A 108,783-nucleotide genomic window follows, 5' to 3' on the forward strand; every position below is an offset into this window, starting at 1 on the left:
GGCTGATATTGCCCAGGCCCAAGCGACCGACCCGCCTCCGCCCGACTGTCCGCCCAACCGGACTTTCGTGCCACACAGCCTCCGAGAAAGAGTCATTCGTTGGGTTCACGATGCCACAAACTCAGGGCACCCCGGGATCGCTACCACTATACGCCTGCTGCAGAACCGCTTCTGGTGGGGAACCCTACAAGAAGACACCACCGACTTCGTGCATGGGTGCTCCGCCTGCAACGCGGCAAAAACCTGAAGCAACCACCCGCAGGGCTTCTTTAACCACTCCCCATACCTCACCATCCCTGGTCCCACATCGATGTGGATTTTATCACCGACCTGCCGGTCTCCCGAGGCCACACCACTATATTGACCGTCATCGACCGCTTCTCTAAAGCATGCCGCTTAATCCCAATCTCCAAGCTCCCCGCAGCTCTCGAAACCGCGGAACTCCTCCTCCACTTGGTGTCCCGCTATTACGGCCTACCCGAGGACAACGTTTCGGACCGTGGACCCCAGTTTACCTCCAGGGTATGGCGAGCCTTCTTCCGACTGCTTAACATCAATGTCAGCCTCACCTCGGGGTACCACCCCCAGTCTAATGGTCAGACGGAACGCCTGAACCAGGAGATCACCAGGTTTCTCCGCACCTACTGCCATCACAACCAAGCCAATTGGAGCCGCTTCCTCCCGAGGGCCGAATACGCCCAGAACTCCCTCTTGAAACCCTCAACAAACCTAACCCCGTTCCAGTGTATCCTGGGGTACCAACCTCCTCTGTTCCCCTGGTCCGGAGAGCCCTCAGAGGTTCCGGAGGTCAACGACTGGCTCCAGCGCAGCGAAGCAGTGTGGGACCAAGCTCACGTCCATCTCCAACGGGCCGTGAACCGAACCAAGGAACAGGCGGATCGTCGCCGCCGTCCAGGCCCTGTCTATTTCCCGGGTCAGTGGGTTTGGCTCTCCACCAGGGATCTACGTCTTCGCCTCCCCTGCCGAAAGCTCAATCCCAGGTATGTGGGTCCCTTCAAGATCATCAAACAGATCAATGCTGTATCTTTCCATCTCCAACTGCCCGCTAACTACCGCATCTCTCCCACCTTCCATGTCTCCCTACTCAAACCCACCGGTGGTCCGAGATCGGAGGAGATGAGCTCTGCCCCCCCCCACCATCGTGGGCGGCGAGGAGGCATTCCTGGTGCGAACACTGCTAGACTCCAGACGTCTACGGGGTCGAGTCCAATACCTAGTGGACTGGGCGGGGTACGGTCCGGAGGAGAGGTCCTGGGTCGGAGCCGATGACATCCTCGACCCCAACCTCATCACTCAATTCCACAGAACCCATCCAGAGAGACCGGCCCTCCGCCCTCGAGGCCGACCCCGCCGTCGACCAGGTCCTCGCTTCAGGAGCCGCTCACAGGAGGGGGGCTCTGTCACAAACGCCTACGAGAGCACCTCCGCAATCGGCCACCGGAGATCTGACTCACCCGAATTTTAATCACCCGTGCACCCACATACCGGGCTTGATTAATTCACAGCTGATTCCCATTCCAGCTCCCTCTATTTAAGCTACACGCAGTGACACACTCACTGTGAAGTCTTGTTTGTTCCGGCTACACTACTGAGCGTTCTAGTTACCAAACCTCTCTGATTATCTACTTACCGACCTTGCTTTCCCTGTTGACTACGATTGATTGCTGCCTGCCTACCTGAACCTTGCCTGCCTCTTCGTATTGCCCATTGCTGCCTGCCCTGACGTTCTGCCTGCCTCACTACGCTCTGAGCCTGCCTACTATTGCCCCGTTCCCCATTGCTTGACAATTGCCCGCTTATACCTGTGAGTTCAATAAACAACTGCTTATGGATCCCAACTTAACTGAGTCTTTGTTACACTTATAGTTCTCATTGTGTAGTTTGACTAAATATGATTGTAAATTGTGTATATAGAAATAATTAAATAATTATTGTATTTAGAAGTGATCAAGCCGAAGGCGACTGTGGCAAGGAACACAAAATTCTATAAGATGTTGGTTAATGGAGAGAAATAACCTTGGGAGAAACCAGACTCACTGTGGGTGCCAGTTCCTCTCTGGCTAACCAGCATGAATATAATGCCAATATTAGTCATTTTTGTTCAGTGCAAGTCATGGTTTAAAATAAGTAAATCTAAAAAGGGTTAAGAGCCAGTGTTTAAACAAAGATTTAGTAAGAACTGTAAGACTATTGACAAATGTCTTTGAAGTTCACCCTGGAAGATGGCTTTTGTTGGCAGTTAATTGATAATCTATGTATTTCATTTTAAGAGCATAGTCCATCATTAGACAAAGGTGATGCAGGCAGAGATCAGTGAGGTGCACTGCAGGTCATTTTGGTGAGGTCTACCTTAAGTCTAAGGTTCATGCAGTGGCATATGAATTATCCGATATCTTATGGTTTCTGATGGCATCAGTTCATCCTTTGAAGTCCATCATAATAGGTGATGTCTGTCTGGCACCGGCTGCATTTAGTCTTCATTACTCAGAGACACAAAGCAGTGGAGTCTGCCACTAAGCAGGAACAGAGCTGGATCTGGCAGGCTCTGGTATGAATCCTGAGGTTGAGAAAGGGAAACAAATACAATAACGGAGTTCTTAGCACCACGTAATCGATGACTCAGAAACACAAAATACAATAACATTTAAAAATATACTAACTGAATTCTCAGCATCACGAGATCGGCACAGTCCTCAGCCAGCAGTTATCACAGAGCTGATGCATGAAGGCAAACGGGTGGCAGCGCACATTCATTTTCATTGAATGGAAGTGTTGCGCTCCACCACGCCCCCACCTCCACAATGATGTTTACTTAATAAAATTTTTTCTAAATCATTTATTGAGAGTTTGGTAATTCGGGGAATAAACAGTCTCTATATGATATCTAGGTGACACAGTCTCTATTTGTTGTAGTTGATGTGACCTGTGTGATGTCTCAAGGCAGCTAGAAGACGTTTGGATTAGCCAGTTTGTCTGCTTCCTGACTTGGGCCCCAGTTAGTCAAATACTAACACTATTAAGATTATGAGCCAAATAACTAGAGAGGAGAGCAGCACCTTCCCTGGAGGGATGGAGTCCATCTCTCTTTAGCAGGTCTGGTCTACCCTAAAAACTCTTCCAATTGTCTGTAAATCATATGCTATTCTCCGGACACCAGTCAGATATCCAGCCATTCAGTGACACTAATCTATTTTAAACCTTGTCACCACGATGAGCAGAGAGGGGACCAGAGCATATTACAGTGTCTGACATAATTTTTGCAAGTTCACACACCTCTTTAACATTATCTCTAGTGATCTCCAACTGGCAAAGCCGGACATTGTGAATAAAGTTTTTTGAAAATCTACGTTTAGCATTTGCCAGCACTTTTAAATTTGACTTGATATCAGATGCCTGAGCTCCCGAAATGCATTTAACGATATGAATGAATGAACGTTACATTTATTTAGCACTTTTCTGACACTACATTTAAACCGCTTTACACAATGAACAGGGGAATTTCCTCAACCACCACCAGAGTGCAACATCCACCTGGATGATGTGATGCAGCCATAGTGTGCCAGTATGCTCACAACACACCGGCTAATGGTGGAGAGGTGAGTGTAGAGTTATAGTTATAGTCTCTACTTCCATGTTCCTTACAATAGAATCTCCAATAACAAGAGTGCTTTCCACTTAATTCTCAGTGGCTGCATCACTGAGTGGAGAGAATCAATTGGAAATCCTAACAGGAACAGGAGAGTGGTACGGGGGGGCTCTACAAACAGAACCAAAGTTTGAGTGTTGCACGCTGTACTACCCTTATCTGAAAGAGTATCTACCGGCTTCTCTTTTTCACTGACCTCCACTAGCATCCGGATGTGTGTCTCTAACTCATGCATCTTATCCGTCAGCCTGACTAATTCCTTACATTTATCACATGTAAATCCCTCACTGCTGATGGAAGAAGCTATAGTAAACATGTGGCATGTAATGCAGGAAGCAATAACATGAGCGGATGCCATGACTTACCGCAATTGTTTGTTGTTGTTGTTGTTGTGGTTGTTCTTGAGTGTTTGAAATCGATGTGAATACCTCATGCAATTGTTTGTTGTTATGTTGTTCTTGAGAAGCATTGCTTTGAGATTGATGCAGTAATCCCTGTAACAGAGGAGAAAACAGGTGCGCACGATAAAATGCACACATTTTAAACATGATAATAATTTCAAGCGAATGCACACGGAAAAATGCACGCAATTCAATCGCGATTCCAGAATAATGCGTGAAAAAAATCGCATGCTGAAAAATATAGATTAAAGATTAAATGCTGAAAACAAAAAGATTAGTAATGAAAAGCTAGCTGAAAAGCTAGCAGGCTACAAACACAAACTCGAGCTAGGTGCCAGCAGCAACAGGAACAGGAAGTGACAAGAGAGAACTGTTTCGCTAGGTAAACCTTGCAATCATGCTGCTTTCCAAAGGTTGGAAACAGGAAACCTTCAAATATTCTGTGCCAACAAAAAAACTCACATTTCACAACATTAAAATGCTTGCCTCGTTAGGTCAAACCTAAATGAAAGCCATAACATGCTGCAGCTTTATAGAGTAAATTGCTGTCCTTCTTGAAGTATAGGTCTCTGAAGTACAGTATATGTCTCTGGAATAATAACACTGTATAACAAAATAGTTTTTTTATTGGTTCCTGGGTAATAAGTGTTATTTCCTAATTGCTTATGCCTCATAGGCAATTAGGAAATGCCCCATTTGCTCCAAGAGCAAAATAAAAAATCCACTATTGCATTTCAATGAGTTTCCAGAAGAGGAAAAAAAAATAGAGAGCGGTGGATTAAGACCGTCAGATGGGAGATGATGCCAAATCACAATCACAATCACTCTCTAAGCAGCTGTAATAGAAACCCCCTTGCAGCTAATTCAGCTAATTCATTTTTTTTTTAACTAATTCCAGGGTAATATAACACAAAGCATAATGTTATACATTTACATATTTACTGTCACCATTCACTGTTGTCTGCCCTGTGTTTTGCCTCTGTCATCTGTTCCCCATGGACTACACTTCTCATAATTCCCTGCCCTCATCACTGCCAGCTGTCTTCTATTATCCTCACCTGTGTTTCATTTACTCATTAGTCTTTTGGTATATAATGCCCTGTTGGTTGCTTGTTCTTTGTCAGTTGTTGAACGTACCTGAATGTGTTTTGACCTACCGCGGGTTTCCCGTGCCCTTCGTGGATGTTTTCTCCTGTTTATGTTTTTGTTCCTTTGTTTACCCGTTATTTTGTACTTGTTTATTTCTGTTCATTAAACTCTTTTGCCGCACCTAGATCCAGCTCCTGAACTTCCTTCCTATTTGTTACATTTACAAATTTACTCAATATTTAAGAAACGTATAATATAAATACATTTGCAAGACTTACTCTGATAAATAAGGCAGAAATGCATCATCACAGTCTGTGAAAAAGATCTATTGCGAATAAATTAATTTAACTTCATGAACATTTTACGTCTTTTTTTTATTAAAATAATGTAAAATTGCAACAGTCTTAAAGGTGCACTCATTAACTTTTGCCTTCGTGTCATCTTGTACTTATACTGACACCTTGTGGCTTGGATGCAGCATAATTTAAAAACTAATAGTTTTCAGTTTCAGATGCCATTGAAGACATTTAGAATTCAGTCAGCCATAACTACTTTAATAAATGAGGAAAAGTGTCAAATAACAGGATGGTTCCAGAATTCGGCTAGTCATGTGATTCTAACATGGCAGCCCCCATGTGTGGACCCTCTCCATGTAGAATAAAACAGCTTTTACAACCCCAATTCCTAAAAAGTTGGGACAATATGAAAAATGCTAATAAAAACAAAATTATATTCACCCTTTGCTGTAATGAAAGCACTACAACTACACATTATATGATGTTTTTCCTTGTGAATTTCATTGTTTTTTGAAAATGTACAGTAATTTAAAATCAGATGATTGCAACACGCTCCTAAATATTTAAGACTAATAAAAATCTGATGAGTTAAAGAACAAGGTGATGTGGTAGTGGAGATGTTAAACAAGTCATAGACTATAAGGAGCCTCCAAAAACAGCCTAGTCCTTCAAGAGCAAGGATCATTCGAGACATGCCAATTTGCCAACAGATTCTTCAGCAAATAATCCAGCACTTTGAGTACAATGTTCCCCAAAGACAAATTGGAAGGATTTTGGGCATTTCACCCAATCTGGTCAAATCTTGTGTGTAAAGGGCAAAAGAAAACCACTTCTGAATGTGAGTGATCTCTGATCCCTCAGATGTCACTGACTTAAACAGCATCATTCATCTGTAATGATATTATGAACATGGGCTTGGGATAACTTAAGTAAACATTTGTTAGTCAACACCACTCCAGTTATCATCCACATTCGCAAGTTAAGAATTTACTGTGCAAAGCAGAAGCCCTACATCAACACTGTCCAGAAGCTCTGTCAACTTCTCTGGGCTCGGTCTCATCTTAGATTGAAAGTAGAACATTTGAAATCAGGTCCAAAAGCCAGTGTCTGTATGGGTCAGGGGTGTGTCAGTGCCCGTCTTCCGTCAGCATGCAGCACCGTCTTTTTCAGAAGGACAACTTCAAACCACATACTGCCCTGATTTCAAGTGCATGGCTGTGTAAGCAGAGAGTGTGGGTTCTGGATTGGCCTGCCTGCAGTCCTGACCATCTCCAATTGAGAACGTGTGGCACATTATGAAGCACACCATCCAGCAACAAAGCCCCTGTACAATTGTGCAGCTAAAGACTTAAATAATGGATGAATGGGGAAAATTCCACTTTCTAAACTTAACAAACTTGTGTCTTCAGTGCCCAAATGCTTATTAGAAGAAATGGTGATGTTTCACAGTGGTAAACACTTGACTGTCCCAACTTTTTTGGAGTTTGTTGCAATCATCTGATTTGAAATTACTGTACATTTTCAAAAAACAATGAAATTCCCAAGGAAAAATATCATATAATGTGTAGTTGTTGTGCTTTCAATATAGCAATATTACAAATCATCCCTTTTTGTTTTTATTAGCATTTTGCATACTGTCCCATCTTTTTCTGAATTGGGGTTGTATAACGTTACTGATATGACTGGAGTCTTCACTTTAATGTGAGTGGTAATTATTTCTTACATATATCACAAAAATACAATTCATATCTTCAGGAGATAAACTGTTTCCCTGAGGAAAAATTATTGAGTGCACCGTTAATATATAAGCTTCATTTTCTTTATGCAAAATCAAATTTCTTATTTCTTTCTTTTGTTTTTGAGGTGAAAAATGACCCAGAAATTCTTGACAGTTCCAGCTGTTTCATGGTTTTAATTTCTGAGTTATTATTATGTTCATGGTTATATGAATATCATGAAGATTATTGACTGAGTTCTTTACGTGCTATATTAGTTCTATTAACTGGAAATCATTAGCTTTGTATTAGGCTAACCATGTGCAACAGTTTAAAAGTGTAAGAAATGTGAGATTCTGAATTGAATAGACACATACCCACACACATGGATTATATGTCTCAAAATGTAATGTCAGATATCTCTTTCTCTCTCTCTCTCTGTGTGTGTGTGTGTGTGTGTGTGTGAGAGAGAGAGTGTCAGATTGCTGGTCATTAATATAACTGATTAATTTCAAGATGGCTGTAAGTAACATCTAAAAAATTACATAATTAGACTTGATAATGTGCTGGATTTACAAATAATTGTCTCTCACTCTCTTTTATGCATGTAAAAAAAAAACATTGATCTTTAAATTCACCATTTAAAAATCAATCTGCAGCACAGGGCAGCCATAGATCAATGGAAACAGTGGTTGAGATGTGGGTCTGTGAGTGGAGCTTTAAACTGTTTTCAGATTACGGTGCTAGGTCATCTATCAGAACGAGGTAAGAATGAGAGAGAGAGAGAGAGAGAGAGAGAGAGAGAGAGAGAGAGAGAGAGAGAGAGAGAGAGAGAGAGAGAGAGAGAGAGAGAGAGAGAGAGAGAGAGAGAGAGAGAGAGAGAGAGAGAGAGAGAGAGAGAGACTTGTTCACATTACACAGTAAAGGTATGACATCTGTAACCTGAGAAAGTTCCTCATTATCATCCAATCAAGGTGGTAGTTCTAATAGTAGCAATATGAAATGGTATCTTTGGTATGTAGTAGTAAATGAATGCAAATGAAACATGCATGTAGCAATATTCTGTGAAAATATATACATTTAATCAAAATACACTGCTACTTCTGTATGTCTGTCAATGGTGTATAAACATATTGACCCAAGTATGTTGTAGTTAAGCCATCCACCAGTAGGTTAGGTAACTAGACTATGGTAACTAGCCATACATTTACCTTTACGAATTCAGTTTAGTTTCTGCTATACTTGTAATGCTTTGAAACCTGTATTGATCATACATATATTAGGACCCAAGATGATCCGGAGGCCTTCTTGGAGCACTTTGAGTGGATGGCGGGGGCTTGCGGTTGGCCAAGCACCCAGTGGGCGGTCTGCTTATTACCACTGCTGTCTGGGGAGGCCCAACCTGTGGCACAGCAGTTACCAGCTGAGAACCTCCTGGTGTACGCAGATTTATAGAAAGCTATCCTTTAACAGGTCAGCCAGACACTGGAGCAACAGCGATAATGCTTCCAGGCAAGCACAACCGCCCATTTGCCTACGTCCAGCAGCTCCGGGACGCTTGCCAGAGTTGGTTGCTGGCTGAGCAACACAACGTCGGCACTGTGATCGATATGGTGGAACTGGAGCAGTTTATTGCTCGAGGGATGGCAGAGTGGGTCCACTGCCACCACCCGGTGTCGCTCCAAATGGCCATCCAGCTGGCAGAGGACCACATGGTGGCGTATTCGAGAGCCGGCGAGCCCCGAGATCCCTCTCTCTCTCTCTCTCTCTCTCTCTAAGTTCAAGTGTGTGCATGGTGATATCCTCGAGTATCTTGCAGTGACTGTTATGATTCAATTCCGAGGACAAAAGCATAGTGTCAAGGCTGCAGTTTGTCCCCGCCTCACCCATCCATTAATTTTGGGAATGAATTGGCCAGTGATTACCCCTCTATTGAGGGAAATTTGTGTGGATAGGTCCTGTAACAAAGCATCTCAGTGAGGGGTTTGTGATGTGCTGGCTGGGGAGGTGGAGCCAGGGTTGTCTAGGTCAGTTCTGTGTTGGGATGACGTAAGGGAGGGGGAAGTCTCAGCTTCCCCAGCCCTTATAGGATTCCCCACCAGGGATTTCCCTCTGGAGCAGACACGAGACTATACCCTAAAACACACCTTCGACCAAGTGAAAGCTATTCATGGTCAACGTCTTCAGCCAGACATTGTGCTCTCATATCTGTATTTTTATATTATAAATTATCAATTGTATTGAGTGATGCAGGATGGTCAGACAAATGAGGATACAACCCAGTTGTTGATACCGAAGAGCCATCAGGAAATGCTATTCCAGACGGCTCATCATAATCCAATGGCGGGTCACTCAGGGTAAGAAAAAAATTTCAGTTGGCCGGGCATTCACGGGAATGTTCGCAGGTGGTGTGCGGCATGCTGTGAATGTCAGCTGGTGAATCTTCCAGCCACCCCAAGAGTGCCTTTATGCCTGCTTCCTTTGATCGAGGTCCCCTTCGAAAAAAGTTGCATGGACCTCGTTGGGCCATTAGAGCAGACTGCATGCGGGGATCACTTTGATTTGGTTCTGGTGGACTATGCAACACAATATCCGGAAACAGTGCCTTTGCGCAACATCTCAGCACGTAGTGTTGTGGAAGCACTTTTCAGAATCATTTCCTGAGTGAGGATTCCCAAAGAAATTCTCACTGATCAAGGCACTACTTTTGTGTCACCTACATTACGCAAGCTGAACGAATGATTGAGAATTAAATTGATTTGGACACAAACGGACAGCTTGGTTGAACAGTTTAATGAAACCCTGAAAAACATGATTCGTAGGTTTGTGCACGAAGATTCATGGGATTGGGAGTTGGGGTAAGTGGCTTGAACCCCTGTTATTTGCAGTTCGAGAAGTGCCACGAGCCTCCACGGGGTTCTCCGTTTGAATTATTGTATGTGCAACAGTTCTTGACCTGAGAGCAAAGCACCACACATTGGGCCAGCTTTCACAGGAGAATTTTCTACAGGGAGATAAAGTTCTTGTATTGCTAAGCACATCAAGCTCTAAATTACTCGCAAAGTGGCAAGGGCACTTTGAGGTCACACAGAGTCAGGGAAGTCGATTATGAGGTTCGACGAACAGATAGCGGGGGGGGCGTCAAATTTACCACCTCAACCTCTTAAAGCCATGGAGGGAGGTGGTCCTCGTGGCTTTGGCAATGGTGAATCCATAGAGGGAGGAGCTCGGACCGAAGGTGAACTTAAAAGCCAATCGATGCACCCCGGTCACTTGTGGAGTCCACATCTCACATTCACAATTCAGCCCGGTTGATGTGTTCTTGCCTCTTTCAGTCATACAAACATAGAACTCCATATCATAGAACTCCATATCAAAACAAAACCAGGGGTAGTGGTACGTTGTCATCCAATTATCCGACCACAAAAAAAGTGGTCTGTGAATAAGAGCAATGGCTCGGTTTGGTTCTGTGTGGATTATAAAAAATGTTATGCGTATCCAATACCTCTTGATGTCTTGAGATCTCTGCCCACTCTTGACCCGCCTCTCCTGATTCCTCGTTGTTTCAAGCTCCTCTGTGGTCTCCTGTTTCTTGCCTGCCCACACTACCTCAAGTTCTTGTGTTTGGACATCAGGTGCCGCCATTAAAGGGGGGACTTTCCCTTAGTGACCAGCAGAGGTTGCTAGGAGGCTGGACTCTTATTTTGAAATATAATTTCTTCTTTTGTCTCTGTTCCTGCTTCCTAGTGTTCTCGAGTGGAACAGCAATTTATGCAAAGACCCCACCATTATGATAATCACTTCAAAGAAACTATTAACAGTAAGTTCAAGGAATCTTTTCAGTGATCACAGTAATTTTAAGTGTCCCACTTTAGCAGTTGTCCCAATTTACCTGAATTCACCTTATCTTAGTGTATGTACAGAGTAGTCTTCATTCATTTGAAATTCCTTCTGTTCCTCTCTCCACCCAAAATCTTCATTACTAAACACACAACAAAAATCTTAATAGTACAAAAAAATAAGCTTCATTTTATTTATGCAGAATATAATTTCTTCATAGCTGGGATAGGCTCCAGCCCCCCGCGACCCTGTACACAGGATAAGCGGTTGACGATGGATGGATGGATGGATGGATAATTTCTTCATTTTCTTTTGATTTCGGGTTGGAATATGACCTAGACATATTCTAGACAGGCTTTATGAGATTAATACATTAGCAGTCGATAGTACTGAAGTGCCAACATGGACTAACGGGATACTTTATGCTGAACAGCTCTGAGCTGCTATGGCCCCTGAGAAATCATTTGTCTATTTATATCTCCAGTAGATGATGTCATAAAGAAGTCTATCTGTAAAAACTAGGGAGGGAGATATCCAGAACACAATTGTCTATTGTGCAGGAAATAATATAGTGGTAAAGCAGTACAAAGGCTATATGAAAATTAACTTCAGAGACTTAAAGCTGTATAAAACACCCACTTTAACAGACCATAGGCATATACACTGACTCTCTCTCTCTCTCTCTCACACACACACACACACACACACACACACACACACAAAAGAGGCATACTTTGTGGTGACAGGGAGATGCCAAAGGCATTGCATAGCCGTCAGTAGGAACTGTGATGAGGCACCATATCACACCAGAAGAAAATGGCCAACCAATATATAGGCTACTGTCAGGGTAACATGACCACAACTGTACACAATAAGAAAGAGCATTCACACACACACACAAAGACTGCAAGGCATAAACTAGAGACATTTATTTATTATTGTTATTAGTTGATCTCCGTCATGCAAAAACCCATACCCCTTCCAATACATAAATAACATGCTGTAGCCTATAAAGACCAGAGACTGCATTAATATTTTCTTTCTATCTCAAACTGCATCTTCTTTTCTTATATAGATAAAGCTGATATGTAAATCAAATTTCATGCTGCTTTGTGCAGAGGCAATTTTATCATTGCTTAAATGCATGCATTTGCTGCGCTCAACACTCAATATGTTCAGTAGCCACCTCCATACACCTCTCTCAGCTCTGTAAGTCTGCATCATTTAAGCTTAAACTTTGCTGCTTTCTTTGGGGGTGTCTCAATCAGCTCCCTAGTTCAGTAGTCAGGGCACTGATCAGGGAGTCAGTCATTTAAAGGGCTGTCTCAATCGCAAAATCGTTCCAGTGCACTGAAAAGTTTGCTCCTTCAAAGCACTGTAAAAATCAGGGAGCATTGTTGCTCAGAGCAGGCTTGTTGGAGAAGAGCAAAATCTGTGCAGCACCGATCACCGGTGATCACCGCAAGGTGCACGCCAGTTAGAAATGTGTCTGAGTGTAATCCGACTTGCTCTGACGTCATGCTGACGTTTGTAAAAAATCTCTCGCAACAGTGAGGCGGCCATGCAAGGGCATAGGCTGTGTCTCATTCGGAACGCTGCATCCTCCAGGGGTAGCATTTGTCAGCCACATACGTCATCGAGGCTGTCTCGTTTCATAAAAGCGAGTAGGACACTTCAATGCAGCCTTTGAATGTGAATTCGGAGGATGCATGAGCTGTATCCTTCGTGGGCACTCACAACCCACAATTCTTTGCTTCAATGGAAATGTCTAAACAATTTACGCCAATTTGCCCGTAAATATGATGTTGAAACGCAAGAAATTTTATTACCACGTTGAAGTACCTCAGTAGACGGGTGCAGAGTATATAATATGTATAATTATATTAATATAAAATGAAAAAAGTATTAGACTAAAAGTACACCTGTAAAATCTATTTTCTATTCTCTTTACATTTGTATAACCTTCCTAAAATTTACCTCATACATTCCCTTCTTAAGGGACTTTTTTACCTTCTCACTCGAAGCGCTCGTGCTTAAAGGGGACCTATTATGCAAAATTCACTTTTACATGGTGTGTTTGAACATAAATGTGTGTTGGCAATGTGTGTAAATAACCACCCTATAATGATAAGAATCCACCAAGTCCTTTTTTTTAATCCCCATTAATCATAAGCACTGTCTCAAGTGACATCACTTTGTACAGGCCTTGCCCACGACTGTTGACGGACACTGCCGTTAATAAGTGATTATTACGCAACATATTCAACATGTTTGTTTATGTCTGTTGTTTAGGGGCCAGTGGTGGCTCAGCGGTTAAGGCTCTGGGTTACTGATTGAAAGGTTGGGGGTTCAAGCCCCAGCACTGCCAAGATACCACTGTTGGGCCCTTGAGCAAGGCCCTTGAACCTATCTGCTCCAGGGGCACTGTTTCATGGCTGACCCTGTGCTCTGACCCCAGCTTAGTTGGGATATGTGAAAACAACTACATTTCATTGGCTCTGTACCTGTACTCTGCACAATGACAATAAAGTTGACTCTTCATTATAGTGCGTAGCGAACGTTGTAACTGTATTTGTGTGTGTGTTGCTCATCCATCATTGCAAAAATGCTGAAAAAACTCTACAACAAATAAATACATTTATCAAATAACCATTCAGAATCTTCCTGGTTCATTCTCAAAGTTGTTACTTCTGGCAGAGTCTCTGCCTCATCAGTGTCTGACTCCGGTTCAAACATATAGGGCTGAACACCACTATTTTCCTCTAGTTATGTGAAACAGAGATGTCAAAACTCTGCCCTAATCTGGATACAGGGCGGGGAGGACCAGCTCATTTGTATTTAAAGACACACACAAACAGCTTGTTTTTATTCCCACCCCAAAATTTGCATTTTCAACATGGTATAATAAATTATCTGTAAGGTATTTTGAGCTGAAACTTCACAGACACATTCTGGGGACACCAAAGATTTAAATTACATTTTAAGAAAAGGGGCATAATAGGTGCCTTTAAAGAGTGGAGTGCTGTCATAGCAACCGTGATACCTTCCGTTTCCGTTGGTCCTACAAAGGCCGCCTCGTTTAAACGAGATTTGTTTAAAGGAGGACGCTCAGTATACTGCAGCCTTCAAAGGACGTGTCCTACTTAGCATGCAGCCTTCGAAACGAGACAGATATATTTGCTCTCCCTTGACTGCACTGAGTCAAGGCATGGTTGGAAATGACTTGATGACAACACAGCTTATTGCTCACTGGCTAAAACAACCGTGATGTTTTGTTCTTTTTTTAAATGTTTTTATTTATTTATTTTTATACCTGTTTTATGTATAAATGATATGTGAATATTCCCAACACTCTGGCAGTGCAATCTATGTATGGGAAATTGTTATCATATTTCTGAAATAGTGTCTTATTAAACTAAAAATGGATGAAAAGACACGTCTTAAGGGGGAAATGAAATTACATGTACATTGAGTGTCTTTTTTGTCATATTTATTTCCATTTGAAAGAAACAGAATTTTAATTATTCTCACTTTACCAGAAGCAGCAGTTGGCAGTAATGCACTAAAATTGCGATCTGCCAAAGAATAAGCAACAACGTATGAACGTGAATCCCGTGATATCTTCCTTATATCTCGAAGGTGTCTGATCCACTACCACGAGAAGTGAGAACTGTCCGACTTGACAGCTCTTATTTCACTCCTCCCCTGACTGCAGTTGCCTACTCCCGTCTCGTCTACTTTCAAGGCTAGGCGTTTGGCATCTCGAACAAGCCTTATGTTCCCATACTGGAAACGTCGTTATGTCTTCTGAAGTCTCTCAATTCGTTAGCAGATGAGCACAAGTGTAAGTATATGATATCAAAGCCTTATTTTCTCTTTAAAAGAAACATTTTTTGTAATGTCTTCAAGTCAATTCAAGTGGTTTTTATTGTCGTTCAACCATATACAGTTAGTACAGTACACAGCGAAACGAGACAACGTTCCTCCAGGACCATGGTGCTACATAAAACAACATAGGACAAACACAGAACCACATGAGACTAAACAGACTAAATAACATTTCTACATAAAGTGCACGTGCAAACGTGTGCAAAAAGTAAGGGACAGTACAATTGTTATGTATACCTTGTCTTGTTTCACTGTTGCCCTTTTGTTTGCCATTTTTGTCACTTTTGCACTCCTTAGTTTTCACTTTTGTCCCTTGTTTAACTCCATAGTCTCCTTGTTAGCGTTCGTGTTCTCTGTCATTGTTTTCACCTGCCCTTGTTAATTTGCCTTTGGTTTCTGTTAATCACCTTGTCATCTAGTTTGTGTTCTGTTTGTTCATTGGCCCCTTTGTCCCATGTTTTTGTATTTAAACCCTGTCTGTTTGTTCAGTCTCTGTCAGTCGTTGAATGTTTGTGAATGCTGAACAACCCTGGTCTGTGTTCCCTGCCCTAGTTCTCTATTTATGTTTATTTCCCCACTGAGGGTTTTCCTTTGTGTTTTTGTTAACAATAAAGTAAGCTGCATTTGGATCCTCAACCTTCGTCTGCCTTCATTGCCTTACATTCGTGACAGAACGACTGACCACCATGGATCCAGCGGTTTTATGTGCCAGATACCACCTGCTCTGCCTGAGGCAAGAGGACCGTCCGATTGAGGCCCACGTCCGCGACTTCCTTGGTCTTGCGGCTGTTGCGGACTTCCCGGACACCTCCCTTGTGGTCTTCTTCAGGGAAAACCTGAGTGGCTGGCTGAAGGAGCGGCTGCCGCCGGCATCATGCGGCTGGACTCTCCGCGACTTCCTGGAGTTGACCTTATTGTTGTGCGGCTCCCTGTTCACTGTGGGCCATGCTGGGAAGGACCCTACCTCCCCACCTACTGTGGAGACTCTTCAGGCTCTCCCTGTTACGCCTGCCCCGGTCTGCGAGCCAGAGCCCACGCCTGCCCCAGTCTGCGAGCCAGAGCCCACGCATGTCACCGTCAGCGAGCCGGAGCCCTTGCCAGCCACGTCCAGCGAACCTGAAGCCACGCTGACCAGGAACAGTGTCCCAGCTTCGCCAGTCGCATCAGCCCAGAAGAAGAGAAGAAGGGGAAAGGTCTCTGCTCTCCAGCCTCCGCCTGCCACAGCCCCATGCCCTAAACCCCTCTTGGCTCTGCCCTCAGCGCCCAGCGAACCCAAGCCGGCGCATACCACGGTAACCCAGCCAGAGCCTGTCGCCTCAGAGGTCAGTGAGCCAGTGCCTGTCGCCTCAGAGGTCAGTGAGCCAGCGCCTGTCGCCGTCTGAGCCAGCCTGTCGCCTGACCGTCCCTGAGCCAGCGCCTGTCAGCCTGAGCCGCGCTCGACCGTCCCTGAGCCAGCGCCTGTCGCCTCGACCGTCCCTGAGCCAGCGCCTGTCGCCTCGACCGTCCCTGAGCCAGCGCCTGTCGCCTCGACCGTCCCTGAGCCAGCGCCAGTAGCCATGACTGTCCAAAGGCCAGCGCCAGTGGTCGCGCCCGTCCGAGAGTCAGTTCCTTCCGAGCTTCCCAGTGCTCCGCCTTCCGAGCTTCCCAGTGCTCCGCCTTCCGAGCTTCCCAGTGCTCCGCCTTCCGAGCTTCCCAGTGCCCCGCCTTCCGAGCTTCCCAGTGCCCCGCCTTCCGAGCTTCCCAGTGCCCCACCTTCCGAGCTTTCCAGAGCTCCGCCTTCCGAGCTTCCTAGTACTCTGCCTTTCGAGCCTTCCGAGCTTTCCAGAGCTCCGCCTTCGAGCTTCCTAGTACTCTGCCTTCCGAGCTTCATGAGTTTTCCAGAGCTCCGCCTCCCGAGCCTCCTAGGGCTCCGCCTCAAGTCTCTCGAGTCTTCCAGGGCTCCTCCTCCCAGGGCTCCGTCTCTCGAGTCTTCCAGGGCTCCTCCTCCCGAGCCTCCTAGGGCTCCGCCTCTCAAGTCTCTCGAGTCTTCCAGGGCTCCTCCTCCCAGGGCTCCGCCTCCCGAGCCTCCTGCGGCTCCGCCACCCGAGCCTCCTACGGCTCCGCCTCCCACGGCCCCGCCGCAAGAGCCACTCCCGGCTCCGCCTCCGAAGCCTCCCTCAGCCTCGCCTCTGACGCCTCCTAGTTCCTTCCCGGCTCCGCCTCTCCCGGCTCGGCCTCCTGGGCCTCTCCCGGCTCGGCCTCCTGGGCCTCTCCCGGCTCGGCCTCCTGGGCCTCCCTCGGCTCTGCCCCCTGGGCCTCCCTCGGCTCCACCTCCTAAGCCCCCCACGGTCCTGCCTACGCCTCCTTCAGCACCACCTCCCAAGTCTTCTATGGCTCCGCCTCCGAAGTCCTCCTTGGCTCCGCCACCCAGGACCCCCAAGCCTACCCACATCCCGTGGTCAACTCCCAGGCCTCCTGAACCTGTCCCTGCCCTGTGGCCAGCTCCCAGGCCACCTGAGCCCGTCCTTGCCCTGAGGTCAGCTCCCAGACCTCCTGCACCTGTCCTTGCCCTGCGGTCAGGCCCCAAGCCTCCTGAACCTGTCCTTGCCCTGAGGCCAGCTCCCAGACCTCCTGAACCGGTCCTTGGCTCACAGCCATCTCCCAGGCCACCAAAACAGGCCTCTTTCCTGTGGCCTCCTCCTAGGCCCCCTGAGCCGGCCCTTGCCTTATGGCCAGCCCCGGGCCATCTAAACCTGTCCCTGCCCGGTCGATACCTCCCTGGCCCCCTAAACCTGTCCCTTTGTGCCCCCATAGACTGCTTGCCTGTCTGCCAATCTTGGCCCCACTGGACTGCCTGTCTGCCACTCGTTGCCCCCTTGGACTTCCTGCCTACCCTCTGTGCCCCTTGGACTGCCCTCTTGCTCTTGTGCCCCCCTGGTCTGCCTGTCTGCCCCTGGTGCCCTCATTTTGTTTTTTGTGAGTTTTTGTCCTTGGTTTTTTTCTTTAGGATCGTCTGGAATCCGATCCTTTGAGGGGGGGGCTCTGTTATGTATACCTTGTCTTGTTTCACTGTTGCCCTTTTGTTTGCCATTTTTGTCACTTTTGCACTCCTTAGTTTTCACTTTTGTCCCTTGTTTAACTCCATAGTCTCCTTGTTAGCGTTCGTGTTCTCTGTCATTGTTTTCACCTGCCCTTGTTAATTTGCCTTTGGTTTCTGTTAATCACCTTGTCATCTAGTTTGTGTTCTGTTTGTTCATTGGCCCCTTTGTCCCATGTTTTTGTATTTAAACCCTGTCTGTATGTTCAGTCTCTGTCAGTCGTTGAATGTTTGTGAATGTTGTTACCCTGGTCTGTGGCAGGCCCGTTGCCAAGAGGGGGCATTGGGGGGCAGTGCCCCCCCCAAATGATTTCTTATGCCCCCCCCCAAATGACTTTGTGTGTTCCCCTAATTGTTTGATATTAAAAGTCTACGATTGTGATCATTTTCACTCTCTCATCAAGTTGTTTCAGCAGAACTTATCTCACAGGAAGAGTAATATCTACAACGGTAGATATGCATAACACATACACATTATCTTCAGAAATGATTCAGAAAATTCATTACTCAACGCATTATTACACAGAACGTAACTTGAAATATAATTATATTCATAAATGACTGTTAAAACATCCCAAAACAGCACCCAAACATTGCAAAGACCTACTCCATTAATTATTCAAATACAACAGCCAGTGGCAAGTCTCCAGCAGCAGACCTTTCAATATGTTATTTTTGTGTTAGTAGTTTTATTTATTCAAATTACAATATGCAGTTTGTGTGTAAGTGTATATATATATCATATAAATCATGCAATTCATTTAGTTAAGCATAGAGAATTGTTTATACGTAATTCCTTTGCGCAGCTCAGCTGCGCATTGCATGCGATCTCAGAATCAAATTTTGGCGGTTTTGTAGACCTAAGTTCCGCACCTTCAAAACGGCAGCGCACAGTAAATAAGAATTTACACCAGTATTTCGTTGAAGAAACAACAGGACAAAAGGACAATGACAAACCAGAGCTACGAAGGCTTTATTACAGTGCACTTGACACACTTCTTGGAGAAATCAACCATCGCTTCGGTGAGCGCAACACACAGCTTGCGCAATCGCTGATTGCTTGAACCCAGAGAGCGATCAATTTTTGAATCCGAAGTTACTTCAGCACATCATGTCATTAACAAAATCAACCATCGTTGAGACAGAATGTATTGTTGCTAAACAGTTTATTTCTACACAAATAAACAAAGAAGGAAACGCGAAACTGACAACACAAAATCTCCTTTCAAAGTACCACAAAACATTAGAAGCAATGCCAAGTGTACTGACAGCTTTGAAGACCGGATTGACGCTTGGTGCTTCAACTGCAATGTGTGAAAATTCATTTTCAGTTTTGAGGAATGGATTCACCGACCACAGACGTTCTATGCGGCACACACGCAAGGCCCAGCTCATTCAGCTGGCATTTGAGAAGGATCTCACACGCAAGTGTCAACATGAATGGAAAGATAATGTTCTTCGGAGATTTCACTCGGAGACCCGCCGCCTTCAACTATTTTAATCAATTGTGAATACAATGCTTGCCTGCTTCATTGCTAAATTTTTATTGCAGTATGTATAGTATATTTTTCAATATTCTAGTATGTTTCTTATATATCAAAATACTTATATGAGTTTCCTGGCCTTTGTGTGACCCAGGAGAGAGCATATGAGGTTACTAAAAGTGTTGATGCTGCAGAGGCCACAAAGAGCACCCAGCTGTAACAAAATAATGAGACTAAGGACCTTGAAGATAGACTAAAGCCAAGTTTCTACCAGTAAAAAGATAATCAAAAGGCTCTGTGAGATAATGGTGGCAAATAGTATCCATTGGTTACAAAAATAACAAAGGGGCACAGAAATGAGGTAATGCCAGATAACAAACTGTATAGAAGAGGAGGTTTTGGACTAAGACAGTCAGAACGGACAGCTGGCCGGTCTCATGTTTGTTGGTGTTCAATAAACTACAACTTTGGCATCTGGAACTCAAGACTCTGAGAGTTTTCTTACAACTTAGAGAGATTCATCGCGATATTCCACGACATATCTTTGGCGTCCAACTCGTGGGGCTGGCATTGAGGTCAAGGGGCAGAGGTCGCTGGTGGGACGGCTTGCACGAATCGCACAGAAACACCGGCGCCAGAAACTGAGGTAAGCATCTTTGCTTAAGGTGTTTTTGTGTGATCTGTGGTAGCGAGTCCCGGTAAGTGGCTTCCCTAAGACTTTTGCCAGTCCGGACATAGAATAATTTGAACTAATTGGCTAAAATACAGGCGAAGTTCCAGATTTCAAAAATAGGGGGTGGGATTGTTTAAAGTGAGTTTAAGAAAGTTTATTTGAAGAAGGTAGAAAAAGCCTGGGGGTGAGTCGAGAAGCGACGCGAGTGAAAATTCCCGGTTAGGTGCATTTATTCAAGGTTTTGCCAGAAGAGTGGCTGAAAATCCTGTACAGGTGAAAATCCTAACACGGGTGGAGAAGTGAAAATTCGCGCAAAATTCCTCCAGGTGTTAGAATAAGTTATTTATTGCAGTGTTTGACGGAACCCGGACTGCAGAAAACTGGGAATTGTTGAACTATGTGTGCATGTTTGAGATTATGAATAATGTGCATGACTAACTATGTTGTTGGTGCATGTGTGCTTGCGGTACTAAATGCGCTGTTGTTGTGTTTATTCAAATGCATGATTGCAATGTTGATGATGTATTGTGTGCAGAGGCAGAACAATCCAGAGAATCAGGTGCAATGAGGAGATGCTAAATGAGAGTAAAAGTGGAAAACTAATTGAAACAGTGAATTGAATAAAACAATTGTTGAAAAAGTATAAAGACATAAAATGGCACCTGCTTCTCTGATATCTCCCTGCCTTGCTCTCACTCACTGGTCAGCTGAACGGACAGCTCTGTGAGTGAGGGAAGGGAGATTCAGAAGAGAAAAAAAATAGAATAATTGGGAAAAAGATAAAGAAAAGGCAAAAAGTTTTCCATTACAGTGAACAAGACTAGAGAAAAATGCAGAGACAAGCAAGTTTTGTAAAGTTGGAGATCAATGCAGATCTGAAGAGTGGGAGAGAGAATTGGAGAATAAACTGATAGTGTCAAAGGGAAGCGATCATTTTTGGAAAGAATCAGAGTACATAGATTACGCAGGGCAGAAGAGAAAATTAACTGTAAAAAAGGAGTTAATGAGAACTTTAACTGAAGTGGTGAATTTAGGAGAAATAGAACAAGAATGGCCGTTTGTTGACTGGAAAGAAATTGCAGCAGGTAACATTTCTCTCTCATACAGTACGCTAGAGACTGAGTGCTGTGAAGATCTGTAGGGGAGGGGCTGCTAGAGCGAGAATAGGGAGCTGTAAAGGGAGGGCTGTGAGCATGCACAGAAACAGAGACTTTTTTTTCCTTGTCTCAGTTTTCCTCATGAAACAGAAATCATAATGTGGAAATGAGATGTTACTGAATTTGAGAGGAGACTAACTGAGAGGAGAAAAGAAATCGAATTAAAAAGATTAATAATAGAAACACAGGGAATTAGTGATCATTTCTGGAGTTATGAACAAATTAAATACAGTCAAAAATGTTAAGGTGATTTTTAATAGGGAGAGTAAAGGAGAATTAGCACCAATGTAGAAATTGTCTTGAACAGAGACCCAAAATGGATGTGACCTCTGTGAGTACATGAGTTTTAATAAAAAAATAAACAGATATAGCAATCAACCACTGTAAATAATTAGTGTTTTTTATGGAAATAAAGGAGAGGGATAAAAGAGGAGAGCAAAAGGAGGGGCAGAAGTAATAGGTTTGTTTTAGTATAATATGTGTTGAGAGCTCTGTGTTTATAAAGGCCTTGTGTTTGTAAAAAGTGTGAAAGTTTCTGTGTTTGTGAGAGTATCTGTGTTTGAAAGTATGGGAAGTATGACTGAAGTGTGATTAGCGTATGGAAGTGTATGTTATATGAGCCCAATAAATATCAATCAAGATAGAGAGGTTGATCCTTTGCTGCATAACTAATGAGGAGTATGTATGAAATTTACATAAAAGAAAATCTATTTAGACTATTTTCATCAATGTAAGAGGCAGAAGAGATCTGATGATTAAAAACAAAGAGGGCACTTAATAAATATTATGATTGTAGAATGAAAACCAATGATAAAAAATATATGTGTATGTCTGTGTAAGTGTGTGTGTGTGTATGTATAAGGATAAATATAATACAGTATAAACAAATAGCTGTAAAACAAAAATGTGCATGAAATCAAAAGTTAACTCTTAGTGGACTGGACAATGTTTATTCTTGGGCTGTTCTTTTCATGTCATGAATGAAGCCTGATGTAAGATTAACTAAACTGAGATGGAGCAGCTGTTGAATGGACATGTGTCAGATCATAACTCCTTTTATATCAAAGTGATGAGTAAGAATATTTAGATAATAAAAAAGTGATCACTTTAAAGTGATTGAATTGCATTTGGGAAATCACATTATCTGGACAAACAATAAAGCTTTGAGTCGAGTGTATTGCGTTAAACTAAAGTCAAATAAGTTATTGGATTTTAAACCAAAGTTGTATATGAGATAAGTGTTGTTATATTCAAGCAAATGGCAAAAGAGGGCCAATGATATGATGATAAAATAAATAATAAGAAAATTATATTTTGTATCTTATTAAGTTAAACCTTAAATGTGAAAACTTCACATTCATGTGTCCATTTTATGTTCTGTCTGGTCCAGTTTATGAGAGAATACTATTTTAACATTATTAAATTAAACACAAGAAAGTTGTTTTTGAATTTTCTATGATTTTAAAAATGTCTGGAGAACAATTTAAGTGTGAGTGCAGCGTTATCGGTGTATACTTGATCAACCAACAAAAGATAGGCAGAGATTTTTTATTTTTGTTAGGGACTGTCTGATGAGGGCATTGAGGATGACTTTGAGGGGAAACAGGCCTCTCTTGATGTCTTCAGACAGAAAGGGGCCCCGACTTTAGAAAAAGATAGATAGCAGATAGATAGATATTTTGTTTTTATTTTATTTATTTTTTGTTTGGTATACACAGAATAGGTCTTGGTTGATCATGGGTACACTGAGAAGCTGCATTTGAGACTAAAATTAAAGGAACATAAATTTAAGAATGATTTGGATCATTTAAAAATTAGTCTTTGGGGCGGGTGAAGCCCATGGAGAAAGGTTAAGATTAAATTGAACATCATAACTTCCTCATATATGAATGTTAATAACTTCATATTCATGTGTCTATTCTGTGTTTCATTTGTTATTATTATGTGTGTTGTTTCACTAACTCATTCTGGAACTAGTTTCTCCCCATTGCAGACGGCTGAGAAAGATGATTTTATTACGTTTTATTTTAAGTTACTAATGCTGCAGGAGGAAATCAGGAGACAAAGAAGACTGAAAATGATGTGACTGATCTGATATATCCTCCTGCGCTCATTACTGCTGGTAATCATTATTGATTTGCCATTTATAATGTGGATTAAAATTTCTCTGGAAAAGTTTATTTCAGTCTTATAAGATCATTTTATGATTTTCCAGAATGCCATCAATGGGGTTTAATGCCCGTGTCTAAATTGTTCTGAGGGTCTAAATTTAAATCCAGCAGCTAACCACTGATTTATTGATTTGAAGAGTAAATATTACAAACATGTGGCAAAGTTATAGAGTTACCTATTGGATTGGTTACTCCCCCAAATTTTCCAGAGAGTACCCTCATAATAAAGAAAAAAATAAAAAGGAGGTTATTGTGTGCTACAAAGTGCTGATTGAGTGTCTATTTCTATTACTACTATTTTAGTTTGCCATAGTTAATACATGAAAGTGTAATTTTAGAGGTATAATAGTGATAACTGTTAAAAGATGATGAAACATTTGGATAAAAAATTAAATAAATAAATAAATAAATAAATAATGTAAGAGTCATGAGAAATTAAAAGTACGTAGTGTATCTTACTGAGCAATTATTTCAAAACACAAGTAAAGAGATATGTTTTTAGATATGTTTGTCTTTAAGACTTTATTATGTTTAATCTTTTACTTTTCTGTTAGTTTAAAAACTTGATTTATATTATTTTATTAGGTAGAATGGAAGTTCCTTCACCTGAGAAAGTGTAAGAAATGGAGAAAGTATTAATAACAAATTATTACTTAACAATAAAAGAGGGATTATAATATATTAATAATAAGATAGGTGTTGTAAATGTAAAGATCTGCATGAACAGAAGGCTAAACATAAGTTGAATTGATTATATAGAGAATGTCGAAAAAGACATTGTGTTCTGTTTTATTAAAGATTTGAAGGATTTGTTGTTTGAATGGGCAGAAGAAAGTTAGTTGACAGTAGTTTTTTGTTTTTAAATGGTGTGAGATGAGAAAGTTTGAAAGCAGTTAATATAATCAGTTATTATAAATATCACTATTTTTACTGTTGAAGAATAAATTAAATGTATTATTGTGAAACAGTGTAATGCCCCACTCCTCACTCTCAGTCTAAAATTGATAAGTGTCTGCTTGAAACAGAAACACAAGAGCAGAATTTGAAGAAATATTAATAAGTGTTTTATTTCATTTTATTTTGGTTTAATTTTATTTTTATATGTAAAATGATGTGCCTTGACAATAATGTTAGATAGGGTGATATGAAGGAGTTCAAACAGCTCTCCTCATCAATGATTCAAGATTTTATATATTCAGAGGGCAATCTAAAGTTAAGGGTTTATACTAAAGAAAAGAGATTAAGTTGAAAATTCATCTGAAAGAATAAATGTAGGTTCAAAAACTATCTAGAGACCATTATTGAATTAAGGTTATGTTTTTAAATTAAGCTTCCTAGAAGCTTGACAGGGCTTTGATCTGATGTTAGTTCCCACCATGATACATAGTGTAACATTTGCTGAAGTAGCAGAAATAAAACCTGAATGGAAATTAATGATCTATAAATGAGTTCAATTTTAGCATATTTTACTTTTACTTTGGACAATTTTAATAGATTGATGAATTTTTAATAATGCTTTTTTGAATTTAACCATGTTTTGAATTGTCTCCATATTTAAGCATTTGTAGATGTTCCATTGGCTGTGTCGGTTCTCTGGTGATACTCCCTGAAAAAGAAAATATCTGTTTACTGATACCAAATTATTAAGGATTGAGGACTGAGCAGCATCAAGACCAGTGGCAAGAGGTGACGACCCAATGACGGGTAAGACTTGACAATGGCATAAAAGGTTAAGCAACCAAAGCAGGAGCGTCACCGCCCTGGAGACCTGACTAAGAAGGTTTGAAAGGGGTTTAAGGAAGTGGATGAATGCTCTTAGATCAGAAGCATCAAAAGGGAGGTCTAGAAGAGACCTGCTCAAAAATTTAAAAGTTCCACTGAACCCGACAGCATTTTAATAACCACTTTACTAAAATAACTTATCACAGTGTTAAATACTAAGCATTCTGTCACTGTGTTGTAAGGGATCATACCCTGTGTAGAGGATTATTTATAGATTGGTTTTGGGGGTAAAGTTTTGAGAACCGTTGCAGACAAAGGAGTGCTTGACTTTTTATATAAGTATTAAACAAACATGGGGAATGTTTGTATGATCATGAATTTAGACTGGAAGATGATTTATTACTTTTACTTATGCTTTAATTGAACTCATATACATTGTAAAAGTAATGAGGAATGGAAAAGATACATGGTGGTGACTAAAGATTAAGATTGTTTGTCTTGTTTGTTTGTAACAATATAAATGGAATTAATTAAGAAATAGGGTGCAGGGTTGGCTACAATTGGTATAATAATTGAAACAACAATTCTTGAGAGGGAATAATATTAAATTGTGTGTTACCACTGATTAAATAATTATGTAAAAACCAGATGAATTACTGATCAATGTAAATGGCCCAATGCAACAGAAAGACCAAACTGGGAGGAAATTGATTCCTCCAATGACATGTTATATATTTGATAATTCTTTTATTGATTTAATACTCTGAATTACTCTGATATAGTCTGAAACTATGAAAAACAGCTTAGCTTGCAGGGAAAATTAATTAATGTGATACAGACATTGAGAGTCCTTGGGAAACAGGAGGAAATGAAATGTATGTGATAAGTGAATGAGTAGGGAGTTTTAAGATAAGGAACGCCTGTGGTAGTTTACCTCCTCTGTGGAGAATTATAGCCTTTTTGTGAATGGCCCTTTCTGTGAATGACCATGAAAAATGTTGTGTATAGATATGGGATGATCTAATGTTTTTAATTGGAACAAAGTCAGGCTATGCCTGGCTCCTGCCTGGAGGAGGCAGAGGACCCATGTGTTATTTAGTGCTAGAAATGAGATGCAACAAATGTGTGTGTAGCAAATGACTCTAATAAGGGAAATCATTTAATATATTAATCAAATGAATACAGAAAGTAATGATTGTTAGTTAATATAAAACATGTAACCATATGAGGTGATTACAGTGTTCTTTATATATATAAAATGAAATAGTCATGCTGTTGCCATCATTGAAGCAAGTTAGGACAGCATGACCAGCTGAAGGAGAGAAGGTGGAAAACAATTGCGGCCTACAATACCAATGAATAAGAAAGACATATTAATATGGATGTTATTACTGACATACTTGGGACAAGTGTTGCCCCCAATGATGGGGCCTACCAGAGAAACGTCCCAAGAAGGACCAGGATCACCAGATGAACAATTCTAAGAAAGCATACTGCAGAGTGGGTTCCCTACAATCAGCCTTGGGGATCTTGGATGGCCTTTCCAATGAAGCTAACCTGAAACTAAATAATCCAGAATGTGAATTCAGAAAGTACAGAGCACTTGACGGACTGTATTGAAGAAACTATGAATATGGACTTCCCAACGATGAATACTGAGGCAAGATTCAGACAAAGAAGAGCAGCAAGCACAAAACTAAGAACCCGAGGAAGAAGAAGATCAGCAGGAACCGGCTACAGAATCTGAGGAAAGAGAAGAGGAAGTAGAAGGACAAGCTGAAAGTAGGGGAAGAGCACGCTGCGGCAGAAAAAGGAATTGAAGTGCCGCAGTAGAGCAGGAACGCATAGAAAGTGAGACGGAAGTACATGTCACAGAAGAACAGGACCAAGAAGGTGAAGGAGAAAGACAAGAAGAAAGTTATCGTCCTGCTGAAACAGATTCAGAAGCAACTGAAGGAAATGAAACAGGCCAACAAGTGCAGTCATTCAATGAAGCGTTGTGGGACATGGAGAAAAGAATGGAAGCTCAAGGAGGTACTAGTGTGGATAATGATCTTACTAACATATTTGGGACAGGTATTGCCTCCCATACAGGGCCTACCGGAGAGGAAATCCAGGAAGGCCCAGACTCCCCAGGCGAGGGACCATCACAACGACCATGGTATGATGAATTTCCTACAATTGACATCTCAGACCTTCAATATTATTCCCCCGAATGAGCAGAGACTAGACAACATAGCACGAGAAATCAGAAAGTAGCGAACGCCTGGATCACTAAACAAAGGTGAACCCGAAAAGCAAAGAATCTGGATAAGCAATTTGGCTAAGCAGAACAAACCGAAGGTGTCTTTTGAGGCGATTCTGTCAAAATAATCACCCAAAGACTGAAAAAGCCAATAAATTTAGAAAATGATATGGAACCCATAGAGTCAGCAGGAACAGAGGAACTATTACAATATGCAAATCAAAATGACTGGTATAAATGGGCCAGATATACAGCTAAGCAAGCAAAAATGACAAACTGTGTAATGTGCTCACCCACTCCATTGAAAAAATTTGTAGTAGTCCCAAATCAGTATGATTATAAGCATTGCGCTGAGTATTATGCCAAAAAATTGTGGTAAAACAGGGAGAACAGTGAACAGCAGAATGTTTGGCATTCTTGGGTCATCCGGAATATGATAAATAGTATAAGATGATAGGGTGGGGAGATGAATGCAAAAAATTCGACGTATGTGTGGATAATGAGAAAAAAGAAAGCCCATTATCATATAAAATAAATTGTCAACTGGAGTATGAATGATTTAACAAAACTAAAGGAAAAACGAATGTAGGACAATTTAAGGGCAATTGTGCAGTAATATGGCATTTAGATGATGAAATGTTTTTTTTAATAATAATGTGATTAGGTTTAGATTTAGATTGCTGTATATACATATATACCAAATAATACATCCCCAGAAGGAACTTTTACCCAGGCGATGAGGAAACTGCATGACCTGAGAAAGGAAGTTAAATCTAATGTAGGGAGAGATCAGCGGTTTGGGCAATGGTTTGATGATCTTTTTGGTTCATGGAAGTTGGGGCTAATGAAAATAGGTATAATAATAGTTATGGGACTGACCCTATTTGCATTATTGTTATGTTGTATTATACCCATTCTGAGATCAATTATGACTAGAACAGGGGCTAAGCAAATGGTAGCCGTATCAAATGATGACAACGCAAACAAGCGTAGCTACCAGACAATATACCATTGGGCCAGGATTGGATAAACTTGATGAGATTTACTGAGAAGCAATCAAGAAAATAACAATGTAAGGGGAATTTTATTTTTGAACACTTTTCTCATGTTTTTGATAGTAAGGGAGACAGCAAGACTATTGTACTTTCATTTTACATTACAAAATAGGTAGCATCTCAAGAAAGGAGTTAGAGGGTGTTTTGTTTGTTATTTTTGACATATTCCCTATTATCAATGTAACCAATTTCTTATTACTTATTGGTGAAGTATATCTTTAGTACACTGTATCTAACCAAATAGAAGTAGCATTTTTGATGATTATGGTTCCATATAATGTATATGTGAAGTTATTGCCAAGAGAAGACATATAAGAGCTATATTTGAAGACAGGAGCGACGAGCACCTCAGTGCTTGGCTGCAAGAGCAAATAGACTCAACTGGTGGTTTAAAAACCCGCTGTCTGCTCCAATACACCACCAGATAGCGCTCCAGGCTACCGGAATTGTCTGCGAGTTCCTCTGGCAACGAAGGATAAATATTACTATGTTACTTTTAATAGTGTTTTGTTAAAGCATATATATATCTTCTACTCAATGGATAATCAATTGTACTCTACATCACGCAAGGCTTCACATTTGCATGCACATGCTTATTACAAATGAGTTGATTTCTGTCACCCACCCCCAGGAACAGTGATAGCTAGAGGACTGGGATCTTTTACTCCTTCCTAGTTAAGTGTGGATGGAGAGGTTTGGTCCCAAGTTCTGCAGAGTGCAGCCCCATAAAAATGGCATTGGATAGCGGACTGAGTGGCCTACTTTGGCTACATGATGAAATGGGACAGGCTAGCTTGTGTGACTGCACTCTGGTTTGAGGGAAATAGAGTGTGAGACTTTAAGTCTCAGAGGTGGGAATATATAGTATATTTTTCAATATTCTAGTATGTTTCTTATATATCAAAATACTTATATGAGTTTCCTGGCCTTTGTGTGACCCAGGAGAGAGCATATGAGGTTACTAAAAGTGTTGATGCTGCAGAGGCCACAAAGAGCACCCAGCTGTAACAAAATAATGAGACTAAGGACCTTGAAGATAGACTAAAGCCAAGTTTCTACCAGTAAAAAGATAATCAAAAGGCTCTGTGAGATAATGGTGGCAAATAGTATCCATTGGTTACAAAAATAACAAAGGGGCACAGAAATGAGGTAATGCCAGATAACAAACTGTATAGAAGAGGAGGTTTTGGACTAAGACAGTCAGAACGGACAGCTGGCCGGTCTCATGTTTGTTGGTGTTCAATAAACTACAACTTTGGCATCTGGAACTCAAGACTCTGAGAGTTTTCTTACAACTTAGAGAGATTCATCGCGATATTCCACGACATATGTTATGCATTGCTTTTATTATTGTTGTGTTGTTCTTGGATCCAGCTGGTTAGCCATGCTCTTTTGCTTTCATTCAAAAGAAAAAATATCCAGAGAGATACAAAGAGAAAGAAAGAGAGAGAGAGAGAGAGAGAGAGAGAGAGAGAGAGAGAGAGAGAGAGAGAGAGAGAGAGAGAGAGAGAAAGAAAGATATAGTGAGAGAGGATAAAACGTATTGCTCAACAAGAGCTGAAGTCTCTGTGTATAACAAAAAAAAAAAAGAATTTTATTGCAGTATGTTATGCATTGCTTTTATTATTGTTGTGCTGTTGGTGGAAACCAGGAGCTTTTGTGACTCGTGTTTATGAAGTGTTGTAGAGTCATAAATCAAATTGGTTTTGGTGTAGTTTTAGGTTGGACTTGTAATGATATGCATTACGTTGATTGTGCTTGTTACTCAAGAAAGCCACTAGATGGCACTGTGTTGTGTATGTGACGAACAATGCAGATTAACAAAAAATATAGGCTACTAGAAATGTTAAGAGAAAATAAACAGAAACGTTGAGATCATACGGTGAAGTATTTTATTTGAATAATTGAACAAAACAAGACTATTGTGGTCTATTTTAAGTTATAGCCTAATATGGGTTGTTGTTTTGGTCTGTCTCAGATCATTAAAAAAAGTGTGCCCCCCTATGAAAATTAAATGCCCCCCCATTTGGTTTGTTCTGGCGACGGCCCTGACCAAACCCCATTCCTAAACCTAACAATTATCAACCATATAAAACACGACTCTCAAGTTTAGTAACAATAACTTGATATGCATTACACTATTTTACAGATATTTTTAAGCACCCAACTGCACATTTATGACTAAACCTAACCAGTTCTCAATAATAGAAAAGACGTAACAAGCAGATAAATTTCAGTCACGATCATTTATTTAAAAAAATGCACAATACTCCAAACCATACGATGGCTTTGTGTGATTATCAGAGTGAAAGTGAAGGTTTTAATAGTTGAAAATATTCCCCAAGAAACTGTCATCCTGATTGTACCGAAAAATGAATAGGCTACAACCAAACCTGAGGTCGTCACCACCAGTCCAAAGACACGAGAGAGCCAGTGGTAAAATCACTGAGTTGCTGACATCAAACTTGTGACATAACGCTTGTGGCGGCCATTTTTTTCTGTGTTACAATGAAACTTGTGTAGGATGGGTTACGGTGGACACTTGGTGACCATGATTGTTGACTAAAAATTAAGATTTGGGTTTGTTCTTCACATAAAGTGATTGTAAGACTCAGAATACACCCGGAATTAAACGGGTCACTTCAGCAGTGCAGGATGTGTAAAAAACAGATTAATGGACCGTGAATATATGTTGCTGGTTTGAAATGAAAATCATTCCCTCAACATATGTCACGATGACAAAATTGTACCCCAGCGTATAATTAAATGATGCTAAAATTGTGATGCCATTCGCGTCAGTCATTTGACGTCAAAGGTTTCTCGTTAAATAGAACACAATTGCTGGTTGCGTTGGAAACTTATGCCTGAGGGCGTCTGTAGATTGATGCGCTGGGCTTTTGCACAAGCTTCAGTTTTTGATGCCTTGGGAGTGAGAAAATGATGTGTCAGGTAAGAATTTACAAATAGTCAAAATGGAAATAACCGCATGTCATAACCAGGCCATTTGCAATTTTTTTCCATATACAAAAGTGCTGCCAAGCTATGCAGAGTGGGATTTTGGACCAAGGATGATACTACACAGTGCGATAAAACAAATAGAAAACAAGAAACCGACAAAACGACTTGTCATGGCTATTTAGGGTGAAAATTCCACTTAAAGGTGCTCCCACTGTGCCTGGAATTACATCACTGGTGGTTTTAAGTCGACTTCAGTATCCAAATGTATAATGAAGCAGATCACATGACCTTCACAGTCGGCAATCTCATTCCCTGATAGCACGCGCACATCACCCAGACACCAATTTAATGCGTGTTTACATTTGGAAGACGTATTTGTTTTAGGTTGTGTGCTTATCTGAAATAGGGCTGAAATGATTTGTTGATGTTATCAACAAAATTGCGACAACAATTGTAGTTGTCGAATAGTCGTTTGATCTAATTTAATGTAACATGAGGATCACTTTAAACTCTGATGACGCACCTGACTGAGGAGAGGAAGAATTACTAATCTAATAATCATTACATTAGTCGATTATTAAAATAATTGTTAGTTGCAGCCATAATCTGCAATCTGTCTATGAGACATTTCCTCTGGGATGTCAAAAGGACAATCAGCAGATGTCTTTGAGATGTTTATGATTTAGAATGTTTATAAATCTGATCTTTTTAAGGTATTTATCTGATGTTAATTAGAATGAGATACTTTCCAGATTAAACACTCTAAAACAGACATCTCTGAGATGTACATGTGCTTTCTGGGTTGGTATAAAGTTAAACTTGGTTCAACTTTGTCACATCACCAACAGTCACAGTTATGTTGGCCAACACATAGAAATCGCTAACCCTCTTTGTAAATGAATGATGTCCGGTTGCTTTTCCGCTGCATATCGCTGTCTGTGTGAATGCACCTTAACTTGGAAGAGCTCTATATAGATCAGTGGTTTTAGCATGTTTTGCTTTATAATGTTGCATCTGGTTAACATATAAAATTAGGGTACCTCAAAACATAAAGTATAAGGCACTGCAACCCACTTTATTTGCACTTAACTATAAAGCAAGTCTTGTCTTAGAATAATCTATCACATTTCTGTTGTTAAAAATCCCCCCAAAAGAAAATAGACAACAGTAGAAACACAAGAATCTCAGGATGGAAGAAGAATGAAAATACAGATGATTAAAAAATAATAATAATTAAGAATTATTATAAATGACAGCTCCCAAAGCAGAATTTCCAAATTCTTTGGCTTTTCAGCAGGCACAATGAGAAATAATAAAAAAATCCAGCAGAGCTTTCCAAATGTACAGACTTTAAAAAGGCCATAACATCAATGTTTCATTACATTGTGCACTGTAAAGAACAAATGAAACGGCTGAATTCTCTTGCAAATACATAACTTTCCAATATATAACCTGCAAATTAATATATACATCTGAAAAACTTACAGATATGTGCGTACATAAACATATCACTCATAAAGCACTGTAGGTGCAGGTATGGAGCTGCAATATGTACATATAAATTCAGGCGCATAAAATAATTTTCTTGAAAATGTTTTCCGTACAAAACATTGTCACGTGTTAATGGACCAAGAAGTTCCAGTAAAAATCCTTCTCCCAAGCTGTTGCTTCAATATTCTTGCTATAAAACTTCCACAACAAACCACAACAAAATGGAAGATTAAAAATGGTTATTGCTGACCTAGGACTACATCAGTGGGAAATTCAAAGTTTCCTCTGAATCCCATCCAAGAATAGCAGAAGAAAATCTGCCAAGTGCTAAATTGGCTCCCATGAATAGCCCTTTACAACTTCATGGGCTCCACAGATCATCCACTGAGTAGCCACATCTGGGCAAGCAAGTAAATCAGGTCTCCATTGGGGTGCTACATTCTGGTGTAGAAGATGGATTGGGATTGCCTTCAAACCCAAGTTGTGTCATTTCTGGGGTGTTGTCCTGCTGATGAGGTGGTTGGTAGTGGTTGTACTGTGCGTTGGGGTGTCTGTAGAGACCTTGCCTGCTTTGGTGGTGGTTGTAGTTCAATTGAGATCCATCTCCAACAAACTGGTCAGAACCCAAATTTGGATTGTACCAAGTGTACCTTGCTCTACCCTGCTTGTGCTGCCCTTGGATCACCCAAACGTCTTTACACTCAACATTCCCAGCCTGCTCATTGGTCAAATAACCATCAAATGGGTTCCGTCCTCTGTTTCGTGACCGCTGCCTGTTGCCTCGGTTACCACAGCCTTTGTTGCCATGATTACGGCGTTGTTGGTGATAATTGTTGGGCCATTGGTCCTTGTTTGGAGGAGGCAAAGATTGGAAAGTGTGAACAGAATCGGTATTGGAGGATGTCTGAATAGCTGCATCCTTTTCACTTTCGCCACCTCCTTGGTTTGTGGATGGTCCCCAGATGAAGCCCCTATGTTGAGGATTATTCTTAAAGGGGAACTGCATCTTTCTCTCTTGAGGGGGCAAGAACCGTCCAGTGCCTGGCAGGAAAGACCCATTGGGGTTGCGAGGGGGTTGAGGATTGAAAGATGGATTTGGGAAGTAACCCGGCCTGGCGCTAAATGGGTTGTTCTGAGAGTGTCCTGATGGAGGGGTGTGAAGGGGATTGTTTGGCTGATTGCCGGTTCCTTTGCGACGTTTAGGGTCGTGGTACTTCTCGGGGTACTGCCAGCGATGGCGACCACGTCGATACTCTGAATCCTCATCGCATCTGTTGCCTCGTGCAACCAGGTCATCACCTCTGGCCCCACCCAACCCAATGTCATCATCTTCTCCCTGAAATAAAAATGAGATATCATATGAGGAACTCCAATTTGGCTTAAAGGTGTGCTAAGTCATTTTTTGTCTCGCTTGCCAACACTATAGTGGTCTTAGACTCTATACTGACATCTAATGGCATAGATGCCTCATTTCACAAACGTTTCTGTTACTAATGCCACTAACCTATTTATAGCTATATTTGTCACCCATGATTAAATTATTTAGCTTAATTAACTTAATTAACTTAATTAAGTTTCTGCAACCAAGTTTTCAGCTACTCCCAGTGCTAGACGTTTGACTATCAGCAGTTGTCTTTTCCAGTTTGCAACTTCATCTAGCCAAGAACTGCCCACTTATGAAAGGTCTGTCTGACCAACATGTAAACATTTAGGGCAGGGGTAGGCAACCCTGCTCCTGCTGGGCTACCTTCCTGCAGAGTTTAGCTCCAAGCCTATCAAACAAACCTGAATCAGCTAATAAAGATGTTCAAGATTACTTGAACATTACAGGCAGTTCTGTTGGAGCAGGATTTGGAACTAAACTCAGCAGGAAGGTAATAATTACCTGAGTTTACCATGATTTTAATTCCAAGCGAATCAGTCAGATCAGTCATATTTCCAGACTTTATATGGATTGTGTGTTTCCATGCCAGTAAAGATTACAGTGTCCTTTACATTCTATAAAACACCCGGTAAAACTAATCCATTGCAAAATTATTTAAGGGTAAATATTATGGATGGATGCTTTTTTTTTAACCTTGTACTTTAAGTTCATCAAATGGTGGTAGTATTGTATCGAGACTCACAGCTCAAAGATGCAATATGAAAACATCAAGAAATGCATCTCCAAATAAATAAATTACCCTTAATTCTAATATTTAATAGACTAATTGTTGCAAAAGTATGCACAGGGCTGTGTCCGTCCAAATAGGTCTTTTGTTTCCAGATGGACTGGTGCATCCTGGTTAAGGCAGCCAATCAGATTGGTACTGACAATTTTGAAATTTACTGAAAAACACATCAGATGATCAGTGAATGGACTATGGAGAAGTGTGCATTCTGTGTTAAACTGTAGGTAAATTATGTGGGTGTTGTAAGATGAATGTGCAATTATTACCTGCACTACTACAGGAAATATTTTCTCCATCTTCACCATGCGATCCCTTAGTGATTGGATTTCCTCATCCTTCATGTTATTCTGCAGCTTTACCTCCTGCAGTATATCAGTCAGCTTATCAATATGAGCCTTCAGTTCACCCATATCGGTCTTTCCTTTCTCACTACCTGCACCTCCTCCTCCTCCTGCTGAGGCTGTCGTTCTCTCCTCCCTCTCCCCCTCCTCCTCTCCGATACCCACTGTCTCACACACATCTTTTGCCACACTTTTCCAGCTCTCTCTCTCCTGTGGGTCTTTTTGGCCGTATGTGCGGCAAAGCTCCTTCATCCTGACAATGGCCAAAGCCTCGATCTCTTGGCGTGTGTGCCGGAAATCTCCAAGCGCCACCTTAGGCAAACAAAAGATATACATGTTAATGCTTGTATACATGTCCTCAAGCCAACCATTTTTCTGTTAAAGTCTTTAGGGGCCACACGAACAAATGCCTCAGAAATTGAAAATAATTAGCTTCACAGATTCATTCATTTGGAACAGAGCCTACTCCTTAAAAACAATGTTTCTAGCACTTACATTATTTAAACACTATTCCTTATCATGGTGGAACAATTTATGAGCCACACATTCAGTTAGCATTTCAAATAAAGGCTACCAAGTTCTGCTAACTAACAAGTGTTGCATAGACAGATTTTTGACTGTCAGCATCAATTCTCATCCATAAAAATTGATAAAAACCTGTGGACCAGACATAACATAAAGCCAACAAATTCGTTGGAGCTTGTTGGTTTGAGAAAACACATGCCATGTGCAATACGCATCACATGGTCAGTGCACAGTCTGTGGTTTAAAGTCATTTAATTTCCTGTTTCTGAATTCATGTACACATAACAGATACATAACATACCTCATAGCAGATCTCTTTAACAGCCTGGTTGCGAAGCTCTTCTAAGCTCAGTCTGTGTTTGGACTCGAGGTTGGTGGGCACACGGCGCCGCTGAGGTATCTGATACACGCGCAGCGGCTCTTTCCTCTTCCCACTGCTGGGCAAACCACACTTTTTCACTATAGATTGCATCTGTGAACAAACAAAGTATAGAACTATTCCCTTTTGTCCAAGTGTAGTCTTAGTGTTTCTGAAAAACCTGTACTATGATAATTACAATAAACTGTAAAAAATGAAATATAATTTAACATGGATATTGTTGTTTTTTTGTCCAAAGTAATTTTCCATTCCAACTAGTTCTTGTTCTTCACAACTGATTGAAGCTTACAGTATGATGCTAGTTCATTTAGCATTTTCAGTTGCATCTAGTTTAACGTGGCAATTTTTGGAGTGTTGGAGAATGTTATCTTAAAAAGTAATGTCACATCAGTAGGCCTGTCGCGGTTATTATATAATCGTCTGATCGCGGCTATTTGATCCAACCACGGTTACTTGAGAAAACTGTGATCATTGTTCACATCAAATTCCAATGACATTTGTCCAAATAAGGGAATTTTAAAGGGGTAATTTATTGAAACCAAGCTGCAAAAATGCCTTGTTCTCTACTTTCACAACTACCCTATGTCACTAGTGGTACATTAATTCATGACCACCTCTACAGCGAAAAAAACATCAATGCCTACTTTTACATCAACACATCCTTGGCCCCGCCCACTGGTGCGTTAGTTCATAAACTGAGAAGGACAAACAAGGCCTACTGTAGCCTCACTTTTCCTGAACACCAAAGGGGACCCATCTGGACTATTTTCAATTACTTTTGTATTTAAACATGCACAGACAGATGTCATTGACTGCTTGATACATACCTCAGGATGTTTTTGAAAGATGCTTTGTCAAGTTACAAGTCTGAAGAGAACCTATTCTCTATCATTCAGCTTCTGCCTTTTGCTGTTTTGAGCACATCATGGATCCACTCGCCCACTGCACTATTTTTAATTGTTGGTGTATGAAATCATGCACTGGATGGACGTCTTTGACCATTTAGATGTGTTTCAGGTGATGAGCATTTCAGTGCATGATGATACTGGAAACTGGATGTGTGTGCGTCTAGTTTACACTGTGCTTTGAACTATGTATGTGAGTCATATGGATACATCATGTGGATGTTTTTTCAGCGATCAGCGTGGATTGCTTGTGAACCAGTCATAAAACGGAACAATAATTGAAGGATGGGGTAGTTAAAAACACTTGGACCCGATGCAAAACAGTAAGTAAATAGTTCCATGCATAAATATTTCACGTCATGACTGTTTGAAAGTTTATGGTGCTGACACCCTTACACCGGGCTTGTCCATTGACGCGACGCAACAGTTTGAGGCTGTCTACACCGTGTGTTGACATTAACTTTCTAAACCATTTATTTGTGTTGTTGGCAGTAGCAGCAGCGCATGGAGCGCAAAATGGAACAAGACATCCGTTTACTGTCAGTGCAATGTGATGTGCTGCAACGGGCACTTTCATGGTAGACAGCATCATTGATTATAATGGGTTGTATTGCTTTAGATGTGATACTAGTTAGCTAGTTAGATGTTAGTGTTATCAGTTGTACTTGAGATGATCAGTTTAATATATTCAGATGCAATGTGTTGGATGCGTGTTGTGTAACCCCTGAAATTTCGTTTTATAATGTGGAGCTTTTTCATTCTCATCAGATTGAGTTTCAAATATAGCTGAATTTGTAGGGCTGCACAATTTTAGTCAATCAGAACAGTGGAAGTTGAAGTTTAAAGGAGGCACTTAAGCCAAAACTGAGCATTTCAGACTGAGGGTCAGAGACAGTGTGGAAAATGATCATATATTACAAAATTCTGACTGTTTTAATGCAAAAAACATTACTAACATTATCAGTAGGACATCACAGAAGATAATAAGACTATAAAAAGAGCATTTCATGACCCCTTTAAGTAAATATATAAATGTCATGTTTGTGTGTCTCATTTAATTGAACTCTGAGCATCTTACTGTCCCGCACCACTGACCACACTAACAAGAGATGAACCCGTCTGTGGAGTGTTGAGCCAAAGTCCTGTGAACATTTTGCCTAGGATTTTGATAGTGAACGCAAAGAGCTCCTGTTTTACTTCAATTTAACATCTGTATAATGTCAAATGTCAACTGGTGACAGAGGAGATGATGCCCGTTTACTCTATTTCTGTGGAGATGGGTTTATTTGGAGAGCTTTAAAATAACATGTGAAAGTAAAGAATTTAGTACAGAAATATTTTACTGTTGAATACTTAAATCTAATAAAATTTAATATAACACAATAGCTATTCAGGTTGGCTGGATTCCTAAACAGTGTAAATAAAAAATGGAAAAAGACTTAAGTTGACCAAAAAGAGTTTTTTTGGAAAAATTGTGATATTTAAAATAGTATTGTTCTTGTATTCATAAGTTTTAGAGCCTAAAAAGGAAACTTTATTATATGATTAGGGTTATTTGTTAAATATTAATAAATGACTTCTTAGGGTGTATGGAACACACATACACCTTAAGAAGCATGATGAGTTGTATAACAATTAGCCTAATTGTACAGTAAAAGCCCTAAAACAGACAATTCATCATCATAATTGCAATTATTTGTTTGACAATTAATCATCAGCCAAATTTATAATCGTGATGGCCCAGGACATCATTGTGTAAGCCCATAATAGAAACATAAGTCTCCAAACTAACATTTGAGAGTGGTGGCACTGGTGCTACAAAGTTTTACAGTTGATGGCACCAGCACCTGATTTGGTAGCACTGTTGGTGGGCTGAGGGTGGGTCTATAAAAATAAAACTTTCAGTGCAATTATACATTATTATTATTATTATTATAATACCGTACATGTTGTAATTATAATAATCGACGATGCCTTACAAATCAACCGATGCCGATTTCAACAATCATTGACAGACAATGATCGACAATATCGGTAAATGGCAAAACCATTAAAATCATACAATAATACAAGATCACGTTAATCTTGAACCTAAAATGAGTTATATTCTCTTTTCTTTAGGCAGCATTAACTGTATTAACGAAACCCAATACAAACACAGATTCAATAAGAACACACATTTGGCAGATTTATTTTGTGAACACAAGGGAATTTATTAGGCTTATACCTAATATGAAACTGTAAAATGTTGAACTTTCTTAAGGTAATGGTTTATTTTTTTAAATATTATTATAATTATTATTATTATCTTTACATTTATAAATGTATTTAGTTTATAATTTTTAGGCTATTAGTAATAACCCACCTGTTGTCAAAGTTGAATACTTGCGTGATGGCAAAATGGGCTGTTGGAAAAAGTAAATGTTTGGATTTGGGAAGGTGGATATATAAGATTTTTTGAGCATTTTGTTATTTTAATTGCTTTTTTCATTTAGTTTATAATGCAGTTTAAATTTAGAAATATCTTTTGTTTTTCATGTTTCAATAATGAATGTAATTTTTTAAGCAAAATCAATAAAGCAAAAATATTCAACAACCCTCGGCAGGGGGGTTGACGAGATAATCGGATATCGCAATATTTTGAAACGATTATCGATAAAATATGTTTTTCATATTGCCCAGCCCTACATCAAATAAACAAGAATCAGGTCAGAAGTAATCCAAAAATAATTCAAAGCTATCAGATTAGATTACCTTTAAAATGTAATCCTATAGACTGTAATACTGAATGCAATTTGTAATCAGTAGCAGATTACAATTCAGAAGTAATCTACCCAACACTGGTTATGACACTAAATTATTATATTTCCTCACTCCCCTGTAATATTTAGAATTTAAAATAGTTTATAATTATATTAATACATTAGCTAAACAATCAGTGACGCTGAATACCACCCCAGGAATCACGAGTTCGAATCCAGGGTGTGCTGATTGACTCCAGCCATGCTTCCAAAGCAATCAATTGGCCCGGTTGCTAGGAAGGGTAGAGTCATGTGGGTTACCTTCCTCGGGGTGCTATAAGGTGGTTCTTGCTCTCATTGGGGCACGTGGTGAGTTGTGCGTGGATGACGTGGTGAATAGTGTTAGTCTACACACACTAACCACAGCTCCGAGGTAACGTGCCCGGCAAACCACGTGACAAGATGCGCAGGCTGACTGATAAAGAAGTGGAGGCAACTGAGATTTGTTCTCCGCCACCTGGATCAAGGCGAACTTACTGCGTCACCACGAGGAATTACAGCACATTGGGAATTGGGGAGAAAAGGGGTATAACAGTTAGTTTTGCTATAGAAAATTCACGCCACATTTATGTAAGGGTGGTGACGTGCGGATTCGAAAGCCTTCTAATTTTTGTCTGTTCATGGTGCAATGTATTCTGTGGGTTTCCTTGTCATTACTGTTTAGAATGGTGGGGGTGTTTAATATGGTTGGCAACAGAGAAAGTCTTGGCCAACTTTGTAGACCTCTAACAAAATTTAGTCACACCAGCAGGAAAAAAAGGTCGCTAAAGATCCCTGAAATATTAGCGGCTCAGATGTGGCTTCGCATAAGAGCCACTGAAAACTTTGCTGTTGTCATGACACTCAGCATGGGTCTTGTTTTCTGTCTGCTGTAAATGAGAATCATCACACAAGGCAATATTATGTCAAACTTATAGTGTTACAGTGGCGTGTGTGTGTGTGTGTGTGTGTGTGTGTGTGTCTGACCTTGTTGGCTGGTAATTTCTCTCTGAGAGAAGAGATGAGCCTCCAGCTCTCCTCACAGGAGCGTTTATCTGAGTCATCACCACTGTCTGAGTCTGCATACTATATACAGAGAAACAGAAAAAGAGGTTTTGTATATTGTGTGCATATACAGTATTGTACTGTATATTGTGCAGTCTGTACATTGTGTGTATTTGCTCTGTCAAAAATTGCTACTGCATTACTGTGGAGCATTCATCCAACATTTTCACTGTCTATGAAGCTTGCATAAATGACGTGGCAAATTAAATGATTTGACTTGATTTGATGTACTGGTATGTGTAGATGTGTGTGAGTGTGTGCTTTAAGTTGTGTGTTTCCTAACCAGTCTCTGTTGTTCTAGTAGCTGGTCAGCCTCCTCTTTCTCTTTGCGATACTGATACTCCAGATCCTGAAGTCTAAGAGAGTAAGTGAAAAGAGAAACCATTGGTAAGAGAATATTTGCTGGAAAACCCACATAAAACCAGCTTCTGATTCTGACTTTGGCTGGATTGACATGGTTTCTAGCTGGTCATTTATTATGATTAGCTGGTCCTAGCAAGTCTAGATGGTCGATTAGACTAATATAGACTTGATCAGAGACAGAGAGCGACAAATCAGCTACTACGTTCCAAAAGTAGGTTAAGTTGGTATGACCCAGTTTTTGTAGCAGACATGCAGGCATAAGCAGTTGCTCACCTCTTCTCCATCTCCTGCTTTATGTCAATGCCTTGTTTCTCCAGCAGTTCTCTCTGTGCGTAGCTCCAGTCCACTGGCTCCCCCTGCTGTTCCTGAGTGGCACTGCGCTCTCTCTCTAACCGTGCCTGCTCGGGGTGATTAAACCTGAACACGTGGTTCTTCCCCATCACTATACGGTTACCTAAGAACCCACAGCACAAAGGTGCATTGTAAGAAGTTTGATACAACATACTATGGAAAGGATTTAAAGGGCTAAGTTCCAATGGCATACAACCATACTGCTAAAACTGGTACAGAAAAAAATATTACCTTGTTTGAGTATGACACCATCAGTAATTTGTTTGCCATTGACATATGTTTCTGCCCCAACTAATGGCTCCAGAATCACAACCACTGCAGATAGACAGACAGACACATACAGGTGAAACTCGAAAAATTAGAATATCGTGCAAAAGTTCATTAATTTCAGTAATTCAACTTAAAAGGTGAAACTAATATATTATATAGACTCATTACAAGCAAAGTAAGATATTTCAAGCCTTTATTTGATATAATTTTGATGATTATGGCTTACAGCTTATAAAAACCCCAAATTCAGAATCTCAGAAAATTAGAATATTACATGAAATCAATAAAAAAAAAAAGGATTTTAAATACAGAAATGTCGGCCCTCTGAAAAGTATAATCATGCATATGTACTCAGTACTTGGTTTGGGCCCCTTTTGCATTAATTACTGCCTCAATGCGGCGTGGCATGGATGCTATCAGCCTGTGGCACTGCTGAGGTGTTATGGAAGACCAAGATGCTTCAATAGCGGCCTTCAGCTCTTCTGCATTGTTTGGTCTCATGTCTCTCATCTTTCTCTTGGCAATGCCCCATAGATTCTCTATGGGGTTCAGGTCAGGCGAGTTTGCTGGCCAATCAAGCACAGTAATACCATGGTCACTGAACCAGGTTTTGGTACTTTTGGCAGTGTGGGCAGGTGCCAAGTCCTGCTGGAAAATGAAGTCAGCATCTCCATAAAGCTTGTCTGCTGAAGGAAGCATGAAGTGCTCTAAAATGTCCCGGTAGACGGCTGCGTTGACTCTGGACTTAATAAAGCACAGTGGACCAACACCAGCCGATGACATGGCTCCCCAAACCAACACAGACTGTGGAAACTTCACACTGGACTTCAAGAATCTTGGATTGTGTGCCTCTCCATTCTTCCTCCAGACTCTGGGACCTTGGTTTCCAAATGAGATGCAAAATTTGCTCTCATCAGAAAAGAGGACTTTGGACCACTGAGCAACAGACCAGTTCTTTTTTCTTTAGCCCAGGTAAGACGTTTGACATTTGAAGCCCATGTCCAGGACCCGTCTGTGTGTGGTGGCTCTTGATGCAGTAACTCCAGCCTCAGTCCACTCCTTGTGAAGCTCCCCACACATTTGAATGGCCTTTTCCTGACAATCCTCTCCAGGCTACGGTCATCCCTGCTGCCTGTGCACCTTTTTCTTCCACACTTTTCCCTTCCACTTAACTTTCTATTAATGTGCTTTGATACAGCACTTTAAGAACATCCAACTTCTTTTGCAATTACCTTTTGAGGCTTTCCCTCCTTGTGGAGGGTGTCAATGATGGTTTTCTGCACAACTGTCAGGTCAGCAGTCTTCCTCATGATTGTGAATTCAACTGAACCAGACTGAGAGACCATTTAAAGGCTCAGGAACCCTTTGCAGGTGTTTAGCTGATTAGAGTGTGACACTTTGAGCCTACAATACTGAACCTTTTCACAATATTCAAATTTTCTGAGATTTTGAATTTGGGGTTTTCATAAGCTGTAAGCCATAATCATCAAAATTATATCAAATAAAGGCTTGAAATATCTTACTTTGCTTGTAATGAGTCTATATAATATATTAGTTTCACCTTTTAAGTTGAATTACTGAAATTAATCAACTTTTGCACGATATTCTAATTTTTCGAGTTTCACCTGTATTGATTGAGGAGGTAGTTCTCGAAACCCCATTTAATATTTTACTAAATTTAAAGGTGAAGTGTGTAAGTTCTATGGCACAAACATAGGATGCTCATGGACTATCTACCATGGATCATAAAAAACTGATTCCAATACCATATCAAACTCACACCATTAGTTGAGCCAATGTTGTCATGTCAGGTTGGTTGGGATACTTGTACAAACAGAGCAATGCTTTTATAGCACCACATAGCCACAGTGTTTACAGTGAATGGCTACTTATAACTGTCTCTGCATATTACACTGGGATATGAGAAAATATTTTAGCATTACACACATGACCTTTAAATCCATTCAGGAAAAATGATTCTGTATGGACATTCCTATAAGTAGGGTTGGAAACCAAGAACCAGTTCTTAATCAAACAAATTACTCTTATTATTTTGAATCTATGGTGCAAAACACTCGTGCTACAAGTTTAGTTCAGAGTGAATGTATGCTTTGAGCTGTATATATATGTCATGTGTGCATGTGTACCCTCATTATACTCATTGACTTCACTGCAGAAGACACAATGCAGCTCCTTTATAAACTGACCGCTCAGACGAATATCTACATCCTCCTGACCAACCCTGCAACACACATACAGAGTCATGAGATACACAATACAGTATGTACATAGAAACATATAGCTACATCCCTGCAAACTCTATGCAGTCACCTGGTCACTCCATCTTTAATGTAATAGATCAGACACTCTGACATCAGGGGATCCTCATTCAGATTCACTAGGTGCGGCGTCTGAAAACAAAACCACACATTCAAACAGCAGGAAACATCATAGACCTGCTAGAGAACACTTAGTGTGCAAGTACATTGAATATGTGTAGAAATGATGGTATGTATGTATGTTAAACAGACTCACCCTTTTGGGTGAGAAGACACCCACAGGTCCTCCATCTTCTTTTACGGACACACCAATCTCAGCCAGTAGTGACTCCCTAATGCGTCACACACAGAGAGAGAGACAAGAGTATGTACGCGTTTCATACTTGTGTAACACTGCATCTTAAGCATATGTGATACTTTAACGCAACAAGTGGTTAAACCTCTCTTCCATAGTTTTTGTCCCAACCAGCTGCAGTCGCAACACGTGACATAACATTTTGTCAGTTGCATGGTTCCTATAGATTAAGTTACTGTTTACAAACAAATGCTCAGTGGCAACACTTCTGGGTTCTTTCGTCACCCCAGAAAAGAACTGCTTTCAAATGAGCGCTTTGATCAAATTGAGCTGAAAATGTATTGAAATGTATACAGATGTATTGATTTTATCGATTAATCGGTGCCGATAGTTGCTTTTTGAAACTATCTGTTATCGGCAAAAATCTATGCTGATAGTTGCTGATAGCTTTTTTCTTTTCTTTTTTTTTTACTTCCTTTCAACCCTGTGTTCCATTGTAAGCTTAATTTGTTATTTTGATGAGATAATTAAGTGTTCTAAATTGAAGCGAGGGATGCAGAGAAAAATGGGACTATATGAAAAACGTACCCAGTAAGCACATACATAATGTCATACATAATAATTCTTTGAATAATTATAAACCTTATTCCTCATTCAACCTCATCTGGTGAAATACAGTTGAAGTCAGAAGTTTACATATAACTTAGCCAATTACATTTAAACTCTTTTATATATATATATATATATATATATATATATATATATATATATATATATATATATATATATATATATATATATATATATATATACACACAGTATCTCACAAAAGTAGGGCTGTTGAGTTAACACGTTAATAACGCACGATTAATTATACAAAAAATAACGTGTTAAAAATATTAACGCATTTAATCGCAGTACCACCTTTTTACTCCAGAGGACAGTAAGTGAAATTTCAGCTGTGTGAGCAACACACAGTTTATACAGTGAAGAAAACACAGATATGCATTACTAAGGATTTTGCGGGACAGTCCCGAAATTGGAAGCTTTGTCCCACAAGTCATAAGCAGTGTCCCGCATTTCAATTTTGTCTGTATAATTTTTTATAACACTTGCCACGAGTTCTACAGTCATAATGAATAAGAAGGCCCTACTCGAAGCAGCCAGATCAGACAAAAAAATGTAATTCAAGATGCACTAAATCTGGTAAGAACCAGATCTTTCTAGTCTTAAATAATGGAATTGATGTGCTTATTTGGAAATGTGCTTTTTAACGATTAGATTATTATTTTAACTTCATTATATTTACATTGAGAAGGTCTGAGCTGTTAAAATTAGTTTAAATCGTTGACCTTAAACCAAACTGGGTGACGTTCACAGTGCCGTCATTAACATTTAACATCACTGCAAAAATACATCTAATATAAAATCAATATTTATTCACCTAGTACAATAATAGTAAGTTATCTCTCCCTCGTGTCCCTGCCCCTCACCTTTTTTGGAATGTGTCCACGCAGAAGTATTTTGGAGATTTTTTTTTAAAATATATTTTTTAAATACTCTTTGTACCTCCAACAACTCCAAAGCATTGAAAAACATTACACTATGTAATGAATATAATGTAAAATGCATTATTGTAAAATATATCTGTAGTATTGTGTACTATGTGGCTTGTTTCTAAAAAAATTAAAAATATATCTGATGCAGGTGTACATTGACGGTCCTTAAAACAAGCCCTCATAATAAATCTCCAGCTGATTGAAAAATTCACTTGCAAAATGGATTGCTGTGAACTGTATGCCAATGATTGTCTTATGATCAATAATATGGTAGTAAACAATACATTGTATTCTAAATCTGATAAATATTCTAAATATCAAATCTGCAATATATTATGACTATTTACACTTGGTTGTGCAGTGCATTTTTGCAAATTTGATTTTTATGTGAAATAAAAGAAAATACAATACAATTTAAAAAATGATGCAACGAAAGATGTTATGTTTGGTGACTCGAGACTCGACTCGGACTTGTGATTAAAGACTCGAGACTAGACTTGAAAGACTTGTTAACATCTCTACACTACACTAGTACAGTGTAAACATTTTTGGTCATGGGAACACTCTACAGTGTGTGTGTGCTCTCACCGCTCCTGTCGTATCGACTCTGTTTTCCTGAGTTTCTCCTCCCATGTTTCATTCAGCTCAGCAATGATCTTCTCCGTTTCCTTTTAGAGACAGAGCAACAAAGCCAGACAGACACATTTTCTTCATTAGATTTTAAATATTCTGTGTTACCATCAATTGACCATACAGCTAAAGGTAGTTAAAATAAGTAAAGACAATTTTGTGACAGAGCTGCTTGCCCAGGTCTTAGTCATCTAGACCAGGGGCTTACAAACAGGGGTGCAGGGAACCCCCAGGGGGCCGCGAGAAGGTGCTGGAGGATCCGTAGAAAATGTAATGTGTTCATAAATCTAAAAACTATATATACCAAATTTGACAATTTCCATTTCAATTTAATGCAAATGATCACTCAACCCGCATCGGGAGGTGGACAGCTATGGCACAATTCGAGTTGTAGTGTGCATGGCAAATGCGTCCTCATGCCTCTCCTACGATGTCCTTTTGGTACTTTTAGCAAGGCTGGAGTGGGAGTTCTTTAAAAATGAATACAAACAGCAAGTCTTCCGGGGTGGTTTGCTCAACAACAACAGTGATGTAGTTTTTCTGCATGACAGACAATGGCATCGAGGGGGGAGGGTTTCTTGATCTGGACACATCTGGCCGCTGAAGACGCAGTGCAGACACATTGTAATGCCAGGTGCGAACGGCAATCTGCCACAGCTGTCTAGTGTCCCAAGACGGATGTTATTACCAGGTCTGAACAGGTCTATGAGTAGCTCAGCAAGTTACAGTTTCAAAGTAGCTTCTCTAACACCACTGACCTGATACATGATTTGTGTACTTTACTGTTAAATCACTCTAGTAAGTGTCTTGTAAGAACATGACTGTGATGTAATGTGTACCTTGAGTCTCTCCACTGCCTCTTCTTCACTGATGAGCTCAGTGGGGCTGGTGGGCGTCATACCTTCCATTTGTCCATCAGAGCTAATCTGTACATATGACAGCGATGGCTGATTAAGCGCACCTGATGCTACGACTAAAGCTGGGCGGCCTGTTTCAGATCCTAAGAGAGAGAAAAGAGTGTATAAAGTATTGACTTAATGACACTGATTGTAATTTGGCCTTCCTCAGTTCATCACAACAGTTAAAGACCCGATGAAACAAAATTGGCATTATGTGACTTGTAGCTTTGAGGCCATCTATATGCTAGTGTACTCATAAAAGTTGAACAAATGACCTTTTAGCAGCTACACGCAATAACAATTTACAGTCTTAAAGGTGCTGTAAGCGATTTTCCCATGGAAATGTATGCAAAAAAAATGTATACTAAAGATATGAATGAAATAAGTGTACTCGGATATCTCCCCGGCCTCTAGTGACATTTCTAGACTTTGTAAACAGCAAAAAAAAAATACGCTTTCTGCATGTCAATCATTTTACACATTCTCAGTGTCTTGTACTTGCAGCAAATTATTGAGACTTACTGCCATTTTAATGCCATGTTGCTCGTAACAGTTGTCAGTTGAGGGCGCTATTTTGCTGCTGTTGTTTTTGACAACCATTTCTACTTGTGTCGGTCTCAATAAAGCTCATTTGGTATCTTTAGAGTGTGGGGAAAAAAGGGGACATGGCTAATCCAACGGATCATCTTGGGGAAATTCTAGAACGGTTAAAAATCGCTTACTGCACCTTAAGTTTTAAGTTGTATTTGCTTTATTTCCATTAACTCTCCAGTTATTTGTGTTATTTATTTACCCATTTAAGAGTTAAAAACACACACACACACACACACACACACACACACAAAATCTTAATCTTGTATTAAGTCAAAATATGCCTTGGGATTCTCCAAAACCATGAATAAATTAATACGTAAAAAAATTGCAAATACATCTCGTTTATATTTAAGCAATGTAATTTGGGTGGTTTCTAGGGCAGTGTTTCCCAACCTTTTTTCGGGTCACTTTTTAACAACGAAAAAATTCACACACCACTATCCCACATAGGCTAACCATCGTCAGTATTTTTCCTTTTCAAGAACTTGTCCATGTTTTCTGTCTGTCTTAGTAGCGTGTTTACTCGTAATGCTTGAAATTCGGCTATAAAAAAAAAAAAATAAAAAAACTTTGACAGACAGGGTCATAAAATTTCCATCATAATATATTATTACCCATCAATTTAATTTTCATATTTTAATGATAATAAGACATTTAATAGCTTTTATTTTCATTTTTAATCATGAACTTACAGAACGAGTATATAGCAGATTATACATTTATTTATTTATGAAGAGAACAGATGAACAACAGAGACATGAAACAGATCTGCACCTGCAGTGACAGCGGAGGCCACTAAAATATGTACAACACAATATTACAAACAACAAATCCGATGCACTCAAACCTTCCTCCTGGAGTGGTGGTGGTGTAGTGGGCTAAAGCACATATCTGTTAATCAGAAGGTCACTGGTTCAAGCCCCACGGCCACCACCATTGTGACCTTGAGCAAGTCACTTAACTCCAGGTTACTCCGGTGCGATTGTCCCTGTAATAAGTGCACTGCAACCTGATCCTGGAGAACTTGCTAATTATAGACCGATTTCAAATCTCCCGTTTATGTCAAAAATACTAGAAAAGGTAGTATCCTCCCAAATATGTTCATTTCTACAGAGAAATAGTATATATGAAGAATTTCAATAAGGATTTAGGCCTCATCACAGTACACAGACTGCACTTATCAGGAGTTACAAATGACTTGCTCTTATCATCGGATCGGGGCTTCATTTCTCTTCTAGTGCTTTTAGATCTTAGTGCTGCATTCAACACGATAGATAACGACAGTCTCTTGAATAGGCTGGAGAATTATGTTGGCATTTGTGGCGTTGCATTAGCATGGTTTAGGTCATATTTAGCAGACCACTACCATTTTGTTTATGTAAATGAGGAATTGTCAAACCAAACAAAAGTAAAATATGGAGTGCCACAGGGATCCGTTTTAGGGCCTCTGCTTTTCTCTTTGTATATGCTTCCCCGGGGAGATATTATCAGGAATCATGGAATAAGTTTCCACTGCTATGCTGACGATACACAACTTTATATTTCTTCAAAACCTGATGAGATTTCACAATTCTCTAAATTAGCAGAGTGTATCAATGAAATAAAAGATTGGATGGCCAGAAATGTCCTTCTACTCAATTCGGACAAAACAGAGGTACTAATTATTGGACCAAAAAACTCAAAAAAATAAGCCGCTCAAATATAATTTGACTCTTGATGGATGTACTGTTACATCATCTTCAACAGCGAAGAACTTAGGTGTTATATTTGATACCAATCTGTCCTTTGAAAATCAAATTACAAATGTTTGTAGAACAGCATTCTTCCACCTAAGAAATATTGCTAAATTAAGGCACATGCTCTCTGTTGCTGAAAAACTAATTCATGCATTCATGACCTCAAGACTAGATTATTGTAATGCATTACTGGGAGGATGTCCAGCAAGATCAATAAATAAACTTCAATTGGTTAAAAATGCAGCAGCCAGAGTGCTAACAAGAGCCAAGAAATATGATCACATTAGCCCCATTTTATCATCGTTACATTGGCTGTAGTCTGTTAAATTCCGTATTAATTTAAAAATTCTGTTAACTACGTACAAAGCTTTGAATGGTCTAGCTCCGCAGTACTTAAGTGATCTTCTACCGTGCTATATTCCAACACGTTCATTAAGATCGCAAAATTCTGGCCTGTTAATAGTTCCTAGAATATCAAAATCCACAAAAGGAGGTAGATTCTTTTCATATTTGGCTCCTAAACTATGGAATAGTCTCCCTAACACTGTTCGAGATGCAGACACACTCTCTCAATTTAAGTCTAGACTAAAGACTCATCTATTTAGCCAGGCATACATCTAATTTATCCTCCAACCCACAATTAGGCTGCTTTAGTTGGGTCTGCCAGAACCAGAAACCAGAAACATTGAGCATGATCTCTAACTCTGCAATAAATGTAATGGCATCTATGCTAATATTGTTTTATTTGTTTCCATGTCTCAACCTCGGGACTCCTATCCTGAGGTCACCAGAACCGGCTGGATCCAGCTCCAATCCTGCTTCGTGTTAGACTCCACTGCTACGTGTCGCTGAATGATGATGACTAAATGCAGCCGGTGCCAGCCAAACATCACTTCAGTCTATTATGATGGGCTTCAGAGGATGAACTGGTGCCAACTAGAACCTGAATCACCTCGGTCTATTGATGAACTACGATCTTGAAATGGAATGCATAGACTAACTATTGCCAACAAAAGCCATCATCAGCCAATTAACAAGGACAATTGCATCTATGTGAACTTCTGCAATTAATCAAGATGGACTCCAAAGACTGTGGTCATTAATATTAATCATATTAAATGATTCATAATTTTTTTTGCATCATCATTTTAATATTTTAATTAAACTGTAGTTTACTTATTCCCTTAAACATTTCGACTAAGCTACAATGACTGTTTGGTGAGCATGATTTTCCTTTGAATGAAAAAAATAAATATATAAAATATCAGGATATATACTGATTATTGTTAAAAGGCTGAAATTTGTTTTAAGCTACATAGTCCAGCTGACCTCTTGTGATCACAGAGACAGATGTTAATACCAGGTGTAAATGAGTTCTGTGTGTGTTTACCTGAGGCAGTGATGAGGTTGCTGAGTCCTTGAGACAGCAGCAGATCTTTGAGTCTGTTCACCTCCTCTTTCAGCTCTCTGACGAGACGTGCATTTGGATCCTCATTCACCACAGCATTACACTTGATCTGCTTTGCTCTGTCTGCATACCTGCATTGGGTTGCCCACAGGGTTAAAGGTTGTATAGTTTATCTACTTCACTTCTATCAGACAGAAGATTGTCTCAAGTGGTCTTTTTACCTGAGCGTACTGAGCGTTTCCTCATAATTGATATCTGCTGGACTCAGGGCAGCAATCATTGCTGTGCGAGAGTTTCCACCTTCAAACACAAACACTCAATTAAACTCTGCTTGGGAGTGGAGCACTAACTATACATTGTTTAAAGGATTGTTCAAACCAAGAATGAAACGACCGGTGCATTCACACAAATAGTAAAATGAAAAAAGCACTAAGGTCATTCACAAGCTTTAATGATAAATAAGATATTACATATTTATGATACAAATTCCAGGAATTTTCAAAGTTGGAAACTTTCCATGGGAATTAACGGTAATATATAAGAATTAATGGCAATAAACTGGAAATTTGCAAAATTGCAAGTTAGCCTATACACTCACCTAAAGGATAATTAGGAACACCATACTAATATTGTGTTTGACCCCCTTTCGCCTTCAGAACTGCCTTAATTCTACGTGGCATTGATTCAACAAGGTGCTGAAAGCATTCTTTAGAAATGTTGGCCCATATTGATAGGATAGCATCTTGCAGTTGATGGAGATTTGTGGGATGCACATCCAGGGCATGAAGCTCCCGTTCCACCACATCCCAAAGATGCTCTATTGGGTTGAGTTCTGGTGACTGTGGGGGCCATTTTAGTACAGTGAACTCATTGTCATGTTCAAGAAACCAATTTGAAATGATTCGAGCTTTGTGACATGGTGCATTATCCTGCTGGAAGTAGCCATCAGAGGATGGGTACATGGTGGCCATAAAGGGATGGACATGGTCAGAAACAATGCTCAGGTAGGCCGTGGCATTTAAACGATGCCCAATTGGCACTAAGGGGCCTAAATGTGCCAAGAAAACATCCCCCACACCATTACGCCACCACCACCAGCCTGCACAGTGGTAACAAGGCATGATGGATCCATGTTCTCATTCTGTTTACGCCAAATTCTGACTCTACCATCTGAATGTCTCAACAGAAATCGAGACTCATCAGACCAGGCAACATTTTTCCAATCTTCAACTGTCCAATTTTGGTGAGCTCTTGCAAATTGTAGCCTCTTTTTCCTATTTGTAGTGGAGATGAGTGGTACCCGGTGGGGTCTTCTGCTGTTGTAGCCCATCCGCCTCAAGGTTGTGTTGTGGCTTCACAAATGCTTTGCTGCATACCTCGGTTGTAACGAGTGGTTATTTCAGGCAAAGTTGCTCTTCTATCAGCTTGAATCAGTCGGCCCATTCTCCTCTGACCTCTAGCATCAACAAGGCATTTGTTGGCAGCCCACAGGACTGCCGCATACTGGATGTTTTTCCCTTTTCACACCATTCTTTGTAAACCCTAGAAATGGTTGTGCATGAAAATCCCAGTAACTGAGCAGATTGTGAAATACTCAGACCGGCCCGTCTGGCACCAACAACCATGCCACGCTCAAAATTGCTTAAATCACCTTTCTTTACCATTCTGACATTCAGTTTGGAGTTCAGGAGATTGTCTTGACCAGGACCACACCCCTAAATACATTGAAGCAACTGCCATGTGATTGGTTGATTAGATAATTACATTAATGAGAAATTGAACAGGTGTTCCTAATAATCCTTTAGGTGAGTGTATATGCAGTTGAAAAAAAACATCTTGCAACATAATCTTGGTTAAAACAACCAGATTTAATGCAAATTCAGTTTAATTTCTACCCTGCACATTCCTTAATCACATGAACGCAGCACACTACTTACTGCAGGCTAATTACTACAGCAGGACTATTGAAGCCACACTACTGCATTTGAGCACAAGGTCTACATCCAGTCAAGTAAGTTTTAATGATATTACTAGAGTAAATACATTTGATCTATGGTATTAAAGTTTAACTAGCAAATTCTAAATCAAAGTGTGTTTATACAGTAGCTAGTTAGCCAGTAAATCAGATATGCTAAATTTAAACTGGCTAACACCATTTCATTTACAATTTAAGAGGCTAGCTATCATGGTGCTAGCTAGCTCAACTTTGATGCTGTTTCTTCTGCCTTCTAGCCAGTTTTCTGTTATCATACAAGAATGTTGGTTATAGTTCGATTGAGTGTTCATCTAGCCTATTTCTATTCATTTGTCCAGGATCAATTGGGAAATATTTTTACAATTCCAGAATATTCCAATTGTTTAGCTTACTATTTATATATATCTGTGCATGGCATTGCATTGGTGTATTTTTACAAGTTTAATCTTATTCTACAGAACAATGCCACGTGCACCATCTGATGTGGGAATACATTTCACCTCAGCCAATGTAGAAGGAATGGCTGTATATAGCCAGGCTGTATGCAGCATATAGCCAAGTGCCCAAAGTTTTTTCCAATATTTCCAAAATTCCCCAGCTTACCTTCCCATGGAAAGTTTCTGGAAAGATTCTGGAAATTTACCGGAAATGTTCCACCCGTTTGTAACCCTATACACCATTGCTGTTAGATAGCTTTATATTTCTTCATTGGCTCAAACATCCTACATTTTTCAGGCTAGCACCTTCAAGAGTACTTAAGTCAGTTCCCCCTATGTTTCCCCTTTTTCAAAGTCTGTTCCCCATATGTTTCCCCTTTTTCAAAGTTTGTTCCCCCCTTTATCAAATTCTGTTCCCCCTATGTTTCGCCTTTATCAAAATCTGTTCCCCTATGTTCCCTTATGTTGAAGTCTGTTCCCCCTATGTTTCCCCTTTGTCAAAGTCTGTTCCCCTATGTCGAAGTCTGTTCCCCCTATGTTTCCCCTTTGTCGAAGTCTGTTCCCCTATGTTGAAGTCTGTTCCCCTATGTTTCCCCTTTGTCAAAGTCTGTTCCCCCTATGTCGAAGTCTGTTCCCCCTATGTTTCCCCTTTGTCGAAGTCTCTTCCCCTATGTCAAAGTCTGCTCCCCCTATGTTTACCCTTTGTTGAAGTCTGTTCCCCCTATGTTTCCCCTTTGTCGAAGTCTGTTCCCCCTATGTTGATGTCTGTTCCCCCTATGTTTCCCCTATGTCGAAGTCTGTTTCCCCTATGTTTCCCCTTTGTCAAAGTCTGTTCCCCCATGTCGAAGTCTGTTCCCCCTTTTTCCCCTTTGTCGAAGTCTCTTCCCCTATGTCAAAGTCTGCTCCCCCTATGTTTACCCTTTGTTGAAGTCTGTTCCCCCTATGTTTCCCCTTTGTCGAAGTCTGTTCCCCCTATGTTGATGTCTGTTCCCCCTATGTTTCCCCTATGTCGAAGTCTGTTTCCCCTATGTCGAAGTCTGTTCCCCCTATGTTTCCCTTTGTCAAAGTCTGTTCCCCCTGTTTCCCCTTTGTCGAAGTCTGTTCCCCCTATGTTTCCCATATGTCGAAGTCTGTTCCCCTATGTTTCCCCTTTGTTGAAGTCTGTTTCCCCATGTCGAAGTCTGTTCCCCCTATGTTGATGTCTGTTCCCCCTATGTTCCCCCTATGTAGAAGTCTGTTCCCCCTATGTTGAAGTCTGTTTCCCCTATGTCGAAGTCTGTTCCCCCTATGTTTCCCTTTGTCAAAGTCTGTTCCCCCTGTTTCCCCTTTGTCGAAGTCTGTTCCCCCTATGTTTCCCATATGTCGAAGTCCTGTTCCCCTATGTTTCCCATATGTCGAAGTCCGTTCCCCCTATGTTTCCCCTTTGTCGAAGTCTGTTCCCCCTATGTTTCCCCTATGTCGAAGTCTGTTCCCCCTATGTTTCCCCTATGTCGAAGTCTGTTCCCCTATGTTTCCCTTTGTCAAAGTCTGTTCCCCCTGTTTCCCCTATGTCGAAGTCTGTTTCCCCTATGTTTCCCTTTGTCAAAGTCTGTTCCCCCTGTTTCCCCTTTGTCGAAGTCTGTTCCCCCTATGTTTCCCATATGTCAAGTCCGTTCCCCCTATGTTTAAGTCTGTTCCCCCTATGTTTCCCCTATGTCGAAGTCTGTTCCCCCTATGTTTCCCCTCTGTCGAAGTCTGTTCCCCCTCTGTCGAAGTCTGTTCCCCCTTTGTCGAAGTCTGTTTCTCCTCTGTCAAAGTCTGTTTCCTCTATGTCGAAGTCTGTTCCCCCTATTTTTCCCCTTTGTTGAAGTCTGTTCCACCATGTTTCCCCTTTGTCGAAGTCTGTTCCCCCTATGTTTCCCCTTTGTCGAAGTCTGTTCCCCCTGTTTCCCCTCTGTCGAAGTCTGTTTCCCCTTTGTCGAAGTCTGTTCCCCCTTTGTCAAAGTCCCCCATTTTTCCCCTTTGTCGAAGTCTGTTTCCCCTATGTTTCCCCTTTGTCGAAGTTTGTTCCACCTATGTTGAAGTCTGTTTCCCCTATGTTGAAGTCTGTTCCCCCTATGTTTCCCCTTTGTCGAAGTCTGTTCCACCTATGTTGAAGTCTGTTTCCCCTATGTCGAAGTCTGTTCCCCCTGTTTCCCCTCTGTCGAAGTCTGTACCCCCTGTTTCCCCTCTGTCGAAGTCTGTTCCCCCTTTGTCAAAGTCCCCCATTTTTCCCCTTTGTCGAAGTCTGTTTCCCCTATGTTTCCCCTTTGTCGAAGTCTGTTCCCCCTATGTTTCCCCTTTGTCGAAGACTGTTCCCCGTTTCCCCTTTGTCGAAGTCTGTTCCCCCTATGTTTCCCATATGTTTCCCCTTTGTCGAAGTCTGTTCCACCTATGTTGAAGTCTGTTTCCCCTACGTCGAAGTCTGTTCCCCCTATGTTTCCCCTACGTCGAAGTCTGTTCCACCTATGTTTCCCCTTTGTCGAAGATTGTTCCCCCTATGTTTTCCCTTTGTTGAATTCTGTTCCACATATGTTGAAGTCTGTTTCCCCTATGTCAAAGTCTGTTCCCCCCATGTTCCCCTATGTCAATGTCTGTTCCCCCATGTTTCCCTTTGTCAAAGTTTGTTCCCCCTATGTTCCCCCTTTGTCGAAGACTGTTCCCCCTATGTATACCCTTATGTATCCCCTCTGTCGAAGTCTGTTCCCCCCTATGTTGAAGTCTGTTCCCTCTGATCAGTGGGTAAGATGCATAGATAAAATAATCTTGGAGAAAATGCAACGCTACCACAGATAATTTATTACCATGCTGGGGGCGGTCTCTGGTAACACAGCGGACCAATCACAGCTGCTGTCGTCTGCGTCGACACAACGCGCAGCTACATTTTTGAAGAGGTGCACGTCAGGCTACACCGTAACCGCCATAGCTACACGTAGCCTAATGCGCAGGTTCGATGCAGAAGTATAAATCAGCCTTTATTGGTCAGTGAGTTTTCAAAAGAGGGGAACTCATTTTGTTTGGGACACATGTTTTTTTTTGTGCGTACTATATACATAGAAATGCACTGTTACAATTCAAAGTCTTGCTTGTTCTGAATATTGGCCTTTAATGCAGAGCGAATGGAACACGTAAAAGTGGGATGAATTATAGACAATTGGCCCCTTCACAGCAAAAGCGGCATGAATAATCGCTGTTAACACAGCTCTTTACCATAGGTGGATAAAAAGATCATCAAAGAAAATGGATTTCTATATAAGCAGCAGCAGCGATCACAAATTTGTTGTTGATTTGTTCAAAGAGAAAGAAAACACTAGAGATACTTTCGCAAACGATTTCAATTCACATGTTGGACAAGTTGACTGGCAGTATGAACATCTACACCACAATCTGAGGGGTGTTAAAAAGAATCGAGTGTAAAAATAACTGCAGAAGCATCCGATACACCCAATAACCGGTGAGGGCGTTTCATTGCCACCAATTTGAGGGAAAAAAACTTCATTGTCAGCATGCAAATGATCAATCCTGTTGTGAGAGGCTCCATTATTTTTGTTTCAAAATCTTCATTACATGAGTAACTGTGGCAAAAATTCACATTTGGCATGAAAGGGCTTTTTAGGGTGAACAGCCCTTCAGACAGCAAGACTTACCCAGATTCTCTCTCAATAACCATGTGAGCACAGAGTCCCTGTAGGGAATGAAATCTGAGCGTCTCTTCTTTGTGCTGTGCTGTGGAGGTAAAAACAATCATTACTTTTGAAAGAGAACTTAAACTGTGAGAGAAAAGCAGATGGAGAAAATAAAAAAGAGGTAAAGTAATAATGTATCCTGATGTAGCAGTAAATAGCGGGGTAGAGAAGGAAAGAGAGTAAACTATGAAGCCACAAATATAAAATATCTAGTTCTCACCATGTCTGCCAGGGCTGAGATGACTTTACCCAGTGTTGTAAGAGATTTATTAATATTGGCTCCCTCCTACAAAATAGACATCAAAGTGAAATGGTCTGTTAATATTTGATAAGGTGCGATAAGCCAGTGAGTGACGACTAAAAGGAATATTTCATCCAAAAATGAAAATTCTGTTATAATTTACTCACTCTCATGTTGCTCAAACCCCTTATTGACTTTGGCTGTGTAGTCCGCATTTTGGTAGAAACTTCACAAAGCAAACTCACAAAACCAATAACCTTACAAGCTTTCTTTAAAACTTTATTTGCATTTTTTATCTTTTTATACATCTCAAGGGTCTTTTTCCATTGCAAGCAAATTGACAGTTCATCACGACTGTTACTAGGGGGAGAAATACGACAGTTGCAAGACAGTACATTCAAATGTTATTCGTTCCGCCAATGTAATCCTTGTCTTGATTTCATTCTAGCTAGGAAAAAAAATTATTTCTTACTTTATTAATACTTAGATGCAAATTAGTGTGAATACCTTCATGTGGATACTTGGACTTTAAATTCAATACAATTTTCACTCTGTATCATACAGTACTTTCTCTAAGTATAATTTACAAGTACTTTTTCTAGGGGTCCATTATCTGTATTTGTATCTGTGTCTGTTCATATGACAAAAGATCTACATCTGTCTCAGTATTCGGATAGAACCGGGTGTGGGCGGGGCTTAAACCGGAAGTGCGTTGAAACTAAATGAAATGTATTATTTATAGTTTCTATTAATAAAATATGCCTTGTATATGCCTTCTCATAATAATAATAATAATAATAAGTATTATTATTAAGAACTAAGAAACAGCATTTGTAAGCTACATCAACAGTGGAATATGTTGTTAACTTTGGTTTCTCCTGGTATTTCAGATATTAATATCTACGTGAAACAGAATTGACATTTGTCTGTGCATGTATAAAACATTATTCTGGAGGCAGGAGGTGTCAAGCTAAATGTGAAATGTCAAGCAAACATTTTCCAATGAATAATAAATACAAATTGAAACATTAAATTAAATGTAAATAAAATCAATATAGCCTACAAACAGGTGAAAGTCCCATAAATCTATTAGGATTTTTTACGAAAAGACACCATTATATAGTTAAACAACAATAATAATAATTACATTTATATCGAATCTTCCCAGAGGTACCACAGTTTAAAAGAAGAAGAAAAAAAATGGAGCATGTTTCAGTTTCTTCATTTTACATAAGGACGAATATTTTCTAACAGATGAATACTCTATGGAGCATTTTAACTTTTTTCAGAATAAAGTGTTAACCAGTGACTAGGAGGAGGGTGGGACCGGGCCGTGAGGACACACTGGCCAGCCCTGAATTGGGCTAATCAGCCGGGATGGGGATAAATACGAGCCAGAGGTGCCAGTTCGAGAGACGCATGTGGCCACGCTGCATGTGTCTGTTCATTTATGTTTTATGTTGTTTAAGTTCATTTATATCATTAAAACTTTGTTTACTGTTTAGCCAGTTCCCGCCTCTTCCTTGCACATCCTCGAACTGTTACAGTGGTCAACTTTAAAAGACGGATAGACGGGCTCCAACGTGAAATCATCACTTCAAGTCTGGAATTTAACATTGTGAAATAAATACATGAGAATCACGTGTGAAACGTGTGATACATTAACATAGATATTTCAGTAGGGGGCATGGGTAGCTCAGCGAGTATTGACGTATCTCCTAAGCAACCAAATTGGCCCGGTTGCTAGGGAGGGTAGAGTCACATGGGTTAACCTCTTCGTGGTCACGATTAGTGGTTCTCGCTCTCAGTGGGGTGCATGGTAAGTTGTGTGTGGATCGTGGAGAGTAGCATGAGCCTCCACATGCTGTGAGTCTCCGCAGTGTCATGCACAGCGAGCCACGTGATGAGATGTGCGGCTTGACTGTCTCAGAAGCGGAGGCAACTGAGACATATCATCTGCCACCCATATTGAGGTGATGTGACAGGGCGGAGGGCGGGGCAGGGTCGTTATTTTACACACCCGGCCCCTTATCAGGCTAATCAAGCCTCCGAAAGGGATAAAGGCTGACTGCGGACGGTGGTGCGACAGAGAGAGAGCGTTTACAGGCAGCTGACCGTCATGTGTGTGTTTATGTCTTTTGGTTTATTTCTTCATTAAACTATTATTTATATTGTCAAGCCTTGGCTTTGGGCACATCCCTACTTTTTACACCCCTGTTATATTCCAAAAAGCAAACAAAAATCTTACAGGTTTTGAATGACATGAGGGTGAGTAAATGATCATGCAGTTTTTTTTTTCAACTTAAGACTAAAATAGGCATCTGACACATTTCCCCCTCACCTTTAACCTCATGCCTTTGGCTCCAGATGAGTCTGCTCGCTCACTTCCTGCCAGATCCACCAGACTGATCTTACTCACCTGAGCAGCAGTCAAACAAACCAGAGTGAGTTAAGAAAAACAACAAATAATGTGATGGCTGACAAGTGTACAAACACCCTGTTAACTGTCTACCCCATCTATCCATCCATGTGTCCATGTTTGCCAACTCCCATTTCAAATTATATACCAACACTCTAGTAGTGTTCTCTAATCTCACACACACACCTTCTCAGTGTCCAGGTTGGTCATGTTATCATGTCTGCGCTGTGTGAAGAGGATGGTGAAGACGGCGTGAGAGCGGCTGCTAGTCTCGTTCATGTTTGTAGCTGCGACCGTCCTTTATGTGACAGAAAAATTCAGTTAAAACACAGAAGCCCCTCTACATCTGCCATTAAAGGGATAATTCACCCAAAAATGAACATTCTCTCATCATTTACTCACCCTCATGCCATCCCAGATGTGTTTGACTTACTTTATTCTGCTGAACACAAATAAAGATTTCAAGATTAATATCTCAGCTCTGTAGGTCCATATAATGCAATGGTTAACAGAAGATTTTTTTTACAATAAATCTCCACTTCCATATCCTTTTGATTTTGGCGACTCACATTCTTCATGCATATCTCCACCTAGTTGGTAGGGGGGAGAATTTATTGTATAAAAGGACTTAAATATTGATCTGTTTCTCACCCACGCCTATCATATTGCTTCTGAAGACATGGATTCAACCACTGGATTCGTATGGATTACTTTTATGCTTCTTTGAACTTCAAAGTTTTGGTCACCATTCACTAGCATTGTATGGACCTACAGAGCAGAGATATTCTTCTAAAAATCTTGTTGTTCTGAAGAAGAAAGTCATCTGGGATGACATTAGGGTGATTAAATGATGAGAGAATTGTTATTTTTGGGTGAACAAACCCTTTAACATGCGTTTTGTATATGGATAGTAACGCTTTAAGAATAAGAAATTCTTCAACTGAATTGCATTTACACCTTGTATTTCAATGCGTCTCCAGTGTGATTTTAAAGAGATCCGATCACACTTAAAAATGGAAAACACTATTCACGTCACATCAGAGATTGCATTAAATGAAAATTCTTAATGATTCAAATGCAGTGTTAATATTTACACATCGATCATATTTGTTTGTTTTTTTACTCAAATGTCCATTAAATTGAGTCAATATTTTGTAATGCCATATTCAATCACTTTAGTTTATCAACATAAACAAGATTTACATTTAACATAATACAAAGTCCAGTAAACATAATATTCAGTGTGACCACCTTTGCTTTTAAAACAGCACCAATTCTTGGTACACCTGGACACAGTTTTTCTTGGTTGTTGGCAGATGTTCAAAGCTTCTTGAAGAATTCACCACAGTTCTTCTATCTATTTATTCTCAATTGTCTCTTCTGTCTCTTTATGTAATCTCAGACTGACACATCTGTTGCAGGGCTCCTTGTTCTTCAATTCTAATCTTTTCTATTTGCAAAAGTAATGTTTGGGAGTCTAACATTTATATTTCCTATTGACACACTAAAGCTGAAGATATAAATAACCATCTTAAGACAAATGCTTTTGTGAAACATCTTATGTGCCAAAGACTTTTGCACAGAACTGTAGCTCCTAAACAGCCTACAATAAATACAGTATAAGACTGAAGTACAGTATTAGCTACATTTTAGAAGTTCACAACCTTGATGTGAATCCATCATGCTTTTAGAGACTATTGTGTGTTTTGGACCGTTTAGGATATTGCTTTACGTGAAGCAAGTTTTATTCTGACTAACATGTAACTTAGTTCAAATTCACCTGTTCATGCTCTTCATTGTGTGTGCAGTTTTAAATTGCAATATTACATACAGTGAACTCAGAATGTATTCAGACCCCTTCATTATTTTCACATTTTGTTATATTGCAGCCTTATGCTAAAATGCTTTAAATTAATATTATTTTCACATCAATCTACACTCCATACCCCATAATGACAAATCAAAAACAAGATTTTTGATAACTAAAAGAAAAAAAACTGAAATATCACATTGACATGCGTATTAAGACCCTTAACTCAGTACTTAGTTGAAGCACCTTTTGCAGCAATTACAGCCACAAGTATTTTTGGGTATGATGCGACAAACTTTGCACAACTGGATTTGGGGATTTTTTGCCATTCTTCTCTGCAGATAATCTCAAGCTCTGTCAGGATGGATGGGGACCGTCGGTGGACAACCATTTTCAGATCTCTCCAGAGATGTTTGATTGGGTTCAAGTCCAGGATCTATCTAGACTCAAGACATTTACAGAGTTGTCCCTAAGCCACTATTGCGTTGTCTTGGCTGTGTGCTTATGGTCATTGTCCTGTTGGTAGTTGAACCTTCCACCCAGTCTGAGGTCCTGAGCACTCTGGACCTTGTTTTCATTAAAAATATCTCTGTATTTAGCTGCATTCAGCTTTCCTTCAACCCTGACCAGTCCCACAGTCTCTGCCACTGAAAAACACCACCTCAGCATGATGCTACCACCACCATACTTCACCGTTGGGACGGTACTGTGCAGGTGATGAGCGGTGCCTGGTTTCCTCCAGACATGATGCATGGAATTGAGGCCAAACAGTTCAATCTTCATTTCATCAGACCAGGGAATCTTGTTTCTCACAGTCTAAGAGTCCTTTAGGCGCTTTATTGTATGTTTTGCACTGAGGAGAGGCTTCCGTCTGGCCACTCTGACATAAAGCCTAAATCGGTGGAGTGTTGCAGTGATGGTTGTCCTTCTGTAAGTTTCTCCCATCTCTGCACATGATCTCTGGAGCTCAACCAGAGTGACCATCGGGCTCTTGTTCACCTCTCTAACCAAGGCCCTTCTCCCCCAATTGCTCAGTTTAGCTGGCTGGCCAGCACTAAGAAGAGGCCAGTGTGCTCTTGGGAACCTTCAATGAAACTGAAAGCCTTCCCCAGATCTATGCCTTGACACAATCCTGTCTCTGAGCTCTGCAGGCAGTTCCTTTGACCTTATGGCTTGTTTTTTGCTCTGATATGCATTTTCAGCTGTGAGACCTCATATCGACAGGTGTGTGCCTTTGGGAAATCATGTCCAATAAATTGAATTAGCCACAGGTGGACTCTAATCAAAGTGTAGAAACATCTCAAAGATGATCCAGAGAAATGGGATGCACCTAAGCTCAATTTCAAGGGTATGAATATTTTTTTTTGTCTTGTCATTATGGGGTATGGAGTGAATATTGATGTGAAAAAAAGATAATTTAAAGCATTTTAGCATAAGGCTGCAACAAAGCGTGAAAAAAATAAAGGTGTCTGAATAGTTTCTGAATGCACTGTATATGCTGTGGATATAGCTGATTAATCTTATATGTAGGATGTGTTTGAGTGAAGTAATTTACCTGTTTGTGAAACTTTTACAGGGAAAACCACAGCACACTATAAGTGGATTATTTTTTATAAATTCTTACTAGATGTTTTCTTTAAAGCTGCACTACGTAACTGTGCTCTCTAGCAACATCTGTGGTTGAAAGTTAAAATCGCAAGCAATTTGCGGAAGATCACTTTACGCGAGTCGTGTTTTGGCATTGCTTTTCTGGTGGATGAATCTCATGATTTGGGCTGACCTGGACATCGCCTGTATGTGATCATGTCTGGGAGATACAACATGCTTATTTCATGTCAATATTATTATATGATTAAACATTTAAAACTGAAGTATTACTTGCTTTGATGAAGATATAAAGCACCCTTATTTACAGTGATGTGAAAAATTATTTGCCCCTTACTGATTTCTTCTATATTTTTCATACAAAATTGCTGTAGATCTTCAAACAAGATATAACAAAACAAAGGCAATCTGAGTAAACACAAAATGTTTATAAACACAAAAGTTTTTTTTAAATATATATGTTTTTATTTTATTGAAGAAAAAACGTTATCCAACACCTATTTCACCCATGTGGAAAAACTAACTGCCCCCTTAAACTTAATAGCTGTTTGTGCCACCTTTAGCAGCAACATCTGCAACCAAATACTTCCGATAACTGGAGATTTTACAACACTTTTTCTGGTAGAGAGCAGAATTCATGTTTCCCTCAATTATTGCAAGTCGCTCTGAAGCAGCAAATCATCCCCACACCATCACAGTACCTGCTGTCATCTTCCAAACAGTTCCACTTTCAACTAATCAGCCACAGAACATTCTCCCAAAAGGTTTAAGGATCATCAAGGTGTGTTTTGGCAAAATTCAGACGAGCCTTAATGTCCCTCTGGGTTAGTGGTGGTTTTCTCCTCATCACTCTTCCTTGGATGACATTCTTAGCCATTGTCTTTCTGAAAGTAGAGTCATGAACAGTGACCTTTATTGATGTGAGAGAGGCCTGCAGTTCCTCTTCCAACCTGCAGTTGTCCTAGGCTTTTTTGTGACTTCCTGGATGAGGTTTTGCTGTGCTCTTTGAGGAATTTTGGAAGGTCGGCCACTTCTGGGAAGGTTCACTACTGAGCAAGTTTTCTCTATTTGGAGATAATGGCTCTCACTGTGTTTCTTTGGAGTCCCAGATACTTTGTAACCCTTCCCAGATGTATGTATATCAATCAACTTTTTCTTTCGACCTTGACATAGTATGCTACTGGGTGAGACCTTTTAGCAAACTTCATACTCCTGAAAAAGTTCTGTTTAGGTATCGATTTGATTGAACAGGGCTAGCAGTAATCAGGCCTGGGTGTGTCTAGTCCAGCTATTCCCCATTATGAATGCAGTTTCATAAATTTGGGGATTTAGTAACTAAGGGGGCAAATACTTTTTCATACAATCACAGTTGGTATTTTTTAACCTTTTTGCTTCAATAAATAACATTATCATTTAAAAACTGTATTTTACTATGTTAGATTTTTTTTAATCGTTTGAAACTATTTCAGATATACACAAAAACAGAAGAAATCAGGACGGTGGTATTTAATTTTTCACAGAACTGTACATACTTACAATTAATAATTTTTACACTTATTGCACGTTTCTGACACTACACTCAAAGCACTTTTACATAGAGTACAGGGGACTCTCCTCAACCAACATCAGTTACCAGTATAATTTAATAGGATTATTCCATGTGTGTTATCTACTGTTAATGTTTTATTGTACTATACTTAACTAATAAATAACTATCTTATGGCTGATACGAGTTCAATAGAAGATATAATGTCTATGCAATGCACACAATAACATTGTAAACTAAAAACATAAAATGAGGATTCAGTAATGATGGGGATAAAATATACTTTATTAAACATGAAACTAACATGCTTTAATATTCAATACAACAATTACAAGAAGTACATTTCAGAAGTCATCTACATAAGCATGTCACAGTAACTTTCCCAGACAACGTAGATACATGACGATTGGTTAACACACGAGTAATGTTCAATCAATAATGTATCAATAATGGCAATTTGATAATTTTTTACCAAAAATATTTCATAGTGCAGCTTTAAAACAAAAACAGTTAGTGCATTGTTGATAACTTGAGGTATTATTTCATCTCAACATATTTTTGTCAACAGTATGTTCTAATTAAAGGGGTCATGATATGAGAAATCACATTTTCCTTGATCTTTTGATGTCAGAGGTTTACATACTCTTAGGTTGAAGTCATTAATACTCATTTTTTAACCACTCCACAGATTTCATATTAGCAAACTATAGTTTTGTCATGTTGTTTAGGACATCTACTTTGTTAATGACAAGTCATTTTTCCAACAATTGTTTACAGACAATTTTAATACTACATTTGCAATTCCAGTGCATCAGAAGTTTACATACACTAAGATAATTGTGCCTTTTAAGCAGCTTTGAAAATTCTAGAAAATGATGTCAAGCCTTTAGACAATTAGATTCTGATAGGAGGTGTACTGAATTAGAGCTGTACCTGTGGATGTATTTTAAGACCTACCTTCAAACTAAGTGCCACTTTTTTTGACATCATGGGAAAATTAAAAGAAATCAGCAAAGACTAAAAATTGTGGACCTCCATCTCATCTTTGGGAGCAATTTCTAAATGTCTGAAGGTACCACGTTCGTCTGTACAAACAATAGAACGCAAGCATAAACACCAAGGGACCACAAAGCCATCATACCGCTCAGGACAGAGATACATTCTGCCTCCTAGAGATGAACATAGTTTGGTGCGAAAAATGCAAATCAATCCCAGAACAACAGCAAAGGACCTTGTGAAGATGCTGGAGGAAACAGGTAGACAAGTATCTATATCCACAGTTAAATGAGTCCTATATTGACATAACCTGAAAGGCTGCTCAGCAAGGAAGAAGCCACTGCTCCAAAACCGCCAAAACCACGCAAGTGCACATGGGGACAAAGATCTTACTTTTTGGAGAAATTTCCTCTGGTCTGATGAAACAAAAATGGAACGTTTTGGCCATAATGACCATCGTTATGTTTGGAGGAAAAAGGGTGAGGCTTGCAAGCCAAAGAACACCATCCCAAGCGTGAAGCATGGGTGTGGAAGCATCATGTTGTGAGGGTGCTTTGCTGCAGGAGGGACTGGTGCACTTCACAAAATAGATGGCATCATGAGGAAGGAAAATTATGAGGATATATTGAAGGAACATCAAGACATCAGCCATGAAGTTAAAGCTCGGTCGCAAATGGGTCGTCCAAATGGACAATGACCCCAAGCATACCTCCATAGTTGTGGCAAAATGACTTAAGGACAACAAAGTCAAGGTATTGGAGTGGCCATCACAAAGCTCTGACCTCAATCTGATTCCTCAATCTGAAAATTTTTGGGCAGAACTGAAAATGCATGTGCGAGCAAGGAGGCCTAAAATCCTGATTCAGTTACATCAGTTCTGTCTGGAGCAATGGGCTAAAATTCCAGCAATTTAAACAATTTAAAGGCAATACTTCCAAATACTAACAAATTATATGTAAACTTCTGACCCACTGGGAATGTGAAAATAAATAAATACATAAAAAAAAATTACTCTCTACACTATTATTCTGACATTTCCCATTCTTAAAATAAAGTAGTGATCCTAATGACCCAAGACAGGGATTTTTTTCTCCGATTAAATGTCAGGAATTTCTAAAAACTTCAATGCATTTGGCTAAGGTGTACTTAAACTTCTGACTTGAACTGTATAAGAGGTTGTTGTACTATATAAAAAAAAAACATACTGCAAGTTTTAGAACTGAAAACTTCCTCCTTAATAGAATTTAATAGGTTAATATATTAACCAAGCTACAAAAACGGCTCGTTTGGAATTCGTGGAACTTGTGATGTCACAAGGACCAAATACATCTGCATATGATTGCCTTCTCAGTAAAACATCAACATCTATTTTTCCATCATTGCACCCTTGGCCCCGCCCACTGGTGCTCAGTCAGTCACACAGGTGAAGAGTAGAGAGATGGGACTGTCATGGGAGATTCAACCAAAGTGGACTTACACAGGACACCTTTAAATGCCTGTCTGGATTTAAATGTTTTTCTACATAAATGTGCACCAGACGAACGGTTTTGACCATTTATCATACATCTCGTGCCACTTTTAAAAGGCATGATGGCAAGTTTAAAATGAAGACCCCCATTGTGTAAAAGCTTGTATCACACTGGCCAATTAATATGAATTCACTAGCAGGTATGCGTGTGGCGTTTTGAGGGCTTCGAAACACAAAATGATTTACTAAATCAATTGTTTCTAATGATTCAGAGCTCCAAAAAGTTATGTTTGCTGTCATTAAACAGTATCACACCTAACTCATGGTAACTAAAAAATAAACTCATATCATAACGTAAATGACATAATTAACATTAAAACACAAAACATAACTATAACCCCGATAACTTTTAAATATTAATAACACCCACAGACCATCCCCAAAACCTGCACATACATACCTCATTAATTATGCAATGACATCTGCCAATAGCAGATCCTCAAACATAAACAACAACAGAGGTTAAAGTATACTCCTGGTAAGAAATATAATTTGGTGTAGTTTTAGTATAAGATATTCATTTAAATAGGTAAACATGCCATTTTGCCCTTTGCACCAAGAAAAGTAAAAAAAGCAGATGTCTGATCGGTCCATTTGATCGGACCACTGATCTACAAAAGCCCCGGAACATGAATAAAAAAAAGCCATGAATGAGTGGATGAGGGTTTCTCACTGCCATTTTATGTTGTTTTGTCACCGTGTGTTGAACCATAAGGAGTTGTTCCATTATACAGATGTCCAGGTGTTTAAGCAAGTAGTTTTAACTTGCATTATACGACTTATATGATAGTCATACACTGCCTGTCCCAAAGAAAGTTGCATACTCAAATATTTAGTTGGACTGCCTTTAGCTTTGATTACAGCGTGCATTCATTGTGGAATTGTTTTGACAACCTTATACATTGTCACAACATATATTTCCATCCAGAGTTGCATTCATTTTTGCCAATATCTTGTATTGATGTTGGAAGAGTCAAACCACTCAAAGTCTTCTCCAGCACATCCCAAATACTTTCAATGGAGTTAAGGTCATGACTCTGTAGTGGTCAAATCATGTGGGCACAATGCATGATGGGTGCATCGCTCCATTCAAGATTTGTTTTTCTGACCACATTTCTTGCGCGAAGTTGACAGTTCACCACAATCTTTCCAGGATTTAATAATGCATTAGACAGTTCTTAACCCAGTTCCAGTGATTTCAGCAATCTCCTCTTTTCTTTGCTTGATGCAGGCCAATAATTTGCCCCTTCTGAAACACAGTAACATATTTTCCTCGACCACGGGATATGTCTTCCGACATGGTTGTTTAAGAAATGAGAAGCTACACGCTTCGCATCAGTTAGGGTTAAAAGAATTGTTGCCCTCTGAAACATATGAATTACTGCAATAATTCTTTGGCCTGGCAGTGTAGAATGACCATTGCCTCAAAGTTATGTGTGAACAGTGAATATAATGCAGTCGCTCTCTGTGTCAGCACTAAAACAGATCTGAATCTCTTTAGTTCGATTACATGCAACTGTGTATGTTGATAAATAACTAGTCAGTCAATGTGATTTTGAAATTCTTGGAAGCTGGTCCAGAATAAATTGGCCATATTATTATAATTTTTTATATTGACTGCGGAATGTTGTTGTGATGACGTCACAACCAGGCCAGTTTGCTGCCCCCCATTAAAAAGTATTTCCGGCGCCGATGATTGAAGTCTTAAAGGGCCAGACAGCTTGAAACAGAGTGTTTCAGACAGAGGGCCAGAGGCAGGGTGGAAAATTATTATATTTGACTAAATTATGACTGTTTGGTGCAAATAAAACCAGGGAAGATCATAAAATAATATAAATGTAAAAAATGTAATTTTTTTTAATGATAATAAAATAAAATGTATGTCATGACCCCTTTAAATTAGTGACATTCTTGTCTCGTTTGTTAACAAAATCAAAAAACCCTTTGTCAGTAATTTCAATAAGATTTTTGACAAGATTTACATTTTTTCCATTACTTCATCACAGCGAGGATGCTGAAAACATGTCACGTCATGTCTGATTAGGACACAAGGCAAAACATTTTTTTTTTACTCTGTATTTTTGTCATGTTTCCAGTAAAAATATCTAAAAAGAAAAAAGAAAAATCTGTTTTCAGATAAATCTAAAAACAACTAGCGAGGCTAGACATTTTTTTTTGCCATTGGGTAAGAAAAATAAGCTTAACTCGAGAGGAAAACAAGCTTATTTTTCTTAACTCACGATCAACCTCGCAAAACGTAGACTTTCTTTTAAAGCAAGACTTGATATCTAAAGTTATTTTGCTTCTCAAGTAAATCCCTCTTACTTTAAGTGTGTTTACATATTTTTACTAGAGGAAACAAAAGCCCAAAATACAGAGTAAGAAAAGTGCTGTCTTGCATGTCACGACACTGGAAGCAGGAAGGTTTATTTTAGTAATGCTTGATTTATATAATAATACCTGGCTTTGTTACCGGTGTCCATGAGGTCAGCGATATCACTGTAGCTGGTGACCGCCATTTTAGAGAGGTCTTCTACATAAGGACCCATTATAGGATGCTCCCTGACCCGCAGGGAACCCCGACTCTTTGGGTTTAACAAGTCTCGTACCCGCTCGCAGTAAATCTCCATATATGACACCTACAATAAAGAATCACACACAATATCACTCCTTTTTTGTCTGTATATACAAAGTCACATTCAACAAATTCCATGCTAAATTCTATGATGAAAATAACATCCCAACAGAGTTCTCAGATTTATCATGTAGATGGCGAAAGCATCAAAACACACAGGCAGTGTACTGAGACACACTTAAACATACCTCTACAGAGAAGGACAGGTCAGAGTCAGTGTTTTCTGTCGTTTGTCTGAACAAATCCTCACACATCTGTGGGAGAAAAATTATGCAATATCAGAGGTGTCCTGTCCCCTTCCAAGCACAAATCAACACAAAGTCAGAAACTATTAATGCCAAACCATTAAGCTTTGCTTGTTATGGACTTCCTAAAAATATATTGTTTTTATTGAGTAAAGAGATATTTTGAAGGAATGCTCTATACAATAAATGAAGTTTAACTTATGTGTATATTGCAGAATTTTCTGCACAATTGCTAAATCTACAGTGCCATAGCAAAAGAAATCATATTTTACCCGAGATAGCTCTGAGAACGTAAGGAATAATTGACGTCGGAGCATTGAATTACCACCTCGGGATGTACATTATTATTCAATAATTCAACGGGCCAAACTCAATTATTCTGCTTATACCATGGTTACCACACCAAAAGAGATTTTTAAGGCTGTTTCTCTTGAGACATTTTCAGATTTACGTCCCTAAAACTCTCGTTAGACCGCCAAAGCATTTTTGCTAGTACAAAAGCATCCCTTTAGGATAGCATGGGCTTCTATTAACCACTTATAGGAGTTATAAGGTTCTGTGCTTGCATTTGTGTGTGTGTGTGTGTGTGTGTGTGTGTGTGTGTGTGTGTGTGTGTGTGTGAGCGTGTATTTATCACTTTGTGGGGACCAAATGTCCCCATAAGGATAGTAAAACCCGAAATTTTTGACCTTGTGGGGACATTTTGTCGGTCCCCATGAGGAAAACAGCTTATAAATCATACTAAATTATGTTTTTTGAAAATGTAAAAATGCAGAAAGTTTTCTGTGAGGGTTAGGTTTAGGGGATAGAATATAAAGTTTGTACAGTATAAAAACCATTATGTCTATGGAAAGTCCCCATAAAACATGGAAACACAACATGTGTGTGTGTGTGTGTGTGTGTGTGAGTGAGAGCGAGAGAGAGACAGAAAGAAAGAAAAAAAAACTAAATAGAAATGAAAAAGTTAGAAAAGAGAAAGAAAAGGATCTGAAAAACAAAAATGAGAAATGAGAGAGAAAAGAAAGGAAAACTATAGAAAAAAGAAGTATAGGGAAAAAAACTGAAAAAAAGAAAGTATAAAGAACCCCCACCCCCAGAAAAACAAAGAGAAATAGAAAAGATCAGAAAAATAGAAAGTAATGAATAAAAAAATTAGAAAAAAGGAAGAAAAAGAAAGGAGTAAAAATAAAAAATCTGAAAAAATAGATACAAAAATGAAAGAAAAGAGAAAGAAGAGAAAAAGGAAAAAATGACTACCGGACTACCTCACTGATGTGCCGAGGCATGTTGCCATGATTGTTTACATATGTTGGCTCGTGGGAGTACCAGTTCTCTCTTCTGTCAAGCTCCTGCTGTGGGACTCTCAGTGGATGAAGGTAGAAGGATATGGCATCAGTTGGGCATTTTATGATGTACTTTTAACACTTTTAACTGGGTAAAGGGGGTCATCTGGATCGGAAAACATGAATCCTCGGTAGCAGTCATTTTTCAGATCATTTGGCTTTTTGTGGATGCTCATTTCTGCATTATGAGATAACGAGCAAACGTATTCAACATCATCTTTGTCTTCTTAAATTCTCGCACCCTCTATGCCAGGTTCAGCTGAATGTCAAACCAGACTTTTTGAACAAGCCCTTCTGCTGTGTCTGGTGACAGATATGGAGAGTCACGGTCTTTGTGAGACTGCCAGTTTGTTCTATTGCGTTTACATTCTCTTTATGTGTTTCAGGTGCTACTGGCATGTGGAATCAGTGTTTCCATGGGAATGCTGATCATGCCAACTTTCAGCTGGCGAGTGGCACCTGGCAATTGCCTATATTTAGCCCACTCTGTTTCAGCCCACTCTGTTTCATGCTCATTGCTAGATTGTTGTTGTGCGTTTAGTTGCTCACCACTTTCTCTGCCCTAGTCAGTCCTGTTGCGTGTTTTATGTATTAGTTGCTAGTCTTCGTCATAGTGCCAAGATTGTGGTTACCTTCCTGTTGGTTGGATCACTCGCCTTGACGCTTCACCTGAGAATTCCTCTTCGGTATCCCTCTACACTACCACGACACACTCACGCCAAGGAAAACACTATCCTCCAGAGGATTCCTCGCGGATCTGCTCATTGCACTACCACAACGCACACAAACCTACAAACACACTATCCTCCAGAGGATTCCTTGCGGATCTGCTCATTGCACTACCACAACGCACACAAACCTACAAACACACTATCCTCCAGAGGATTCCTCACGGATCTGCTCATCGCACTACCACAACGCACACAAACCTACAAACACACTATCCTCCAGAGGATTCATCACGGATCTGCTCATCACACTACCACGACGCACACAAACCTACAAACACACTATCCTCCAGAGGATTCCTCACGGATCTGCTCATCGCACTACCACAACGCACACAAACCTACAAACACACTATCCTCCAGAGGATTCATCACGGATCTGCTCATCACACTACCACGACGCACACAAACCTACAAACACACTATCCTCCAGAGGATTCATCACGGATCTGCTCATCACACTACCACGACGCACACAAACCTACAAACACACTATCCTCCAGAGGATTCATCACGGATCTGCTCATCGCACTACCACGATGCACACAAATCTACAAACACACTATCCTCCAGAGGATTCATCACGGATCTGCTCATCGCACTACCACGACGCACACAAATCTACAAACACACTATCCTCCAGAGGATTCATCACGGATCTGCTCATCGCACTACCACGATGCACACAAATCTACAAACACACTATCCTCCAGAGGATTCATCACGGATCTGCTCATCACACTACCACGACATACACAAACCTACAAACACACTATCCTCCAGATGATTCATCACGGATCTGCTCATCACAATACCACGACGCACACAAACCTACAAACACACTATCCTCCAGAGGATTCATCACGGATCTGCTCATCGCACTACCACGACGCACACAAATCTACAAACACACTATCCTCCAGAGGATTCATCACGGATCTGCTCATCGCACTACCACGATGCACACAAATCTACAAACACACTATCCTCCAGAGGATTCATCACGGATCTGCTCATCACACTACCACGACATACACAAACCTACAAACACACTATCCTCCAGATGATTCATCACGGATCTGCTCATCACAATACCACAACGCACACAAACCTACAAACACACTATCCTCCAGAGGATTCATCACAGATCTTCGCTCCACACTACCATAACACACATAAGCCTACAAACCCACCCTCCATTTCCACGCTGCAGGGTCTCCATCAGGCTTCGCCAGCTCTGCTGTGTTTGATTATTAATAAATTCTGTTACTTTCCCACCACCCTTGGTTCTCTGGTCTCATCCTTGACAATGGAGTTTCATTTCAGAGGTGGAGATTGGAGGATAATGATAACTGCATATCTTTCCCAGCCTTGCAAAAATTTTTAAGGATGGACCTGAATACATTGTTGGATGACTTGAATTCCGAATACCCAATAAATATTCTGTGCCCATTGTGCTTCAGACAGAGGCATAGAAAGCTTGCAGCTGGGTATTTAAAGCGCTTGACCCCTCTCCCTCTCTCTCTCTTCTACAGACGTATTTTTGGCCAATCGTTAAACACATTTACGTGTGTGTGGGGGGGCTTCAATCCAGTCCATCTGTGCATTGCTGATTGTTTTATGCTGTTTGCTGTTGGTGGCTGCTTTTGATGTTCTCATTCATAAGAGAACGAGTCCATTTTTCATCTGGACTGTCACCCAATTCAACATCTGCCCAGTTGCTAAAATTCTCACACTCTACATAAATATTAAATATTATTAATATTATTTCTGGAAAATCGAAATTGTATGTCAATTTGTTTGTTTTCTTATTTGTGTGCTGAGTTGTACTGAAAAATAATTGCACACCTTAGAATGTCTGTTAACCAATCAGCCCCTTAGTATAATGCAAAATAAAAGACAAGTATTTAAAAACATACATACAGTGCAACCAGTGCAATCTGATTCATGACTCAATAAGATTCTGTTTAAATCAATCAAACAAATCATTTACTGAATCTGTCAGACTGGTATCTGAATAAACATCTGACTAGGGCTGCTTAAAAATATGCATTTTCAAATTAATCCCTTTTCCAATATGTTGTTCAAATAATATTGATTTTTAAAATCCCAAGATTGATCTTCAAATCACTCACATATGTGACTAAAATGTCTTTGATTAGCCACTGGCAATGTTCAGATTTCACTCACCAGTGACTGAGCAGTATATACTGTATTGACTAATAATTTCCTCAAAAGAACCTTTCTCTACCCACTGAGAGTAAAAGTTTGGTTTGAATTGTTTCGTGTAATGTGTGTCCAAAGACGAGATCCACACAATCCATTTGTCATTCAATATTGTCTCTTTTAATATCCTTTTTTTACAATCAGTAGTTGATTAAAATCAACAAAAAAGTTAAATGAAATGGCAATCTTGTTAATATGCGTTTTACCCAAACACTTCTGTGAGACGTTTGGTGAACTGCCACTATTCTTAAAAAGACAGTAAATGGACAGCTCTACATATAAATCAAAATACTTGCAAATAGCACAATGTTATTTGTACGTTACTTAACCCTCTATAGACCACATTATGACATTTTGTTTATTAGACTTAAATAAAAAAATTATTGTTGCCTGTTTACAATTGTAGGCAAAATTCTTGAAAATGTTACAATTATACACGGATGAGCCAAAATATTATGACCACTCACAGGTGAAGAGAATAACATTGATCACCTCCTAACAAAGCCACATGTCGAGGTGTAGATTAGATGGCAAGCGAACAATCAGTTCTTGTAGTCAACATGTTGAATGCAGGAGCAAAGACTTGAGCGACTTTGACAAGGGCTAAATTGTTATGGATTGATGACTGGTTTAGAGCATCTCTGAAATGGCAAGGCTTGTGGGGTGCTACCAGTCAGCAGTGGCGAGTACCTACCGACAGTGGTCCGAGGAAGGACAAACCACAAACTGGCGAAAAAGTGTTGGGCTCCCAAAGCGTTTCACGAGAGCAAGGGAGGCTATCCCATCTGGTCCGAACAGACAGAAGGTCGACTGTGGCACAAGTCACAGAAAATGTTTATGATGTTATGGGAGTAATGGGTCACAACACACCATGCTGCGAATGGGGCTGCGTAGCAGCAGACAGGTCAGAGTGCTCATGATGACACCTGTCCACCGTCAAAAGCGCCTACAATGGGCACACAAGCATTGGAACTGGACCTTGGAGCAGTGGAAGAAGGTCGCCTGGTCCGATGAGTCCGGTTTTCTTTTACATCATGTTGATGGCCCTGTACGTGTGCACCATTTACCTGGGGAAGTGATGGCACCAGGATGCACTGTGGGAAGATGAAAAGATGGTGGAGGGAGCGTGATGCTTTGGGCAATGTTCTGCTGTGAAACCCTGGGTCCGGCAATACATGTGGATATCACTTTGACACGTGCTAACAACCTAAACCTCATTGTAGACCAGGTACACCCCTTCATGGCAAGGGTATTCCCTGATGGCAGGGGCCTCTTTCAGCAGGATAATGCACCCTGCCACACTGCAGACATTGTTCAGTAATGGTTTGAGGAACATGCTGAAAATTTCATGGTGTTGCCCTAGCCTCCAAATTCCCCAGATCTCAATCCGATTGAGGATCTGTGGGATGTGTTGGACCAACAAGTCCAATCCACGGATGCTCCACCTCACAACTTACAGGACTTGAAGGATCTGCTGCTAATGTCTTGGTGCCAGATACCACAGGATACCTTCAGGGGTCTTGTAGCATCCATGCCTCGTTGCATGGTATTGGTGGCATGTGGAGGACCAAAAGCATATTAGGCAGGTGGTTATAATGTTTTGGCTCATCAGTGTACTCTAAAATAAAAGACATTCTTAAGAGGGCATGTGATGTATCTTGAAGTTGATTTTCAGTCATGCAATTTTTTTCTATCCGCAACAAATTTATTGTCTGAGGGGACAAAAAAAGATGTTATTGTAAGATGAACAACATAACCTATATCCTTTATTTTGACTGTGTAAAAGACATTAATTATAAACAACACATTTCTATGGACAAATTCACATAGGGGGCAGTATTTTGGCAAAGAAATATGGTCTTTTAAATCTTTTTTTATTTGGGCCATTTTGTTCATCACTAAAAACAATAACATTTACAAATAAGATACAAGCGATTAAGCCACAAATGATCTTTTGCCTGTTTATCTGAGTCCTTGTCACGACTACTACAAAACATTTTGTTTGTCATTTGGTTAGCCACACCCTAAGTGGAATCTCATTTATCCAAAATCTCCCACAAATTGTGATTTTATTACTTCAAGCTGGTTTTCAATTGTGTACAGATTCATTTATTATAAACCTGGTTTCATAATGCACACGGTGTGACTTACTCATGTTTCTCTTACCTGTGGTATGATGCCTTGCTGTCCAGGTTCCTGTTTGCCCATCATTGTGTAGGACTTTCCTGATCCAGTCTGTCCATAAGCGAAGATACACACGTTATAACCCTCAAATGCATGCAGCAGCATCTCCTCACCAATGTCCTGATACACTTTCCTCTGAGAGGCAAAGGACGGGTCCTCATCCTGAAACACACATTGAAAAAGTCTGAGGGACTTTTCTGTCTGGAGATGGATGTCTGAGCAAGTCTTTTAACTCATGTTTGCCTGAGCATGTGTGTCTGTGTGTTTATCGTACAGCGCTGCATTCCAATTTGCATAATTTTACTATGCAAATTGGATACTGAACCTGTGGGTAGCTGACATGAAATACTTATTGCGGTGTGACATTCTATTCTACATCTAAAAACATTTTAAACAGTATTTTTCTAATTCTATTATAATTATCATGCATGTGCTTCATGAACTCATGAATACACTTTTTTTCTGTGGACTCTCACTGTGCTTTGATTTTGGATAAGCTAATTCTGCATTCTCTGTCTGTGGGATGGATAGTATGCAAATTTGGACACAGCCCTGGTTTAATTTCAGAACTGAGGACGTGATTTATTCTGACAGGAGCTTACCGAGCTGTGTGACCAGTAAGAATGGTCAAAAGTGAAGTTCTTTGGTGCATCCTTGGGTTGTTTGGGGTTAATAATACCTGTAAAACAAAACATCCATGTATTAATTATCATGGCTGGAATGCTGTATTGACCAATCAGCTCCAGCACCAGAACTATCCATTTAATAACTGTTATTACACAGCTCACTGGAATACTTGATTCAGATTGGTCAATCGTGACATTCTGTGGTCAAACAATAAACTGTATATTTCACAGCTGACTCCAACAACCAATTTTCTACTTTGTAGTAGTTTAGTTGTGATAATGTTTGCATCTGGGACCTTACATATACTAATGAGCAGTTTTTGCTTCTTCCTGGATTAACTGTTTATAAACAAACCAAGAAAGCAGTGTGTTTTCCATTTGATAATGAAACAAAAATATCATGTTGAAAGTTATGACAGTATCAATGAGCAGTGAAAGCGTAGTTAGAACTTCTAACATTTGTAATGCGATGGCGGACTGGCCATCGGGAGAACCGAGCGTGCCGGTGGGTTGGCCACGAAACGGGCCGTGATAAGCTAAAACGAGCCACCACGTTATGCGGAACGGACCACAAAACGGCGCCGCCATATGCAGAAAAGGATAGCAACAGTTTTACAGATAAGCAGGTTTCAAGGTGCCACGCTACAAGACTTTTCCCTTGAAACCATTCTTCTCCCCAGCTCCACAAGTCTAGATCTGCTACATGAGGATTGTATATGTCTAATTCTGCAGCAGCATGTCCAAAAATATACATTACATTTACCATACAAATACATTCTGATTTTGCTTTTGAGGACAGACAAATTACTTCACATTGGAAAGTTGGTTGTGATACAGCATTATATACAGCAGAACTGAGACCAGTTATCAATCTTTGGTAAAAGATAGAATTTGAGTTGGTGAAACTCCACATGAGAAGAGACATTAACAGGAAACCAAAGGGTGGAGAAGGCCCTAAAGAGCTGCCAGGTAACAATAGGGCACTGCCAGCCTTGAGTGTTGCAGGGGGGTCAAACCAAACTAACCAGACTGCCAGCCCCGCAGATTCTAAAGGGGAAGGGTGGTACTATAGATTGAAGGGAAGAGATATTGGGGTGGAAACATTGCACAGAGGAAGACTGGATTGTGAATTCTGGCAGTCAGTACTGCGAGCATCAGGCTTTTACAGTAGTACTGTGGTTTGGGAGGCGCGTTTCCAAATTCTCAGAAATTATCCCCCTTTCCCTGCGTGGGAAGAGACACTGAAGTATTTTTGGATATAATCATGGAAAAGTGAGATTGTAATGGGTAAAAGTGTGGAGCAAGATATAAAAAGGTGACAGCATGAGAAAAGGAAAGTTCTCTTGATTTCTTTTCATTTTTCAGATTTCTATTGAGATAAGAGTTTAATGTACTATGAAAACATCCAGTGAGTTTTAGAACTGAAACTCCCAGCCAAGTCCAATAAGCTCAGGGGTATCCAAACTACGGCCCCACCACCTGTTCTGGTGTGGCCAGTGAGACATTTTAGAAACAGAACAGAATTTGGCCTGCTATTGAGAAATACTATAAAAGTCATAATCTGAACATTGGTCTGATTCAATGTTGCAAATGAAAAAGTCATCTGATTACTTCAATGCGGCACAGCAGTAATTCTGTGTGTGCGTTTCCATGACACTGAATGGAATCAAGAAAGTGAAAACCCAAGGGCAGTGAAAGCAATAGAAGCTTATTCCCAGCACAAAGTTATGTATAATAATGTTATACATATGAATAAAAGGAATTCATAGAACACATCACTGGTAAGTAATGTCTGCACAAGCCCTTTTTAAGTACACTATTAAGCATTAAGGGGTAAAATGCACATAAAATGCATTCAGTAATAATGAGTTGAACCCAGTAAATGCACTATTGAGTAGCACATGCTCTCTGCGCTTATTTTATCGCCCCATTCACTAAAGGAATTATGCAGATCAGGCTGTGCAAAAGCACCCACAAAATCTATGCTGAACGCAATCTGCATGCGCAATTGACCCTTCGCTAAACTGAATCAATACCTAAATTAATTAATGTTAAGTTATTATCTTTAATTTACCTTGGAGCAAATGTAGGGTGTCCTTTCTGAAGTTATACATGTTCATATGGGAATGAGGAATGAATGACACACTTTAATCTATAGCATGCTCCTCTCAGTGAAGTACTCCTCTCACACACTGCATGTGTTTTCTCTAGGTACCTTGTGTCACTATTTCAATTCACCCAGCAACAATGTTTTAAAAATGTTTTTGGCTCATTTTGATAAAATCCCAATTAAAACTACTCAACTACACACATTACTCTGGTAGGCTCACATTGTAAAGAAATGGTGTCATAGAAATGGTGGCGGGTCAACAGCTGCTAAGACAGGATTGGTCAGAAACACTTAGCGAAGGTTCAATTCCAATCTTGCAGGCCAATTCTTTGAGCTGTTTAATGGAGGATCTGACACACTTTGCAGGCCCGGAACTGTAGAGCATTAATCCAATATTGACATCCAGATACCCGAATCATCTCTTTAACTTCCGAAAGTGCGCTTGACTACACTGTGCATCTTGTTACAACACAGGTTCTAACGTTCTTCTCCATTATTTGATCATAAATTGACAAATTAATGCTGCCATGATCAATAGAAAATGTAGACACGCATCTCTTCTAAACACAATTTGCTTTGCTGCCAGGTTTCAACAGAAAGAAATGACAATGGAATAGAACAACAATGACTTCATTTAAATACTCTAGATGCATGATTAAATAAAAAAATAATTTACATGTACGAACATGCAAAAGGAAAAGCATTTGTCGAATTTTGTCTGTGGAAATCTTGTTATAATTTGGAATTCTGCGTCAGCATATTCTGTGCTGGTCTACTTACAACTAATAAATCTTATAGGAGTAAATTGTTAATTTGAAGACAGACAGGTTGATGTAAGTTTCACTTTTAGATACCCAACTAGCTACATAACATGGACTCCAACATCAACAGCCTCCAAGGACTAAAGGGGACAGAAAATGGACTTCATCTACGTCTACATGAAAAGGAATGTTCTTCATGAAAATCAAGACAAAGCAGTGTACAGTGAGCTTTCAGATATAACTGAACAGGAAAACAAACATTCCATCTTATCTAAGCACGATGTAGACAGAAATAAAAAGGTATAAAATTAAAGAAAACAAATGACTTTGTATGTGTTGAACTCACAGGTGCTTTTGTCCTGCATCTGGATCACACATTTGGCCCCTCGGTTTGTTTCGCGGCTGTTGAAAGGCCGCACACGCACCACCACCTTCACAGAGGATGATGCCATGACGGCCAACAGTCAATCGACTCAGTACCTGTGAGACGAGAGGAGTATTGATGTTCAGAGAATATTAATGATAATATCACAATAATTATAATATTACTGATGTTATTATACTGTATTCTGCAGGTCAACACATTTGTTAAAACATGTAGTCACTGAGTGTGTTTTTTTTATCTCCCTAAACCAAAGAACAAACAGTTAAGCTAATATAAGTAACACAGGGATGCTTTGTTATAGAAATTCTGGATTCTACTGATGGTACAATGTTTGAACTAATATAATGGTCGATATTGATCTCTAAGGTTTTGTTTCTTTTATTTTTTATTACCAAATGCTCCAGTATAGAATTGTAAATGTTTAAGGGAAATCAGACACCAAAGCATGCATGTACGGATATTGCATTTACAAATGTACAATTATTAGTGGTGCTTGCAAAGCATCACTATTGTAATCTCACATACTTATTATACTTTTTATTTTTATTTTTATTATATCTCTTAACAAAACTTCGGCACCTAACTCGTCCCACTACCGTTTGGCGTAGACCCACGAATGAGGTATCAAATCGAGCGGCCTATTGAGGACACGTGTGCTATGACTTTTATAAGCGATCGAGGTGCGGTATTTGCCCCAGGGGCAAAAAAGCGCCGAAAAATCCCATAGACTTAACATTGAGACAAACTTTGGACGTCCACAGCTCCAAGCGAGGATTTCAGTAGAAGCGTGAGATTTGCCACATTTGAAGAGGCTGGCAGGCTCTGTAACAGCATACCTCAATATGGGGTAAAAGTTGCACCCTGGGGGCAGGAGCTGCCCAAAAATGCCCCAATTGACTTATAATGGTGTAGGACGGCCCATGAAATGAAAAGGCATAGGGATTTGTATTGAACATAGCTCTGGATCACAGTGTCATAGAGACGAGGGGGTGGGCTCATTTTACTCAGACAACCAATCAGTCTCTCTGGATCATTGTGAAGCTATCAAGCCACGCCCTAGCAACCATTAAGAGCACCTTAGCAAGAAGTCCCATAGACTTCTATTGAAAAAGATCAAAGGGATATCTCCGGATAGAAGTGTCATAGAAACACAAGGGTGGTCTCGTTTGACTCGGGACAGCAAACAGCCAATCATGCATCAAATCAACACTTCCTAGCCCCTCCCTAGCAACCATTGTCGAGCACCTTAACAACCAAAATCCATAGAGGGATATCTTCCATTCTGAATGTCACAGAGGCATGGAAGTTGGTTTATATCATTCATACTGACAAGCAGCCTTTGGAGATTCATGATTGGCAGCTGCCAAGCCACTCCCTAGCAACTAAACAGAGTACCCTAGCAACCGTTTAGCAGTAACTATATCTCTGCACCAGAAAATCAGAGAGACTTCTGGGTTGATTTATTTCAATCAGGATGGCAAGGAGACTTCATTAGTATCACTATGGTAACTGCCTAGCAACCAGATGGGGTTACCCTAGCAACCGAGTAACAAATCACATATCTCTGCATCAGAAAAGCGTAGAGACTTCCGGGTTGACTTATTTCAATCAGGATGGAAAGGACACTTCATTAGTATCACTATGGTAACTGCCTAGCAACCAGATGGGCTTACCCTAGCAACCGAGTAACAAATCACATATCTCTGCATCACAAAAACATAGAGACTTCCGGGTTGACTTATTTCAATCAGGCTGGCAAGGACACTTGATTAGTATCACTATGGTAACTGCCTAGCAACCACATGGGGTTACCCTAGCAACCTACTAACAAATCACATATTTCTGCACCAGAACATTATACAGACTTCTGGGTTGATTTATTTATGACCACAATTTCTGTTCTTTTCAAGCAGGCTATTTGACGAGTTTTGCCACGGCAAGCACCACTCACATTTTCTTCAGGAAATGTACCTATCTAGTTAATCTCACAATTTCCTTTTGATTAAATATTTTACCGCCGAGTCTTGAAATCACAATTTTAAAACTCCCTCATATTTCCCACATTTTCCAGTGCACCCGAATGAAAACTACCATCTTAAACTTCACCCCTTCCAACAACTTTAACGATAGGAAAGTATTTATGAAATGTTCAACATTCTTTTTATTAAGTTTATGAACTACAGATGCACAGATGTATCGGCAAAACATCTGTATCGGATCAAAAGCAATTATATGCGCTAAAGGAAATTGGCTGTTTGTTTTAAAAACAGGCAATAATCAAGGCGATTATTTTCTGTCAAAAGGGTTGGAGAGCATGTTGGACAATTATCATACAATCCGTGCTGTGTGTGAAAGAATCATTCTATTGTGTGGACTGACATTAAATTGGGTGACAATGACAGCAGAGTTGTATTTGTTAGCTTCGCACTTCTACAATTTCACGAGGTGAAACTACCAAAAAAGCTTTGAACTCAAAGTTTTACATTTCGTTCAAAATGTATATTTCAAATCAGTGATTTGAAAACATGGTAGCATAAAAAGCTGAATCTAAATAAGTTGTTCTATATAATAAAATATTGGTATCAGCACACAAATTTTGTATCGGTGCATCCCTAGACAGGAAAATCTATTTTAATCTTTAGCATCACCATCACACTATCAATATGAAACACTACATATCCCCACAATGGCTGGGCAATATGACGATGTAATTGAAAATCTTCAGATGCCAGTTTTGACACTCATTGGCAGACAATGATTGACAATATTGATAAATGGCAAAACCATCGATCTGGATCCATCGAGGATCATCGAGGCTGAATCCAGTGTGACAAGGAGGGGGCATGGCCAGGCCGCGAGGATGTATGCCTGGCGCGAAGTTGCCTCAATCAACGGGAGAGAGAAATAGGGAGGAGCCGGAGACACCAAAGAGAGATGCACGCAGCCGCTGTGTGTGTGCGTCAATGTTTTGTTATGAGAAAAGCAGTTTTATGTTGTGTTTAATTAGATGTTTTTTTGGTTGAGAACATAGTTCCCACTTTCTCCTTTCTGATGAACAAGAGGCTTGTCAGCCACACTGGTGCCAAAACCCGGGATTGGAGGAAGACGCACCGCCAGAGCCCTCGCCACTGATGAAGGATCGGAATCCTGAGGATTCACGATCCGGTGGTACTGGAGTGGTTCGCCAGGAGGCGGAGGAGCCCGCTGCCATCCACCAGGAGGCAAAGTCCAGTGCCATTGCCCGGCGTCACATAGGATCGCAGCACAGCTGGCTGAGGACCGAATGGCGGTGTGGTTGGGAACCAGAGTGTTTTTCTTTTTTTACCCTCTCTCTCAGGCCCTCCCGCTCTCTTTCCCTCTCCCTTCTCCCTCCCCTCATCTTATCTCAGGAGGTGCTCGAAGTTTAGTTTGCTTTATTGCCACGGAGCAGTTTGTGCATAACATGCATTGTGAACGCAACTCTGCTAGTTCGCTCAAAAGTGACGAATGTGATTAAATCATAAAATAACACAAGACCACCTTCACCACGTTCTATAGGTAATGGTTTATTTATTTTTTTAAATATTTTTATTATAATTTGTATTATTTTATTTAGATTTATAATTGTCTTTCATTCTTAATTTTTAGGCTATTAGTAATATCCCACCTGTTGTCTTAGACGAATACTTGCCAGATGGCAAATGGGGCCATTGGAGACGGTAAATGTTTGGATTTGGGAAGGTGGTTATATAAGTTTTTTTTATCACTTCATTATTTTTATTACTTTTTTCATTTAGTTTAAAATTAAATTTGAATTTAGAAATATATTTTACATTTTTCATGTTTCAATAAATGAATTTAGATTTTAAAGTCAAATCAATAAAACAAAAATATTCAACAACCATGGGCAAGTGGGTTGACGATTTAATCTGATATTGCAATATTTTTTAAGGCGATTATGAATAAAAAAAAAAAATAATATTGCCCAGCCCTAATCCCCACATTATATGCCTTATTCCCTTGTATTCCTGTTTTCAATTCTTATTCCTGGTTGGGTATCTTGAACGTTAGGAGGAGATTCTGGCTGGCAGCCAATGATCCATGTACACTTGACAACTCAAGAGAAATCGCCAACACACCCACACCCACACTCTTTGAGTTTTACCTCAGAACATAATCACCACTTTACTACACTAAAAACAAAGCACACACACAACATAGTAATTACTGCTGTCCCATTATAACAGAGATACAATAAAGCATGAGTAAACAACTGAGGAAAATAATGCTTATTCTGCCAATTCCAGCACAAAAAGTGCATTCACACATCCTACTGTTATTGTACGATCACATTGGCACGGTCAACACACTGCGGCCTGCTGAAAACTGAAAATATTTAGGCCTATTACCTTCAGCACACAACATTACCTTTTTAATACACTCACAGAAACGTTCACTTTCACCAGAACTCACTGTAACCTGCTGACTGCCATACCAAAATACTAGACATGCACCGATATAGACATTTTATCCAATACCAATAAGTTGTGTGAAAATCAGAAATGTCAAATTTAACCCTAATAAAGTACAAATAAAGTCTATTTTAGGCATTGTGTTTGCTAAAATGTTATGTTAGGCTAACATAAATAAAAAATAATCATGTCTGGACACAATGTATTCTTTATAATTGAAATCGGCATAAACTAAATAAAAATATGAAGTACAAACAAAATCCCCATGATATACAAGCTTTTAAAAGTATTTTTTTTGCATGGTTGGTAATGAGAATAATGGGAGTAGGGCTGGAGTGATATGGCCAAAAAATATTATCACCATATTTATTTTTATATCGTTCGATATTGTTATTTATCAAAATATAAATTTCATACCATTAATGGAGGAGGAAATGCATTTTACATGTTTGTTGGACCTCAAAATAAATGTAAATATAACACAAATGTTTGTTTGCAAGTAAACTCAACAGGGTATGCTACCTTTTAATTTGAAGTTCAAGAAGTATAGGCCTACACACTTCAGGATTTAATCCTACATAAGATGCGTGACCTCTTTTCGTTGAACCAATTTCATCATCTTCAGCAGACGTTCGACTCCAATAAAATATTTTCTTGAGACGCTCCACACTCCAGCTCAGTAGGTGGCAGTAAGTTTGATTGCCAACCGCCAATAATATATATATATCAATATTTTCTTGGCAAATGTGCTGCTAATTTGCCGCAAGTTTGCAGCTAGTTTAGATTTTTGCATTATCCGCACTAGAGGTCGACCAATATAAATATTTTATCGTGTCAGCTACTTTTGAAACTATTGGTTATTGACAGAAATTTGCTTTTTGTTATTTTCTTGTCTATGCCTATCACAGTAAGAAAAGAAGAACATTTTCTTAAAAAGAAAATGCATTCAATAAAGCAATGTTTAAAAACTATCATCTAATTAATTGATTATTGCCACCTTTATTATCGATATCAGCAAAATCAGCAAATCAGTCAACCTCTAATCCGTATATGTTCTTGTTAGGTTTTGTGAAATTCACCGATTTAAAAAAAACAAAACAAATATCAGTTTAAAAAAAAAAAAAAATCACAATTAAGCTTCATACTGAAATTGTATATAGCCTACTAGAAGTGAAATCTGGCTTCAAAAGATTATAATGAATAGTAAAAACGATGGATAACTCTTCAGTGCTTTTAAAACACTTTTAAAAAAGTGTTTACTGTTTGAATTGGATAAAAATAATACTGCTATTATGATCACTTTCTAATATCAATTTAATCGGACCGATACAATAATAAAATAAAATGCAAGTTTTACCCAACAACGGTATTGTCACAGATGTGCTTCCTTACCCATACCCACAATTGTCTTGTTTTGGGTAAGGGTACTTCTTATGCATGCACGATTGTAAACACATTCCAGTGTATTTCAGGCATGAACCGCTTGGAATGAGGGAACAGTATGGGCCAATCAGCAATGTGCCCTAAGAGATTGTGTGTGTGTGTGTGTGTGTATCTACATTTGATGTTCAAATTTGAATACCCCTGAACAAATTTCATGTTTTGTTGATACTCTAGGTGAAAAGAAGTTAACGCCAGACAGGAAGAGTGGGTGGAGTTTTTAAACACACATTAGTTGTAAATGTGATGTCTGTGTTATCTGGGTATTGTACTGAACGTATATCCAACACTTCAACAATTAAAATGGTACACCCTTCCTTTCAGATGACACAAACACACACAGTGTGACAGCCCACATTACACTCATAGCATACATTACACACATATCACTGCCTTATGCAACTGTAGCAGGTGACTGGGCGGCACTGTTTGCCATGCAATCTAATGTTTCACACTCCTTACTCACGCACTGGAAATTAGATAACATGCTGCAGATTGCCCAAGACTTGTATTGACTAATTGCATTGCATGTGTGCAGATCACCCCAAAACTCAACACTGAGTTTCTAGAGCCAAACTCAATATTGTTTAAGTATGTTTTACATTTATGCATTTGGCAGACGCTTTTATCCAAAGCGACTTACAGTGCAATTATTACAGGGACAATTCCCCTGGAGAAACCTGGAGTTAAGTGCCTTGCTCAAGGGCCCAACAGTGGCATCTTGGTGGTGCTGGGGCTTGAACCCCCAACCTTCTGGTCAGTAACCCTGAGCCTCAACCACTGAGCCACCACTGCCTGTTTTATGCTTCTCTATCCATCTCTAATCTGTATTTGATAACTGTAAGCATGAATCTTTATAATATTTGTAAAAATACATGTATTTGGTATTTTTGGTTAAGATTTTCTCTCTAATATGATCTTTTTACAATATTGATATATACAATATTAAGCCGTTCTTTAGCACCCAAATGCTTCTGCAGGTACGTGAAAAGCATGTGTTTATTGTCCAAGTGCACTAGCACCAATCAGAGTTGGCACCCTACAAATTTAGTAACAATTGACTAGGCGATTAGTAAGGTCTTCTACTAACATCAATATTTTTAGTCGACCACCCTGGCACATCCCTAGTTTTTATTACCACAATTCTTTTTTAAAGGTGCAACACGTTTTGCCCATAAAAACATGATTACTTGTGAAACAATTGCTATTTTTAAATTGTTTTGTAGTACAATTCCTACAGCACAATTCCCATCATAATCTTATTCTGCGAAACAATCATGACATTACACTGATGAACAATATTTTTGTGATGATAGCAGTAAAAACAGTTCTGGTGAATGGCCAAGGAAAATTTTTCTACAACTCAACTGATTTTTCTGCAGTCATAAAATCAATCCCTGGAAAAAAGCACAATAGCCAGTGCTGGTTTTAAAAGCACTTGTGCCAAAATAACGGCTTTCCTGCCATCATTCAACCACATCCAGGCCACCACTCCCTCTTTTATGCCCTTTTACTCACTTTCTCTTTCCCTCTACCCGTGTTTCTGTAACATTTGGTTCTTTAATGTGGGTCACATTTTAGTGATAAGGGAGCAAAACAAGGTGGAATCTGGAGCACAGAATCGAATCACAGCACAATACACAGATGCGAACACAAACAGTCTACTCTGCTGGTTACTGATAAAAGAAAAACGCTAATGTAAGTCCAAATTTTCCTGTGTCAATTCTGTACTTTGTTTTTGATCAACTTAAAGGGGTAGTACACCCAAACATGAGACTTTAGTCATCATCAAATGACCCTCAAATCGCAAAAACAAACAGGATTTTTTTTCTTCCAAGGCCCTAGCTTATGGTTTTAAATGGGCTGTCACCGATTTTAGCCCCTCTGGAACTTCCACCAGACTTACCCTCTTTCTAAAACCCGGCACTCCAAAGACATGCGCACACACAGACACACTTTGCGACAGTTGTATTAGAGCAGATGGAGTGTGGGGGGTCCCAGAGCGATTCGCAATCCAACCAGGAGCATTTTGAGGAAGCTCCGTATCGGCATTTATACAAGCAAATATGGGCTGCCCTGTGAATGCAGATTCACAAGAACAATTTTGGCCATATCGCCCAGCCCTAAGAATGATATGAAAAAAATATCGTGATAATATTTTTTTCAATATTGCCCAGCCCTATTTTAAAGGTAAATTACACCCTGGTAAAATGGTCCTGAATTGTATTTTTTAATAACTGAAAATGCTAATATTATGTATAACGTATAAGCATAACATATACAAACACAAAACTACTCGTATTGATACTCAGCATCAGCAGATACATAAAACTATGTAATTGGTAACTGTATCGGTCTTAAAATTGGTGTCGGTTGGTTTCTAGTCCTGATTTTTTGAAAAGGACAACTCATAAAATTTGGAAGTTCTGCTCATAGATATCTAGTCAAATTGAGTTGAATTAAGTGTGAAAGCACCCCAAGTCCTTACAAACCACCACTAAGAAGACTGGTGTGTTTTGGATTGTTTTACTTTTCACAGCCAAGTTTGTACTGTAAGAACTAAAGTGTCATGTTACAGACCGAACAAATCACATAATTAACTTTCAGCCAGATTATGTGTTTGGACACGAGCCATCTGAGAAAGAATGAGACAGAGAGAGATGGACAGCTAGACTGAAAAGGAGAGACAGCATACCTTTCTGAGCCTGAGGAATGCTGGTCTGTCATTAAATATGTGTGTGTGTGTGTGTGGGGGGTGTCTGTGTACCATGTAATAAAGTCGCTACGACAAGCAGCTGCAGCACAGAATTCAGACATGCAAACACTGTCTTCAATTAAAGTGCCAGAGACCAGGCTGAGAGTACAAATACTCTCAGCCTAACGCAAGTTAGATTTAACACATAATACAGTTGAGACAGAGAGACCAGGAACTAAGATTGTCCCCTGTAATAAGTCGCTTTGGATAAAAGCGTCTGCCAAATGCATTTGTAAATAATACCATTGTACTATCTGTTGATATTTTGTTAGTGCTGGCAAATCAATCAAGTAGTACCTGGGGTCAACTAAATGAATCACACTAGCTCAAGGAAAGCTGACGTAGTCAACAGGATCATGAATTCAGGAAAATACAGCATCTGAACTGTATTTTATTCAGGGATCATATGTGATAATAATCATCACCATCATATGTAATCATTATAATAAAAGTATAATAACATAGGATCATTTTCTTGTATTGCAATACAACCAAAAATCTCGCTGACAAAAAAAATAAATTGTATATATATATATATAATTGTCCCTAGTGTGTGTGTGTGTGTGTGTGTGTGTGTGTGTGTAAAGGCAGGAGAAATGTAACCACTTACACTCAATTACTTCGAGCAACCAAGACGAAAATAAATCCAGGACAACTTTAGAGGAATTCCAAGTTTCCGTATGTTAAATATGTTGTTGTTTTCTCTGATGAAAGAGCGGCTCGTGTTTCTCCACCTGCTGGAACACACGACAACCAACAGCAGGAAAAAAGTTGGGTGGAAGTTTTTCCGTTCACTGGGATTCGCACAGACCAAATACAAAACTACACAGCCCTGTCAAAAATACCAAAACGTATTTTAAACCCTTTGTCTTTCTCCTCTGAGCTTAAAGGTCATTTATTTATAAAAACATCCACAAACATAAACGTGGTGTCCATTGAACGTAGGGCAATCCCAAATCCTCCACTCGATAATATCCAACGAAAAGCTCAAAATCGAGAAAAATGTCCTTGTCAAACAAATCTTACAATATTTCGGTCAACAACAAAACTATTTCAGACTCTTCAGGACACTGACAGACCCCACTGAATGAAGACGGAGGAGTTAAAAAGTCGCCGGTATGCTCCGCTCTGTCACTCTTCCCAAAGATCAGATCGTGACGTCAGCAGAGTCAGAGAGGAGATAAAAGTCCCGCTCGTCTGCATTTAAATAAAATAACCTACAATGTATATTAATAGTAAAGTTGAAAAATTTAGTTGCAACAGATTCTATTTTTTTTTTACCAACTAAATATATATATATATATATATATATGGAGGCCAAAGGTTTGGAATAATGCACAGAATTTGCTCTTATGGAAAGAAATTGGTATTTTTATTCCCCAAAGTGGCATTCAGCTGATCACAATATACAGTCATGACATTAATAACGTGATAAAAATAATATTACAATTTTAAAAAAGAACAAAAATTCAGAACTTCTTAAACTACTTCAAAGAGTTCTCATCAAAAATCCTCCATGTGCATCAATGACAGCTTTGCAGATCCTTGACATTCTAGCTGCCAGTTTTTCCAGATACTCAGGTGACATTTCACCCCACAATTCCTGTAGCACTTGCCATAGATGTGGCTGTCTTGTCGGACACTTCTCACACACCTTATAGTCTAGCTGATCCCACAAAAGCTCAGTGGGGTTAAGATCCATAACACTCTTTTCCAATTATCTGTTGTCCAATGTCTGTTTCTTTGCCCACTCAAAACTTTTCTTATTTTTTCTGTTTCAAAAGTGTTTTTTCTTTGCAGTTCTTCCCATAAGGCCTGCAATCCGGAGTCTTCTCTTTACTGTTGTACATGAAACTGGTGTTGAGCAGGTAGAATTCAATGAAGCTGTCAGCTGAGGACATGTGAGGCATCTATTTCTCAAACTAGAGGCTCTGATGTACTTATCCTCTTGTTTAGTTGAACATCTATCCTTCCACATCTTTTCTGTCCTTGTTAGAGCCAGTTGTTCTTTGTCTTTGAAGACTGTAGTGTACACCTTTGTATGAAACCTTCGGGTTTTCTACAATTTCAAGCATTGCAATTCATTACTTAAAACAATGATTGTCTGATGAGTTTCTAGAGAAAGCTGTTTCTTTTTTGCCATTTTTGACCTAATATTGATCTTAAGACATGCCAGTCTATTGCATACTGTGAGAACACAAAATCAAACACAAAGACAATGTCAAGCTTCATTTAACAAACCAAATAGCTTTCAACTGTGTTTGATATAATGGCAAGTGATTTTCTAGTATACCACATTAGCAATTTAGCATGATTACTCAAGGAAAAGGGGTTGGAGTGATGGCTGCAGGAAATGGGGTCTGTCTAGATTTGATCAAAAATGACTTTTTTCAAATAGTGATGGTGCTGTTTTTAACATCAATAATGTCCTGACTATACTTTGTGATCAGTTGAATGCCACTTGGCCAGTTTTTTTTTGTTTACTGTATTTACTATTGGTTTAAATATATACTATTATTAAATATACTATTGGTCAAGAAATCCTAAAGATATGAGTACATGATTGCTAATGGAATTTCTATCATAATTTGGAACTAATACAAACCGAATCAATTCCTATAAGTTCCTACGAGTCCTATAAAAATGAAGGTCTGTTTGTCCAGTAGATTTTTATTTGACCCATTTCCATTTGATCCCATTATGATCTCAAATCGCGATAGAATTAATTGATAATTTAGGATTTTTTTATAGGTCAAAAAGTCTATTTTTTATGTTATTATTTGTATTATTATGTTTTTATTACCTAAATTTTTGAACTAAACGGAATGTATTTCTCAGACATCGAAATGTTGTTTCTGCCCCTGACGCGCATGTCAGGATCGCGCGCTAGACAACGATCACCCTCAAATCAAACAGTTTTAGCGCCGTCTAAGATTTGTTTTTTTCTGAGGTATTTATTCAACACATTTTATGTTTCAAATACACATAGTTTCCTATAAACATTAGCTTTACGATATATCTTGTATGTAATTAACTTTAGTTTTTAGTTAAAAAAGTTAAACTGGATGTTGTTTTAATTACTTTATGAATGTTTGTGACCGTGGACCAGGAAACATGTCTCAACACACTGAAATGGGAATGTTTGACCTATTCCCGCCTTCCGCAAAGTAAGAGTTTTTTCTTCTGTCATTAAACGAAGGAACAAATGTGCTATACTCAACTCAAAGGTGTCTATAGCTACACAGAAATGTTGCTGTGCCCCCTACAGGAGATCAAAGCAAGTGAACCGTCACAGTGAGGCGAGTGAGTCACCTGTGCAAAGTCAATATGTCGAGAATTTCTGGGAGAACGTCCTGCCAGAGCCGTGGTACAGCTGCTAATTTAATAGCCCTGTTTCATTTCAAAGACTCTTTATTGTAGGAATCCCTGAAAAATTACACATACAGTATATTAACTTGTTTATTAATTGTGCTTGTTTGGTTGTTGGCAGTGAAGAGTCTTGCAGATGTGAGTCGATGAATATGTTTTCCACCACAACTGCTGGGATGGTAAGTGTCTAAAAGTTAGATTTACTTTTGTCGCTTAAAAACATATTAGATTAATTTACTGTAAAGCCTACATTAAATCAAAATGTACTTTGTTGAGACATATTCCTGGTCTAATTGTGAATGCATCAGCGGTGCACATTAAAAACAGTTATCTTCATAGTCTTTCATCAATGTTATAACTTGCTCTGCCTCTGAAACAACTTTCCTTTTTGGCTGACATCATCTCCTATTTTTCAACCCTTCCCCTCCAACCACTGTCATATAGAGACTTTAGGATTACTTCTGACCTGATTCTTGTTTATTTGATGTCACATGCATTTGAGTAGAATAAACTTGAACCATTTTGACATAATGTTGCTTACCGCTAAAATGCATTAAAAGAAACCGTACTTGATGGAACAAAAGATGGGAATTTCTATTTTTGAGTGTGCTTTACTCGCACTTTGTGTGTCTGTTTCTGGGTGAAATAAAAAAAGCACATAAAATTTGTATGTGTCGTAAAAAAAAAAAATGTTATGGACTATTTTTGTAAATCAACGTTGAAAACAAACAGTTTCTAAAATTGTAGCAAAAGTACATTAATGTACATCTTTGAAACTGTACAAAAGTAACTATAAAGAACTTTACCACACTAATGCAGTCAGTTTGGCATTACATGTAATCAGTTACTACCCAGCGCTGGTTTTCAAGGTATGAAGGCATGTCTCAACCCATCTTTAGGCCATTTGCCACTGGCAATACTAAAACCCGTTCTAGGTACTGTCCTCCAGGACTGGTACTTTTTGTCGCTTTAGCACCTAAGAAACTAGTCCTTCAGAGCCTTATTTGGGGGATTTTTAGCTCCTACTCTGGATTCGGTACTTTGGGGCCGTATAGGGACTGTGGGAGACTGTGGAAAGTGCTACAGCCTAGATTGGCACTAAGCATTGAGAAAGGAGAGGAGCCCACAGCCTGCATTTGTAAACAACTAGCTGCTAGCATGCTGTGACACTTCTATATTAGGGCTAAGAGAAATACACATACTTTATTTAGCAAATGTGAAGGAGGATAAAATATTGTAAAATAGGTAAAGGTATGATTTAATTGGTTTCAGACCCTAGTTGAAGATCTCTGTCTTTTGTATGTGGGACTTTTATGTTGGTGTGAAAACATCCTGTAGTGGGCAAAATGAACTTTTATTTTGACAGGAGAGCACCTTGGGGGAGGAAGGCCTTCTTTGGTAGAAAAGGCCAGTTTGGGAGGGAGCAGGCATGTTTTTGAACTAAATAGTTTGGTGTTTTGTAGCTTTCTCCTTTGGAGTCGATTATGGAGTAATTACCCATCGAGGTTCAAGAGAAGACTTGGGTTTTTGGTATTTTTGCTAGTTCATCACGTTTGGAGGATTATTACCATTTTTTCTGGATATTTTTGATGCATTTTTTGGGCGCAAGGACTAAGGATTTACACACAAGGACAATACTTCTCATGCATGGACAATTTGATCAAGGACTCTGGGATAAGTGCTAATTTTTCTGATTTGACTGGTGTGATATGAATATAATTTGTTGGTTAATCTGCTTATGCCTATCTTTGACTGATTTCGAGTAATGATACAGTTTTAGTTCCTTAATCATTCATGCAAACGTGAGTGCCCTGAACTTTTAAGTGACTACTGGTTTTCTTAAGTTGCAAACCAAGTTTGTTACAGATGGTGGCCCGTACGGGGAACTCATGTGAATGGTGGTATTGAAATGAATTGAACTGTGTTATCTGATTTTTTATTTTATCATTTTGTCAAACAGTGTCTTATACTTACAATGGAAACTGTTAATTCTAATTCAGAGGCAGAGTTAGTTCCAGTAGATAGTGTGGGTGTAGCAGAGTCCCTTCCTTTCAATCCTGCTCCACCTGGAAATATATACAGGAATCCAGGATCCGTAATAGATATAAGTTCACTGTTGGGTGAAATGTATATTGACAGCCAAGCTGAAGAGAGTGATGATGACGCTCAACCTGTTGTAAATCCGTTAAGAAATGAGATTGGAAGAACAGATTTAGTAATATCAAACCTCTCTCAAACAGTCCAAGAATTACGTGCTGAAATGGAAACATTGAAAGATGGTCTTCGAACATCCAGTGAGAGTGCAGTAAACCGAGAAGCTGTATTCATAGATGTGGTGAATCAACGGTTCGATGACATTGAACATTTCATGCAAAGATCTTTGACTAAGCTAGAAAACGGAGATATAGACTGTCTGCAAAGAAGGGATGAAAAGTGGTGAAAAGAAGTTGACCATATCAGGAAAACCAGTACTCCAATGACTCGTTTTTCCTTTGGGGCTGCCACTTCAGACAGTGAGAGAATGTATTCAACTATACCAACTGCTTCCTACCCTAAACCCCCAATTCATTTAGAATTCCCTAGTTTTGGGGAGACCAGAGAAACCAGTGATGTAGTGGAGTTTGTGGAGCGATGTGAGAATTTTTTGACACTTAGACACTTGTCAGACACCGAACTTGTAGCCACCCTAAATGCTGTTCTCTCTGGACCTGCCAGGAGTTGGTGGCTGGCAGAACGAAACAAGATCCATAATTGGGACGAGTTTAAAAGAGCCTTTTTGGGAGCATTCCTTCCATCTCACTGAGGTAGAGGAACAACTTAAAGCTATGATCCAAGGTCCTGATCAATGCATTAGAGATTTTGCTTATGACTACAGGGCATTATGCTTAAAGTGGAAGACTGATCTTCCAGAAGTGGTGAGAAGAATCCTAAATAAATGCAACCCTTCTCTGGCAGGAAGCTTAAGGGGTGCTGTGCATACAGTGGAGCAATTGGTCAAGGTTGGGTCATTGGTGGAAAGAGACCTCAATTCCAAAAGAGAGTATTGGGCCAAAATAAATCAGATGAAAGCCAATGAAAAAGGGAAGAAGAATCCAACAGCCCATCATGTTAATGTCTCCAAACCCCTGTCTGGACCAACTCAACATCTAGCTTTAGTGCAGGCTGCCACCCCTCCGTTGCTTCGAGCAGTTTTGGGAATTCGGGGCAAGCTAGTGGAGGCTATCCTAGACACTGGCTCCACATTCACTTTAATGCAGAGACAGCTGTGGGAAGTGTTGGCTAAGCCAGGTGAGCAACTGAGGAAACATTTCAACAGGACTTTCATGCTAGCTGATGGGAAGGCCCAAACCTCAGAAGGCAGAGTCCATGTGACCTACGAGTGGCATGGAATGATGTGGACAGTCGACACTTATGTGATGGCCGACCAACAGCTTGCTTTTCCCCTTATATTAGGCCTGGATTTTTTAAGTCAAACTGGAGTACGTTTACATTTGGGAGAACATAATTATGAACTGTGTATCAATGGACTGATGACTGTGTTTCCTTTTCTCTGCCAGCCCCTTGGGGATAAATTATGGAGCCAGCAGGAGGAACAGGTTATTAATGTGTTTATGGCACTGCCATTAGAGTCTGGAGTACCTGTCAGTAACTGTTCTGGAATCTTCCTTGAAGGATGATCTGATACAGAGGAATCCTCAGGTAATACAACAGCTGTTGCACGCATGGCCTTCTGTCTGTTCCAACAAGTTGGGGAAGACAAACCTAACTACCCACCAGATCATAACCACAGATGACCTCCCAGTTAGGTGCAAAGCCTATCGAGTCTCACCTCTAAAGAAGGATATAATTCGGGAAGAGATTGAAAAGATGCTCCAAGATGGCATTATTGAGCCTTCACAATCTCCTTGGGCATCCCCAGTGGTACTGGTGCCTAAACCTAATCAAAGCCTACGGTTCTGTGTTGATTATAGGCGTTTAAATGCTAAAACGCCTCACGATGCTTATCCTATGCCCCTTATCCATGATATTCTAGAATCTATGCATGGAGCAAAATATTTCAGCACGCTGGATTTGAAATCAGGGTACTGGCAGGTGGAGATGGAGAAGAGTAGCCGGGAAAAGACTGCTTTCATCACCCCCTTTGGCCTATACCATTTTTTGACAATGCCGTTTGGTCTGAAAAATGCAGGAGCTTCTTTTCAACGTCTCATGGAGAGGGCATTAGAGGGGTTGAGGGGCAGCATCTGTTTTGTATACATTGATGATATTATTGTATACTCTCCGTCTAAACAGCAGCATCTTCAGGATCTTGAAGTGGTCTTTTGTAGACTTCAGAAGGCCAACTTGACTTTGAATTTGAAGAAATGCCATTTTCTCAAGACCGAACTAAAATTCTTGGGCCATGTAGTCTCAGGAAAAGGGGTGGAAGTGGATCCGGAAAAGACAGCTGCTATTACCAACTATCCCATACCTCATGATCTTCTTTCCTTGCAGAGATTCTTAGGCCTGATAGGATGGTACCATAAGTTTATTTCTCATTTTGCTGAGCTTACTGCTCCCTTGTATAATTTGCAACGAAAAAATGTTTCTTGGGCTTGGACCAAAGAATGTCAGCAGAGTGTGGAGAGTCTGAAAGTAGCCCTACAACAAGCCCCTGTGCTGGCCCAACCAAATTTTCTTCATCCATTTCAAGTACAAACCGACGCCAGTGCCATCGGACTTGGAGCAGTACTCACGCAAAAGATTGATAATGAAGAATGTGTTATCGCTTATGCCTCAAAGTCTAAGGGGAGCCGAACTAAACTATTCAACCTCGGAGAAAGAGTGCCTAGCTGTTGTATGGGCAGTAGAAAAATGACACCACTATCTGGAGGGGGTACCCTTTGTAGTATACACTGACCATGCAGCATTGTCGTGGGCCTTTAACGCTCCAAAGACAACATCCAGACTCACCAGATGGACACTGAGGCTGCAACGATTCCAATTCCAAGTTCAGTATAGAAAAGGTAGAATGAACGTGGTACCTGATGCCCTATATAGGTCCATCCAAGATCAAGCAATTGTGGCTGCATGTGTAGCAAAGAGGACCTTTTCATGGAACTTTGAGTTGCCATCCTCTCTGGCTGAGATAGCAGAAGCTCAAGACCAAGACGAGCAGGTAAAGGAATTGATGGATAAAGTAGAAGTGAAGAATGAACAAATTGATCGGATAAAATGGGATATCCAACAGGGCGTGTTATACAGAGTTATACCTTACGCTGGTGGTGCCAAAATCCCTAGTCCTCACTTTCATCGACTACTTTCACAACAACCCTTTAGGAGCTCATCTTGGGAAGATGAAGACCCTTTTGAAAATCTTGGAGGTGGCATGGTGGCCCGAAGTCAGGAAGGATGTGTGGAAACATGTTAAAGAGTGTGTTACGTGTCAGCAATACAAGCCTTCCAATTCAAAACCTTTGGGTTTCCTCCAATCGACTGAGGTGAATGAGCCTGGTCATATGCTTGGCGTTGACCTCATGGGGCCGTTCCCTAAAAGTAAGAAGGGCAATGTCTTAATTTTGGTAGTGGTGGACTACTTTACTAAATGGGTTGAGCTTTTCCCTTTGAGAGATAGTAAGACTGTAAGACTGATAGTAAGCATATGTCGAATCTTAAAGGACGACATCTTCAATCGGTGGGGGGTCCCAAAGTACATTCTATCAGATCGAGGCCCACAATTTCTCAGCCAGCTTCTGGTTGATTTGTGTAGAAACTGGGGAGTAATTAAAAAATTAACTACCAGTTACCACCCACAGACCAATCTCACCGAAAGAGTTAACAGGACCTTGAAGACCATGATGGCTTCTTATGTGGGAGAAAACCACAGAGAGTGGGACATGTGGCTGGCAGAGTTTCGATTTGCAATAAATAATGCCAAACATGAAACTACTAATAGGACTCCTGCGGAGCTTACTCTGGGAAGACAACTTCAAGGACCTCTTGAGAGACTGGTTCACTTTTCGCCAAACCCTTCTCAATCTTCATACTCAATAATAGAAAGACAACATCAACTTGCTGAAGAAGTTAAACAATCTATGAGGAAGGCACAACTTAGACAAGTCAAGTCAAGTCAAGTGGTTTTTATTGTCGTTTCAACCATATACAGTTAGTACAGTACACAGCAAAACAAGACAACGTTCCTCCAGGACCATGGTGCTACATAAAAACAACAAAGGACCAACATAGGACCACATGAGACTACACAACGAAATAAAATACCTATATAAACTACCTATATATACCTATATAAAGTGCACGTGCAAACATGTGCAAAAAGTACAGGACAGTACAACAAATTACTGACAATGAACAGGACAATAGACAGTGCAGCGCCGACCAGTACTCAGTAGTGCAAAAAGATGACAGTTTCTAAAATGTAAACATAACATACTATGAGATAATGTTCTATGCACATAGCAGTTATTGAGGTAGCAGACAGTTATAAAGTGACAGTAATTAAAGTGCAACTCAGGACACGTGTGTGTGTCAAACCAGTCTCTGAGTATTGAGAAGTCTGATGGCTTGGGGAAGAAGCTGTTACACAGTCTGGCCGTGAGGGCCCGAATGCTTCGGTACCTCTTGCCAGACGGGAGGAGGGTAAAGAGTTTGTGTGAGGGGTGTGTGGGGTCAGTCCACAATGCTGGTTGCTTTGTGGATACAGTGTTTTTTGAAAATGTCTTTGATGGAGGGAAGAGAGACCCCAATGATCTTCTCAGCTGTCCTCACTATCCTCTGCAGGGCTTTGTGGTCCGAAACGGTGCAAGTCCCAAACCAGGCAGTGATGCAGCTGCTCAGGATGCTCTCAATAGTCCCTCTATAGAATGTAGTGAGGATGGGGGTTGGGAGATGTGCTTTCCTCAGCCTTCGAAGAAAGTAGAGACGCTGCTGGGCTTTCTTGGTGATAGAGCTGGTGTTGAGGGACCAGGTGAGGTTCTCCGCCAGGTGAACACCAAGAAATTTGGTGCTCTTGACGATCTCCACAGAGGAGCCGTCGATGTTCAGCGGAGTGTGTTCACCTTGTGCTCTCCTAAAGTCAACAACCATCTCTTTTGTTTTGTCCACATTCAGGGACAGGTTGTTGGCTCTACACCAGTTCGTCAGCCGCTGCACCTCCTCTCTGTATGCTGACTCGTTGTTCTTGCTGATGAGACCCACCACGGTCGTGTCATCGGCGAACTTGATGATGTGATTCGAGCTGTGCATTGCTGCACAGTCGTGAGTCAGCAGAGTGAACAGCAGTGGACTGAGCACACAGCCTGGGGGCCCCAGTGTTCAGTGTGGTGGTGGTGGAGATGCTGTTCCCGATCCGGACTGACTGAGGTCTCCCAGTCAGGAAGTCCAGGATCCAGTTGCAGAGGGAGGTGTCCAGGCCCAGCAGGTTCAGCTTTCCAATCAGGTGCTGGGGAATGATTGTGTTGAATGCTGAGCTGAAATCTATGAACAGCATTCGAACGTATGAGTCCTTATTGTCTAGGTGGGTGAGGGCCAGATGGAGGGTTGTGGTGATGGCATCGTCCGTTGAACGGTTTGAACGATCACGCAAACTGCAGTGGGTCTAGTGAGGGGGCAGCTGGGTCTTAATCTGCCTCATGACGAGCCTCTCGAAGCACTTCATGATGATGGGTGTGAGTGCGACGGGACGGTAGTCGCTGAGGCAGGACACTGAAGACTTCTTTGGCATGGGGATGATGGTGGTGGCCTTGAAGCACGTTGGAACAACGGCGCTGCTCAGAGAGATGTTGAAGATGTCAGTAAGAACATCTGCTAGCTGGTCTGCACATCCTCTGAGCACTCTGCCAGGAATGTTGTCTGGTCCAGCAGCCTTCCGTGGGTTGACTCTACGTAGAGTTTTCCTCACATCTGCCGTGGTAAGACAGAGCACCTGGTCGTTGGGAGGAGGGGTGGACTTCCTCGCCATCACGTCGTTCTGCACTTCAAACCGAGCGTAGAAGTCGTTCAGCGCATCTGGAAGGGAGGCATCTTTGTCACAGGCAACTGATGTTGTCCTGTAGTTGGTGATGGCCTGGATGCCCTGCCACATGCGCGCGTGTCACCGCTGTCCTGGAAGTGACTGTGGATTCTCTGGGCGTGTGCGCGCTTTGCCTCTCTGATTGCCCGTGACAGTTTGGCCCTAGCTGTTCTTAGGGGTGCCTTATCGCCTGCTCTGAAGGCGGAGTCTCGGGACCTCAGCAGCGTGCGCACCTCCGCAGTCATCCACGGCTTCTGGTTGGAGCGTGTGGTGATGGTCTTGGAGAAAGTGACATCATCAATGCACTTGCTGATGTAGCTGGTCACTGATGCTGTGTATTCCTCCAAGTTGGTAGAATCGCCATATGTTGCAGCCTCCCTGAACATGTGCCAGTCAGTACACTCAAAACAGTCCTGAAGAGCAGAGATGGCTCCTGCTGGCCAGGTTTTCACCTGCTTCTGAAGCGGTTTTGTGCGTCTGACGAGCGGTCTGTATGCTGGAATTAACATAACAGAGATGTGGTCTGAGTAGCCGAGGTGGGGCGGGGCTCCGCCCGTACGCGCCTGGGATGTTTGTGTAAACAAGATCAAGCCGTTCAGCCCTCTCGTTGCAAAGTCCACATACTGATGGAATTTAGGGAGCACTGTCTTGAGATTTGCATGGTTGAAATCTCCGGCGACAATAAACAGTCCGTCGGGGTGAGCGTTCTGCAGTTCGCTCATAGCCCCATACAGTTCACAGAGCGCTTCCTTAGCGTTAGGCTGGGGGAATGTAAACTCCGGTTATGCAAACAGTGGTGAATTCCGTGGTAGATAAAAAGGTCTGCATCTAACAGTCACAAGCTCCAACAGCGATGAACAGTAACTAGAGACTAGCATAGAGTTCTTGCACCATTCCGTGTTGATGTAAACACACAAGCCACCACCGCGAAGTCTTACCGCGAGAGAGCTGTATTTCTGTCGGCACGAAACGAGGCGAGCCCGTCTAGCTGAATGGCGGCATCCGAACTCTGTCGCTGAGCCACGTCTCCGTGAAAACAAAGACGCAGCAGTCTCTAAACTCACGCTGCGTAGCCTGCTGGAGTCGGATATAGTCCAGTTTATTGTCCAGGGAGCAAACATTTGAGAGCAGGATAGACGGGAGAGCCGGCCGGCTAGGGTTTGTTTTAGCCTAGCATGGACCCCGCCCTCTTTCCGCGCTTCCGCTTTCTCGCACACCGCTTACGACGTCCTCTACCCCGGCCACCGGCATCAGGCGACGCCGAGGGCTGGAGGCCTGGTCTCCGCAGCAAGCCGAGTACGCGTAGCGCCTCCTGCAGGTCATCATGCAGCTTGGTTTTTGCATGAGTCTTATATTTGAGTAGTGTCTGGCGATGGTAGACACGAACACTGGTTGCTCCGATGTCCATGTGTTGCAAGACAAGCCAGGTACTACAATACCCACAGGAGAGATACTCAATTTCAGGTGGGAGACCTGGTCTGGGTGAGGGCCCATCCTGTTTCTAAAGCTTCTGAGTATTTCTCATCTAAAGTAGCCCCACGATGGTCAGGGCCAGTGAGGGTGAAGACGAAGCTTGGCCCAGTGAATTACGGGGTCAGATGGATTCATCCAAATAACAAAGAAGAGACAGTTAACGTTGTTAATTTAAAACCCTTCTGGGGAAGCCTCCCTCAGTAGCCGCTGGCAGGGGGGGACTCTGTGACACTTCTATATTAGGGCTAAGAGAAATACACATACTTTATTTAGCAAATGTGAAGGAGGATAAAATATTGTAAAATAGGTAAAGGTATGATTTAATTGGTTTCAGACCCTAGTTGAAGTTCTCTGTCTTTTGTATGTGGGACTTTTATGTTGGTGTGAGAACATCCTGTAGTGGGCAAAATGGACTTTTATTTTGACAGGAGAGCACCTTGGGGGAGGAAGGCCTTCTTTGGTAGAAAAGGCCAGTTTGGGAGGGAGCAGGCATGTTTTTGAACTAAATAGTTTGGTGTTTTGTAGCTTTCTCCTTTGGAGTCGATTATGGAGTAATTACCCATCGAGGTTCAAGAGAAGACTTGGGTTTTTGGTATTTTTGCTAGTTCATCACGTTTGGAGGATTATTACCATTTTTTCTGGATATTTTTGATGCATTTTTTGGGCGCAAGGACTAAGGATTTACACACAAGGACAATACTTCTCATGCATGGACAATTTGATCAAGGACTCTGGGATAAGTGCTAATTTTTCTGATTTGACTGGTGTGATATGAATATAATTTGTTGGTTAATCTGCTTATGCCTATCTTTGACTGATTTCGAGTAATGATACAGTTTTAGTTCCTTAATCATTCATGCAAATGTGAGTGCCCTGAACTTTTAAGTGACTACTGGTTTTCTTAAGTTGCAAACCAAGTTTGTTACAATGCTACTCAGAGGATTGAGCTAATTTTACAGTTCCCTTAACAGAACTAACATAAAACCAACAAAGTATATGAAGAGGATCACCCGTTACACGTGTGTGTGTGTGTGTGTGTGTGTGTGTGTGTGTGTGTGTGTGTGTGTGTGTGTGTGTGTGTGTGTGTGTGTGTGTGTGTGTGTGTGTGTGTGTGCGCGCGCGCGCGCATGCGTGCGTGCTTGTGTGTTTCATCGCATCTGTACTGTTTGTACTGTGTGACTATACAGAAAGTGATTTCTGGATTACTATATCAAATATTTCCTGGGATGATGGATATAAATAATCAGATGTTTATTGAGAGTGGGTAATTGAACTCTCTTATACACTAAATCATCATGAAATCTAGTTTACATGAGGGAAGTATTGTGTGCCTGTTACTGTGTGGTAACTTGCATCAAGATGTATTTTTTAAGTCAACTTTTATTTCAATACAGTAATTTTTGTTGAGTTATAAAAGCCTTAATTGTGTTGGTTAAAAGGTTTATAATGCTTTCAAAATGTTGTCCACTAAATTCAGTGTGTGGTAGTCTCACTATGGCTGCAGCACGCACCGCTCTCGCGCCCACTTTAAACTGTAACCTGAAGACACAGGCTGGTTAGGAAAATGGGAAAATGCTGCCTCCGGGGGCTGTATAAGGAGGTAGGATGAAATATGGCACTTTTTTAACTGTTTAGAGACCAGTTTCCTTTAGAGTTCTAATCATCTAAAAACATTGACATTTAAACCATTTACTGTTAGGCAAGCTGCCTACAGTACATTTTCGATACAGCCAAATCTCGTGTAAAACAGCCCTAACAAAAGTGTAACTCCGATGCAGGCATTGTTGGCATGCCTCCATTGGCATTGTTGATTTTTGTGTTGTTGCTATTGAATTTTGCATTCCAACCACGTCAGAAGAAAAATGGTAGATCCTAGATTATGTCACTAAGGTGGTAACTTTTGGCAATGTGAATGCAACAGGGGAAAAGTCTCCTTGGGTGTTCCGTTCCTCATAAGAGTTCTCATCTTAAAAGTTACTAAAGGAAAAGTACCAAGTCTGCTGGTGGGAAAGGGCCTCTTGTTGCCAAGTGACTGCGCCAAAATACAGAGTTGGTTTGGACATCTTTGAATATAAATACATTATGGGAAGCATTTTCTCATCCCTTTTATAAGTAGTAGCAGTTTATTATTAGCTTTTAGCATTATTTTCCCCTGCTGTCTACAGCTCTATCAGAACAGACCCTATTGGGTCGTGACCATTGGAGAACCATTGCCTTGGTGTATACTATAGAATTCAAAAACGATTAAGTACCTCAGTTTTACTGTCTGATACATCACTGTACCATGCTTAAAATGCTATAACCTAATTCTTTCAGGTGAGCAGATATAATGGAAAGACTGTATATCTGTCTCATGAGCAGCTACCGCGACCATCACAGCTGATGGGCAAAAAAAGACATGAGAGAAAACATGAGAGACATGCTGCCATTGTTCTGCAACATATAGGAGACCTGAGGAAGAAACAGAGCCATATAAATGAGTGAGACAGAGATAAGGATGGGGGATGGGGATGGGGCAAAACAGATTAAAGGAATAGTTCACTCAAAAATAATAATTTGCTCATCTACGAACTATCCGTTTAAGAATGTGTGACAGCTGAGTCTGTTTTTTTTATGTTCCAGGTTGAAAGGGGACACATGGTGGGGCAACACAGTCGTGTCCAGGCCAGAGGACAACGTAGTTCCTAAAGAATTGAAGGAGGCCGGGAATGATCAGTCTCTTGGTCTTGTGAGGCTCAATGCTATAATGGATAATTCTGGGTGTTATATTGACAGGGCTCAACATTAAGGATTTTTTCTATAGTAATTTAGATTTTGAATTGCCAATACAATTTTTTCACTGGCCAACAAAAAACATTTTATTTGTCAGAAATAATTTTTATTTTTCACAAAACATTAAATTGTTCCCAACCTAAAGCCTTAAAACGACCGTAAAGAACTATGATTGAAACTACTTTACAGCGCAAATAATACACTGGTTACAGAATAATTCATGTAAGTGCTTTTTTTAAAGTATAAGCTTCATATTCAAGTTTGGATTAAGAACTGAAAGGCCCATGGGCCGGTGTACTGAAAATATGTGCTACCAACGATATATTCACATAGTTTTAGGGTTTGGGGATGGGTTAGGACTGGTAGCATATCCTGATATGTATTATTTGCCTGACAAGATGTGCTAACTAGGTTTTTAACACATTTCATGCTGTTAGGTTCCCGCTTGCCTCCCGACATGTGCTTCCCATGTTTTAACTTTACATATCACTGCTTTTACTGCTGGTAGCACATCCTGAGCAGGTAGCACAGATTGTCAGAACACCGGTACACCATGGAGTGACTACGTTAAACTATATGCGCTACAGGATGCTTGATATATTTGGTTGGATTTTTCAAATTGATGGAAAAAAATGTTTGGAGCAATGTCTTACATGGCCAATTATATGTATTATAAACCTACAGGTTTTGGGTCAGTTTTTCAAGTAGGCTATAGGGTGAGTTACGTGCTGTTCATATGTTCGTTGAGGCCATGTAAACATGCACTGGACACTGTAGCGTTCAATTCCTCATGGAAAGTAGACCTGTCCGGATAGAATTACTCATTTTCCTTTGATTACGAATAGGCCTACTATGTAGCAGGCAGTGAAAGAGGTTATTTTGTTTGACTTGAATGTGATTTTATAATTTGAAGATCTATATATTGCACTATTTATGCTCATAGCTCACTGTGCACTTTATTCCCTGCTAATCTGAGATTGTGTTTTTTATTCCCGACTCCTGACAAATAACACACAAATTTGTTTTTAACTCTCTGGTTAATTATATATTTCAAAACTTTACTGTGCATGTATTTAGAGTATTAAGGTATCTTTCGCTTTATCATTAAACATTAAATGCATGCAGGACTTAAACATTTTAAATTCCTCTATACTGTTACGAATTCTGTCACTTATATGAATTTAAACCATCAGCTTTGTGCACAGCCAGGGTAAATTGCACCTTATCTTTTTTTTTGGAACACTGATATATATTTTATATCAGTGGTTTGGAAGTGTTTTGTAAAGAAATGCATTTCTCTATAGTCCTACAAATTAAAGCGCAGCACCTGTGAGATGCAGATTCCTTGAACGTGCATTTGAGTGTCTGTAGTCCAGCATGCAATCGGCCAAACAAATGGTATTTCACATAACGCTGACATTTACGTGGATTTATAATCGATATCTCAAAATAAATAAATAAATAATTGATTTAGAGCTCAGGACCCTTTGGGTTTAGAGGCCCCTTGGCAATGGCCCAATCGGCCCGGTGGTTAATCTATCCCTGTTCATATTCCCTTGCCTTTAAACCCTCCAGAAAATTGGCCCCATTCACTTCCATTGTAATTGTAATGTACTCGATTGGAATGCAAATACTCACGCCATTGATTGAGTCAATGTTTTTGTGTTGGGCTGGACAGGTCTTTCAAAACAAAATAATTTTTATACCACTACTGATGGAGTGTGTTAACAGTTTTCGAGAAGATAAACCTAAGAATGCTTACTTATCGTTGTCTGCACATGTTAATATGGGGAAGGAGAAAGAAATGATCTTAACACTGAAAGTTACACACCTTAGCTTTAAGAATTGGCCAGCCTGATGTCATAAAATTATATGACTCATTAAACATATTTTGAGGTAAAACTTTAAAGGTGCTGTAAGTGATTTTTTTCATGGAAAGGTATGCAAAGAATAATCCTAAAGTGATATGAAAGATATCACTGAACTAGCTGCTCAGAGATACCACACTGATCACTTTAACAGTTATAATCTCTGTATAAAGTAAAATAATAAGTGTAGCCAATCAGATGGCGTCTGAGGCACTTTCTGCCTTTTGATCATTTTGGGTGTTCTCAGCTAATTATTGAGGATTAATGCCATATTGTGATCTATAATTTGTCAATTGAGGGTGCTTTTTTTTTTTTTCAATTTGTCAATTGTGTTTGACAAGCATGGGAACATGCTTTGTGTCGGTTTCAATGGTATCGTTGCGGTGATTTGGAAAGAGGGGGCTTGGCTAAATCAACAGCTCATTCTCATGGAAGTTAGAGCTGCTATAATTGCTTACAGCACCTTTAACATCAAGAATGTTCTTCAAAAAAGATCAGGTTTTTAAGGTTAATGCTCTATAGAGTTTTAAATAAACAAAACATACCTGCCTAACCTAAACCTAACCAATAGTGTGTAAAACCTAATCTGTTTTTAAAGGTGCACTCAGTAACTTTTGTCTTTGTGTCATCTTGGACTTACACTGACACCTAGTGTTTTGGATGCAGCATCATTTAAAATCAATAGTTTTCAGTTTCAGAAATGTATTCTTCACAGTCAGTCATAATTAATTTAATCAATGTGTGAAAGTGTCCAATAACAGGACGGTTACTGAGATTAAGTGAGTAGTATTCAGCTGGTCATGTGATTCTAACATGGCAGCCCCCATGTGTGGACCCTCTCCATGTAGAATAAAACAGCTTTTATAAGCTTGTCTTCATTTTAATGTGAGTGGTCATGATTTCCTGCATATATTGCAAAATCACAATTCGTGGCTTTAGGAGTTAAACATTTTTAATGGGGAAAAAATTACTGAGTGCATCTTTAACGTTTTTAAATTGTGCTTTAATGTGACAAAAAACATGAATCTTCTTGATGAATATTATATATTTTTTTCTACAGTTCTCATTTAGAGAATTTGAGAAGTTGCTTGACCTTGCTCCAGGAGGGAACCCCATGATGTCATTTGTTGAAGGAACAGCACATAGATCGCCCATGATGGTCAATGAAGCCCCTGCTTGTGCTACAGAGAACTCTTGGGCATCTGGTGGGATTCTCAGGAGTGATGATTTGATGTCATATTTTCAAAATAGAATTATATAGTTCATATAAATATGTTTTACTAGTCACTACTGTTTGAGCAATATAGGCCTAGTTTAGTTTTCTGCTGTTGTTGAGTCTAAAGGAATGTTATGCATGTAATCATAATTGTTTTTGCGTAAGAAAAATGTTTTAGAGCAGTTCATGAAGTGTTCATATCAGAGAATTGGAATAACATAAGTGAGCTCATCTTATGATATTTGAATGTGCATCTTAAAGAAGAATTCCACTGAAATTGATAATAAAATCACAGATGCTTTTAAGGCCAAACCAAAGCTTATTTTAGTTATGTTTGGCTATTTGGAAATGAAATGTATATTAAGCTTGATTAATTTATATTGTCTTTATTGCTATTATTTTTTATAACATTCATGTTCTGAATCCATCAGATAAGGACACATAAAAAA

General features: G+C 40.0%; 1 protein-coding gene across 1 annotated transcript; it reads right to left on the reverse strand.

Annotated features, from left to right (window-relative positions):
* Positions 1 to 30,721: 30,721 nt before the first annotated feature.
* On the reverse strand, positions 30,722 to 90,763 carry kif1c (kinesin family member 1C). Its single transcript, XM_052094057.1, has 24 exons — positions 90,239 to 90,763; positions 80,944 to 81,077; positions 77,703 to 77,779; positions 77,083 to 77,262; positions 70,563 to 70,628; positions 70,200 to 70,378; positions 60,441 to 60,552; positions 60,177 to 60,254; positions 57,815 to 57,880; positions 57,556 to 57,634; positions 51,700 to 51,778; positions 51,461 to 51,609; positions 47,681 to 47,841; positions 46,800 to 46,879; positions 44,614 to 44,689; positions 44,410 to 44,489; positions 44,226 to 44,320; positions 42,040 to 42,123; positions 41,731 to 41,911; positions 41,378 to 41,450; positions 41,017 to 41,115; positions 36,267 to 36,437; positions 35,366 to 35,752; positions 30,722 to 34,264 (listed from the first exon to the last, which is right to left on the reverse strand). The coding sequence occupies exons 2-24, from the start codon at positions 81,047 to 81,049 to the stop codon at positions 33,344 to 33,346; spliced, it is 3,579 nt and encodes a 1,192-aa protein (XP_051950017.1). The 5' UTR covers positions 81,050 to 81,077; positions 90,239 to 90,763; the 3' UTR covers positions 30,722 to 33,343.
* Positions 90,764 to 108,783: the final 18,020 nt, after the last annotated feature.

This window comes from Xyrauchen texanus, chromosome 3 (genome assembly GCF_025860055.1).
Source record: "Xyrauchen texanus isolate HMW12.3.18 chromosome 3, RBS_HiC_50CHRs, whole genome shotgun sequence".
Taxonomy (NCBI): domain Eukaryota; kingdom Metazoa; phylum Chordata; class Actinopteri; order Cypriniformes; family Catostomidae; genus Xyrauchen; species Xyrauchen texanus.

Excerpts from the sequence above, each read along its gene's own strand:
- kif1c (XM_052094057.1), bottom strand. The coding sequence starts at position 81,049 with ATGGCATCATCCTCTGTGAAGGTGGTGGTGCGTGTGCGGCCTTTCAAC. Across the intron at positions 60,255-60,440 it reads CCAACCTGGACACTGAGAAG|GTGAGTAAGATCAGTCTGGT; the intron begins GTGTGTGTGTGA and ends ACTGCTGCTCAG. Across the intron at positions 41,912-42,039 it reads TGGTGTCATACTCAAACAAG|GTAACCGTATAGTGATGGGG; the intron begins GTAATATTTTTT and ends GTGGGTTCTTAG.